We start from the raw sequence: 144,179 nt of genomic DNA on the forward strand, positions 1-144,179 counted from the left end.
AAATTGCATCGGAATTAAATAAAAAAGGCACAATGCCGACTTAAGGACAAGAAGACTGACCCTTCTTTCTGACTATGTTTTGAACCATTCCTGTGACACTAGTTATAGATTCCGATGCTTGATTTTGTTGGTTTACCGTATCGCACTGACCTTCTTATTCACGATGAAACACAGAAATTGCACCGGAATGAAATACAAAAGGCACAATGCCGACTTAAGTACAAGAAGACTGACTCTTCTTACTGTGTATGTTTTGAACCATTCCATTGACACTAATTAGCGATTCAGATGCTTCACTTCAGGTTTACTGTATCCCTCTGACATTCTTATTGACGATGAAACACAGAAATTGCATCGGAATTAAATAGAAAAGGCACAATGCCGACTTAAGTACAAGAAGACTGACTCTTCTTACTGTCTATGCCTTGAACCATTCCTATGACACTAGTTATAGATTCCGATGCTTCACTTTATGTTTACCGTATCAATCTGACTTTCTTATTGACGGTGAAACACAGAAATTGCATCGGAATTAAATATAAAAGGCACAATGCCGACTTAAGGACAAGAAGACTGACTCTTCTTACTGACTATGATTTGAATAATTCCTGTGACACTAGTTATAGAGTCCGATGCTTCACTTCAGGTTTACTGTATCACTCTGACCTTCTTATTCACGATGAAACACAGAAATTACATCGGAATTAAATACAAAAGACACAATGCCGACTTAAGGACAAGAAGACTGACTCTTCTTACTGTCTATGTTTTGAACCATTCCATTGACACTAGTTATAGATTCCGATGCTTTACTTCAGGTTTACTGTATCCCTTGGACCTTCTTATTAACGATGAAACACAGAAATTGCATCGGAATTAAATAGAAAGGGCACAATGCCGACTTAAGTACAAGAAGACTGTATCTTCTTACTGTCTATGTTTTGAACCATTCCTGTGACACTAGTTATAGATTCCGATGCTTCACTCCAGGTATACTGTATCCCTTGGACCTTCTTATTGACGATGAAACACAGAAAATGCATCGGAATTAAATACAAAAGGCATAAAGCCGACTTAAGGACAAGAAAACTGACTCTTCTTACTGACTATGTTTTGAACCATTCCTGTGACACTAGTTATAGATTCCGGTGCTTCACTTCAGGTTTACTGTATCCCTTGGACCTTCTTATTGACTATGATACACTGAAATTGCATCGGAATCAAATACAAACGGCACAATGCCGACATAAGTACATGAAAACCGACTCTTCTTACTGACTATGCTTTGAACGATTCCTGTGACACTTGTTATAGATTCCGATGCTTCACTTCAGGTTTACTGTTTCCCTTGGACCTTCTTATAGACGATGAAACGCAGAAATTGCATCGGAATTAAATACAAAAGGCACAATGCCAACTTAAGTACATGAAGACTGACTCTTCTTACTGACTATGTTTTGAACCATTCCTGTGACACTAGTTATAGATTCCGATGCTTCAGTTCAGGTGTACTGTATCCCTTGGACCTTCTTATTGACGATGAGACACTGAAATTGCATCCGAATTAAATTCAAAAGCCACAATGCCGACTTAAGTACATGAAGACCGACTCTTCTTACTGACTATGATTTGAACGAATCCTGTGACACTAGTTATGGATTCCGATGCTTCACTCCAGGTTTACTGTATCCCTTGGACCTTCTTACTGACGATGGAACACAGAAATTGCATTGGACTTAATTACAAAAGGCACAATGCCGACTTAAGAACAACAAGACTGACTCTTCTTACTGACTATGTTTTGAACCATTCCTGTGACACTAGTTATAGATTCCGATGCCTCACTTCAGGTTTATTGTATCCCTCTGACTTTCTTATTGACGATGAAACACAGAAATTGCACCGAAATTAAATACAAAAGGCGCAAAGCCGACATAATTACAAGAAGACTGACTCTTCTTACTGTCTATGCTTTGAACCATTCCATTAACACTATTTTTTAGATTCCGATACTTCACTCCAGGTTTACTGTATCCCTTGGAACTTCTTAATGACGAGGAAACACAGAAATTGCATCGGAATTAAATACAAAAGGTACAATGCCGACTTAAGTACATGAGGACTGACTTTTCTTACTGACTATGTGTGAACTATTCGTGTGACACTAGTTATAGATTCAGATGCTACACTCCAGGTTTACTGTATACCCTGGACCTTCTTATTGACGATGAAACACAGAAATTTCATCGGAATTAAATACAAAAGGTACAATGCCCACTTAAGAACAAGAAGACTCACTCTTCTTACTGACTATGTTTTGAACCATTCCTGTGACACTAGTTATAGATTCCGATGCTTCACTTCAGGTTTACTGTATCCCTTGGACCTTCTTATTGACGAGGAAACACAGAAATTGCATCGGAATTAAATACAAAAGGCACAATGCCGACTTAAGTACATGAAGACTGACTTTTCTTACTGACTATGTTTGAACCATTCGTGTGACACTAGTTATAGATTCAGATGCTACACTCCAGGTTTACTGTATCCCTTGGACCTTCTTATTGACGATGAAACACAGAAATTTCATCGGAATTAAATACAAAAGGCACAATGCCGACTTAAGGAAAAAAGACTGACACTTCTTTCTGACAATGTTTTGAACCATTCCTCTGACACTAGTTGTAGATTCCGATGCTTCACTTCAGGATTACTGTATCCCTCTGACCTTCTTATTGACGATGAAACACAGAAATTTCTTCGGAATTAAATACAAAAGGCACAATGCCGACTTATGGACAAGAGGACTGACTCTTCTTACTGTCTATGTTTTGAACCATTCCATTGACACTAGTTATAGATTCCGATGCTTTACTTCAGGTTTACTGTATCCCTTGGACCTTCTTATTAACGATGAAACACAGAAATTGCATCGGAATTAAATAGAAAGGGCAATATGCCGACTCAAGTACAAGAAGACTGTATCTTCTTACTGCCTATGTTTTGAACCATTCCTGTGACACTAGTTATAGATTCCGATGCTTCACTCCAGGTATACTGTATCCCTTGGACCTTCTTATTGACGATGAAACACAGAAAATGCATCGGAATTAAATACAAAAGGCATAAAGCCGACTTAAGGACAAGAAGACTGACTCTTCTTACTGACTATGTTTTGAACCATTCCTGTGACACTAGTTATAGATTCCGGTGCTTCACTTCAGGTTTACTGTATCCCTTGGACCTTTTTATTGACTATGATACACTGAAATTGCATCGGAATTAAATACAAAAGGCACAATGCCGACATAAGTACATGAAAACCGACTCTTCTTACTAACTATGCTTTGAACGATTCCTGTGACACTTGTTATAGATTCCGATGCTTCACTTCAGGTTTACTGTTTCCCTTGGACCTACTTATAGACGATGAAACGCAGAAATTGCATCGGAATTAAATACAAAAGGCACAATGCCAACTTAAGTACATGAAGACTGACTCTTCTTACTGACTATGTTTTGAACCATTCCTGTGACACTAGTTATAGATTCCCATGCTTCAGTTCAGGTGTACTGTATCCCTTGGACCTTCTTATTGACGATGAGACACTGAAATTGCATCCGAATTAAATTCAAAAGCCACAATGCCGACTTAAGTACATGAAGACCGACTCTTCTTACTGACTATGATTTGAACGATTCCTGTGACACTAGTTATGGATTCCGATGCTTCACTCTAGGTTTACTGTATCCCTTGGACCTTCTTACTGACGATGGAACACAGAAATTGCATTGGACTTAATTACAAAAGGCACAATGCCGACTTAAGAACAACAAGACTGACTCTTCTTACTGACTATGTTTTGAACCATTCCTGTGACACTAGTTATAGATTCCGATGCCTCACTTCCGGTTTATTGTATCCCTCTGACTTTCTTATTGACGAAGAAACACAGAAATTGCACCGGAATTAAATACAAAAGGCGCAAAGCCGACATAATTACAAGAAGACTGACTCTTCTTACTGTCTTTGCTTTGAACCATTCCATTAACACTATTTTTTAGATTCCGATACTTCACTCCAGGTTTACTGTATCCCTTGGAACTTCTTAATGACGAGGAAACACAGAAATTGCATCGGAATTAAATACAAATGTACAATGTCGACTTAAGTACATGAGGACTGACTTTTCTTACTGACTATGTGTGAACTATTCGTGTGACACTAGTTATAGATTCAGATGCTACACTCCAGGTTTACTGTATACCCTGGACCTTCTTATTGACGATGAAACACAGAAATTTCATCGGAATTAAATACAAAAGGTACAATGCCCACTTAAGATCAAGAAGACTCACTCTTCTTACTGACTATGTTTTGAACCATTCCTGTGACACTAGTTATAGATTCCGATGCTTCACTTCAGGTTTACTGTATCCCTTGGACCTTCTTATTAACGAGGAAACACAGAAATTGCATCGGAATTAAATACAAAAGGCACAATGCCGACTTAAGTACATGAAGACTGACTTTTCTTACTGACTATGTTTGAACCATTCGTGTGACACTAGTTATAGATTCAGATGCTACACTCCAGGTTTACTGTATCCCTTGGACCTTCTTATTGACGATGAAACACAGAAATTTCATCGGAATTAAATACAAAAGGCACAATGCCGACTTAAGGAAAAAAGACTGACCCATCTTTCTGACAATGTTTTGAACCATTCCTCTGACACTAGTTATAGATTCCGATGCTTCACTTCAGGATTACTGTATCCCTCTGACCTTCTTATTGACGATGAAACACAGAAATTTCTTCGGAATTAAATACAAAAGGCACAATGCCGACTTATGGACAAGAGGACTGACTCTTCTTACTGTCTATGTTTTGAACCATTCCTGTGACACTAGTTATAGATTGCGATGCTTCACTTTAGGTTTACTGTATCCCCTGGACCTTCTTATTGACGATGAAACACTGAAATTGCATCGGAATTAAATACAAAAGGCACAATGCCGACTTAAGTACATGAAGACTGACTCTTCTTACTGACTATGCTTTGAACCATTCCTGTGACACTAGTCATATATTCCGAGGCTACACTCCAGATTTACTGTATCCTTTGGACCTTCGTATTGGCGATGAAACACAGAAATTGCATCGGAATTAAATACAAAAGGAACAATGCCGACTTAAGTACAAGAGGACTGTATCTTCTTACTGTCGATGTTTTGAACCATTGCTGTGACACTAGTTATTGATTCCGATGCTTCACTCCAGGTTTACTTTATCCCTTGGACCTTCTTACTTTTTTATTGACGATGAAACACGGAAATAGCATCGGAATTAAATACAAAAGGCACAATGCCGACTTAAGTACAAGAAGACTGACTCTTCTTACTGTGTATGTTTTGAACCATTTTATTGACACTAGTTAGAGATTTCGATGCTTCACTTCAGGTTTACTGTATCCCTCTGACCTTCCTATTGACGAAGAAACACAGAAATTACATCGGAATTAAATACAAAAGGCACAATGCCGACTGAAGTACAAAAAGACTGACTCTCATTACTGACTATGTTTGAACCATTCCTGTGACACTAGTTATAGATTCCGATGCTTGACTTCAGGTTTACTGTATCCCTCTGACTTTCTTATTGACGATGAAACACAGAAATCGCATCGGAATTAAATAGAAAAGGCACAATGCCGACTTAAGTACAAGAAGACTGACTCTTCTTACTCTCTATGTTTTGAACCATTCCTATGACACTGGTTATAGACTCCGATGCTTCACTTCAGGTTTACTGTATCCCCTTAACCTTCTTATTGACGATGAAACACTGAAATTGCATCGGAATAAATACAAAAGGCACAATGCCGAATTATGGACAAGAAGACTGACTCTTCTTACTGTCTATGTTTGAACCATTCCATTGACACTAGTTATAGATTCCGATGCTTCACTTCAGGTTTACTGTTTCCCTTGGACCTTATTATTGACGATGAAACACAGAAATTGCATCGGAAATATATACAAAAGGCACAATGCCGACTTAAGTACATGAAGACTGACTCTTCCTACCGACTATGTTTTGAACCATTCCTGTGACACTACTGGTATATTCCGATGCTTCACTTCAGGTTTACTGTATCCCTTGGACCTTCTTATTGACGATGAAACACTGAAATTGCATCGGAATTAAATACAAAAGGCACAATGCCGACTTAAGTACATGAAGACCGACTCTCCTTACTGACTATGTTTTGAACCATTCCTGTGACGCCTGTTATAGATTCCGATGCTTCACTTCAGGTTTACTGTTTCCTTGGACCTTCTTATTGACGATGAAACACAGAAATTGCATCGGAATTAAAAACAAAAGGCACAATGCCGACTTAAGTACTGTCTATGTTTTGACCATTCCTGTGACACTAGTTATAGATTCCGATGATTCACTCCAGGTTTACTGTAACCCTTGGACCTTCTTATTGACGATGAAACACAGAAATTGCATCGGAATTAAATACAAAAGGCACAAGGCCGACTTAGGGACAAGAAGACTGTCTCTTCTTACTGACTATGCTTTGAACCATTCCTGTGACACTAGTTATAGATTCCGATGCTTCACTTCAGGTTTATTGTATCCCTTGGACCTTCTTAATGACCATTATACACAGAAATTGCATCGGAATTAGATACAAAAGGCACAATGCCGACTTAAGTACTTGACGACTGACTCTTCTTACTGACTATGTTTTGAACCATTCCTGTGACACTAGTTATATATTCCGATGCTACACTCGAGGTTTACTGTATCCTTTGGACCTTTTTGTTGGCGATGAAACACAGAAATTGCATCGGAATTAAATACAAAAGGCACAATGCCGACTTAAGGACAAGAAGACTGACCCTTCTTTCTGACTATGTTTTGAACCATTCCTGTGACACTAGTTATAGATTCCGATGCTTCATTTTATTGGTTTACTGTATCCCACTGACCTTCTTATTCACGATGAAACACAGAAATTGCACCGGATTGAAATACAAAAGGCACAATGCCGACTTAAGTACAAGAAGACTGACTCTTCCTACTGTGTATGTTTTGAACCATTCCATTGACACTAGTTAGAGATTCTGATGCTTCACTTCAGGTTTACTGTATCCCTCTGACCTTCTTATTGACGATGAAACACAGAAATTACATCGGAATTAAATACAAAAGGCACAATGCCGACTTATGTACAAAAAGACTGACTCTCGTTACTGACTATGTTTTGAACCATTCCTGTGACACTAGTTATAGATTCCGAAGCTTCACTTCTGGTTTACTGTATCCTTTGGACCTTCTTATTGACGATGAAACACAGAATTTGCATCGGAATTAAATACAAAAGGCACAATGCCGACTTAAGTACAAGAATACCGACTCTTCTTACCATCTATGATTTGAGCAATTCCTGTGACACTAGTTATAGATTCCGATGCTTCACTTCAGGTTTACTGTATCCCTTGGACGTTCTTATCGACGATGAAAGACTGAAATAGCATCGAAATTAAATACAAAAATCACAATGCCGACATAAGTACAAGAAGACTGACTCTTCTTACTGTCTATGATTTGAACCATTCCTGTGACACCAGTTATAGATTACGATTCTTCACTTCAGGTGTGCTGTATCCCTTGGACCTTCTTATTGACGATGAAACACAGAAATTGGATCGGAATTAAATACAAAAGGCACGATGCCGACTCAAATACAAGATGACTGGCTCTTCTTACTCTCTATGTTTTAACCATTCCTGTGACACTAGTTATAGATTACGATGCTTCACTTCAGGTTTACTGTATCCCTCTGTCCTTCTTATTGACGATGAAACACAGAAATTGCTTCGGAATTAAATACAAAAGGCACAATGCCAACTCAAACACAAGATGACTGGCTCTTCTTACTCTCTATGCTTTGATCCTTTCCTGTGAGACCAGCTTTAGATTCCGATGCTTAACTATAAGTTTACTGTATCCCTTGGACCTTCTTGTTGACGATAAAACACAGAAATTGCATCGGAATTAAATACAAAATGCACAATGCCGACTTAAGTACAAGAAGACTGACTCTTCGTACTGTCTATGTTTTGAACCATTCCTGAGACACTAGTTATAGATTCCGATGCTTCACTTCAGGTTTACTGTATCCCTTGGACCTTGTTATTAACGATGAAACACAGAAATTGCATCGGGATTAAATACAAAAGGCACAATGCCGATTTAAGTACAAGAAGACTGACTCTTCCTACTGTCTATGTTTTGAACCATTCCTGTGACACTAGTTATAGATTCCGATGCATCACTTCAGGTTTACTGTATCCCTTGGACCTTCTTATTGACGATGAAACACAGAAATTGCATCGGAATTAAATGCAAAAGGCACAATGCCGACTTAAGTACAAGAAGACTGACTCTTCTTGCTGAGTATGTTTGAACAATTCCTGTTACACTAGTTATAGATTCCGATGCTTCACTTCAGGTTTACTGTATCCCTTAGACCTTCTTATTGACGACGAAACACAGAAATTGCATCGGAATGAAATAGTAAAAGCACAATGCCGACTTAAGTACAAGAAGACTGACTCTTCCTACTGTCTATGGTTTGAACCATTCCAGTGACTCTAGTTATAGATTCCGATGCTTCACTTCAGGTTTACTGTATCCCTTGGACCTTCTTATTGACGATGAAACACAGAAATTGCAACGTAATTAAATACAAAAGGCACAATGCCGACTTAAGTACAAGAAGACTGACTCTTCTTGCTGTGTATGTTTTGAACCATTCCTGTGATACTAGTTATAGATTCCGATGCTTCATTTCAGGTTTACTGTATCCTTGGGACCTTCTTATCGACGATGAAACACAGAATTTGCAACGGAATTAAATACAAAAGGCACAATGCCGACTTAAGTACAAGAAGACTGACTCTTCTTACTCTCTATGTTTTCAGCAATTCCTGTGACACTAGTTATAGATTCCGATGCTTCACTTCAGGTTTACTGTATCCCTTGGACCTTCTTATCGACGATGAAACACAGAAATAGCATCGAAATTAAATAAAAAAGGTACAATGCCGACTTAGGTACAAGAAGACAGATTCCTCTTACTGTCGATGTTTTGAACCACTCCTGTGACACTAGTTATAGATTCCGATGCTTCACTTCAGGTTTACTGTATCCCTTGGACCTTCTTATTGACGACGAAACACAGAAATTGAATCGGAATTAAATACAAAAGGCACAATGCCGACTTAAGTACATGAAGACTGACTTTTCTTACTGACTATGTTTGAACCATTCGTGTGACACTAGTTATAGATTCAGATGCTACACTCCAGGTTTACTGTATCCCTTGGACCTTCTTATTGACGATGAAACACAGAAATTTCATCGGAATTAAATACAAGAGGCACAATGCGCGACTTAAGGACAAGAAGACTGACCCTTCTTTCTGACAATGTTTTGAACCAATCCTCTGACACTAGTTATAGATTCCGATGCTTAACTTCAGGATTACTGTATCCCTCTGACCTTCTTATTGACGATGAAACACAGAAATTTCTTCGGACTTAAATACAAAAGGCACAATGCCGTCTTAAGTACAACAAAACTGTATCTTCTTACTGTCTATGTTTTGAACCATTCCTGTGACACTAGTTACTGATTCCGATGTTCACTCCAGGTTTACTGTATCCCTTGGACCTTCGTAATGACGATGAAACACAGAAATAGCATCGGAATTAAATACAAAAGGCACAATGCCGACTTAAGGACAAGAAGCCTGACTCTTCTTACTGACTATGTTTGAACCATTCCTGTGACACTAGTTATAGATTTCGATGCTTCACTTTAGGTTTACTGTATCCCTCTGACCTTCTTATTGACGATGAGACACAGAAATTGCACCGGAATTAAATACAAAAGGCACAATGCCGACTTAAGTACATGAAGACTGACTCTTCTCACTGTCTATGTTTTGAACCATTCCATTGTCACTAGTTATAGATTCCGATGCTTCACTCCAGGTTTACTGTATCCCTTGGACCTTCTAATATTCGATGAAACACTGAAACTGCATCGGTATTAAATATATTAGGCAAATATGCCGACTTAAGTACAAGAAGACTGACTCTTCGTACTGTCTATGTTTTGAACCATTCCTGTGACACTAGTTATAGATTCCGATGCTTCACTTCAGGTTTACTGTATCCCTTGGACCTTGTTATTGACGATGAAACACAGAAATTGCATCGGAATTAAATACAAAAGGCACAATGCCGACTTAAGTACAAGAAGACTGACTCTTCTTGCTGTGTATGTTTTGATCCATTCCAGTGACTCTAGTTATAGATTCCGATGCTTCACTTCAGGTTTACTGTATCCCTTGTACCTTTTTATTGACGATGAAACACAGAAATTGCATCGGAATTAAATACAAAAGGCACAATGCCGACTTAAGTACAAGAAGACTGACACTTCTTGCTGTGTATGTTATGAACCATTCCTGTGATACTAGTTATAGATTCCGATGCTTCACTTCAGGTTTACGGTATCCCTCAGACCTTCTTATTGACGACGAAACACAGAAATTGTATCGGAATTAAATAGAAAATTCACAATGCCGACTTAAGTACAAGAAGGCTGACTCTTCCTACTGTCTATGTTTTGAACCATTCCTGTGACTCTAGTTATAGAGTCCGATGCTTCACTTCAGGTTTACTGTATCCCTTGGACCTTCTTATTGACGATGAAACACTGAAATTGCATCGGAATTGAATACAAAAGGCACAATGCCGACTTGAGTACAAGAAGAGTGACGCTTCTCAATGTCTATGTTCTGAACCTTCTCTGTGACACTAGTTATAGATTCCGTTGCTTCACTTCAGGTTTACTGTATCCGTTGGACCTCCTTATTGACGACGAAACACAGAAATTGCATCGGAATTAAATAGAAAAGATACAATGCTGACTTAAGTACAAGAAGACTTACTCTTCCTTGGCTATGTTCTGAACCATTCCTGTGACACTAGATATAGATTCCGATGCGTCACTTCAGGTTTACTGTATCCTTTGGACCTTCTTATTGACGATGAAACACAGAAATTGCATCGGAATTAAATACAAAAGGCACAATGCCGACTTAAGTACAAGAAGACTGACTCTTCCAACTGTCTATGTTTGAATCATTCCTGTGACACTAGTTATAGATTACGATGCTTCACTTCCGGTTTACTGTATCCCTCTGTCCTTCCTATTGACGATGAAACACAGAAGTAGCATCCGAATTAAATACAAAAGGCACAATGCCGACTTAAGTACAAGAAGAAACTCTCTCTTCTTACTGTCTATGTTTTGAACCATTCCTGTGACACTAGTTATAGATTCCGAAGCTTCACTTCTGGTTTACTCTATCCTTTGGACCTTCTTATTGACGATGAAACACAGAATTTGCATCGGAATTAAATACAAAAGGCACAATGCCGACTTAAGTACAAGAAGACCGACTCTTCTTACCATCTATGTTTTGAGCAATTCCTGTGACCCTAGTTATAGATTCCGATGCTTCACTTAAGGTTTACTGTATCCCTTGGACGTTCTTATCGACGATGAAAGACTGAAATAGCATCGAAATTAAATACAAAAGGCACAACGCCGACATAAGTACAAGAAGACTGACTCTTCTTACTGTCTATGATTTGAACCATTCCTGTGACACCAGTTATAGATTACGATTCTTCACTTCAGGTGTGCTGTATCCCTTGGACCTTCTTATTGACGATGAAACACAGAAATTGGATCGGAATTAAATACAAAAGGCACAATGCCGACTCAAATACAAGATGACTGGCTCTTCTTACTCTCTATGTTTTAACCATTCCTGTGACACTAGTTATAGATTACGATGCTTCACTTCAGGTTTACTGTATCCCTCTGTCCTTCTTATTGACGATGAAACACAGAAAATGCTTCGGAATTAAATACAAAAGGCACAATGCCAACTCAAATACAAGATGACTGGCTCTTCTTACTCTCTATGCTTTGAACCCTTCCTGTGAGACCAGTTTTAGATTCCGATGCTTAACTATAAGTTTACTGTATCCCTTGGACCTTCTTGTTGACGATAAAACACAGAAATTGCATCGGAATTAAATACAAAATGCACAATGCCGACTTAAGTACAAGAAGACTGACTCTTCGTACTGTCTATGTTTTGAACCATTCCTGTGACACTAGTTATGGATTCCGATGCTTCACTTCAGGTTTACTGTATCCCTTGGACCTTGTTATTGACGATGAAACACAGAAATTGCATCGGGATTAAATACAAAAGGCACAATGCCGATTTAAGTACAAGAAGACTGACTCTTCCTACTGTCTATGTTTTGAACCATTCCTGTGACACTAGTTATTGATTCCGATGCATCACATCAGGTTTACTGTATCCCTTGGACCTTCTTATTGACGATGAAACACAGAAATTGCATCGGAATTAAATACAAACGGCACAAGGCCGACTTAAGTACAAGAAGACTGACTCTTCTTGCTGTGTATGTTTTGAACCATTCCTGTGATACTAGTTATAGATTCCGATGCTTCACTTCAGGTTTACTGTATCCTTGGGACCTTCTTATTGACGATGAAACACAGAATTTGCAACGGAATTAAATACAAGAGGCACAATGCCGACTTAAGTACATGAAGACTGACTTTTCTTACTGACTATGTTTGAACCATTCGTGTGACACTAGTTATAGATTCAGATGCTACACTCCAGGTTTACTGTATCCCTTGGGCCTTCTTATTGACGATGAAACACAGAAATTTCATCGGAATTAAATACAAAAGGCACAATGCCGACTTAAGGACAAGAAGACTGACCCTTCTTTCTGACAATGTTTTGAATCATTCCTCTGACACTAGTTATAGATTCCGATGCTTCACTTCAGGATTACTGTATCCCTCTGACCTTCTTATTGACGATGAAACACAGAAATATCTTCGGAATTAAATACAAAAGGCACAATGCCGTCTTAAGTACAAGAAAACTGTATCTTCTTACTGTCTATGTTTTGAACCATTCCTGTGCCACTAGTTACTGATTCCGATGTTCACTCCAGGTTTACTGTATCCCTTGGACGTTCGTATTGACGATGAAACACAGAAATAGCATCGGAATTAAATACAAAAGGCACAATGCCGACTAAAGGACAAGAAGACTGACTCTTCTTACTGACTATGTTTTGACCATTCCTGTGACACTAGTTATAGATTTCGATGGTTCACTTTAGGTTTACTGTATCCCTCTGACCTTCTTATTGACGATGAGACACAGAAATTGCACCGGAATTAAATACAAAAGGCACAATGCCGACTTAAGTACATGAAGACTGACTCTTCTTACTGTCTATGTTTTAACCATTCCTGTGACACTAGTTATAGATTACGATGCTTCACTTCCGGTTTACTGTATCCCTCTGTCCTTCTTATTGACGATGAAACACAGAAATTGCATCCGAATTAAATACAAAAGGCACAATGCCGACTTAAGTACAAGAAGAAACTCTCTCTTCTTACTGTCTATGTTTTGAACCATTCCTGTGACACTAGTTATAGATTCCGAAGCTTCACTTCAGGTTTACTCTATCCTTTGGACCTTCCTATTGACGATGAAACACAGAATTTGCATCGGAATTAAATACAAAAGGCACAATGCCGACTAAAGTACAAGAAGACCGACTCTTCTTACCATCTATGTTTTGAGCAATTCCTGTGACACTAGTTATAGATTCCGATGCTTCACTTCAGGTTTACTGCATCCCTTGGACGTTCTTATCGACGGTGAAAGACTGAAATAGCATCGAAATTAAATACAAAAGGCACAATGCCGACATAAGTAAAAGAAGACTGACTCTTCTTACTGTCTATGATTTGAACCATTCCTGTGACACCAGTTATAGATTACGATTCTTCACTTCAGGTGTGCTGTATCCCTTGGACCTTCTTATTGACGATGAAACACAGAAATTGGATCGGAATTAAATACAAAAGGCACAATGCCGACTCAAATACAAGATGACTGGCTCTTCTTACTCTCTATGTTTTAACCATTCCTGTGACACTAGTTATAGATTACGATGCTTCACTTCAGGTTTACTGTATCCCTCTGTCCTTCTTATTGACGATGAAACGCAGAAATTGCTTCGGAATTAAATACAAAAGGCACAATGCCAACTCAAATACAAGATGACTGGCTCTTCTTACTCTCTATGCTTTGAACCTTTCCTGTGAGACCAGTTTTAGATTCCGATGCTTAACTATAAGTTTACTGTATCCCTTGCACCTTCTTGTTGACGATAAAACACAGAAATTGCATCGGAATTAAATACAAAATGCACAATGCCGACTTAAGTACAAGAAGACTGACTCTTCGTACTGTCTATGTTTTGAACCATTCCTGTGACACTAGTTATAGATTCCGATGCTTCACTTCAGGTTTACTGTATCCCTTGGACCTTGTTATTGACGATGAAACACAGAAATTGCATCGGGATTAAATACAAAAGGCACAATGCCGATTTAAGTACAAGAAGACTGACTCTTCCTACTGTCTATGTTTTGAACCATTCCTGTGACACTAGTTATTGATTCCGATGCATCACTTCAGGTTTACTGTATCCCTTGGACCTTCTTATTGACGATGAAACACAGAAATTGCATCGGAATTAAATACAAAAGGCACAAGGCCGACTTAAGTACAAGAAGACTGACTCTTCTTGCTGTGTATGTTTTGAACAATTCCTGTGACACTAGTTATAGATTCCGATGCTTCACTTCAGGTTTACTGCATCCCTTAGACCTTCTTATTGACGACGAAACACAGAAATTGCATCGGAATTAAATAGAAAAAGCACAATGCCGACTTAAGTACAAGAAGACTGACTCTTCCTACTGTCTATGCTTTGAACCATTCCAGTGACTCTAGTTATAGATTCCGATGCTTCACTTCACGTTTACTGTATCCCTTGGACCTTCTTATTGACGATGAAACACAGAAATTGCATCGGAATTAAATACAAAAGGCACAATGCCAACTTAAGTACAAGAAGACTGACTCTTCTTGCTGTGTATGTTTTGAACCATTCCTGTGATACTAGTTATAGATTCCGATGCTTCACTTCAGGTTTACTGTATCCTTGGGACCTTCTTATTGACGATGAAACACAGAATTTGCAACGGAATTAAATACAAGAGGCACAATGCCGACTTAAGTACATGAAGACTGACTTTTCTTACTGACTATGTTTGAACCATTCGTGTGACACTAGTTATAGATTCAGATGCTACACTCCAGGTTTACTGTATCCCTTGGGCCTTCTTATTGACGATGAAACACAGACATTTCATCGGAATTAAATACAAAAGGCACAATGCCGACTTAAGGACAAGAAGACTGACCCTTCTTTCTGACAATGTTTTGAAACATTCCTCTGACACTAGTTATAGATTCCGATGCTTCACTTCAGGATTACTGTATCCCTCTGACCTTCTTATTGACGATGAAACACAGAAATATCTTCGGAATTAAATTCAAAAGGCACAATGCCGTCTTAAGTACAAGAAAACTGTATCTTCTTACTGTCTATGTTTTGAACCATTCCTGTGCCACTAGTTACTGATTCCGATGTTCACTCCAGGTTTACTGTATCCCTTGGACGTTCGTATTGACGATGAAACACAGAAATATCATCGGAATTAAATACAAAAGGCACAATGCCGACTTAAGGACAAGAAGACTGACTCTTCTTACTGACTATGTTTTGAACCATTCCTGTGACACTAGTTATGGATTTCGATGGTTCACTTTAGGTTTACTGTATCCCTCTGACCTTCTTATTGACGATGAGACACAGAAATTGCACCGGAATTAAATACAAAAGGCACAATGCCGACTTAAGTACATGAAGACTGACTCTTCTTACTGTCTATGTTTTAACCATTCCTGTGACACTAGTTATAGATTACGATGCTTCACTTCCGGTTTACTGTATCCCTCTGTCCTTCTTATTGACGATGAAACACAGAAATTGCATCCGAATTAAATACAAAAGGCACAATGCCGACTTAAGTACAAGAAGAAACTCTCTCTTCTTACTGTCTATGTTTTGAACTATTCCTGTGACACTTGTTATAGATTCCGAAGCTTCACTTCAGGTTTACTCTATCCTTTGGACCTTCCTATTGACGATGAAACACAGAATTTGCATCGGAATTAAATACAAAAGGCACAATGCCGACTAAAGTACAAGAAGACCGACTCTTCTTACCATCTATGTTTTGAGCAATTCCTGTGACACTAGTTATAGATTCCGATGCTTCACTTCAGGTTTACTGTATCCCTTGGACGTTCTTATCGACGGTGAAAGACTGAAATAGCATCGAAATTAAATACAAAAGGCACAATGCCGCCATAAGTACAAGAAGACTGACTCTTCTTACTGTCTATGATTTGAACCATTCCTGTGACACCAGTTATAGATTACGATTCTTAACTTCAGGTGTGCTGTTTCCCTTGGACCTTCTTATTGACGATGAAACACAGAAATTGGATCGGAATTAAATACAAAAGGCACAATGCCGACTCAAATACAAGATGACTGGCTCTTCTTACTCTCTATGTTTTAACCATTCCTGTGACACTAGTTATAGATTACGATGCTTCACTTCAGGTTTACTGTATCCCTCTGTCCTTCTTATTGACGATGAAACGCAGAAATTGCTTCGGAATTAAATACAAAAGGCACAATGCCAACTCAAATACAAGATGACTGGCTCTTCTTACTCTCTATGCTTTGAACATTTCCTGTGAGACCAGTTTTAGATTCCGATGCTTAACTATAAGTTTACTGTATCCCTTGCACCTTCTTGTTGACGATAAAACACAGAAATTGCATCGGAATTAAATACAAAATGCACAATGCCGACTTAAGTACAAGAAGACTGACTCTTCGTACTGTCTATGTTTTGAACCATTCCTGTGACACTAGTTATAGATTCCGATGCTTCACTTCAGGTTTACTGTATCCCTTGGACCTTGTTATTGACGATGAAACACAGAAATTACATCGGGATTAAATACAAAAGGCACAATGCCGATTTAAGTACAAGAAGACTGACTCTTCCTACTGTCTATGTTTTGAACCATTCCTGTGACACTAGTTATTGATTCCGATGCATCACTTCAGGTTTACTGTATCCCTTGGACCTTCTTATTGACGATGAAACACAGAAATTGCATCGGAATTAAATACAAAAGGCACAAGGCCGACTTAAGTACAAGAAGACTGACTCTTCTTGCTGTGTATGTTTTGAACAATTCCTGTGACACTAGTTATAGATTCCGATGCTTCACTTCAGGTTTACTGCATCCCTTAGACCTTCTTATTGACGACGAAACACAGAAATTGCATCGGAATTAAATACAAAACGCACAATGCCGACTTAAGTACATGAAGACTGACTTTTCTTACTGACTATGTTTGAACCATTCGTGTGACACTAGTTATAGATTCAGATGCTACACTCCAGGTTTACTATATCCCTTGGACCTTCTTATTGACGATGAAACACAGAAATTTCATCGGAATTAAATACAAAAGGGACAATGCCGACTTAAGGACAAGAAGACTGACCCTTCTTTCTGACAATGTTTTGAAACATTCCTCTGACACTAGTTATAGATTCCGATGCTTCACTCCAGGTTTACTGTATCCCTTGGACCTTCTTATTGTCGATGAAACACTGAAATTGCATCGGTATTAAATATATTAGGCAAATATGCCGACTTAAGTACAAGAAGACTGACTCTTCTTACTGACTATGTTTTGAACCATTCCTGTGACACAAGTTATAGATTGCGATGCTTCACTTCAGGTATACTGTATCCCCTGGACCTTCTTATTGACGATGAAACACTGAAATTGCATCGGAATTAAATGCAAAAGGCACAATGCCGACTTAAGTACATGAAGACTGACTCTTCTTACTGACTATGTTTTGAACCATTCCTGTGACACTAGTCATATATTCCGAGGCCACACTCCAGGTTTACTGTATCCTTTGGACCTTCGTATTGGCGATGAAACACAGAAATTGCATCGGAATTAAATACAAAAGGCACAATGCCGACTTAAGTACAAGAAGACTGACTCTTCTTACTGAGTATGTTTTGAACCATTCCATTGACACTAGTTAGAGGTTTCGATGCTTCACTTCAGGTTTACTGTATCCCTCTGACCTTCTAATTGACGATGAAACACAGAAATTACATCGGAATGAAATACAAAAGGCACAATGCCGACTGAAGTACAAAAAGGCTGACTCTCATTACTGACTATGTTTGAACCATTCCTGTGACACTACTTATAGATTCCGATGCTTGACTTCAGGTTTACTGTATCCCTCTGACATTCTTATTGACCATGAAACACAGAAATCGCATCGGAAATAAATAGAAAAGGCACAATGCCGACTTAAGTACAAGAAGACTGACTCTTCTTACTGTCTATGTTTGAACCATTCCATTGACACTAGTTATAATTTCCGATGCTTCACTTCAGATTTACTGTATCCCTTGGACATTCTTATTGACGACGAAACACAGAAATTGCATCGGAATTAAATAGAAAAGGCACAATGCTGACTTAAGTACAAGATGACTGACTCTTGCGTGTCTATGATCTGAACCATTCCTGTCACACTACAAATAGATTCCGATGCGTCACTTCAGGTTTACTGTATCCTTTGGACCTTCGTATTGACGATGAAACACAGAAATTGCATCGGAATTAAATACAAAAGGCACAATGCCAACTTAAGTACAGGAAGACTGACTCTTCCAACTGTCTATGATTGAATCATTCCTGTGACCCTAGTTATAGATTACGATGCTTCACTTCAGGTTTACTGTATCCCTCTGTCCTTCTTATTGAAGATGAAACACAGAAATTGCATCGGAATTAAATACAAAAGGCACAATGCCGACTTAAGTACAAGAAGACTCACTCTTCTTACTGTCTATGTTTTGAACCATTCCTGTGACACTATTTATAGATTCCGAAGCTTCACTTCAGGTTTACTGTATCCTTTGGACCTTCTTATTGACGATGAAACACAGAATTTGCATCGGAATTAAACACAAAAGGCACAATGCCGACTTAAGTACAAGAATACCGACTCTTCTTACCATCTATGATTTGAGCAATTCCTGTGACACTAGTTATAGATTCCGATGCTTAACTTCAGGTTTACTGTATCCCTTGGACGTTCTTATCGACGATGAAAGATAGAAATAGCATCGAAATTAAATACAAAAGGCACAATGCCGACTTAAGTACAAGAAGACTGACTCTTCTTACTGTCTATGATTTGAACCATTCCTGTGACACCAGTTATAGATTACGATTCTTCACTTCAGGTGTGCTGCATCCCATGGACCTTCTTATTTACGATGAAACACAGAAATCGGATCGGAATTCAATACAAAAGGCAGAATGCCGACTCAAATACAAGATGACTGGCTGTTCTTACTCTCTATGTTTTAACCATTCCTGTGACACTAGTTATAGATTACGATGCTTCACTTCAGGTTTACTGTATCCCTCTGTCCTTCTTATTAACGATGAAACACAGAAATTGCTTCGGAATTATATACAAAAGACACAATGCCAACTCAAATTCAAGATGACTGGCTCTTCGTACTGTCTATGCTTTGACCCATTCCTGTGACACTAGTTATAGATTCCGATGCTTCACTTCAGGTTAAAAGTATCCCTTGGACCTTGTTATTGACGATGTAACACAGAAATTGCATCGGAATTAAATACAAAAGGCACAATGCCGATTGAAGTACAAGAAGACTGACTCTTCCTACTGTCTATGTTTTGAACCATTCCTGTGACACTAGTTATAGATTCCGATGCATCACTTCAGGTTTACTGTATCCCTTGGACCTTCTTATTGACGATGAAACACAGAAATTGCATCAGAATTAAATACAAAAGGCACAATGCCGACTTAAGTACAAGAAGACTGACTCTTCTTGCTGTGTATGTTTTGAACCATTCCTGTGACACTAGTTATAGATTCCGATGCTTCACTTCAGGTTTACTGTATCCCTTAGACCTTCTTATTGACGACGAAACACAGATATTGCATCGGAATTAAATAGAAAAGGCACAATGCCGACTTAAGTACAAGAAGGCTGACTCTTCCTACTGTCTATGTTTTGAACCATTCCAGTGACTCTAGTTATAGATTCCGATGCTTCACTTCAGGTTTACTGTATCCCTTGGACCTTTTTATTGACGATGAAACACAGAAATTGCATCGGAATTAAATATAAAAGGCACAATGCCGACTTAAGTACAAGAAGACTGACTCTTCTTGCTGTGTATGTTTTGAACCATTCCTGTGATACTAGTTATAGATTTCGATGCTTCACTTCAGGTTTACGGTATCCCTCAGACCTTCTTATTGACGACGAAACACAGAAATTGCATCGGAATTAAATAGAAAAGGCACAATGCCGACTTAAGTACAAGAAGGCTGACTCTTCCTACTGTCTATGTTTGAACCATTCCTGTGACTCTAGTTATAGAGTCCGATGCTTCACTTCAGGTTTACAGTATCCCTTGGACCTTCTTATTGACGATGAAACACAGAAATTGCATCGGAATTGAATCCAAAAGGCACAATGCCGACTTAAGTACAAGAAGACTGACTCTTCTCACTGTCTATGTTCTGAACCTTTTCTGTGACACTAGTTATAGATTCCGATGCTACACTTCAGGTTTACTGTATCCCTTGGACCTCCTTATTGACGACGAAACACAGAAATTGCACCGGAATTAAATAGAAAAGGCACAATGCTGACTGAAGTACCAGAAGACTGACTCTTCCTTGGCTATGTTCTGAACCATTCCTGTGACACTAGATATAGATTCCGATGCGTCACTTCAGGTTTACTGTATCCTTTGGACCTTCTTATTGACGATGAAACACAGAAATTGCATCGGAATTAAATACAAAAGGCACAATGCCGACTTAAGTACAAAAAGGCTGACTCTTCCAACTGTCTATGTTTGAATCATTCCTGTAACACTAGTTATAGATTACGATGCTTCACTTCAGGTTTACTGTATCCCTCTGTCCTTCTTATTGACGATGAAACACAGAAATTGAATCGGAATTAAATACAAAAGGCACAATGCCGACTTAAGTTCAAGAAGACTCACTCTTCTTACTGTCTATGTTTTGAACCATTCCTGTGACACTAGTTATAGATTCCGAAGCTTCACTTCAGGTTTACTGTATCCTTTGGACCTTCTTATTGACGATGAAACACAGAATTTGCATCGGAATTAAATACAAAAGGCACAATGCCGACTTAAGTACAAGAAGTCCGACTCTTCTTACCATCTATGTTTTGAGCAATTCCTGTGACACTAGTTATAGATTCCGATGCTTCACTTCAGGTTTACTGTATCCCTTGGAAGTTCTTATCGACGATGAAAGACTGAAATAGCATCGAAATTAAATACAAATGGCACAATGCCGACTTCAGTACAAGAAGACTGACTCTTCTTACTGTCTATGATTTGAACCATTCCTGTGACACCAGTTATCGAATACGGTTCTTCACTTCAGGTGTGCTGTATCCCTTGGACCTTCTTATTGACGACGAAACACAGAAATTGGATCGGAATTAAATACAAAAGGCACAATGCCGACTCAAATACAAGATGACTGGCTCTTCTTACTCTCCATGTTTTAACCGTTCCTGTGACACTAGTTATAGATTACGATGCTTCACTTCAGGTTTACTGTATCCCTCTGTCCTTCTTCTTGACGATGAAACACAGAAATTGCTTCGGAATTAAAGACAAAAGGCACAATGCCAACTCAAATACAAGATGACTGGCTCTTCTTACTCTCTATGCTTTGAACCTTTCCTGTGAGACCAGTTTTAGATTCCGATGCTTCACTATAAGTTTACTGTATCCCTTGGACCTTCTTGTTGACGATATAACACAGAAATTGCATCGGAATTAAATACAAAATGCACAATGCCGACTTAAGTACAAGAAGACTGACTCTTCGTACTGCCTATGTTATGAACCATTCCTGTGACACTAGTTATAGATTCCGATGCTTCACTTCAGGTTTACTGTATCCCTTGGACCTTGTTATTGACGATGAAACACAGAAATTGCATCGGGATTAAATACAAAAGGCACAATGCCGATTTAAGTACAAGAAGACTGACTCTTCCCACTGTCTATGTTTTGAACCATTCCTGTGACACTAGTTATAGATTCCGATGCATCACTTCAGGTTTGCTGTATCCCTTGGACCTTCTTATTGACGATGACACACAGAAATTGCATCGGAAATAAACACAAAAGGCACAATGCCGACTTCAGTACAAGAAGACTGACTCTTCTTGCTGTGTATGTTTTGAACCATTCCTGTGACACTAGTTATAGATTCCGATGCTTCACTTCAGGTTTACTGTATCCCTTAGACCTTCTTATTGACGACGAAACACAGAAATTGCATCGGAATTAAATAGAAAAGGCACAATGCCGACTTAGGTACAAGAAGACAGATTCCTCTTACTGTCTATGTTTTGAACCACTCCTGTGACACTAGTTATAGATTCCGATGCTTCACTTCAGGTTTACTGTATCCCTTGGACCATCTTATTGACGACGAAACACAGAAATTGCATCGGAATTAAATACAAAAGGCACAATGCCGACTTAAGTACAAGAAGACTGACTCTTCTTGCTGTGTATGATTTGAACCATTCCTGTGAAACTAGTTATAGATTCCGATGCTTCACTTCAGGTTTACTGTATCCTAGGGACCTTCTTATTGACGATGAAACACAGAATTTGCAACGGAATTAAATACAAGAGGCACAATGCCGACTTAAGTACAAGAAGACGGACTCTTCTTACTGTCTATGTTTTCAGCAATTCCTGTGACACTAGTTATAGATTCCGATGCTTCACTTCAGGTTTACTGTATCCCTAGGACCTTCTTATCGACGATGAAACACAGAAATAGCATCGAAATTAAATACAAAAGGTACAATGCCGACTTAGGTACAAGAAGACAGATTCCTCTTACTGTCTATGTTTTGAACCACTCCTGTGACACTAGTTATAGATTCCGATGCTTCACTTCAGGTTTACTGTATCCCTTGGACCATCTTATTGACGACGAAACACAGAAATTGCATCGGAATTAAATACAAAAGGCACAATGCCGACTTAAGTACAAGAAGACTGACTCTTCCTACTGTCTACGTTTTAACCATTCCTGTGACACTAGTTATAGATTCCGATGTTTCACTTCAGGTTTACTGTATCCCTCTGTCCTTCTTATCGACGATGAAACACAGAAAATGCATCGGAATTAAATACAAAAGGCACAATGCCGACTTAAGTACAAGAAGACTGACTCTTCGTACTGTCTATGTTTTGAACCATTCCTGTGACACTAGTTATAGATTCCGATGCTTCACTTCAGGTTTACTGTATCCCTTGGACGTTCTTATCGACGATGAAAGACTGAAATAGCATCGAAATTAAATACAAAAGGCACAATGCCGACTTAAGTACAAGAAGACTGACTCTTCTTACTGTCTATGATTTGAACCATTCCTGTGACACCAGTTATAGATTACGATTCTTCACTTCAGGTGTGCTGTATCCCTTGGACCTTCTTATTGACGATGAAACACAGAAATTGGATCGGAATTAAATACAAAAGGCACAATGCCGACTCAAATCCAAGATGACTGGCTCTTCTTACTCTCTATGTTTTAACCATTCCTGTGGCACTAGTTATAGATTACGATGCTTCACTTCAGGTTTACTGTATCCCTCTGTCCTTCTTATTGACGATGAAACACAGAAATTGCTTCGGAATTAAATACAAAAGGCACAATGCCAACTCAAATACAAGATGACTTGCTCTTCTTACTGTCTATGCTTGGAACCATTCCTGTGAGACCTGTTTTAGATTCCGATGCTTCACTATAAGTCTACTGTATCCCTTGGACCTTCTTGTTGACGATAAAACACAGAAATTGCATCGGAATTAAATACAAAATGCACAATGCCGACTTAAGTACAAGAAGACTGACTCTTCGTACTGTCTATGTTTTGAACCATTCCTGTGACACTAGTTATAGATTCCGATGCTTCACTTCAGGTTTACTGTATCCCTTGGACCTTGTTATTGACGATGAAACACAGAAATTGCATCGGGATTAAATACAAAAGGCACAATGCCGATTTAAGTACAAGAAGACTGACTCTTCCTACTGTCTATGTTTTGAACCATTCCTGTGACACAAGTTATAGATTCCGATGCATCACTTCAGTATTACTGTATCCCTTGGACCTTCTTATTGACGATGAAACACAGAAATTGCATCGGAATTAAATCCAAAAAGCACAATGCCGACTTAAGTACAAGAAGACTGACTCTTCTTGCTGTGTATGCTTTGAACCATTCCTTTGACACTAGTTATAGATTCCGATGCTTCACTTCTGGTTTACTGTATCCCTTAGACCTTCTTATTGACGACGAAACACAGAAATTGCATCGGAATTAAATAGAAAAGGCACAATGCCGACTTAAGTACAAGAAGACTGACTCTTCCTACTGTCTATGTTTTGAACCATTCCAGTGTCTCTAGTTATAGATTCCGATGCTTCACTTCAGGTTTACTGTATCCCTTGGACCATCTTATTGACGATGAAACACAGAAATTGCATCGGAATTAAATACAAAAGGCACAATGCCGACTTAAGTACAAGAAGACTGACTCTTCCTACTGTCTACGTTTTAACCATTCCTGTGACACTAGTTATAGATTCCGATGTTTCACTTCAGGTTTACTGTATCCCTCTGACCTTCTTATTGACGATGAAACACAGAAATTGCATCGGAATTAAATACAAAAGGCACAATGCCGACTTAAGTACAAGAAGACTGACTCTTCCAACTGTCTATGTTTGAATCCTTCCTGTGACACTAGTTATAGAGTACGATGCTTTACTTCAGGTCTACTGTATCCCTCTGTCCTTCTTATTGACGATGAAACACAGAAATTGAATCGGAATTAAATTCAAAAGGCACAATGCCGACTTAAGTACAAGAAGACTCACTCTTCTTACTGTCTATCCTTTGAACCATTCCTGTGACACTAGTTATAGATTCCGAAGCTTCACTTCAGGTTTACTGTATCCTTTGGACCTTCTTATTGACGATGAAACACAGAATTTGCATCGGAATTAAATACAATAGGCACAATGCCGACTTAAGTACAAGAAGACCGACTCTTCTTACCATCTATGTTTTGAGCAAATCCTGTGACACTAGATTTAGATTCCGATGCTTCACTATAAGTTTACTGTATGCCTTGGACCTTCTTGTTGACGATAAAACACAGAAATTGCATCGGAATTAAAAACAAAAAGCACAATGCCGACTTAAGTACAGGAAGACTGACTCTTCTTGCTGTGTATGCTTTGAACCTTTCCTGTGACACTAGATATAGATTCCGATGCTTTACTTCAGGTTTACTGTATCCCTTGGACCTTGTTATTGACGACGAAACACAGAAATTGCATCGGAATTAAATACAAAAGGCACAATGCCGACTTAAGTACAAGAAGACTGACTTTTCCTACTGTCTATGTTTTAACGATTCCTGTGACACTAGTTACAGATTCCGATGCTTCACTTCAGGTTTACTGTATCCCTCTGAAATTCTTATTGAAGATGAAACACAGAAATTGCATCGGAATTAAATACAAACGGCACAGTGCCGACTTAAGTACAAGAAGACTGACTCTTCCTACTGTCTTTGTTTTGAACCATTCCTGTGACTCTAGTAACAGATTCCGATGCTTCACTTCAGGTTTACTGTATCCCTTGGACCTTCTTATTGACGATGAAACACAGAAATTGCATCGGAATTAAATACAAAACTCACAATGCTGACTTAAGTACAAGAAGACTGACTCTTCTCACTGTCTTTGTTTTGAACCATTCCTGTGACTCTAGTAACAGATTCCGATGCTTCACTTCAGGTTTACTGTATCCCTTGGACCTTCTTATTGACGATGAAACACAGAAATTGCATCGGAATTAAATACAAAACTCACAATGCCGACTTAAGTACATGAAGACCGACTCTTCTTAACATCTATGCTTTGAGCAATTCCTGTGACACTAGTTATAGATTCCGATGCTTCACTTCAGGTTTACTGTATCCCTTAGACCTTCTTATTGACGACGAAACACAGAAACTGCATCGGAATTAAATAGAAAAGGCACAATGCCGACTTAAGTACAAGAAGACTGACTCTTCCTACTGTCTATGTTTTGAACCATTCCAGTGACTCTAGTTATAGATTCCGATGCTTCGCTTCAGGTTTACTGTATCCCTTGGACCTTCTTATTGACGATGAAACACAGAAATTGCATCGGAATTAAATACAAAAGGCACAATGACGACTTAAGTACAAGAAGACTGACTCTTCTTGCTGTGTATGTTTTGAACCATTCCTGTGATACTAGTTGTAGATTCCGATGCTTCACTTCAGGTTTACTGTATCCTTGGGACCTTCTTATTGACGATGAAACACAGAATTTGCATCGGAATTAAATACAAAAGGCACAATGCTGACTTAAGTACAAGAAGGCTGCCTCTTCTTACTGTCTATGTTATCAGCAATTCCTGTGACACTAGTTATAGATTCCGATGCTTCACTTCAGGTTTACTGTATCCCTTGGACCTTCTTATCGACGATGAAACACAGAAATAGCATCGAAATTAAATACAAAAGGTACAATGCCGACTTAGGTACAAGAAGACAGATTCCTCTTACTGTCTATGATTTGAACCACTCCTGTGACACTAGTTATAGATTCCGATGCTTCACTTCAGGTTTACTGTATCCCTGGGACCTTCTTATTGACGACGAAACACAGAAATTGCATCGGAATTAAAAAAAAAAATCACAATGCCGACTTAAGTACAAGTAGACTGACTCTTCCTACTGTCTACGTTTTAACCATTCCTGTGACACTAGTTATAGATTCCGATGCTTCACTTCAGGTTTACTGTATCCCCCTGACCTTCTTATTGACGATGAAACACAGAAATTGCATCGGAATTAAATACAAAAGGCACAGTGCCGACTTGAGTACAAGAAGACTGACTCTTCCAACTGTCTATGTTTGAATCTTTCCTGCGACACTAGTTATAGATTACGATGCTTCACTTCAGGTTTACTGTATCCTTCTGTCCTTCTCATTGACGATGAAACACAGAAATTGCATCGGAATTAAATACAAAAGGCACAATGCCGACTTAAGTACAAGAAGACTCACTCTTCTTATGTCTATGTTTTGAACCATTCCTGTGACACTATTTATAGGTTCCGAAGCTTCACTTCAGGTTTACTGTATCCTTTGGACCTTCTTATTGACGATGAAACACAGAATTTGCATCGGAATTAAATACAAAAGGCACAATGCCGACTTAGGTACAAGAAGACCGACTCTTCTTAACATCTATGTTTTGAGCAATTCCTGTGACACTAGATTTAGATTCCGATGCTTCACTATAAGTTTACTGTATCCCTTGGACCTTCTTGTTGACGATAAAACACAGAAATTGCATCGGAATTAAATACAAAAAGAACAATGCCGACTTAAGTACAAGAAGACTGACTCTTCTTGCTGTGTATGATTTGAACCTTTCCTGTGACACTAGATATAGATTCCGATGCTTTACTTCAGGTTTACTGTATCCCTTGGACCTTGTTATTGACGACGAAACACAGAAATTGCATCGGAATTAATTACAAAAGGCACAATGCCGACTTAAGTACAAGAAGACTGACTCTTCCTACTGTCTATGTTTTAACCATTCCTGTGACACTAGTTACAGATTCCGATGCTTCACTTCAGGTTTACTGTATCCCTCTGAAATTCTTATTGAAGATGAAACACAGAAATTGCATCGGAATTAAATACAAACGGCACAGTGCCGACTTAAGTACCAGAAGACTAACTCTTATTACCGACTAAGTTGTCAACATTTCCTGTGAGACAAGTTTTAGATTCTGATGCTTCACTATATGTTCACTGTATCCCTTGGACCTTCGTATTGATGATGAAACACAGAAATTGTATCGGAATTAAATAGAAAAGGCACAATGCCGACTTAAGTACAAGAAGACTGACTCTTCCTACTGTCTTTGTTTTGAACCATTCCTGTGACTCTAGTAAGAGATTCCGATGCTTCACTTCAGGTTTACTGTATCCCTTGGACCTTCTTATTGACGATGAAACACAGAAATTGCATCGGAATTAAATAGAAAACTCACAATGCCGACTTAAGTACAAGAAGACTGACTCTTCTCACTGTCTATGTTTTGAACCTTTTCTGTGACACTAGTCATAGATTCCGATGCTTCACTTCAGGTTTACTGTATCCCTAGGACCTTCTTATTGACGACGAAACACAGAAATTGCATCGGAATTAAATAGAAAAGGCACAATGCCTACTTAAGTACAAGAAGACTGACTCTTCCGTGTCTATGTTTTGAACCATTCCTGTGACAGTAGATATAGATTCCGATGCTTCAGTTCAGGTTTACTGTATCCCTTGGACCTTCCTATTGATGACGAAACACAGAAATTGCATCGGGATTAAATACAAAAGTCACAATGCCGACTTAAGTGCAAGAAGACTGACTCTTCCCACTGTTTATGTTTTAACCATTCCTGTGACACTAGTTATAGATTACGATGCTTCACTTCAGGTTTACTGTATCCCTCTAACCTTCTTATTGACGATGAAACACAGAAATTGCTTCGGAATTAAATTCAAAAGGCACAATGCCGACTCAATTGCAAGATGACTGGCTCTTCTTACTCTCTATGTTTTGAACCTTTCCCGTGAGACCGGTTTTAGATTCCGATGCTTCACTTCAGGTTTACAGTATCCCGTGGAAATTCTTATTGACGATGAAACACAGAAATTGCATCGGAATTAAATACAAAAGGCACAATGCCGACATAAGTACAAGAAGACTGACTCTTCTTACTGACTATGATTTGAACATTTCCTGTGAGACCAGTTTTAGATTCCGATGCTTCACGATATGTTTACTGTATCCCTTGGACCTTCTTGTTGACGATGAAACACAGAAATTGCATCGGAATTAAATACAAAAGGCACAATGCCGACCTACGTACAAGAAGACAGATTCTTCTTACTGTCTATGTTTTGAACCATTCCTGTGACACTAGTTATAGATTCCGATGCTTCACTTTAGGTTTACTGTATCCCTTGGACCTTCTTATTGACGACGAAGCACAGAAATTGAATCGGGATTAAATACAAAAGTCACAATGCCGACTTAAGTACAAGGAGACTGACTCTTCCTACTGTCTACGTTTTAACCATTCCTGTGACACTAGTTATAGATTCCGATGCTTCACTTCAGGTGTACTGTATCCCTCTGACCTTCTTATTGACGATGAAACACAGAAATTGCATCGGAATTAAATACAAAAGGCACAGTGCCGACTTGAGTACAAGAAGACTGACTCTTCCAACTGTCTATGTTTGAATCTTTCCTGCGACACTAGTTATAGATTACGATGCTTCACTTCAGGTTTACTGTATCCTTCTGTCCTTCTCATTGACGATGAAACACAGAAATTGCATCGGAATTAAATACAAAAGGCACAATGCCGACTTAAGTACAAGAAGACTCACTCTTCTTATGTCTATGTTTTGAACCATTCCTGTGACACTATTTATAGGTTCCGAAGCTTCACTTCAGGTTTACTGTATCCTTTGGACCTTCTTATTGACGATGAAACACAGAATTTGCATCGGAATTAAATACAAAAGGCACAATGCCGACTTAGGTACAAGAAGACCGACTCTTCTTACCATCTATGTTTTGAGCAATTCCTGTCACACTAGATTTAGATTCCAATGCTTCACTATACGTTTACTGTATCCCTTGGACCTTCTTGTTGACGATAAAACACAGAAATTGCATCGGAATTAAATACAAAAAGCACAATGCCGACTTAAGTACAAGAAGACTGACTCTTCTTGCTGTGTATGTTTTGAACCTTTCCTGTGACACTTGATATAGATTCCGATGCTTTACTTCAGGTTTACTGTATCCCTTGGACCTTGTTATTGACGACGAAACACAGAAATTGCATCGGAATTAATTACAAAAGGCACAATGCCGACTTAAGTACAAGAAGACTGACTCTTCCTACTGTCTATGTTTTAACCATTCCTGTGACACTAGTTACAGATTCCGATGCTTCACTTCAGGTTTACTGTATCCCTCTGAAATTCTTATTGAAGATGAAACACAGAAATTGCATCGGAATTAAATACAAACGGCACAGTGCCGACTTAAGTACCAGAAGACTAACTCTTATTACTGACTAAGTTGTCAACATTTCCTGTGAGACAAGTTTTAGATTCCGATGCTTCACTATATGTTCACTGTATCCCTTGGACCTTCGTATTGATGATGAAACACAGAAATTGTATCGGAATTAAATAGAAAAGGCACAATGCCGACTTAAGTACAAGAAGACTGACTCTTCCTACTGTCTTTGTTTTGAACCATTCCTGTGACTCTAGTAACAGATTCCGATGCTTCACTTCAGGTTTACTGTATCCCTTGGACCTTCTTATTGACGATGAAACACAGAAATTGCATCGGAATTAAATAGAAAACTCACAATGCCGACTTAAGTACAAGAAGACTGACTCTTCTCACTGTCTATGTTTTCAACCTTTTCTGTGACACTAGTCATAGATTCCGATGCTTCACTTCAGGTTTACTGTATCCCTAGGACCTTCTTATTGACGACGAAACACAGAAATTGCATCGGAATTAAATAGAAAAGGCACAATGCCTACTTAAGTACAAGAAGACTGACTCTTCCGTGTCTATGTTTTGAACCATTCCTGTGACAGTAGATATAGATTCCGATGCTTCAGTTCAGGTTTACTGTATCCCTTGGACCATCCTATTGATGACGAAACACAGAAATTGCATCGGGATTAAATACAAAAGTCACAATGCCGACTTAAGTGCAAGAAGACTGACTCTTCCCACTGTCTATGTTTTAACCATTCCTGTGACACTAGTTATAGATTACGATGCTTCACTTCAGGTTTACTGTATCCCTCTAACCTTCTTATTGACGATGAAACACAGAAATTGCTTCGGAATTAAATTCAAAAGTCACAATGCCGACTCAAATACAAGATGACTGGCTCTTCTTACTCTCTATGTTTTGAACCTTTCCCGTGAGACCGGTTTTAGATTCCGATGCTTCACTTCAGGTTTACAGTATCCCTTGGAAATTCTTATTGACGACGAAACACAGAAATTGCATCGGAATTAAATACAAAAGGCACAATGCCGACATAAGTACAAGAAGACTGACTCTTCTTACTGACTATGATTTGAACATTTCCTGTGAGACCAGTTTTAGATTCCGATGCTTCACGATATGTTTACTGTATCCCTTGGACCTTCTTGTTGACGATGAAACACAGAAATTGCATCGGAATTAAATACAAAAGGCACAATGCCGACCTACGTACAAGAAGACAGATTCTTCTTACTGTCTATGTTTTGAACCATTCCTGTGACACTAGTTGTAGATTCCGATGCTTCACTTTAGGTTTACTGTATCCCTTGGACCTTCTTATTGACGACGAAGCACAGAAATTGAATCGGGATTAAATACAAAAGTCACAATGCCGACTTAAGTACAAGGAGACTGACTCTTCCTACTGTCTACGTTTTAACCATTCCTGTGACACTAGTTATAGATTCCGATGCTTCACTTCAGGTGTACTGTATCCCTCTGACCTTCTTATTGACGATGAAACACAGAAATTGCATCGGAATTAAATACAAAAGGCACAATGCCGACTCAAATACAAGATGACTGGCTCTTCTTACTCTCTATGTTTTGAACCTTTCCTGTGAGACCGGTTTTAGTTTCCGATGCTTCACTTCAGGATTACTGTATCCCTTGGACCTTCTTATTGACGACGAAACACAGATATTGCATCGGAATTATATACAAAAGGCACAATGCCGACATAAGTACAAGAAGACTGACTCTTCTTACTGACTATGTTTGAACATTTCCTGTGAGACCTGTTTCAGATTCCGATGCTCTACTATATGTTTACTGTATCCCTTGGACCTTCTTGTTGATGATGAAACACAGAAATTGCATCGGAATTATATAGAAATGGCACAATGCCGACTTAAGTACAAGAAGACTAACTCTTCCTACTATCTATGTTTTGAACCATTCCTGTGACACTAGTTATAGATTCCGATGCTTCACTTCAGGTTTACTGTATCCCTTGGACGTTCTTCCCGACGATGAAAGACTGAAATAGCATCGAAATTAAATACAAAAGGCACAATGCCGACTTAAGTACAAGAAGACTGACTCTTCTTACTGTCTATGATTTGAACCATTCCTGTGACACCAGTTATAGATTACGATTCTTCACTTCAGTTGTGCTGTATCCCTTGGACCTTCTTATTGACGATGAAACACAGAAATTGCTTCGGAATTAAATTCAAAAGGCACAATGCCGACTCAAATACAAGATGACTGGCTCTTCTTACTCTCTATGTTTTGAAACTTTCCCGTGAGCCCGGTTTTAGATTCCGATGCTTCACTTCAGGTTTACAGTATCCCTTGGAAATTCTTATTGACGACGAAACACAGAAATTGCATCGGAATTAAATACAAAAGGCACAATGCCGACATAAGTACAAGAAGACTGACTCTTCTTACTGACTATGATTTGAACATTTCCTGTGAGACCAGTTTTAGATTCCGATGCTTCACGATATGTTTACTGTATCCCTTGGACCTTCTTGTTGACGATGAAACACAGAAATTGCATCGGAATTAAATACAAAAGGCACAACGCCGACCTACGTACAAGAAGACAGATTCTTCTTACTGTCTATGTTTTGAACCATTCCTGTGACACTAGTTATAGATTCCGATGCTTCACTTTAGGTTTACTGTATCCCTTGGACCTTCTTATTGACGACGAAGCACAGAAATTGAATCGGGATTAAATACAAAAGTCACAATGCCGACTTAAGTACAAGGAGACTGACTCTTCCTACTGTCTACGTTTTTACCATTCCTGTGACACTAGTTATAGATTCCGATGCTTCACTTCAGGTGTACTGTATCCCTCTGACCTTCTTATTGACGATGAAACACAGAAATTGCATCGGAATTAAATACAAAAGGCACAATGCCGACTCAAATACAAGATGACTGGCTCTTCTTACTCTCTATGTTTTGAACCTTTCCTGTGAGACCGGTTTTAGTTTCCGATGCATCACTTCAGGATTACTGTATCCCTTGGACCTTCTTATTGACGACGAAACACAGATATTGCATCGGAATTAAATACAAAAGGCACAATGCCGACATAAGTACAAGAAGACTGACTCTTCTTACTGACTATGTTTGAACATTTCCTGTGAGACCTGTTTCAGATTCCGATGCTCTACTATATGTTCACTGTATCCCTTGGACCTTCTTGTTGATGATGAAACACAGAAATTGCTTCGGAATTATATAGAAATGGCACAATGCCGACTTAAGTACAAGAAGACTAACTCTTCCTACTATCTATGTTTTGAACCATTCCTGTGACACTAGTTATAGATTCCGATGCTTCACTTCAGGTTTACTGTATACCTTGGTCCTTCTTATCGACGATGAAACACAGAAATAGCATCGAAATTAAATACAAAAGGTACAATGCCGACTTAGGTAAAAGAAAACAGATTCCTCTTACTGTCTATGTTTTGAACCACTCCAGTGACACTAGTTATAGATTCCGATGATTCACTTCAGGTTTACTGTATCCCTTGGACCTTCTTATTGACGACGAAACACAGAAATTGCATCGGAATTAAATACAAAAGGCACAATGCCGACATAAGTACAAGAAGACTGACTCTTCTTACTGACTATGATTTGAACATTTCCTGTGAGACCACTTTTAGATTCCGATGCTTCACGATATGTTTACTGCATCCCTTGGACCTTCTTATCGACAATGAATCACAGAAATTGCATCAGAATTAAATAGAAAAGGCACAATGCTGACTTAAGTAAAAAAAAAACAGACTCTTCTTACTGTCTATGTTTTTAACCATTCCTGTGACACTAGTTATAGATTCCAATGCTTCACTTCAGGTATACTGTATCTCTCTCACCTTCGTATTGACGATGAAACACAGAAATTGCATCGGAATTAGATACAAAAGGCACAATGCCGACCCAAGTACAAGAAGACTGGCTCTTCTTGCTGTCTATGTTTTGAACCATTCATGTGACACTAGTTACACATTCCGATTCTTCACTTCAGGTTTACTGTATCCCTCTGACCTTCTTATTGACCATGAAACACAGAAATTGCAACGGAATTAAATACAAAAGGCGAAATTCTGACTTAAGTACAAGAAAACTGACTCTTCTTACTGTCTATGTTTTGAACCATTCATGCGACACTAGTTACACATTCCGATGCTTCACTTCAGGTTTACTGTATCGCTCTGACCTTCTTATTGACGATGAAACACAGAAATGGCATCGGAATTAAATACAAAACGCACAATGCCGACGTAAGTACAAGAAGACTGACTCTTCTTACTGTCTATGCTTTGAACCTTTCCTGTGACACTAGTTACAGATTTCGATGCTTCACTTCAGGTTTACTGTATACCTCTGACCTTCTTATTAACGATGAAACACAGAAATTGCATCGGAATTAAATACAAAAGGCACAATGCCGACTCAAGTACACGAAGACCTGCTCCTCTTACTGCCTGTGCTTTGAAACTCTTCTGTGAGACCGGTTTTAGATTCCGATGCTTCACTTCAGGTTTACTGTATCCCATGGACCTTCTTATTGACGTCGAAACAAAGAAATTGCATCGGAATTAAATAGAAAATGCACAATGCCGACTTAAGTACAAGAAAACTGACTCATCTTACTGTCTATGTTTGAACCATTCCTGTGACACTAGTGATAGATTCCGATGCTTCACTTCAGGTTTTCTGTATCCATCTGACGTTCTAATTGACAAATAAAGACAGAAATTGCATCGGAATTAAATACAAAAGGAAAAATGCAGACTCAAGTAAAAGTAGACTGGCTCTTCTTACTGTCTATGTTCTGAAGCTTTCCTGTGAGACCGGTTTCAGATTCCGATGCTTCACTTCAGGTTTACAGTATCCCTTGGACCTTCTTATTGACGACGAAACACAGAAATTGAATCAGAATTAAATAGAAAAGGCACAATGCTGACTTAAGTACAAGAAAACTAACTCTTCTTAATGTCTATGGTTTGAACATTTCCTGTGAGACCAGTTTTAGATTCCGATGCTTCACTATATGTTTACTGTATCCCTTGGACTTCTTATTGACGATGAAACACAGAAATTGCATCAGAATTAAATACAAAAGGCACAATGCCGACTTAAGTACATGAAGACTCACTCTTCCTACTGACTATGATTTCAACATTTCCTGTGAGACCAGTTTTAGATTCCGATGCTTCACTATATGTTTACTGTATCCCTTGGACCTTCTTATCGACAAAGAAACACAGAAATTGCATCGGAATTAAATAGAAAAGGCACAATGCCGACTTAAGTACAAGAAAACTGACTTTTCTTACTGTCTGTGTTTTTAACCATTCCTGTGACACTAGTTACACATTCCGATGCTTCACTTCAGGTTTACTGTATCCCTCTGACCTTCTTATTGACCATGAAACACAAAATTGCATCGGAATTAAATACAAAAGGCGAAATGACGACTTAAGTACAGGAAGACTGACTCTTCTTACTGACTATGTTTTGAACATTTCCTGTGAGACCAGTTTTAGATTCTGATGATTCACCATATGTTTACAGTATCCCTTGGACCTTCTTACTGACGATGAAACACAGAAATTGCATCGGAATTGAATACAAAAGGCACAATGCCGACTTATGTACCAGAAGACTGACTCCTCTTACTGACTATCTTTTGGACATTTCCTGTGAGACCAGTTTTAGATTCCGATGCTTCACTATATGTTTACTGTATCCCTTGGACTTTCTTATTGTCGATGAAACACAGAAATTGCATCGGAATTAAATACAAAACGCACAATGTCGACTTAAGTACAAGAAGACTGACTCTTCTTACTGACTATCCTTTGAACATTTCCTGTGAGACCAATTTTAGATTCCGATCCTTCACTGTATGTTAACTGTATCCCTTGGACCTTCTTATTGACGATGAAACACAGAAATTGTATCAGGATTAAATACAAAAGGCACAAAGCCGACTTAAGTACATGAAGACTGACTCTTCCTACTGACTATGATTTCAACATTTCCTGTGAGACCAGTTTTAGATTCCGATGCTTCACTATATGTTTACTGTATGCCTTGGACCTTCTTATCGACGATGAAACACAGAAATTGTATCGGAATTAAATAGAAAAGGCACAATGCCGACTTAAGTACAAGAAAACTGACTCTTCTTACTGTCTATGTTTTGAAACATTAATGTGACACTAGTTATAGATTACGACGCTTCACTTCAGGTTTTCTGTATCCCTCTGACCTTCTTATTGACGACGAAAAACAGAAATTGCATCGGAATTAAATAGAAATGGCACAATGCCGACTCAAGTACAAGTAGACTGGCTCTTCTTACTGTCTATATTATGAAGCTTTCCTGTGAGACCAGTTTCAGATTCCGATGCTTCACTTCAGGTTTACTGTATCCTTTGGACCATCTTACTGACAACGTAACACAGAAATTGAATCAGAATTAAATAGAGTAGGCACAATGCCGACTTAAGTACAAGAAAACTAACTCTTCTTACTGCCTATGTTTTGAACCTTTTCTGTGAGACCAGTTTGAGATTCCGATGCTTCACTTCAGTTACACTGTATCCCTTGGACCTTCCATATTGACGATGAAACACAGCAATTGCTTCGGAATTAAATACAAAAGGCACAATGCCGACTTAAGTACAAGAAGACTGACTCTTCTTACTGACTATGTTTTGAACATTTCCTGTGAGACCAGTTTTAGATTCTGCTGCTTCACTATATGTTTACTGTATCCCATGGACCTTCTTATTGACAATGAAACACAGATATTGCATCAGAATTAAATACAAGAGGCACAATGCCGACTTAAGTACATGAAGACTCACACTTCCTACTGACTATGATTTCAACATTTCCTGTGAGGCCAGTTTTAGATTCCGATGCTTCACTATATGTTTACTGTATCCCTTGGACCTTCTTATCGACAATGAATCACAGAAATTGCATCAGAATTAAATAGAAAAGGCACAATGCTGACTTAAGTAAAAAAAAACAGACTCTTCTTACTGTCTATGTTTTTAACCATTCCTGTGACACTAGTTATAGATTCCAATGCTTCACTTCAGGTATACTGTATCTCTCTCACCTTCGTATTGACGATGAAACACAGAAATTTCATCGGAATTAGATACAAAAGGCACAATGCCGACCCAAGTACAAGAAGACTGGCTCTTCTTACTGTCTATGTTTGGAACTTTCCTGTGAGACCGGTTTTAGATTCCGATGCTTCACTTCAGGTTTACTGGATTCCTTGGACCTTCTTATTGACGACGAAACACAGAAATTGCATCGGAATTAAATAGAAAAGCACAATGCCGACTTAAGTTCAAGAAAACTGACTCTTCTTACTGTCTATGTTTTGAACCATTCATGTGACACTAGTTACACATTCCGATTCTTCACTTCAGGTTTACTGTATCCCTCTGACCTTCTTATTGACCATGAAACACAGAAATTGCAACGGAATTAAAAACAAAAGGCGAAATTCCGACTTAAGTGCAAGAAAACTGACTCTTCTTACTGTCTATGTTTTGAACCATTCATGTGACACTAGTTACACATTCCGATGCTTCACTTCAGGTTTACTGTATCGCTCTGACCTTCTTATTGACGATGAAACACAGAAATGGCATCGGAATTAAATACAAAACGCACAATGCCGACTTAAGTACAAGAAGACTGACTCTTCTTACTGTCTATGCTTTGAACCTTTCCTGTGACACTAGTTATAGATTTCGATGCTTCACTTCAGGTTTACTGTATACCTCTGACCTTCTTATTAACGATGAAACACAGAAATTGCATCGGAATTAAATACAAAAGGCACAATGCCGACTCAAGTACACGAAGACCTGCTCCTCTTACTGCCTGTGCTTTGAAACTTTTCTGTGAGACCGGTTTTAGATTCTGATGCTTCACTTCAGGTTTACTGTATCCCATGGACCTTCTTATTGATTCGAAACAAAGAAATTGCATCGGAATTAAATAGAAAATGCACAATGCCGACTTAAGTACAAGAAAACTGACTCATCTTACTGGCTATGTTTGAACCATTCCTGTGACACTAGTGATAGATTCCGATGCTTCTCTTCAGGTTTTCTGTATCCATCTGACGTTCTAATTGACAAATAAAGACGGAAATTGCATCGGAATTAAATACAAAAGGAGAAATGCAGACTCAAGTAAAAGTAGACTGGCTCTTCTTACTATCTATGTTCTGAAGCTTTCCTGTGAGACCGGTTTCAGATTCCGATGCTTCACTTCAGGTTTACAGTATCCCTTGGACCTTCTTATTGACGACGAAACACAGAAATTGAATCAGAATTAAATAGAAAAGGCACAATGCTGACTTAAGTACAAGAAAACTAACTCTTCTTAATGTCTATGTTTAGAACCTTTCCTGTGAGACCAGTTTTAGCTTCCGATGCTTCACTTCAGTTTTACTGTATCCCTTGGAACTCCATATTGACGATGAAACACAGAAATAGCATCGGAATTAAATACAAAAGGCACAATGCCGACTTAAGTGCAAGAAGACTGACTCTTCTTACTGACTATGTTTTGAACATTTCCTGCGAGACCAATTTTATATTCCGATGCTTCACTATATGTTTACTGTATCCCTTGGACCTTCTTATTGACGATGAATCACAGATATGGTATCAGAATTAAATACAAAAGGCACAAAGCCGACTTAAGTACATGAAGACTGCCTCTTCTTACAGACTATGTTTTGAACCTTTCGTGTGACACTAGTTATAGATTCCGATGCTTCAATTTAGGTTTACTGTATCCCTTGGACCTTCTTATTGACGACGAAACACAGAAATAGCATCGGAATTAAATAGAAAAGGCACAATGCCGACTTAAGTACAAGAAGACTGACTCTTTCTACTGTATATGCTTTGAACCATTCCTGAGACACTAGTTATAGATTCCGATGCTTCACTTCAGATTTACTGTATCCCTCTGACATTCTTATTGGCGATGAAACACAGAAATTGCATCGGAATTAAATAGAAAAGGCACAATGCCGACTTAAAAACAAGAAGATTGACTCTTCTTACTGTCTATATTTTAAACCATTCCTGTGACACTAGTTATAGATTCCGATGCTTCACTTCAGGTTTACTGTATCCCCTGGACCTTCTTATTGACGTCGAAACACAGAAATTTGCATCGGAATTAAATAGAAAAGGTACAAAGCCGACTTAAGTGCAAGAAGACTGACTCTTCTTACTGACTATGTTTTGAACATTTCCTGTGAGACCAGTTTTAGGTTCCGATGCTTCACTATATGTTTACTGTATCCCTTGGACCTTCATATTGACGACTAAACACAGAAATTGCATCGGAATTAAATAGAAAAGGCACAATGTCGACTTAAGTTGAAGAAGACTAACTCTTCCTACTCTCTATGTTTGGAACCATTCCTGTGACACTAGTTATAGATTCCGATGCTTCACTTCAGGTTTACTGTATCCCTTGGACCTTCTTATTGACGACGAAACACAGAAATTGCATCGGAATTAAATAGAAAAGGCAGAAAGCCGACTTAAGTACAAGAAGACTGACTCTTCTTACTGACTGTGTTTTGAACCATTCCTGTGACACTAGTTATAGATTCCGATGCTTCACTTTAGGTTTACTGTATCCCTCTGACCTTCTTATTGACGATGAAACTCAGAAATTGCATCGGAATTAAATAGAAAAGGCACAATGCCGACTTAAGTACAAAGTAACTGACTCTTCTTGCTGTCTATATTTTAAACCATTCCTGGGACACTAGTTATAGATTCCGATGCTTCACTTCAGGTTTACTGTATCCCCTGGACCTTCTAATTGGCGAAGAAACACAGAATTTGCATCGTAATTAAATAGAAAAGGCACAATGCCGACTTATGTACGAGAAGACTGACTCTTCTTACTGACTATGGTTTGAACATATCCAATGAGACCAGTTTTAGATTCCGGTGCTTCACTATATGATTACTGTATGGCTCTGACCTTCTTATTGACGATTAAACAGAGAAATTACATCGGAATAAAATACAAAAGGCACAATGCCGACTCAAGTACAAGAAAACTAACTCTTCTTACTGTCGATGTTTTGAACCTTTCCTGTGAGACCAGTTTTAGATTCTGATGCTTCACTATATGTTTGCTGTATCCCTTGGACCTTCTTATTGACGATGAAATACAGAAATTGCATCGGAATTAAATACAAAAGGCACAATGCCGACTTAAGTACAAGAAGACTGACTCTTCTTACTGACTATGTTTTGAACATTTCCTGTGAGACCAGTTTTAGATTCTGATGATTCACCATATGTTTACTGTATCCCTTGGACCTTCTTATTGTCGATGAAACACAGAAATTGCATCGGAATTAAATACAAAACGCACAATGCCGACTTAAGTTCAAGAAGACTGACTCTTCTTACTGACTATGCTTTGAACATTTCCTGTGAGACCAATTTTAGATTCCGATCCTTCACTGTATGTTAACTGTATCCCTTGGACCTTCTTATTGACGATGAAACACAGAAATTGTATCAGAATTAAATACAAAAGGCACAAAGCCGACTTAAGTACATGAAGACTGACTCTTCCTACTGACTATGATTTCAACATTTCCTGTGAGACCAGTTTTAGATTCCGATGCTTCACTATATGTTTACTGTATTCCTTGGACCTTCTTATCGACGATGAAACACAGAAATTGTATCGGAATTAAATAGAAAAGGCACAATGCCGACTTAAGTACAAGAAAACTGACTCTTCTCACTGTCTTTGTTTTGAACCATTCCTGTGACACTAGTTATGGATTTCGATGCTTCTCTTCAGGTTTACTGTATCCCTCTGACCTTCTTATTGACGATGAAACACAGAAACTGCATCGGAATTAATTACTAAAGGCACAATGCCGAATTAAGTACAAGAAAACTGACTATTCTTACTGTCTATGTTTTGAACCATTCCTGTGACACTAGTTATAGATTCCGATGCTTCACTTCAGGTTTACTGTAATTCTCTGGCCTTCTGATTGACGATGAAACACAGAAATTGCATCGGAATTAAATACAAAAGTCACAATGCCGACTCAAGTACAAGAAGACTAGCTCTTCCTACTGTCTATGTCTTGAACCATTCCTGTGACACTAGTTATAGATTCCGATGCTTCACTTCAGGTTTACTGTATCCCTCTGACCTTCTTATTGACGTTGAAACACAGAAATTGCATCGGTATTAAAAACATAGGCACAATGCCGACTCTAGTACAAGAAGACTGGCTCTTCTTACTGTCTATGTTTTCAACCATTCCTGTGACACTATTTATAGATTTCGATGCTTCACTTCAGGTTTACTGTATCTCTCTGACCTTCTTATTGACGATGAAACACAGAAATTGCATCGGAATTAAACAGAAAAGGCACAATGCCGACTTAAGTACAAGAAAACTGACTCTTCTTACTGTCTATGTTTTGAAACATTCCCGTGACACTAGTTATAGAATCCGATGATTCAGTTCAGGTTTACTGTATTACTCTGACCTTCTTATTGACGATGAAACACAGAAATTGCATCGGAATTAAATACATAGGCACAATCGTGACTCAAGAACATGAAGACTGGCTCTTCCTACTGTCTATGCTTTGATATATTCCAGTGACACTAGTTTTAGATTCCGATGCTTCACTTCAGGTTAACTGTATCACTCTGACCTTCTTATTGATGATGAAACAAAGAAATTGTATCGGAAATAAATAGAAAAGGCACTATGCCGACTTAAGTACAAGTAAACTGACTCTTCTTACTGTCTATGCTTTGAACCATTCCTGTGACACTACTTATAGATTCCGATGCTTCACTTCAGGTTGACTGTATCCCTCTGACCTTCTTATTGACGATGAAGCACAGAGATTGCATCGGAATTAAATACAAAAAGCACTATGCTGACTTAAGTACAAGAAGACTGACTCTTATTACTGTCAATGTTTTGAACCATTCCTGTGACACTAGTTATAGATTCCGATGCTTCACTTCAGGTTTACTGTATCCCCCTGTACTTCTCATTGATGATGAAACACAGAAATTGCTTCGGAATTAAATACATAGGCACAATGCCGACTCAAGTACAAGAAGACTGGCCCTTCTAACTGTCTATGTTTGAACCACTCCTGTGACACTCGTTATAGATTCCGATGGTTCACTTCAGGTTTACTGTATCTTTTGGACCTTCTTACTGACGATGTAACACAGAAATTGAATCGGAATTAAATACAAAAGGTACAATGCCGACTTAAGTACAAGAAGACTACGTCTTCCTACTGTCTATGTTTTGAAGCATTCCCGTGACACCAGTTATAGATACCGATGATTCACTTCAGGTTTACTGTATCCCTCTGACCTTCTTATTGACGATGAAACACAGAAATTGCATCGGAATTAAATACAAAAGGCACAATGCCGACTTAAGTACAAGAAGACTGACTCTTCTTACTGACTATCTTTTGAACATTACCTGTGAGACCAGTTTTAGAATCTGATGATTCACCATATGTTTACAGTATCACTTGGACCTTCTTATTGACGATGAAACACAGAAATTGCATCGGAATTGACTACAAAAGGCACAATGCCGACTTAAGTACCAGAAGACTGACTCTTCTTACTGACTATCTTTTCGACATTTCCTGTGAGACCAGTTTTAGATTCCGATGCTTCACTATATGTTTACTGTATCCCTTGGACCTTCTTATTGTCGATGAAACACAGAAATTGCATCGGAATTAAATACAAAACGCACAATGCCTACTTAAGTACAAGAAGACTGACTCTTCTTACTGACTATGATTTCAACATTCCTGTGCGACCAGTTTTAGATTCCGATGCTTCACTATAAGTTTACTGTATGCCTTGGACCTTCTTATCGACGATGAAACACAGAAATTGTATCGGAATTAAATAGAAAAGGCACAATGCCGACTTAAGTACAAGAAAACTGACTCTTCTTAATGTCTATGTTTTGAACCATTCCTGTGACACTAGTTAAACATTCCGATGTTTCACTTCAGGTTTACTGTATCCATCTGACCTTCTTATTGACGATGAAACACAGAAATTGCATCGGAATTAAATACAATAGCCAAAATGCCGACTTAAGTACAAGAAAACTGACTCTTCTCATTGTCTTTGTTTGAACCATTCCTGTGACACTAGTTATTGATTTCGATGCTTCACTTCAGGTTTACTGTATCTCTCTGACCTACGTATTGACGATGAAACACAGAAACTGCATCGGAATTAAATACAAAAGGCACAATGCCGAATTAAGTACAAGAAAACTGACTATTGTTACTGTCTATTTTTTGAACCATTCCTGTGACACTAGTTATAGATTCCGATGCTTCACTTCAGGCTTACTGTATCTCTCTGGCCTTCTAATTGACGATGAAACACAGAAATTGCATCGGAATTAAATACAAAAGGCACAATGCCGACTTAAGTACAAGAAGACTGACTCTTCCTACTGTCTATGTTTTGAACCATTTGTGTGACACTAGTTATAGTTTCCGATGCTTAACTTCAGGTTTACTGTATCCCTCTGACCGTCTTATTGACGATGAAACACAGAAATTGCATCGGAATTAAATACAAAAGGCACAATGCTGACTCAGGTACAAGAAGACTAGCTCTTCCTACTGTCTATGTCTTGCACCATTCCTGTGACACTAGTTATAGATTCCGATGCTTCACTTCAGGTTTACTGTATCCTTATGACCTTCTTATTGACGATGAAACACAGAAACTGCATCATTATTAAAAACATAGGCACAATGCCGACTTAAGTAGAAGAAGACTGACTCTTCCTACTGTCTATGCTTTGAACCATTCCTGTGACACTATTTATAGATTTCGATGCTTCACTTCATGTTTACTGTATCTCTCTGACCTTCTTATTGACGATGAAACACAGAAATAGCATCGGAATTAAACAGAAAAGGCACAATGCCGACTTAAGTACAAGAAAACTGACTCTTCTTACTGTCTATGTTTTGAAACATTCCCGTGACACTAGTTACAGATTCCGATGATTCAGTTCAGGTTTACTGTATTACTCTGACCTTCTTATTGACGATGAAACACAGAAATTGCATCGGAAACAAATACAAAAACACAATGCCGAATTAAGTACAAGAGAACTACTCTTCCTACTGTCTATGCTTTGAACCATTCCTGTGACACTAATTGTAGCTTCCGATGCTTCACTTCGGGTTTACTGTATCCCACTGAACTTCGTATTGACGATGAAACACAGAAACTTCACCGGAATTAAATACAAAAGGCACAATGCCAACTCAATTACAAGAAGACTGGCTCTTCTTACTGATTATGTTTTGAACCATTCCTGTGACACTAGTTATAGATTCCGATGCTTCACTTCAGGTTTACTGTATCCCTCTGACCTTCTTATTGACGATGAAACCCAGAAATTGCATCGGAATTAAATACATAGGCACAATTGTGACTCAAGTACATGAAGACTGGCTCTTCCTACTGTCTATGCTTTGAACCATTCCAGTGACACTAGTTATAGATTCCGATGCTTCACTTCAGGTTAACTGTATCCCTCTGACCTTCTTATTGACGATGAAACAAAGAAATTGTATCGGAAATAAATAGAAAAGGCACTATGCCGACTTAAGTACAAGAAAACTGACTCTTCTTACTGTCTATGTTTTGAACCATTCCTGTGACACTAGTTATAGATTCCGATGCTTCACTTCAGGTAGACTGTATCCCTATGACGTTCTTATTGACGATGAAGCACAGAAATTGCATCGGAATTAAATACAAAAAGCACAATGCTGACTTAAGTACAAGAAGACTGACTCTTCTTACTGTCAATGTTTTGAACCATTCCTGTGACACTAGTTATTGATTCCGATGCTTCACTTCAGGTTTACTGTATCCCTCTGTCCTTCTCATTGACGATGAAACACAGAAATTGCTTCGGAATTAAATACATAGGCACAATGCCGACTCAAGTACAAGAAGACTGGCTCTTCTAACTGTCTATGTTTGAACCACTCCTGTGACACTAGTTATAGATTCCGATGCTTCACTTCAGGTTTACTGTATCTTTTGGACCTTCTTACTGACGATGAAACACAGAAATTGAATCGGAATTAAATACAAAACGTACAATGCCGACTTAAGTACAAGAAGACTGACTCTTCCTACTGTCTATGCTTTGAACCATTCCTGTGACACTAGTTATAGATTCCGATGCTTCACTTCAGGTTTACTGTATCCCTTTGACCTTCTTATTGCCGATGAATCACAGAAATTGAATCGGAATTAAATATAAAAGTCACATTGCCGACTTAGGTACAAGAAGACTGACACTTCTTACTGTCTATGTTATGAACCATTCCTGTGACACTATTTATAGATTCCGATGCTTCACTTCAGGTTTACTGTATCTCTCTGACATTCGTACTGACGAAGAAACACAGAAATTGCTTCGGAATTAAATGGAAAAGGCACATTGCCGACTTAAGTACAAGAAAACAGACTCTTCCTACTGTCTATGTTTTGAAGCATTCCTGTGACACCAGTTACAGATTCCGATGATTCACTTCAGGTTTACTGTATGCCTCTGACATTCTTATTGATGATGAAACACAGAAATTGCATTGGAATCAAATACAAAAGCACAATGCCGGATTAAGTACAAGAGAACTACTCTTCCTACTGTCTATGCTTTGAACCATTCCTGTGACACTAATTGTAGCTTCCGATGCTTCACTTCAGGTTTACTGTATCCCACTGACCTTCGTATTGACGATGAAACACAGAAACTGCATCGGAATTTAATACAGAAGGCACAATGCCAACTCAATTACAAGAAGACTGGCTCTTATTACTGTCTATGCTTTGAACCATTCCTGTGACACTAGTTATAGATTCCGATGCTTCACTTCAGGTTTACTGTATCCCTCTGACCTTCTTATTGACGATGAAACCCAGAAATTGCATCGGAATTAAATACATAGGCACAATTGTGACTCAAGTAAATGAAGACTGGCTCTTCCTACTGTCTATGCTTTGAACCATTCCAGTGACACTAGTTATAGATTCCGATGCTTCACTTCAGGTTAACTGTATCCCTCTGACCTTCTTATTGACGATGAAACAAAGAAATTGTATCGGAAATAAATAGAAAAGGCACTATGCCGACTTAAGTACAAGAAAACTGACTCTTCTTACTGTCTATGTTTTGAACCATTCCTGTGACACTAGTTATAGATTCCGATGCTTCACTTCAGGTAGACTGTATCCCTATGACGTTCTTATTGACGATGAAGCACAGAAATTGCATCGGAATTAAATACAAAAAGCACAATGCTGACTTAAGTACAAGAAGACTGACTCTTCTTACTGTCAATGTTTTGAACCATTCCTGTGACACTAGTTATAGATTCCGATGCTTCACTTCAGGTTTACTGTATCCCTCTGTCCTTCTCATTGACGATGAAACACAGAAATTGCTTCGGAATTAAATACATAGGCACAATGACGACTCAAGTACAAGAAGACTGGCTCTTCTAACTGTCTATGTTTGAACCACTCCTGTGACACTAGTTATAGATTCCGATGCTTCACTTCAGGTTTACTGTATCTTTTGGACCTTCTTACTGACGATGAAACACAGAAATTGAATCGGAATTAAATACAAAACGTACAATGCCGACTTAAGTACAAGAAGACTGACTCTTCCTACTGTCTATGCTTTGAACCATTCCTGTGACACTAGTTATAGATTCCGATGTTTCACTTCAGGTTTACTGTATCCCTTTGACCTTCTTATTGCCTATGAATCACAGAAATTGAATCGGAATTAAATATAAAAGTCACATTGCCGACTTAGGTACAAGAAGACTGACACTTCTTACTGTCTATGTTATGAACCATTCCTGTGACACTATTTATAGATTCCGATGCTTCACTTCAGGGTTACTGTATCTCTCTGACATTCGTACTGACGATGAAACACAGAAATTGCTTCGGAATTAAATGGAAAAGGCACATTGCCGACTTAAGTACAAGAAAACAGACTCTTCCTACTGTCTATGTTTTGAAGCATTCCCGTGACACCAGTTACAGATTCCGATGATTCACTTCAGGTTTTCTGTATCCCTCTGACCTTCTTATTGATGATGAAACACAGAAATTGCATCGGAATCAAATACAAAAGCACAATGCCGGATTAAGTACAAGAGAACTACTCTTCCTACTGTCTATGATTTGAACCATTCCTGTGACACTAATTGTAGCTTCCGATGCTTCACTTCAGGTTTACTGTATCCCACTGACCTTCGTATTGACGATGAAACACAGAAACTGCATCGGAATTTAATACAGAAGGCACAATGCCAACTCAATTACAAGAAGACTGGCTCTTATTACTGTCTATGCTTTGAACCATTCCTGTGACACTAGTTATAGATTCCGATGCTTCACTTCAGGTTTACTGTATCCCTCTGACCTTCTTATTGACGATTATACACAGAAATTGCATCGGAAATAAATAGAAAAGGCACAATGCCGACTTAAGTACAAGAAAACTGACTCTTCTTACTGTGTATGTTTTGAACCATTCCTGTGACACTAGTTATAGATTCCGATGCTTCACTTCAGGTATACTGTATCTCTCTCACCTTCTTATTGACGATGAAACACAGAAATTGCATAGGAATCAAATACAAAAGGCACAATGCTGACCCAAGTACAAGAAGACTGGCTCTTCTTACTGTCTATGGTTTGAAACTGTCTTGTGAGACCGGTTTTAGATTCGGATGCTTCACTTCAGGTTTACTGTATCTCTTGGATCTTCTTATTGACGACGAAACACAGAAATTGCATGGGAATTAAACAGAAAAGGCACAATGCCGACTTAAGTACAAGAAAACTGACTCTTCTTACTGTGTATGTTTTGAACCATTCCTGTGACACTAGTTACAGCTTCCGATGATTCACTTCAGGTATACTGTAACTCTCTGACCTTCTTGTTGACGATGAAACAGAGAAATTGCATAGGAATTAAATACAAAAGGCACAACGCCGACTTAAGTACAAGAAGGCTGACCCTTGTTACTGAATATCTTTTGAACATTTCCTGTGAGACCAGTTTTAGATTCCGCTGCTTCACTATATGTTTACTGTATTCCTTGGACCTTCTTATTGACGATTAAACACAGAAATTGCATCGGAATTAAATACAAAAGGCCCAATGCCGACTTAAGTACAAGAAGACTGACTCTTCTTACTGACTATGATTTGAACATTTCCTGTAAGACCAGTTTTAGATTCCGATGCTGCACTATATGTTTACTGTATCCCTTGGACCTTCTTATTGACGATGAAACACAGAAATTGCATCAGAATAGAAATACAAAAGGCACGATGCTGACTTAAGTACAAGAAGACTGACTCTTCCTAATGACTATGATTTCAACGTTTCCTGTGAGACCAGTTTTAGATTCCGATGCTTCACTATATGTTTACTGTATCCCTTGGAACTTCTTATTGACGATGAAACACAGAGATTGCATCGGAATTAAATAGAAAAGGCACAATGCGGACTTAAGAACAAGAAATCTGACTCTTCTTACTGTGTATAATTTGAACCATTCCTGTGACACTAGTTACAGCTTCCGATGATTCACTTCAGGTATACTGGAACTCTCTGACCTTCTTGTTGACGATGAAACACAGAAATTGCATAGGAATTAAATACAAAAGACACAATGCCGACTTAAGTACAAGAAAACTGACTCCTCTTACTGTCTACGTTTTGAAACATTCCTGTGACACTAGTAATGGATTCCGATGCTTCACTTCAGGTTTACTGTATCCCTCTGACTTTCTTATTGACGATGAAGCACAGAAATTGCAGCGGAATTTAATACAAAAGGCACAATGCCGACTTAAGTACAAGAAGACTGACTCTTCTTACTGTCTATGTTTGAACCACTCCTGTGAGACTAGTTATAGATTCCGATGCTTCACTTCAGGTTTACTGTATCCCTCTGACCTTCTTATTGACCATGAAACACAGAAGTTGCATCGGAATCAAATACAAAAGGCACAATGCCGAATCAAGTACAAGAAGACTGGCTCTTCTTACTGTCTATGTTTTGATCCATTCCTGTGACACTAGTTATAGATTCCGATGCTTCACTTCAGGTTTACTGTATCCCTCTGACCGTCTTATTGTCGATGAAACACAGAAATTGCATCGTAATTGAATACATAGGCACAATGCCGACTCAAGTGCAAGAAGACTGGCTCTTCTTACTGTCTATGTTTCGAATCATTCCTGTGACACTAGTTATGGATTCCGATGCTTCTCTTCAGGTTTACTGTATCCCTCCGACCTTCTTATTGACGACGAAACACAGAAATTGCATCAGAATTAAATAGAAAAAACACAATGCCGACTTAAGTACAAGAAAACTGACTCTTCTTACTGTCTATGTTGTGAAGCATTCCCGTGACACTAGTAACAGATTCCGATGCTTCACTTCAGGTTTACTGTATCCCTCTGACCTTCTTATTGACGAAGAAACACAGAAATTGCATCGGAATTAAATACAAAAGAACAATGCCGACTTAGGTACAAGAGAACTGACTCTTCCTATTTTCTATGCTTTGAACCATTCCTGTGACACTAGTTATAGATTCTGATGCTTCACTTCAGGTTTACTGTATCCCACTGACCTTCTTATTGACGATGAAACACAGAAATTGCATCGGAATTAAATACAAAATCCACAATGCCGACTCAAGTACAAGAAGACAGGGTCTTCTTAGTGCCTATGTTTTGAACCACTCTTGTAACACTAGTTATAGATTCCGATGCTTCACTTCGGGTTTACTGTATCCCTCTGACCTTCATATTGACGATGAAACCCCGAAATTGCAACGGAATTAAATAGAAAAGGCACATTGCCGACTTAAGTACATGAAAACTGATTCTTCTTACTATCTATGTTTTGAACCATTCCTGTGACACTAGTTATAGATTCCGATGCCTCACTATATGTTTACTGTATCCTTCTGACCTTCGTATTGACGATGAAACACAGAAATTGCATCCGAATTAAATCCAAAAGGCACAATGCCGACTCAAGTACAAGAAGACTGGCTCTTCTTACTGTCTATGATTTGAAACTTTCCTGTGAGACCGGTTTTAGATTCCGATGCTTCACTTCAGGTTTACTGTATCCCTCTGACCTTCTTGTTGACGATGAAACACAGAAATTGCATCGGAATTAAATACAAAAGGCACAATGCCGACTCAAGCACAAGAAGACTGGCTCTTCTTACTGTCTAAGTTTTGATCCATTCCTGTGACACTAGTTATAGATTACCATGCTTCACTTCAGCTTTACTGTATCCCTGTGACCTTCTTATTGACGATGAAACACAGAAATTGAATCAGAATCAAATAGAAAAGGCACAATGCTGACTTAAGTACAAGAAAACTAACTCTTCTTACTGTCTATGATTGAACCCTTCCTGTGAGACCAGTTTTAGAATCCGATGCTTCACTTCAGGTTTACCGTATCCCTTGGACCTTCTTATTGACGATGAAACACAGAAATTGCATCGGAATTAAATACAAAATGCAGAATGCCGACTTAAGTACAAGAAGACTGACTCTTCTTACTGACTATGCTTTGAACATTTCCTGTAAGAACAGTTTTAGATTCTGCTGCTTCACTATATGTTTACTGCATCCCCTGGACCTTCTTCTTGACGATGAATCGCAGAAATTGTATCGGAGTTAAATACAAAAGGCACAATGCCGACTTAAGTACAAGAAGACTGACTCTTCTTACTGACTATCTTTTGAACATTTCCTGTGAGACCAGTTTTAGATTCCGATGCTTCACTATATGTTTACTGTATCCCTTGGACCTTCTTATTGACGATTAAACACAGAAATTGCATCGGAATTAAATACAAAAGGCACAATGCCGACTTAAGTACAAGAAGACTGACTCTTCTTACTGACTATGTTTGAACATTTCCTGTGAGACCAGTTTCAGATTCCGATGCTTCACTATACGTTTACTGTATCCCTTGGACCTTCCTATTGACGAAGAAACACAGAAATTGCAACAGAATTAAATACAAAAGGCACAATGCTGACTTAAGTACAAGTAGACTGACTCTTCCTATTGACTATGATATCAACGTTTCCTGTGAGACCAGTTTTAGATTCCGATGCTTCACTATATGTTTACTGTCTCCCTTGGACCTTCCTATTGACGATGAAACACAGAAATTGCATCGGAATTAAATAGAAAAGGCACAATGCGGACTTAAGTACAAGAAAACTGACTCTTCTTACTGTGTATGTTTTGAACCATTCCTGTGACACTACTTACAGATTCCGATGCTTCACTTCAGGTATACTGTATCTCTCTGACCTTCTTGTAGACGATGAAACACAGAAATTGCATAGGAATTAAATACAAAAGGCACAATGCCGACTCAAGTACAAGAAGACTGGCTCCTCTCACTGTCTATGTTTTGAAACTTTCCTGTGAGGCCGGTATTAGATTCCGATGCTTCACTTCCGGTTTACTGTATCCCTTGGATCTTCTTATTGACGACAAAACACAGAAATTGCATCGGAATTAAATACATAAGGCACAATGCCGACTTAAGTAAAAGAAACCTGACTCTTCTTACTGCCTATGTTTTGAACCATTCCTGTGACACTAGTTATCGATTCCGATGCTTCACTTCAGGCTTACTGTATCGCTCTGACCTTCTCATAACGATGATACACAGAAATTGCATCGGAATGAAATACAAAAGGCACAATGCCGACTCAAGTACAAGAAGACTGGCTCTTCTTACTGTCTATGACTTGACCCATTCCCGTGACACTAGTTATATATCCTGATGCTTCCATTCAGGTTTACTGTATCCCTCTGACCTTCTTATTGACGATGAAACACAGAAATTGCAACGGAATTAAATACAAGAGGCACAATGCCGACTGAAGTACAAGAAAACTGACTCTTCATACTTTCTATGTTTTGAACCATTCCTATGACACTCGTTATAGATTCCGATGCTTCACTTCAGGTTCACTGTATCCCTCTGACCTTCTTATTGACGATGAAACACAGAAATTGCATCGGAATGAAATACAGAAGGCACAATGCCGACTTAAGTAGAAGAAAACTGACTCTTCTTACTGTCTATGTTTTGAACCATTGCTGTGACACTAGTTGTAGATTCCGATGCTTCACTTCAGGTTTACTCTATCGCTCTGACCTTCTCATTGACGATGTAACACAGAAATTGCATCGGAATTAAATGGAAAAGGCACAATGCCGACTTAAGTACAAGAAAACAGACTCTTCTTACTGTCTATGTTTTGAACCATTCCTGTGACACTCGTTACACATTTCGATGCTTCACTTCAGGTTTACTTTATCCCTCTGACCTTCTTATTGACGATGAAACACAGGAATTGCATCGGAATTAAATAGAAAAGGCACAATGCCGACTTAAGTACATGAAAACTGATTCATCTTATTCTCTATGTATCGAACCATGCCTCTGACACTACTTATAGATTCCGTTGCTTAACTTCAGGTTTACTGTATCCCTCTGACCTTCTTATTGACGATGAAACACAGAAATTGTATCGGAATTAAATACAAAAGGCACAATGCCAACTTAAGTACAAGAAAACTGACTCTCCTTACTGTCAATGTTTTGAACCATTGCTGTGACACTAGTTACAGATTGCGATGCTTCACTTCCGGTTTACTGTATCCCTCTGACATTCTTATTGACGATGAAACACAGAAATTGCATCGGAATTAAATACAAAAGGCAGAATGCCGACTTAAGTAAAAGAAAACTGACTGTTCTTACTGTCTATGTTATGAACCAAACATGTGACACTAGTTATTGATTCCGATGCTTCACTTCAGGTTTACTGTATCCCTCTGACCTTCTTATTGACGATGAGACACACAAATTGCATAGGAATTAAATACAAAAGGCACAATGCCGACTCAAGTACAAGAAGACTTGCTCTTCTTACTGTCTATGTTTTGAAACTTTCCTGTAAGACCGGTTTTAGATTCCGATGCTTCACTTCAGGTTTACTGTATCCGTTGGATCTTCTTATTGATGACGAAACACAGAAATTGCATCGGAATTAAATAGAAAAGTCACAATGCCGACCTAAGTACAAGAAAACTGACTCTTCTTACTGTCTACGTTTTTACCCATTCCCGTGACACTAGTTATATATTCCGATGCTTCCCTTCAGGTTTACAGTATCCCTCTGACCTTCTTATTGACGATGAAACACAGAAATTGCAACGGAATTAAATACAAGAGGCACAATGCCGACTTAAGTACAAGAAAACTGACTCTTCATACTTTCTATGTTTTGAACCATTCTTGTGACACTAGTTGTAGATTCCGATGCTTCACTTCAGTTTTACTCTATCGCTCTGATCTTCTTATTGACGATGTAACACAGAAATTGCATCGGAATTAAATAGAAAAGGCACAATGCCGACTTAAGTACAAGAAAACAGACTCTTCTTACTGTCTATGTTTTGAACATTTCGTGTGAGAACAGTTTTAGATTCTGCTGCTTCACTACATGTTTACTGCATCCCTTGGACCTTCTTATTGACGATGAAACACAGAAATTGCATCGGAATTAAATACAAAAGGCACAACGCCGACTTAAGTACAAGAAGACTGACTCTTCTTACTGACTATCTTTTGAACATTTCCTGTGAGACCAGTTTTAGATTCCGATACTTCACTATATGTTTACTGTATCCCTTGGACCTTCTTATTGACGATTAAACACAGAAATTGCATCGGAATTAAATACAAAAGGCACAACGCCGACTTAAGTACAAGAAGACTGACTCTTCTTACTGACTATCTTTTGAACATTTCCTGTGAGACCAGTTTTAGATTCCGATACTTCACTATATGTTTACTGTATCCCTTGGACCTTCTTATTGACGATTAAACACAGAAATTGCATCGGAATTAAATACAAAAGCCACAATGCCGACTGAAGTACAAGTAGACTGACTCTTCTTACTGTCTATGTTTTGACCCATTCCTGTGACACTAGTTACACATTCCGATGCTTCACTTCAGGTTTACTTTATCCCTCTGACCTTCTTATTGACGATGAAACACAGGAATTGCATCGGAATTAAATAGAAAAGGCACAATGCCGAGTTAAGTACATGAAAACTGATTCATCTTATTAACTATGTATCGAACCATTGATGAGACACTACTTACAGATTCCGATGCTTAACTTCAGGTTTACTGTATCCCTCTGACCTTCTTATTGACGATGAAACACAGAAATTGCCTCGGAATTAAATACAAAAGGCAGAATGCCGTCTTAAGTAGAAGAAGACTGACTCTTCTTACTGACTATGTTTTGAACATTTCGTGTGAGAACAGTTTTAGATTCTGCTGCTTCGCTATATGTTTACTGCATCCCTTGGACCTTCTTATTGACGATGAAACACAGAAATTGCATCGGAATTAAATACAAAAGGCACAACGCCGACTTAAGTACAAGAAGACTGACTCTTCTTACTGACTATGTTTTGAACATTTCGTGTGAGAACAGTTTTAGATTCTGCTGCTTCACTATATGTTTACTGCATCCCTTGGACCTTCTTATTGACGATGAAACACAGAAATTGCATCGGAATTAAATACAAAAGGCACAATGCCGACTTAAATACAAGAAAAATGTCTCTTCTTACGGTCTATGTTTTGAACCATTCCTGTGACACTAGTTACAGATTCCGATGCTTCACTTCCGGTTTACTGTATCCTTCTGACCTTCTTATAGACGATGAAACACAGAAATTGCATCGGAATTAAATACAAAAGGCACAATGCGGACTTAAGTACAAGAAAACTGACTGCTCTTACTGTCTATGTTATGAACCACTCCTGTGACACTAATTATAGATTCCGATGCCTCACTTCAGGTTTACTGTATCCCTCTGACTTTCCTATTGACGATGAAACACAGAAATTGTATCGGAATTAAATACAAAAGGCACAATGCCCACTTAAGTACAAGAAAACCGTCTCTTCTTACTGTCTATGTTTTGAACCATTCCTGTGACACTAGTTATAGATTCCGATGCTTCACTTCAGGTTTACTGTATCCCTCTGACCTTCTTATTGACGATGAAACACAGAAATTGCATCGGAAATAAATATAAAAGGCACAATGCCGACTTAAGTACAAGAAAACTGACTCTTCTTACTGTCTATGTTTCGAACAATTCCTGTGACACTAGTTATATATTCCGATGCTACACTTCAGGATTACTGTATCCCTCTGACCTTCTTATAGACGATCAAACACAGAAATTGCTTCGGAATTAAGAACAAAAGGCAAATTGCCGACTTAAGTACAAGAAAACTGACTCTTCTTATTGTCTATGCTTTGAAACATTCATGTGACACTAGTTATAGATTCCGATGCTTCACTTCAGGTTTACTTTATCCCTCTGACCTTCTTATTGACGATGAAACACAGAAATTGCATCGGAATTAAATAGAAAAGGCACAATGCCGACTTAAGTTCAAGAAAACTGACTCTTCTTACTAACTGTTTTGAACCATTCCTGTGACACTACTTACAGATTCCGATGCTTCACTTCCGGTTTACTGTATCCCTCTGACCTTCTTATTGACGATGAAACACAGAAATTGCATCGGAATTAAATACAAGAGGCACAATTCCGACTTAGATACAAGAAATCTGACTCTTCTTACTGTCTATGCTTTGAAAAATTCCTGTGACACTAGTTATTGATTCCGATGCTTCACTTCAGATTTACTGTATCCCTCTGATCTTCTTATTGACGATGAAACACAGAAATTGCAACGGAATTAAATACAAAAGGCACAATGATGTCTTAAGTACAAGAAAACTGACTGTTCTTACTGTCTATGTTTTGAACCATTCATGTGACACTAGTTATAGATTCCGATGCTTCACTTCAGGTTTACTGTATCCCTCTGACCTTCTTATTGACGATGAAACACAGAAATTGCATCGGAATTAAATACAAAAGGCACAATGCCGACTTAAGTACAAAAAAACTGACTCTTCTTACTGTCTATATTTAGAACAATTCCTGTGACACTAGTTGTAGATTCCGATGCTTCACTTCATGTTTACTGTATAACTCTGACCATCTTATTAACGATGAAACACAGAAATTGCATCGGAATTAAAGACAAAAAGCACAATGCCGACTTAAGTACAAGAAAACTGACCCTTCTTACTGTCTATGTTTGAACCATTCCTGTGACACTAGTTATTGATTCCGATGCTTCACTTTACGTTTACTGTATCCCTCTGACCTTGTTATTGACGATGAAACACTGAAATTGCATCAGTATTAAATACAAAAGGCACAATGCCGACTTAAGTACTAGAAGACTGACTCTCCTTACAGACTATGCTTTGAACATTTCCTGTGAGACCAGTTTTAGATTCTGATGCTTCACTATTTGTTTACTGAATCCCTTGGACCTTCTTATTGACGATGAAACACAGAAGTTGCATCGGAATTAAATACAAAAGGCACAACGCCAACTTAAGTACAAGATGACTGACTCTCCTTACTGACTATGTTTTGAACACTTCCTGTGTGACCAGTTTTAGATTCCGATGCTTCACTATATGTTTAGTGCATCCCCCTGACCTTCTTATTGACGATGAAACACAGAAATTGCATCAGTATTAAATACAAAAGGCACAATGCTGACCTAAGTACAAGAAGAATGACTCTCCCACAGACTATGATTTCAACACTTCCTGTGAGACCAGTTTTAGATTCCGATGCTTCACTATATAATTACTGTATCCCTTGGACCTTCTTATTGGCGATGGAACACTAAAATTGCATCGGAATTAAATACAAAAGGCACAATTCCGACTCAAGTACATGAAGACTGGCTCTTCTTACTGTCTATGTTTTGAAACTTCCGATGAGACCGGTTTTAGATCCAGATGCTTCACTTCAGGATTACTGCATCCCTCTGACCTTCTTATTGACGATGAAACACAGAATTTGCATCCGAATTAAATACAATAGGTACAATGCCGACTTACGTACAAGAAAACTAACTCTTCTTACTGTCTATGATTTGAACCATTCCTGTGACACTAGTTATAGATTCCGATGCTTCACTTCAGGTTTACTGTATCCCTCTGACCTCCTTATTGACGATTAAACACAGAAATTGTATCGGAATTAAATACAAATGGCACAATGCCGACATAAGTACAAGAAAACTGACTCTTCTTACCGTCTATGTTTGAAACCTTCATGTGACACTAGTTATAGATTCCGATGCTTCACTTCAGGATTACTGTATCCCTCTGACCTTCTTATAGACGATCAAACACAGAAATTGCATCGGAATTAAATACAAAAGGCAAATTGCCGACTTAAGTACAAGAAAACTGACTCTTCTTATTGTCTATGCTTTGAAACATTCATGTGACACTAGTTATAGATTCCGATGCTTCACTTCAGGTTTACTGTATCCCTCTGATCTTCTTATTGACGATGAAACACAGAAATTGCAACGGAATTAAATACAAAAGGCACAATGATGTCTTAAGTACAAGAAAACTGACTTTTCTTACTGTCTATGTTTTGAACCATTCATGTGACACTAGTTATAGATTCCGATGCTTCACTTCAGGTTTACTGTATCCCTCTGACCTTCTTATTGACGATGAAACACAGAAATTGCATCGGAATTAAATACAAAAGGCACAATGCCGACTTAAGTACAAGAAAACTGACTCTTCTTACTGTCTATATTTAGAACCATTCCTGTGACACTAGTTGTAGATTCCGATGCTTCACTTCATGTTTACTGTATAACTCTGACCATCTTATTAACGATGAAACACAGAAATTGCATCGGAATTAAAGACAAAAAGCACAATGCCGACTTAAGTACAAGAAAACTGACCCTTCTTACTGTCTATGTTTGAACCATTCCTGTGACACTAGTTATTGATTCCGATGCTTCACTTTACGTTTACTGTATCCCTCTGACCTTGTTATTGACGATGAAACACAGGAATTGCATCGGAATTAAATACAAAAGGCACAATGCCGACTTAAGTACAAGATGACTGACTCTTATTACTGTCTATGATTTGAACCATCCTTGTGACACTAGTTATAGATTCCGATGCTTCACTTCAGGTTCACTGTATCCCTCTGACCTTCTTATTGACGATGAAACACTGAAATTGCATCAGTATTAAATACAAAAGGCACAATGCCGACTTATGTACTAGAAGACTGACTCTCCTTACAGACTATGTTTTGAACATTTCCTGTGAGACCAGTTTTAGATTCTGATGCTTCACTATATGTTTACTGAATCCCTTGGACCTTCTTATTGACGATGAAACACAGAAGTTGCATCGGAATTAAATACAAAAGGCACAACGCCGACTGAAGTACAAGATGACTGACTCTCCTTACTGACTATGTCTTGAACACTTCCTGTGTGACCAGTTTTAGATTCCGATGCTTCACTATATGTTTACTGCATCCCCCTGACCTTCTTATTGACGATAAAACACAGAAATTGCATCAGTATTAAATACAAAAGGCACAATGCTGACCTAAGTACAAGAAGACTGACTCTCCCACAGACTATGATTTCAACACTTCCTGTGAGACCAGTTTTAGATTCCAATGCTTCACTATATAATTACTGTATCCCTTGGACCTTCTTATTGGCGATGGAACACTAAAATTGCATCGGAATTAAATACAAAAGGCATAATTCCGACTCAAGTACAAGAAGACTGGCTCTTCTTACTGTCTATGTTTTGAAACTTTCCGATGAGACCGGTTTTAGATCCAGATGCTTCACTTCAGGATTACTGCATCCCTCTGACCTTCTTATTGACGATGAAACACAGAAATTGCATCGGAATTAAATACAAAAGGTACAATGCCGACTTACGTACAAGAAAACTAACTCTTCTTACTGTCTATGATTTGAACCATTCCTGTGACACTATTTATAGATACCGATGCTTCACTTCAGGTTTACTGTATCCCTCGGACCTCCTTATTGACGATTAAACAAAGAAATTGTATCGGAATTAAATACAAAAGGCACAATGCCGACATAAGTACAAGAAAACTGACTCTTCTTACCGTCTATGTTTGAAACCTTCATGTGACACTAGTTATAGATTCCAATGCTTCTCTTCAGGTTTACTGTATCCCTCTGACCTACTTATTGACGGTGAAACACAGAAATTGCAACGGAATTAAATACATGAGGCACAATGCCGACTTAAGTACAAGAAAACTGACTCTTCTTACTGTCTATGATTTGAACCATTCCTGTGACACCAGTTACACATTCCGATGCTTCACTTCAGGTTTACTGTATCCCTCTGACATTCTTATTGACGATGAAACACAGAAATTGCATCGGAATTAAATAGAAAAGGCACAATGCCGACTTAAGTACATGATAACTGATTCTTCTTATTATCTATGTGTTGAACCATTCCTGTGACACTAGTTATAGATTCCGATGCTTCACTTAGGGGTTTACTGTATCCCTCTGACCTCCTTATTGACGATGAAACACAGAAATTGCATTGGAATTAAATACAAAAGGCACAATGCCGACTTAAGTACAAGAAAACTGACTGTTCTTACTGTCTATGTTTTGAACCATTCATTTGACACTAGTTATAGATTCCGATGCTTCACTTCAGGTTTACTGTATCCCTTGGACCTTCTTATTGACGATGAAACACAGAAATTGCATCGGAATTAAATACAAGAGGCACAATGCCGACTTAAGTACAAGAAAACTGACTCTTCTTACTGCGTATGTTTTGAACCATTCCCGTGACACCAGTTATAGATTCCGATGCTTCACTTCAGGTATACTATATCTCTCTGACCATATTATTGACAATGAAACACAGAAATTACATCGGAATTAAATCCAAAGGCACAATGCCGACTCAAGTACGAGAAGACTGGCTCTTCTTACTGTCTATGTTCTGAAACTTTCCTGTGAGACCGGTTTAAGATTCCGATGCTTCACTGTATCCCTTTAATCTTCTTATTGACGACGAAACACAGAAATTGCATCGGAATCAAATACAAAAGGCACAATGCAGACTTAAGAACAAGAATACTGTCTCTTCTTACTGTCTATGTTTTGAACCATTCCTGACACACTAGTTACACATTCCGATGCTTTACTTCAGGTTTACTGTATCCCTCTGACCTTCTTATTGACGATGAAACACAGAAATTGCAGCGGAATTAAATACAAAAGTAAAATGCCGACTAAAGTACAAGAAAACTGACTCTTGTTACAATCTTTGTTTTGAGCCATTCCTGTGACACTAGTTATAGATTCCGATGCTTCACATCAGGTATACTGTATCGCTCTGACCTTCTTATTGACAAAGAAACACAGAAATTGCTTCGGAATTAAATACAAAAGGCACAATGCCGAATTAAGTACAAGAGAACTGAATCTTTTTACTGTCTATGTTTTGACCATTCCTGTGACACTAGTTATAGATTCCGATGCTTCACTTCAGGTTTACTGTATCCCTCTGACCTTCTCATTGACGATGAAACACATAAATTGCATGGGAATTAAAAACAAAAGGCACAATACCGACTGAAGTACAAGAAGACTGACCCTTCTTACTGACTATGTTTTGAACTATTCCTGTGACACTAGTTATAGATTCCGATGCTTCAATTTAGGTTTACTGTATCCCTCTGACCTTCTTATTGACGATGAAACACAGAAATTGCATCGGAATTAAATACAAAAGGCACAATGCCGAATCAAGGGCAAGAAGACTGGCTCTTCCTACTGTCAATGTTTTGAACCAATCCTGTGACACTAGTTATAGATTCCGATGCTTCACTTCATGTTTACTGTATCCCTCTGACGTTCTTATTGACGATGAAACACAGAAAATGAATCAGAATTAAATAGAAAAGGCACAATGCTGATTTAAGTACAAGAAAACTAACTCTTCTTACTGTCTATGTTGTGAACCTTTCCTGTGAGACCAGTTTTAGGGTCCGATGCTTCACTTCAGGTTTACTGTATCCCTTGCACCTTCTTATTGACGATGAAACACAGAAATTGCATAGGAATCAAATACAAAAGGCACAAATCCGACTTAAGTACAAGAAGATTGACTCTCCTTACTGACTATGATTTGAACATTTCCAGTGAGACAAGTTTAGAGATTCTGATGCTTCACTAAATGTTTACTGTATCCCTTGGACCTTCTTATTGACGATGAAACACAGAAATTGCATCGGAATTAAATACAAAAGGCACAACGCCGACTTAAGTACAAGAAGACTGACTCTTCTTACTGACTATCTTTTGAACATTTCCTGTTATACCAGTTTTAGATTCCGCTGCTTCACTATATGTTTACTGTATCCCTTGGACCTTCTTACTGACGATTAAACACAGAAACTGCATCGGAATTAAATACAAAAGGCACAATGCCGACTTAAGTACAAGAAAACTGTTTCTTCTTACTGTCAATGTTTTGAACCAATCCTGTGACACTAGTTACAGATTCCGATGCTTCACTTCCGGTTTACTGTATCCCTCTGACCTTCTAATTGACGATGAAACACAGAAATTGCATCGGAATTAAATACAAGAGGCACAATGCCGACTTAAGTAGAAGAAAACTGACTCTTCTTAGTGTCTATGTATTGAAAAATTCCTGTGACACTAGTTATTGATTCCGATGCTTCACTTCAGATTTACTGTATCCCTCTGATCTTCTAATTGACGATGAAACACAGAAATTGCATCGGAATTAAATACAAAAGGCACAATGCCGACTTAAGTACAATAAAACTGACTGTTCTTACTGTCTATGTTTTGAACTATTCATGTGACACTAGTGTAGATTCCGATGCTTCACTTCTGGTTCACTGTTTCCCTCTGACCTTCTTATTTACGATGAAACACAGAAATTGCATCGGAATTAAATACAAGAGGCACAATGCAAACTTAAGTACAAGAAACCTGATCTTCTTACTTACTATGTTTTGAACCATTCCTGTGACACTAGTTATAGATTCCGATGCTTCACTTCAGGTTCACTGTATCCCTCTGACCTACTTACTGACGATGAAACACAGAAATTGCATCGGAATGAAATACAAAAGGCACACTGCCGACTAAACTGGAAGAAAACAGACTCTTCTTAATGTATATGTTTTGAACCATTCCTGTGACACTAGTTATAGATTCCGATACTTCACTTCAGGTTATTGTATCACTCTGACCATCTTATTGACGATGAACACAGAAATTGCATCTGAATTAAATACAAGTACAAGAAAACTGACACTTCTTACTGTCTATGTTTTGAACCATTCCTGTGACACTAGTTATTGATTCCGATTCTTCACTTTAGTTTTACTGTATCGCTGTGACCTTCTTATTGACGATGAAACACAGAAATTGCATCGGAATTAAATACAAAAGGCACAATGCCGACTTAAGTACAAGATGACTGACCATTATTACTGTCTTTGCTTTGATCCATTCTTGTGACACTAGTTATAGATTCCGATGCTTCACTTCAGGTTCACTGTATCGCTCTGACCTTCTTATTGACAATGAAACACTGAAATTCCATCGGAATTAAATACAAAAGCACAATGCCGACTTAAGTACAAGAAGACTGACTCTCCTTACTGACTATGTTTGAACATTCCCTGTGAGACCAGTTTTAGATTCTGTTGCTTCACTATATGTTTACTGTATCCCTTGGACCTTCATATTGACGATGAAACACAGAAATTGCATAAGAATTAAATACAAAAGGCACAACGCCGTCATAAGTACAAGAAGACTGACTCTTCTTACTGACTACCTTTTGAACATTTCCTGTTATACCAGTTTTAGATTCCGATGCTTCACTATATGTTTACTGTCTCTTGGACCTTCTTACTGACGATTAAACACAGAAATTGCATCGGAATTAAATACAAAAGGCACAATGCTTACTTAAGTACAAGAAGACTGACTCTTCTTACTGACTATCTTTTGAACATTTCCTGTGAGACCAGTTTTAGATTCCGATGCTTCACTATATGTTTACTGTATCCCTTGGACCTTCTTATTCACGATGAAACACAGAAATTAAATCGGAATTAAATACAAAAGGCACAATGCCGAATCATGTACGAGGAGACTGGCTCTTCTTACAGTCTATGTTTTGAAACTTTCCTGTGAGACCGGTTTTAGATTCCGATGCTTCACTATATGTTTACTGTATCCCTTGGACCTTCTTATTGTCGATGACACACAGAAATTGCATCAGAATTAAATACAAATGGCACAATGCCGAGTTAAGTACAAGATATCTGACTCTTCTTACTGTCTATGCTTTGAACCATTCCTGTGACACTAGTTATCGATTCCGATGCTTCACTTCAGGCATACTGTATCGCTATGACCTTCTTATTGACGATGAAACACGGAAATTGCTTCGGAATTAAATACAAAAGGCACAATGCCGAATTAAGTACAAGAAGACTGACTCTTCTTACTGACTATCTTTTGAACATTTCCTGTGAGACCAGTTATAGATTCCGATGCTTCACTATATGTTTACTGTATCCCTTGGACCTTCTTATCGATGTTGAATCACAGAAATTGCATCAGAATTACATACAAAAGGCACAATGCTGACTTAAGAACAAGAAGACTGAGTCTTCCCACTGACTATGATTTCAACATTTCCTGTGAGAACAGTGTTAGATTCCGATGCTTCACTATATGTTTACTGTATCTCTTGGACCTTCTTATTGACGATGGAACACAGAAATTGCATCGGAATTAAATAGAAAAGGCACAATGCGGACTTAAGTACAAGAAAACTGACTCTTCTTACTGCGTATGTTTTGAAACACTCCTGTGACACTAGTTATAGATTCCGATGCTTCACTTCTAGTATACTACATCTCCCTGACCTTCTTATTCACGATGAAACACAGAAATTAAATCGAAAATAAATACAAAAGGCACAATGCCGACTCAAGTACAAGAAGACTGGCTCTTCTTACTGTCTATGATTTGAAACTTTCCTGTGAGACCGGTTGTAGATTCCGATGCTTCACTTCAGGTTTACTGTATCCCTTGGATTATCTTATTGACGACGAAACAAAGAAATTGCATCGGAATTAAATAGAAAAGGCACAATGCCGACTTAAGTACAAGAAAACTGACTGTTCCTACTGTCTATGTTTTTAACCATTCCTGTGACACTAGTTATAGATTCCGATGCTTCACTTCAGGTTTACTGTATCCCTCCGACCTTCTTATTGACGATGGAACACAGAAATTGCATGGGAATTAAATACAAAAGGCACAATGCCGACTTAAGTACAAGAAGACTGACTCTTCTTACTGTCTATGTATTGAACTATTCCTGTGACACTAGTTATAGATTCCGATATTTCACTTCAGGTTTGCTGTATCCGTCTGACCATCTTATTGGCGATGAAACACAGAAATAGCATCTTAATTAAATACAAAAGGCACAATGCCGAATCAAGAACAAGAAGACTGGCTCTTCCTACTGTCTATGTTTTGAACCATTCCTGTGACACTAGTTATAGATTCCGATGCTTCACTTCGGGTGTACTGTATCCCTCTGACCGTCTTATTGACGATGAAACACAGAAATTGCATCGGAATTAAATACATAGGCACAATGCCGACTCAAGTACAAGAAGACTGGCTCTTCTTACTGTCTATGTTTGAACCATTCCTGTGACACTAGTTATAGATTCCGATGCTTCACTTCAGGTTTACTGCATCCCTCTGACCTTGTTATTGACGATGAAACACAGAAATTGCATCGGAATTAAATAGAAAAGGCACAATGCCGACTTAAGTACAAGAAAACTGACTCTTCTTACTGTCTATGCTTTGAAGCATTCCGGTGACACTAGTTATAGATTCCGATGCTTCAGTTCAGGTTTACTGTGTCACTCTGATCTTCTTATTCACGAAGAAACACAGAAATTGCATCGGAATTAAATACAAAAGCACAATGGCGACTTAAGTACAAGAGAACTGACTCTTCCTACTGTCTATGTTTTGAACCATTCCTGTGACACTAGTAATAGATTCCGATGCTACACTTCTGGTTTACTGGATCCCTCTGACCTTCTTACTGACGATGAAACACAGAAATTGCATCGGAATTAAATACAAAAGCACAATGCCGACTTAGGTACATGAGAACTGACTCTTCTTACTGTCTATGTTTTGAACCATTTCTGTGACACTAGTTACAGATTCCGATGCTGCACTTCAGGTTTACAGTATCCCACTGACCTTCTTATTGATGACGAAACACACAAATTGCATCGGAATTAAATATAAAATGCACAATGCCAACTCAAGTACAAGAAGACTGGCTCTTCTTATTGTCTGTGTTTTGAACCATTCCTGTGACACTAGTTATAGATTCCGATGCTTCACTTCGGGTTTACTGTATCCCTCTGACCGTCTTATTGAAGATGAAACACAGTAATTGCATCGGAATTAAATACATAGGCACAATGCCGACTCAAGTACAAGAAGACTGGCTCTTCTTACTATCTATGTTTGAACCATTTCTGTGACACTAGTTATAGATTCCGATGCCTCACTTCAGGTTTACTGCATCCCTCGGACCTTGTTATTGACGATGATACACAGAAATTGCATCGGAATTAAATACAAAAGGCACAATGCCGACTTAAGTACAAGAAAACTGACTCTTCTTATTGTCTATGTTTTGAAGCATTCCCGTGACGCTAGTTATAGATTCCGATGCTACACTTCAGGTTTACTGTGTCACGCTGACCTTGAAACACAGAAATTGCATCGGAATTAAATACAAAAGCAAAATGCCGACTTAAGTACAAGAGAACTGACTCTTCCTACTGTCTATGTTTTGAACCATTCCTGTGACACTAGTAATAGATTCCGATGCTACACGTCTGGTTTACTGGATCCCTCTGACCTTCTTATTGACGATGAAACACAGAAATTGCATCGGAATTAAATACAAAAGCACAATGCCGACTTAAGTACATGAGTACTGACCTTTCTTACTGTCTATGTTTTGAACCATTTCTGTGACACTAGTTACAGATTCCGATGCTTCACTTCATGTTTACTGTATCCCACTGACATTCTTATTGATGACGAAACACAGAAATTGCACCGGAATTAAATACAAAATGCACAATGCCAACTCAAGTACAAGGAGACTGGCTCTTCTTATTGTCTGTCTTTTGAACCATTCCTGTGACACTAGTTATAGATTCCGATGCTTCACTTCAGGTTTACTGCATCCCTCTGACCTTATTATTGACGATGAAACACAGAAATCGCATCGGAATTAAATAGAAAAGGCACAATGCCGATTAAGAACATTAAAACTGTTTCTTCTGACTGTCTATGTTTTGAACCACTTCTGTAACACTAGTTATAGATTCCGATGCTTCACTTCTGGTTTACTGTATCCCTCTGACCTTCTTATTGGTCAGGAAACACAGATATTGCATCGGAATTGATTACAAAAGGCACAATGCCGACTTAAGTACAAGAAAACTGACTATTCTTACTGTCTATGTTTTGAACCATTCATGTGACACTAGTTATAAATTCCGATGCTTCACTTCAGGTTTACTGTATCCCTCTGACCTTCATATTGACGATGAAACACAGAAATTGCATCGGAATTAAATACAAAAGGCACAATGCCGACTCAAGTACAAGAGGACTGGCTCTTCTTACTGTCTATGCTTTGAAACTTTCCTGTGAGACCGGTTTTAAATTCCGATGCTTCACTTCAGGTTTACTGTATCCCTCTGACCTTCTTATTGACGATGAAACACAGAAATTGCATCGGAATTAAATACAAAAGGTACAATGCCGAATGAAGTACAAGAAAACTGACTCCTCTTACTGTCTATGTTTTCAACCATTCATGTGACACTAGTTATAGATTCCGATGTTTCACGTCGGGTTTACTGTATCTATCTGCCCTTCTTATTGACGATGAAACATAGAAATTGCATCGGAATTAATTACAAGAGGCACAATGCCGACTTACGTACAAGAAAACTGACTCTTCTTACTTTCTATGTTTTGAACCGTTCCTGTGACACTAGTTGCAGATTCCGATGCTACACTTCAGGTTGACTGTATCACTCTGACCTTCTTATTGACGATGAAACACAGAAATTGCATCGGAATTAAATAGAAAAGCACAATGCCGACTTAAGTACAAGAGAACTGACACTTTTTACTGTCTGTGTTTTGAACCACTCCTGTGACACTAGTTATAGATTACGATGCTTCACTTCACGTTTACTGTATCCCACTGACCTTCTTATTGATGATGAAACACAGAAATTGCATCGGAATGAAATACAAAATGCATAACGCCATCTCAAGTACTGGAAAACTGGTTCTTCTTACTGTCTGTGTTTTGAACCGTTCCTGTGACACTAGTAATAGATTCCGATGCCTCACCTCAGGTTTACTGTATCCCTCTGAACTTCTTATTGACGATGAAACCCAGAATTTGCTTAGGAATTAAATAGAAAAGGCACAATGCCGATTAAGTAAATGAAAACTGATTCTTATTACTATCTATGTTTTGAACCATTCATGTGACACTAGTTATAGATTCCGATGCTTCACTTCAGGTTTACTGTATCCCTCTGAACTTCTTATTGACGATGAAACACAGAAATTGCATCGGAATTAAATACAAAAAGCACAATGCAGACTGAAGTACAAGAAGACTGGCTCTTCTTACTGTCTATGTTTTGAAACTTTCCTGTGAGACCGGTTTTAGATTCCGATGCTTCACTTCAGGTTTACTGTATCCCTCTGACCTTCTTATTGACGATGAAAATCAGAAATTGCATCGGAATTAAATACAAAACGTACAATGCCGACTTAAGTACAAGAAAACTGACTCTTCTTAATGTCTATGTTTTGAACCATTCAAGTGACACTAGTTATAGATTCCGATGCTTCACTTCAGGTTTACTGTATCCCTCTGACCTTCTTATTGACGATGAAACACAGAAATTGCATCGGAATTAAATATAAGAGGCACAATGCTGACAGAAGTACAAGAAAACTGACTCTTCTTACTGTCTATGTTTTGAACCATTCCTGTGACACTAGTTATAGATTTCGATGCTTCACTTCAGGTTTACTGTATACCTTTGACCTCCTATTGACGATGAAACACAGAATTTGCATCGGAATTAAATACAAAAGGCACAATGCCGACTTAAGTACAAGAAAACTGACTCTACTTACTGTCTATGTTTGAACCATTCATGTGACACTAGATATAGATTCCGATGCTTCACTTCAGGTATACTGTATCCCTCTGACCTTCTTATTGACGATGAAACACAGAAATTGCATCGAAATTAAATACAAAAGGCACAATGCTGATTTAAATACAAGAAAACTGACTCTTCTTACTGTCTATGTGTTGAACCATTCATGTGACACTAATTATAAATTCCGATGCTTCACTTTAGGTTTACTGTATCCCTCTGACCTTCTTATTGACGATGAAACACAGAAATTAAATCGGAATTACATACAAAAGGCACAATGCCGAACTAAGTACAGGAAAACTGACTCTTCTTACTTTCTATGATTTGAACCATTCCTGTGACACTAGTTATAAATTCCGATGCTTCACTTCAGGTTTACTGTATTCCTCTGACCTTCTTATTGACGATGAAACACAGAAATTGCATCGGAATTAAATACAAAAGGCACAATGCCGAACTAAGTACAGGAAAACTGACTCTTCTTACTGTCTATGATTTGAACCATTCCTGTGACACTAGTTATAGATTCCGATGCTTCACTTCAGGTTAACTGTAATCCTCTGACCTTCTTATTGACGATGAAACACAGAAATTGCATCGGAGTTAAATACAAAAGGCATAATGCCGACTTTAGTACAAGAAAACTGACTCTTCTTACTGTCTATGGTTTGAACCATTAGTGTGACACTAGTTATAGATTCCGATGCTTCACTTCAGGTTCACTGTATCCCTCTGACCTTCTTATTGACGATGAAACACTGAAATTGCGTCGGAATTAAATACAAAAGGCACAATGCCGACTTAAGTACAAGAAAACAGACTCTTCTTACTGTCTATTTTTGAACCATTCCTGTGACACTAGTTATAGATTCCGGTGCTTCACTTCAGGTTTACCGAATGCCTCTGACCTTCTTATTGACGATGAACCACAGAAATTGCATCGGAATTAAATACAAAAGGCACAATGAGCACTTAAGTACAAGAAAACTGACTCTTTTTACTGTCTATGTTTTGAACCTTTCCTGTGACACTAGATTTAGATTCCGATGCTTTACTTCAGGTTTACTGTATCCCTCTGACCTTCGTATTGACGATGAAACACAGAAATTGCATCGGAACTAAATACAAAAAGCACAATGCCGACTTTAGTACAAGAAAACTTACTCTTCTTACTGTCTATGGTTGAAACATTCCTGTGACACTAGTTATAGATTCCGATGCTTCACTTCCGTATTACTGTATCCCGCTGACCATCTTATTGACGATGAAACACAGAAATTGCATCAGAATTAAATACAAAAGGCACAATGCAGACTTAAGTACAAGAAAACTGACTCTTCTTACTGTCTATGTTTAGAACCATTCCTGTGACACTAGTTATAGATTCCGATCCTTCACTTTAGGTTTACTGTATACCTCTGACCTTCTTACTGACGATGAAACACAGAAATTGCATCGGAATTAAATACTAAAAGGCACAATGCCGACTTAAGTACAAGAAAACTGACTCTTCTTACTGCCTATGCTTTGAACCATACCTATGACACTAGTTATAGATTCCGATGCTTCACCTCAGGTTTACTGTATACTTCTGACCTTCTTATTGACGATGAAACACAGAAATTGCATCAGAATGCAATACAAAAGGCACAATGCTGACTTAAGTACAAGAAAACTGACTCTTCTTACTGTCTATGTTTTGAACCATTCCAGTGACACTAGTTATAGATTCCGTTGCTTCACTTCAGGTTTACTGTATCCCTCTGACATTCTTTTTGACGATGAAACACAGAAATTGCATCGGAATTAAGTAGGAAAGGCACAATGCTGACAAAGGTAAAAGAAAACTGACTCTTCTTACTGTCTATGTTTTGAACCATTCATGTGACTCTAGTTATAGATTACGATGCTTCACTGCAGGTTTACTGTATCCCTCTGACCTTCTTATTGACGATGAAACACAGAAATTGCATCGGAATTAAATATAAGAGGCACAATGCTGACAGAAGTACAAGAAAACTGACTCTTCTTACTGTCTATGTTTTGAACCATTCCTGTGACACTAGTTATAGATTTCGATGCTTCACTTCAGGTTTACTGTATACCTTTGACCACCTATTGACGATGAAACACAGAATTTGCATCGGAATTAAATACAAAAGGCACAATGCCGACTTAAGTACAAGAAAACTGACTCTACTTACTGTCTATGTTTGAACCATTCATGTGACACTAGATATAGATTCCGATGCTTCACTTCAGGTATACTGTATCCCTCTGACCTTCTTATTGACGATGAAACACAGAAATTGCATCGAAATTAAATACAAAAGGCACAATGCTGATTTAAATACAAGAAAACTGACTCTTCTTACTGTCTATGTGTTGAACCATTCATGTGACACTAATTATAAATTCCGATGCTTCACTTCAGGTTTACTGTATCCCTCTGACCTTCTTATTGACGATGAAACACAGAAATTAAATCGGAATTACATACAAAAGGCACAATGCCGAACTAAGTACAGGAAAACTGACTCTTCTTACTTTCTATGATTTGAACCATTCCTGTGACACTAGTTATAAATTCCGATGCTTCACTTCAGGTTTACTGTATTCCTCTGACCTTCTTATTGACGATGAAACACAGAAATTGCATCGGAATTAAATACAAAAGGCACAATGCCGAACTAAGTACAGGAAAACTGACTCTTCTTACTGTCTATGATTTGAACCATTCCTGTGACACTAGTTATAGATTCCGATGCTTCACTTCAGGTTAACTGTAATCCTCTGACCTTCTTATTGACGATGAAACACAGAAATTGCATCGGAGTTAAATACAAAAGGCATAATGCCGACTTTAGTACAAGAAAACTGACTCTTTTTACTGTCTATGGTTTGAACCATTAGTGTGACACTAGTTATAGATTCCGATGCTTCACTTCAGGTTCACTGTATCCCTCTGACCTTCTTATTGACGATGAAACACAGAAATTGCATCGGAATTAAATACAAAAGGCATAATGCCGACTTTAGTACAAGAAAACTGACTCTTCTTACTGTCTATGGTTTGAACCATTAGTGTGACACTAGTTATAGATTCCGATGCTTCACTTCAGGTTTACTGTATGCCTCTGACCTTCTTATTGACGATGAACCACAGAAATTGCATCGGAATTAAATACAAAAGGCACAATGAGCACTTAAGTACAAGAAAACTGACTCTTTTTACTGTCTATGTTTTGAACCTTTCCTGTGACACTAGATTTAGATTCCGATGCTTTACTTCAGGTTTACTGTATCCCTCTGACCTTCGTATTGACGATGAAACACAGAAATTGCATCGGAACTAAATACAAAAAGCACAATGCCGACTTTAGTACAAGAAAACTTACTCTTCTTACTCTCTATGGTTGAAACATTCCTGTGACACTAGTTATAGATTCCGATGCTTCACTTCCGTATTACTGTATCCCGCTGACCATCTTATTGACGACGAAACATAGAAATAGCATCGGAATAAAATGAAAAAGGCACAATGAACACTTAAGTACAAGAAAACTGACTCTTCTTACTGTCTATGTTTTGAACCTTTCCTGTGACACTAGTTATAGATTCCGATGCTTTACTTCAGATTTACTGTATCCCTCTGACCTTCGTATTGACGATGAAACACAGAAATTGCATCAGAATTAAATACAAAAGGCACAATGCCGACTTAAGTACAAGAAAACTTACTCTTCTTACCGTCTGTGTTTGAACCATTCCTGTGACACTAGTTATAGATTCCGATGCTTCACTTCCGGATTACTGTATCCCGCTGACCATCTTATTGACGATGAAACACAGAAATAGCATCGGAATAAAATAAAAAAGGCACAACGGCGACTTAAGTACAAGAAAACTGACTCTTCTTACTGTCTATGTTTTGAACCATTCATGTGACAGTAGTTATAGATTCCGATGTTTCACTTCAGGTTTACTGTATCCCTCTGACCTTCTTATTGACGATGATACACAGAAGTTGCATCGGAATTAAATACAAAAGGCACAATGCCGACTTAAGTACAAGAAAACTGACTCCTCTTACTGTCTATGTTTTGAACCATTCCTGTGACACCAGTTATAGATTCCGATGCCTCACTTCATGTTTACTGTATCCCTCTGACCTTCGTATTGACGATGAAACACAGAAATTGCATCGGAATTAAATACAAAAGGCACAATGCCGACTTAAGTACAAGAAAACTTACTCTTCTTACCGTCTATGTTTGAACCATTCCTGTGACACTAGTTATAGATTCTGATGCTTCACTTCAGGTTTACTGTATCCCTCTGACCTTCTTATTGACGATGAAACACAGAAATTGCATCGAAATTAAATACAAAAGGCACAGTGCTGATTTAAATACAGGAAAACTGACTCTTCATACTGTCTATGATTTGAACCATTCATGTGACACTAATTATAGATTCCGATGCTTCACTTCAGGTTTAATGTATCCCTCTGACCTTTATATTGACGATGAAACACAGAAATTGCATCGGAATTAAATACAAAATTCACAATGCCGACTTAAGTACAAGAAAACTGACTCTTCCTACTGTCTATGTTTTACCCATTCCTGTGACACTAGTTATAGATTCCGATGCTTCACTTCAGGTTTTTCTGTATTCCACTGACCTTCTTATTGACGATGAAACACTGAAATTGCATCGAAATTGAATACAAAATGCACAATGCCGACCTATGTACAAGAAAACTGACTCTTCTTACTGTCTATGTTTTGAACCATTCATGTGACACTAATTATAGATTCCGATGCTTCACCTCAGGTTTACTGTACCCCTCTGACCTTCTTATTGGCGATGAAACACAAAAATTGCATCGGAATTACATACAAAAGGCAGAATGCCGAATTAAGTACAAGAAAACTGACTCTTCTTACTGTCTATGATTTGAACCATTCCTGTGAGACTAGTTATAGATTCCGATGCTTCACTTCAGGTTCACTGTATTCCTCTGACCTTCTTATTGACGATGAAACACAGAAATAGCATCGAAATTAAATACAAAAGGCACAATGCCGACCTATGTACAAGAAAACTGACTCTTCTTACTGTCTATGGTTTGAACCATTCCTGTGACACTAGTTATAGATTCCGATGCTTCACTTCAGGATCACTGTATACCTCTGACCTTCTTATTGACGATGAAACACAGAAATTGCATCGGAATTAAATACAAAAGGCACAACGCCGACTTAAGTACAAGAAGAATGACTCTTCTTACTGACTATCTTTTGAACATTTCCTGTTATACCAGTTTTAGATTCCGCTGCTTCACTATATGTTTACTGTATCCCTTGGACCTTCTTACTGACGATTAAACACAGAAACTGCATCGGAATTAAATACAAAAGGCACAATGCCGACTTAAGTACAAGAAAACTGTGTCTTCTTGCTGTCAATGTTTGAACCAATCCTGTGACACTAGTTACAGATTCCGATGCTTCACTTCCGGTTTACTGTATCCCTCTGACCTTCTAATTGACGATGAAACACAGAAATTGCATCGGAATTAAATACAAGAGGCACAATGCCGAGTTAAGTAGAAGAAAACTGACTCTTCTTAGTGTCTATGTTTTGAAAAATTCCTGTGACACTAGTTATTGATTCCGATGCTTCACTTCAGATTTACTGTATCCCTCTGATCTTCTAATTGACGATGAAACACAGAAATTGCATCGGAATTAAATACAAAAGGCACAATTCCGACTTAAGTACAATAAAACTGACTTTTCTTACTGTCTATGTTTTGAACTATTCATGTGACACTAGTGTAGATTCCGATGCTTCACTTCTGGTTTACTGTTTCCCTCTGACCTTCTTATTGACGATGAAACACAGAAATTCCATCGAAATTAAATACAAAAGGCACAATGCTGATTTAAATACAGGAAAACTGACTCTTCTTACTGTGTATGATTTGAACGATTCATGTGACACTAATTATAGATTCCGATGCTTCACTTCAGGTTTACTGTATCCCTCTGACCTTCTTATTGACGATGAAACACAGAAATTGCATCGGAATTAAATACAAAAGGCACAATGCCGACTTAAGTACAAGAAAACTGACTCTTCTTACTGTCTATGTTTTGAACCATTCCTGTGACACTAGTTATAGATTCCGATGCTTCACTTCAGGTTTACTGTATTCCTCTGACGTCCTATTGACGATGAAACACAGAATTTGCTTCGGAATTAAATACAAAAGGCACAATGCCGATTTAAGTACCAGAAAACTGACTCTTTTTACTGTCTATGGCTTTGAACCATTCCTGTGACACTAGTTATAGATTCCGATGCTTCACCTCAGGTTTACAGTATCCCTCTGACCTTCTTATTGACGATGAAACACAGAAATTGCATCGTAATTAAATACAAAAGGCACAATGCACATTTAAATACAATAAAACTGACTCTTCTTACTGTCTATGTTTTGAACCATTCATGTGACACTAATTATAGATTCCGATGCTTCGCTTCAGGTTTACTGTACCCCTCTGACCTCCTTATTGGCGATGAAACACAGAAATTGCAACGGAATTACATACAAAAGGCACAATGCCGAATTAAGCACAAGAAAACTGACTCTTCTTTCTGTCTATGTTTTGAACCATTCCTGTGACACTAGTTATAGATTCCGATGCTTCACTTCAGGTTTACTGTATTCCTCTGACCTTCTTATTGACGATGAAACACAGAAATTGCATCGAAATGAAATACAAAAGGCACAATGCCGACCTAAGTGCAAGAAAACTGACTCTTCTTACTGTCTATGGTTTGAACCATTCCTGTGACACTAGTTATAGATTCCGATGCTTCACTTCAGGTTCACTGTATCCCTCTGACCTTCTTATTGACGATGAAACACAGATATAGAATCGGAATTAAATACAAAAGGCACAATGCCGACTTAAGTACAAGAAAACTGACTCTTCTTACTGTCTATGTTTGAACCATTCCTGTGACACTAGTTATAGATTCTGATGCTTCACTTCCGGTTTACTGTATCCCTCTGACCATCTTATTGACGATGAAACACAGAAATAGCATCGGAATAAAATTAAAAAGGCACAAAGCCGACTTAAGTACAAGAAAACTGACTCTTCTTACTGTCTATGTTGTGAACCATTCATGTGACACTAGTTGTAGATTCCGATGCTTCACTTCAGGTTTACTGTATCCCTCTGACCTTCTTATTGACGATGAAACACAGAAATTGCATCGGAATTAAATACAAAAGGCACAATGCCGACTTAAGTACAAGAAAACTGACTCCTCTTACTGTCTATGTGTTGAACCATTCCTGTGACACCAGTTATAGATTCCGATGCTTCACTTCATGTTTACTGTATCCCTCTGACCTTCGTATTGACGATGAAACACAGATATTGCATCGGAATTAAATACAAATGGCACAATGCCGACTTAAGTACAAGAAAACTGACTCTTCTTAATGTCTATGGTTTGAACCAATCCTGTGACACTAGTTGTAGATTCCGATGCTTCACCTCAGGTTCACTGTATCCCTCAGACCTTCTTATTGACGATGAAACACTGAAATTCAATCGGAATTAAATACAAAAGGCACAATGCCGACTTAAGTACTATAAAACTGACTCTTCTTACTGTCTATGTTTTGAACCATTCCTGTGACACTAGTTATCGATTCCGATGCTTCACTTCAGGTTTACTGTATACCTCTGACCTTCTTATTGACGATGAAACACAGAAATTGCATCGAAATTAAATACAAAAGGCACAATGCTGATTTAAATGCAGGAAAACTGACTCTTCTTACTGTCTATGATTTGAACCATTCATGTGACACTAATTATAGATTCCGATGCTTCACTTCAGGTTTACTGTATCCCTCTGACCTTCTTATTGACGATGAAACACAGAAATTGCATCGCAATTAAATTCAAAAGGCACAATGCCGACTTAAGTACAAGTAAACTGACTGTTCCTACTGTCTATGTTTTAAACCATTCCTGTGACACTTGTTATAGATTCCGATGCTTCACTTCAGGTTTACTGTATTCCTCTGACCTTCTTATTGACGATGAAACACAGAAATTGCATCGGAATTAAATACAAAATGCACAATGCCGACTTAAGTACAAGAAAACTGACTCTTCTTACTGTCTATACTTTGAACCAATCCTGTGGCACTAGTTATAGATTCCGATGCTTCACTTCAGGTTCACTGTATCCCTCTGACCTTCCTAATGACCATGACACACTGAAATTCCATCGGAAAGAAATACAAAAGGCACAATGCCGACTTAAGTACAAGAAAACTGACTCTTCTTACTGTCTAAGTTTGAACCGTTCCTGTGACACTAGTTATAGATTCCGATGCTTCACTTCAGGTTTACTGTATCCCTCTGAGCATCTTATTGACGATGAAACACAGAAATAGCATCGGAATAAAATAAAAAAGGCACAAAGCCGACTTAAGTACAAGAAAACTGACTCTTCTTAATGTCTATGCTTTGAACCAATCCTGGGACACTAGTTATAGATTCCGATGCTTCACCTCAGGTTCACTGTATCCCTCTGACCTTCTTATTGACGATGAAACACTGAAATTCAATCGGAATTAAATACAAAAGGCACAATGCAGATTTAAATACAATAAAACTGACTCTTCTTACTGTCTATGTTTTGAACCATTCATGTGACACTAATTATAGATTCCGATGCTTCGCTTCAGGTTTACTGTACCCCTCTGACCTCCTTATTGGCGATGAAACACAGAAATTGCATCGGAATTACATACAAAAGGCACAATGCCGAATTAAGCACAAGAAAACTGACTCTTCTTACTGTCTATGATTTGAACCATTCCTGTGACACTAGTTATAGATTCCGATGCTTCACTTTAGGTTTACTGTATTCCTCTGACCTTGTTATTGACGATGAAACACAGAAATTGCATCGGAATTAAATACAAAAGGCACAATGCCGACTTAAGTACAAGAAAACTGACTCTTCTTACTGTCTATGTTTGAACCATTCCTGTGACATTAGTTTTAGAATCCGATGCTTCACTTCAGGTTTACTGTATCCCTCTGACCTTCTTATTGACGATGAAACACAGATATTGCATCGGAATTAAATACAAAAGGCACAATGCCGACTTAAGTACAAGAAAACTGACTCTTCTTACTGTCTATGTTTGAACCATTCCTGTGACACTAGTTATAGATTCCGATGCTTCACTTCCGGTTTACTGTATCCCTCTGACCATCTTATTGACGATGAAACACAGAAATAGCATCGGAATAAAATAAAAAAGGCACAAAGCCGACTTAAGTACAAGAAAACTGACTCTTCTTACTGTCTATGTTTTGAACCATTCCTGTGACACTAGTTATAGATTCCGATGCTTCACTTCAGGTTTACTGTATACCTTTGACCTTCTTATTGACGATGAAACACAGAATTTGCATCGGAATGAAATACAAAAGGCATAATCCCGACTTAAGTACAAGAAAACTGACTCTTCTTACTGTCTATGTTTTGAACCACTCCTGTGACACTAGTTATAGATTCCGATGCTTCACTTCAGGTTTACTGTATCCCTGTGACCTTCTTATTGACGATGAAACACAGAAATTCCATCGAAATTAAATACAAAAGGCACAATGCTGATTTAAATACAGGAAAACTGACTCTTCTTACTGTCTATGATTTGAACCATTCATGTGACACTAATTATAGATTCCGATGCTTCACTTCAGGTTTACTGTATCCCTCTGACCTTCTTATTGACGATGAAACACAGAAATTGCATCGGAATTAAATACAAAAGGCACAATGCCGACTTAAGTACAAGAAAACTGACTCTTCTTACTGTCTATGTTTTGAACCATTCCTGTGACACTAGTTATAGATTCCGATGCTTCACTTCAATTTTACTGTATTCCTCTGACGTCCTATTGACGATGAAACACAGAATTTGCTTCGGAATTAAATACAAAAGGCACAATGCCGATTTAAGTACCAGAAAACTGACTCTTCTTATTGTCTATGGCTTTGAACCATTCCTGTGACACTAGTTATAGATTCCGATGCTTCACCTCAGGTTTACTGTATCCCTCTGACCTTCTTATTGACGATGAAACACAGAAATTGCATCGTAATTAAATACAAAAGGCACAATGCAGATTTAAATACAATAAAACTGACTCTTCTTACTGTCTATGTTTTGAACCATTCATGTGACACTAATTATAGGTTCCGATGCTTCGCTTCAGGTTTACTGTACCCCTCTGACCTCCTTATTGGCGATGAAACACAGAAATTGCATCGGAATTACATACAAAAGGCACAATGCCGAATTAAGCACAAGAAAACTGACTCTTCTTACTGTCTATGATTTGAACCATTCCTGTGACACTAGTTATAGATTCCGATGCTTCACTTCAGGTTTACTGTATTCCTCTGACCTTCTTATTGACGATGAAACACAGAAATTGCATCGAAATTAAATACAAAAGGCACAATGCCGACCTAAGTGCAAGAAAACTGACTCTTCTTACTGTCTATGGTTTGAACCATTCCTGTGACACTAGTTATAGATTCTGATGCTTCACTTCAGGTTCACTGTATCCCTCTGACCTTCTTATTGACGATGAAACACAGATATTGCATCGGAATTAAATACAAAAGGCACAATGCCGACTTAAGTACAAGAAAACTGACTCTTCTTACTGTCTATGTTTGAACCATTCATGTGACACTAGTTATAGATTCCGATGCTTCACTTCCGGTTTACTGTATCCCTCTGACCATCTTATTGACGATGAAACACAGAAATAGCATCGGAATAAAATAAAAAAGGCACAAAGCCGACTTAAGTACAAGAAAACTGACTCTTCTTACTGTCTATGTTGTGAACCATTGATGTGACACTAGTTGTAGATTCCGATGCTTCACTTCAGGTTTACTGTATCCCTCTGACCTTCTTATTGACGATGAAACACAGAAATTGCATCGGAATTAAATACAAAAGGCACAATGCCGACTTAAGTACAAGAAAACTGACTCCTCTTACTGTCTATGTGTTGAACCATTCCTGTGACACCAGTTATAGATTCCGATGCTTCACTTCATGTTTACTGTATCCCTCTGACCTTCGTATTGACGATGAAACACAGATATTGCATCGGAATTAAATACAAATGGCACAATGCCGACTTAAGTACAAGAAAACTGACTCTTCTTACTGTCTATGGTTTGAACCAATCCTGTGACACTAGTTGTAGATTCCGATGCTTCACCTCAGGTTCACTGTATCCCTCAGACCTTCTTGTTGACGATGAAACACTGAAATTCAATCGGAATTAAATACAAAAGGCACAATGCCGACTTAAGTACTATAAAACTGACTCTTCTTACTGTCTATGTTTTGAACCATTCCTGTGACACTAGTTATCGATTCCGATGCTTCACTTCAGGTTTACTGTATACCTCTGACCTTCTTATTGACGATGAAACACAGAAACTGCATCGAAATTAAATACAAAAGGCACAATGCTGATTTAAATACAGGAAAACTGACTCTTCTTACTGTCTATGATTTGAACCTTTCATGTGACACTAATTATAGATTCCGATGCTTCACTTCAGGTTTACTGTATCCCTCTGACCTTCTTATTGACGATGAAACACAGAAATTGCATCGCAATTAAATTCAAAAGGCACAATGCCGACTTAAGTACAAGAAAACTGACTGTTCCTACTGTCTATGTTTTAAACCATTCCTGTGACACTTGTTATAGATTCCGATGCTTCACTTCAGGTTTACTGTATTCCTCTGACCTTCTTATTGACGATGAAACACAGAAATTGCATCGGAATTAAATACAAAATGCACAATGCCGACTTAAGTACAAGAAAACTGACTCTTCTTACTGTCTATACTTTGAACCAATCCTGTGGCACTAGTTATAGATTCCGATGCTTCACTTCAGGTTCACTGTAACCCTGTGACCTTCTTAATGACGATGACACACTGAAATTCCATCGGAAAGAAATACAAAAGGCACAATGCCGACTTAAGTACAAGAAAACTGACTCTTCTTACTGTCTAAGTTTGAACCGTTCCTGTGACACTAATTATAGATTCCGATGCTTCACTTCAGGTTTACTGTATCCCTCTGACCTTCTTAATGACGATGACACACTGAAATTCCATCGGAAAGAAATACAAAAGGCACAATGCCGACTTAAGTACAAGAAAACTGACTCTTCTTACTGTCTAAGTTTGAACCATTCATGTGACACTAATTATAGATTCCGATGCTTCGCTTCAGGTTTACTGTACCCCTCTGACCTCCTTATTGGCGATGAAACACAGAAATTGCATCGGAATTACATACAAAAGGCACAATGCCGAATTAAGCACAAGAAAACTGACTCTTCTTACTGTCTATGATTTGAACCATTCCTGTGACACTAGTTATAGATTCCGATGCTTCACTTCAGGTTTACTGTATTCCTCTGACCTTGTTATTGACGATGAAACACAGAAATTGCATCGGAATTAAATACAAAAGGCACAATGCCGACTTAAGTACAAGAAAACTGACTCTTCTTACTGTCTATGTTTGAACCATTCCTGTGACATTAGTTTTAGAATCCGATGCTTCACTTCAGGTTTACTGTATCCCTCTGACCTTCTTATTGACGATGAAACACAGATATTGCATCGGAATTAAATACAAAAGGCACAATGCCGACTTAAGTACAAGAAAACTGACTCTTCTTACTGTCTATGTTTGAACCATTCCTGTGACACTAGTTATAGATTCCGATGCTTCACTTCCGGTTTACTGTATCCCTCTGACCATCTTATTGACGATGAAACACAGAAATAGCATCGGAATAAAATAAAAAAGGCACAAAGCCGACTTAAGTACAAGATAACTGACTCTTCTTACTGTCTATGTTGTGAACCATTCATGTGACACTAGTTGTAGATTCCGATGCTTCACTTCAGGTTTACTGTATCCCTCTGACCTTCTTATTGACGATGAAACACAGAAATTGCATCGGAATTAAATACAAAAGGCACAATGCCGACTTAAGTACAAGAAAACTGACTCCTCTTACTGTCTATGTGTTGAACCATTCCTGTGACACCAGTTATAGATTCCGATGCTTCACTTCATGTTTACTGTATCCCTCTGACCTTCGTATTGACGATGAAACACAGATATTGCATCGGAATTAAATACATATGGCACAATGCCGACTTAAGTACAAGAAAACTGACTCTTCTTACTGTCTATGGTTTGAACCAATCCTGTGACACTAGTTGTAGATTCCGATGCTTCACCTCAGGTTCACTGTATCCCTCAGACCTTCTTATTGACGATGAAACACTGAAATTCAATCGGAATTAAATACAAAAGGCACAATGCCGACTTAAGTACTATAAAACTGACTCTTCTTACTGTCTATGTTTTGAACCATTCCTGTGACACTAGTTATCGATTCCGATGCTTCACTTCAGGTTTACTGTATACCTCTGACCTTCTTATTGACGATGAAACACAGAAATTGCATCGAAATTGAATACAAAAGGCACAATGCTGATTTAAATACAGGAAAACTGACTCTTCTTACTGTCTATGATTTGAACCATTCATGTGACACTAATTATAGATTCCGATGCTTCACTTCAGGTTTACTGTATCCCTCTGCCCTTCTTATTGACGATGAAACACAGAAATTGCATCGCAATTAAATTCAAAAGGCACAATGCCGACTTAAGTACAAGAAAACTGACTGTTCCTACTGTCTATGTTTTAAACCATTCCTGTGACACTTGTTATAAATTCCGATGCTTCACTTCAGGTTTACTGTATTCCTCTGACCTTCTCATTGACGATGAAACACAGAAATTGCATCGAAATTAAATACAAAATGCACAATGCCGACTTAAGTACAAGAAAACTGACTCTTCTTACTGTCTATACTTTGAACCAATCCTGTGGCACTAGTTATAGATTCCGATGCTTCACTTCAGGTTCACTGTATCCCTCTGACCTTCTTAATGACGATGACACACTGAAATTCCATCGGAAAGAAATACAAAAGGCACAATGCCGACTTAAGTACAAGAAAACTGACTCTTCTTACTGTCTAAGTTTGAACCGTTCCTGTGACACTAGTTATAGATTCCGATGCTTCACTTCAGGTTTACTGTATCCCTCTGAGCATCTTATTGACGATGAAACACAGAAATAGCATCGGAATAAAATAAAAAAGGCACAAAGCCGACTTAAGTACAAGAAAACTGACTCTTCTTAATGTCTATGCTTTGAACCAATCCTGTGACACTAGTTATAGATTCCGATGCTTCACCTCAGGTTCACTGTATCCCTCTGACCTTCTTATTGACGATGAAACACTGAAATTCAATCGGAATTAAATACAAAAGGCACAATGCAGATTTAAATACAATAAAACTGACTCTTCTTACTGTCTATGTTTTGAACCATTCATGTGACACTAATTATAGATTCCGATGCTTCGCTTCAGGTTTACTGTACCCCTCTGACCTCCTTATTGGCGATGAAACACAGAAATTGCATCGGAATTACATACAAAAGGCACAATGCCGAATTAAGCACAAGAAAACTGACTCTTCTTACTGTCTATGATTTGAACCATTCCTGTGACACTAGTTATAGATTCCGATGCTTCACTTCAGGTTTACTGTATTCCTCTGACCTTGTTATTGACGATGAAACACAGAAATTGCATCGGAATTAAATACAAAAGGCACAATGCCGACTTAAGTACAAGAAAACTGACTCTTCTTACTGTCTATGTTTGAACCATTCCTGTGACACTAGTTATAGATTCCGATGCTTCACTTCCGGTTTACTGTATCCCTATGACCATCTTATTGACGATGAAACACAGAAATAGCATCGGAATAAAATACAAAAGGCACAATGCCGACTTAAGTACAAGAAAACTGACTCTTCTTACTGTCTATGTTGTGAACCATTCATGTGACACTAGTTGCAGATTCCGATGCTTCACTTCAGGTTTACTGTATCCCTCTGACCTTCTTATTGACGATGAAACACAGAAATTGCATCGGAATTAAATACAAAAGGCACAATGCCGACTTAAGTACAAGAAAACTGACTCCTCTTACTGTCTATGTGTTGAACCTTTCCTGTGACACCAGTTATAGATTCCGATGCTTCACTTCATGTTTACTGTATACCTCTGACCTTCGTATTGACGATGAAACACAGATATTGCAACGGAAATAAATACAAATGGCGCAATGCCGACATAAGTACAAGAAAACTGACTCTTCTTACTGTCTATGGTTTGAACCAATCCTGTGACACTAGTTGTAGATTCCGATGCTTCACCTCAGGTTCACTGTATCCCTCACACCTTCTTATTGACGATGAAACACTGAAATTCAATCGGAATTAAATACAAAAGGCACAATGCCGACTTAAGTACTATAAAACTGACTCTTCTTACTGTCTATGTTTTGAACCATTCCTGTGACACTAGTTATAGATTCCGATGCTTCACTTCAGGTTTACTGTATACCTCTGACCTTCTTATTGACGATGAAACACAGAATTTGCATCGGAATTAAATACAAAAGGCATAATCTCGACTTAAGTACAAGAAAACTGACTCTTCTTACTGTCTATGTTTTGAAACATTCCTGTGACACTAGTTATAGATTCCGATGCTTCACTTCAGGTTTACTGTATCCCTGTGACCTTCTTATTGACGATGAAACACAGAAATTGCATTGAAATTAAATACAAAAGGCACAATGCTGATTTAAATACAGGAAAACTGACTCTTCTTACTGTCTATGATTTGAACCTTTCATGTGACACTAATTATAGATTCCGATGCTTCACTTCAGGTTAACTGTATCCCTCTGACCTTCTTATTGACGATGAAACACAGAAATTGCATCGGAATTAAATTCAAAAGGCACAATGCCGACTTAAGTACAAGAAAACTGACTCTTCTTACTGTCTATGTTTTGAACCATTCCTGTGACACTAGTTATAGATTCCGATGGTTCACTTCAGGTTTACTGTATTCCTGTGACCTTCTTATTGACGATGAAACACAGAAATTGCATCGGAATTAAATACAAAATGCACAATGCCGACTTAAGTACAAGAAAACTGACTCTTCTTACTGTCTATACTTTGAACTAATCCTGTGGCACTAGTTATAGATTCCGATGCATCACTTCAGGTTCACTGTATCCCTCTGACCTTCTTATTGACGATGAAACACTGAAATTCCATCGGAAAGAAATACAAAAGGCACAATGCTGACTTAAGTACAAGAAAACTGACTCTTCTTACTGTCTATGTTTGAACCTTTCCTGTGACACTAGTTATAGATTCCGTTGCTTCACTTCAGGTTTACTGTATCCCTCTGACCATCTTATTGACGATGAAACACAGAAATAGCATCGGAATAAAATAAAAAAGGCACAAAGCCGGCTTAAGTACAAGAAAACTGACTCTTCTTAATGTCTATGCTTTGAACCAATCCTGTGACACTAGTTATAGATTCCGATGCTTCACCTCAGGTTCACTGTATCCCTCTGACCTTCTTATTGACCATGAAACACTGAAATTCAATCGGAATTAAATACAAAAGGCACAATGCCGACTTAAGTACTATAAAACTGACTCTTCTTACTGTCTATGTTTTGAACCATTCCTGTGACACTAGTTATAGATTCCGATGCTTCACTTCAATTTTACTTTATACCTTTGACCTTCTTATTGACGATGAAACACAGAATTTGCATCGCAATTAAATACAAAAGGCATAATCCCGACTTAAGTACAAGAAAACTGACTCTTCTTACTGTCTATGTTTTGAACCATTCCTGTGACACTAGTTATAGATTCCGATGCTTCACTTCAGGTTTACTGTATCCATGTGACCTTCTTATTGACGATGAAACACAGAAATTGCATCGGAATTAAGTAGGAAAGGCACAATGCTGACAAAGGTAAAAGAAAACTGACTCTTCTTACTGTCTATGTTTTGAATCATTCATGTGACTCTAGTTATAGATTCCGATGCTTCACTGCAGGTTTACTGTATTCCTCTGACCTTCTTATTGACGATGAAACACAGAATTTGCATCGGAATTAAATACAAAAGGCATAATGCCGACTTTAGTACAAGAAAACTGACTCTTCTTACTGTCTATGGTTTGAACCATTAGTGTGACACTAGTTATAGATTCCGATGCTTCACTTCAGGTTCACTGTATCCCTCTGACCTTCTTATTGACGATGAAACACTGAAATTGCGTCGGAATTAAATACAAAAGGCACAATGCCGACTTAGGTACAGGAAAACAGACTCTTCTTACTGTCTATTTTTGAACCATTCCTGTGACACTAGTTATAGATTCTGGTGCTTCACTTCAGGTTTACTGTATGCCTCTGACCTTCTTATTGACGATGAACCACAGAAATTGCATCGGAATTAAATACAAAAGGCACAATGAGCACTTAAGTACAACAAAACTGACTCTTTTTACTGTCTATGTTTTGAACCTTTCCTGTGACACTAGATTTAGATTCCGATGCTTTACTTCAGGTTTACTGTATCCCTCTGACCTTCGTATTTACGATGAAACACAGAAATTGCATCGGAACTAAATACAAAAAGCACAATGCCGACTTAAGTACAAGAAAACTTACTCTTCTTACTGTCTATGGTTGAAACATTCCTGTGACACTAGTTATAGATTCCGATGCTTCACTTCCGTATTACTGTATCCCGATGACCATCTCATTGACGACGAAACACAGAAATAGCATCGGAATAAAATAAAAAAGGCACAATGAACACTTAAGTACAAGAAAACTGACTGTTCTTACTGTCTATGTTTTGAACCTTTCCTGTGACACTAGTTATAGATTCCGATGCTTTACTTCAGGTTTACTGTATCCCTCTGACCTTCGTATTGACGATGAAACACAGAAATTGCATCGGAATTAAATACAAAAGGCACAATGCCGACTTAAGTACAAGAAAACTTTCTCTTCTTACCGTCTATGTTTGAACCATTCCTGTGACACTAGTTATAGATTCCGATGCTTCACTTCCGGATTACTGTATCCCGCTGACCATCTTATTGACGATGAAACACAGAAATAGCATCGGAATAAAATAAAAAAGGCACAACGGCGACTTAAGTACAAGAAAACTGACTCTTCTTACTGTCTATGTTTTGAACCATTCATGTGACAGTAGTTATAGATTCCGATGTTTCACTTCAGGTTTACTGTATCCCTCTGACCTTCTTATTGACGATGATACACAGAAGTTGCATCAGAATTAAATACAAAAGGCACAATGCCGACTTAAGTACAAGAAAACTGACTCCTCTTACTGTCTATGTTTTGAACCATTCCTGTGACACCAGTTATAGATTCCGATACTTCACTTCATGTTTACTGTATCCCTCTGACCTTCTTATTGACGATGAAACACAGAAATTGCATCGGAATTAAATACAAAAGGCACAATACCGACTTAAGTACAAGAAAACTGACTCTTCTTACTGTCTATACTTCGAACCAATCCTGTGGCACTAGTTATAGATTCCGATGCTTCACTTCAGGTTCACTGTATCCCTCTGACCCTCTTATTGACGATGAAACACTGAAATTACATCGGAAAGAAATACAAAATGCACAATGCCGACTTAAGTACAATAAAACTGACTCTTCTTACTGTCTATGTTTTGAACCATTCCTGTGACACTAGTTATAGAATCCGATGCTTCACTTCAGGTTTACTGTATACCTCTGACCTTCTTATTGACGATGAAACACAGAATTTGCATCGGAATTAAATACAAAAGGCATAATCAAGACTTAAGTACAAGAAAACTGACTCTTCTTACTGTCTATGTTTTGAACCATTCCTATGACACTAGTTATAGATTCTGATGCTTCACTTCAGGTTTACTGTATCCCTCTGACCTTCTTATTGACGATGAAACACAGAAATTGCATCGAAATTAAATACAAAAGGCACAGTGCTGATTTAAATACAGGAAAACTGACTCTTCATACTGTCTATGATTTGAACCATTCATGTGACACTAATTATAGATTCCGATGCTTCACTTCAGGTTTAATGTATCCCTCTGACCTTTATATTGACGATGAAACACAGAAATTGCATCGGAATTAAATACAAAATTCACAATGCCGACTTAAGTACAAGAAAACTGACTCTTCCTACTGTCTATGTTTTACCCATTCCTGTGACACTAGTTATAGATTCCGATGCTTCACTTCAGGTTTTTCTGTATTCCACTGACCTTCTTATTGACGATGAAACACAGAAATTGCATCGGAATTAAATACAAAAGGCACAATGCCGACTTAAGTACAAGAAAACTGACTCTTGTTACTGGCTATGTTTTGAACCTTTCCTGTGACACTAGTTATAGATTCCGATGCTTTACTTCAGGTTTACTGTATCCCTCTGACCTCCTATTGAAGATGAAACACAGAATTTGCTTCGGAATTAAATACAAAAGGCACAATGCCGACTTTAGTACAAGAAAACTGACTCTTCTTACTGTCTATGGTTTTGAACCATTCCTGTGACACTAGTTATAGATTCCGATGCTTCACTTGAGGTTTACTGTATCCCTCTGACCTTCTTTTTGACGATGAAACACAGAAATTGCATCGTAATTAAATACAAAAGGCACAATGCAGATTTAAATACAATAAAACTGACTCTTCTTACTGTCTATGCTTTGAACCATTCTTGTGACACTAATTATAGATTCCGATGCTTCACGTCAGGTTTACTGTACCCCTCTGACCTTCTTATTGGCGATGAAACACAAAAATTGCATCGGAATTACATACAAAAGGCAGAATGCCGAATTAAGTACAAGAAAACTGACTCTTCTTACTGTCTATGATTTGAACCATTCCTGTGACACTAGTTATAGATTCCGATGCTTCACTTCAGGTTTACTGCATTCCTCTGACCTTCTTATTGACGATGAAACACAGAAATTGCATCGAAATTAAATACAAAATGCACAATGCCGTCCTATGTACAAGAAAACTGACTCTTCTTACTGTCTATGGTTTGAACCATTCCTGTGACACTAGTTATAGATTCCGATGCTTCACTTCAGGTTCACTGTATACCTCTGACCTTCTTATTGACGATGAAACACAGAAATTGCATCGGAATTAAATACAAAAGGCACAATGCCGACTTAAGTACAAGAAAACTGACTCTTCTTAGTGTCTATGTTTGAACCATTCCTGTGACACTAGTTATAGATTCCGATGCTTCACTTCAGGTTTACTGTATCCCTCTGACCATCATATTGACGATGAAACACAGAAATAGGATCGGAATAAAATAAAAAAGGCACAAAGCCGACGTAAGTACAAGAAAACTGACTCTTCTTAATGTCTATGCTTTGAACCAATCCTGTGACACTAGTTATAGTTTCCGATGCTTCACCTCAGGTTCACTGTATCCCTCTGACCTTCTTATTGACGATGAAACACTGAAATGCAATCGGAATTAAATTCAAAAGGCACAATGCCGACTTAAGTACTATAAAACTGACTCTTCTTACTGTCTATGTTTTGAACCATTCCTGTGACACTAGTTATAGATTCCGATGCTTCACTTCAGGTTTACTGTATACCTTTGACCTTCTTATTGACGATGAAACACAGAATTTGCATCGGAATTAAATACAAAAGGCATAATCCCGACTTAAGTACAAGAAAACTGACTCTTCTTACTGTCTATGTTTTGAACCACTCCTGTGACACTAGTTATAGATTCCGATGCTTCACTTCAGGTTTACTGTATCCATGTGACCTTCTTATTGACGATGAAACACAGAAATTGCATCGGAATTAAGTAGGAAAGGCACAATGCTGACAAAGGTAAAAGAAAACTGACTCTTCTTACTGTCTATGTTTTGAATCATTCATGTGACTCTAGTTATAGATTCCGATGCTTCACTGCAGGTTTACTGTATTCCTCTGACCTTCTTATTGACGATGAAACACAGAAATTGCATCGGAATTAAATACAAAAGGCATAATGCCGACTTTAGTACAAGAAAACTGACTCTTCTTACTGTCTATGGTTTGAACCATTAGTGTGACACTAGTTATAGATTCCGATGCTTCACTTCAGGTTCACTGTATCCCTCTGACCTTCTTATTGACGATGAAACACTGAAATTGCGTCGGAATTAAATACAAAAGGCACAATGCCGACTTAAGTACAGGAAAACAGACTCTTCTTACTGTCTATTTTTGAACCATTCCTGTGACACTAGTTATAGATTCTGGTGCTTCACTTCAGGTTTACTGTATGCCTCTGACCTCCTTATTGACGATGAACCACAGAAATTGCATCGCAATTAAATACAAAAGGCACAATGAGCACTTAAGTACAAGAAAACTGACTCTTTTTACTGTCTATGTTTTGAACCTTTCCTGTGACACTAGATTTAGATTCCGATGCTTTACTTCAGGTTTACTGTATCCCTCTGACCTTCGTATTGACGATGAAACACAGAAATTGCATCGGAACTAAATACAAAAAGCACAATGCCGACTTAAGTACAAGAAAACTTACTCTTCTTACTGTCTATGGTTGAAACATTCCTGTGACACTAGTTATAGATTCCGATGCTTCACTTCCGTATTACTGTATCCCGCTGACCATCTTATTGACGACGAAACACAGAAATAGCATCGGAATAAAATAAAAAAGGCACAATGAACACTTAAGTACAAGAAAACTGACTGTTCTTACTGTCTATGTTTTGAACCTTTCCTGTGACACTAGTTATAGATTCCGATGCTTTACTTCAGGTTTACTGTATCCCTCTGACCTTCGTATTGACGATGAAACACAGAAATTGCATCGGAATTAAATACAAAAGGCACAATGCCGACTTAAGTACAAGAAAACTTACTCTTCTTACCGTCTATGTTTGAACCATTCCTGTGACACTAGTTATAGATTCCGATGCTTCACTTCCGGATTACTGTATCCCGCTGACCATCTTATTGACGATGAAACACAGAAATAGCATCGGAATAAAATAAAAAAGGCACAACGGCGACTTAAGTACAAGAAAACTGACTCTTCTTACTGTCTATGTTTTGAACCATTCATGTGACAGTAGTTATAGATTCCGATGTTTCACTTCAGGTTTACTGTATCCCTCTGACCTTCTTATTGACGATGATACACAGAAGTTGCATCGGAATTAAATAGAAAAGGCACAATGCCGACTTAAGTACAAGAAAACTGACTCCTCTTACTGTCTATGTTTTGAACCATTCCTGTGACACCAGTTATAGATTCCGATGCCTCACTTCATGTTTACTGTATCCCTCTGACCTTCTTATTGACGATGAAACACAGAAATTGCATCGGAATTAAATACAAAAGGCACAATACCGACTTAAGTACAAGAAAAACTGACTCTTCTTACTGTCTATACTTCGAATCAATCCTGTGGCACTAGTTATAGATTCCGATGCTTCACTTCAGGTTCACTGTATCCCTCTGACCCTCTTATTGACGATGAAACACTGAAATTCCATCGGAAAGAAATACAAAATGCACAATGCCGACTTAAGTACAATAAAACTGACTCTTCTTACTGTCTATGTTTTGAACCATTCCTGTGACACTAGTTATAGAATCCGATGCTTCACTTCAGGTTTACTGTATACCTCTGACCTTCTTATTGACGATGAAACACAGAATTTGCATCGGAATTAAATACAAAAGGCATAATCAAGACTTAAGTACAAGAAAACTGACTCTTCTTACTGTCTATGTTTTGAACCATTCCTATGACACTAGTTATAGATTCTGATGCTTCACTTCAGGTTTACTGTATCCCTCTGACCTTCTTATTGACGATGAAACACAGAAATTGCATCGAAATTAAATACAAAAGGCACAGTGCTGATTTAAATACAGGAAAACTGACTCTTCATACTGTCTATGATTTGAACCATTCATGTGACACTAATTATAGATTCCGATGCTTCACTTCAGGTTTAATGTATCCCTCTGACCTTTATATTGACGATGAAACACAGAAATTGCATCGGAATTAAATACAAAATTCACAATGCCGACTTAAGTACAAGAAAACTGACTCTTCCTACTGTCTATGTTTTACCCATTCCTGTGACACTAGTTATAGATTCCGATGCTTCACTTCAGGTTTTTCTGTATTCCACTGACCTTCTTTTTGACGATGAAACACAGAAATTTCATCGTAATTATATACAAAAGGCACAATGCAGATTGAAATACAATAAAACTGACTCTTCTTACTGTCTATGTTTTGAACCATTCTTGTGACACTAATTATAGATTCCGATGCTTCACGTCAGGTTTACTGTACCCCTCTGACCTTCTTATTGGCGATGAAACACAAAAATTGCATTGGAATTACATACAAAAGGCAGAATGCCGAATTAAGTACAAGAAAACTGACTCTTCTTACTGTCTATGATTTGAACCATTCCTGTGACACTAGTTATAGATTCCGATGCTTCACTTCTGGTTTACTGCATTCCTCTGACCTTCTTATTGACGATGAAACACAGAAATTGCATCGAAATTAAATACAAAAGGCACAATGCCGTCCTATGTACAAGAAAACTGACTCTTCTTACTGTCTATGGTTTGAACCATTCCTGTGACACTAGTTATAGATTCCGATGCTTCACTTCAGGTTCACTGTATACCTCTGACCTTCTTATTGACGATGAAACACAGAAATTGCATCGGAATTAAATACAAAAGGCACAATGCCGACTTAAGTACAAGAAAACTGACTCTTCTTAGTGTCTATGTTTGAACCATTCCTGTGACACTAGTTATAGATTCCGATGCTTCACTTCAGGTTTACTGTATCCCTCTGACCATCATATTGACGATGAAACACAGAAGTAGGATCGGAATAAAATAAAAAAGGCACAAAGCCGACTTAAGTACAAGAAAACTGACTCTTCTTAATGTCTATGCTTTGAACCAATCCTGTGACACTAGTTATAGTTTCCGATGCTTCACCTCAGGTTCACTGTATCCCTCTGACCTTCTTATTGACGATGAAACACTGAAATGCAATCGGAATTAAATTCAAAAGGCACAATGCCGACTTAAGTACTATAAAACTGACTCTTCTTACTGTCTATGTTTTGAACCATTCCTGTGACACTAGTTATAGATTCCGATGCTTCACTTCAGGTTTACTGTATACCTTTGACCTTCTTATTTACGATGAAACACAGAATTTGCATCGGAATTAAATACAAAAGGCATAATCCCGACTTAAGTACAAGAAAACTGACTCTTCTTACTGTCTATGTTTTGAACCACTCCTGTGACACTAGTTATAGATTACGATGCTTCACTTCAGATTTACTGTATCCCTGTGACCTTTCATATTGACGATGAAACACAGAAATTCCATCGAAATTAAATACAAAAGGCACAATGCTGATTTAAATACAGGAAAACTGACTCTTCTTACTGTCTATGATTTGAACCATTCATGTGACACTAATTATAGATTCCGATGCTTCACTTCAGGTTTACTGTATCCCTCTGACCTTCTTATTGACGATGAAACACAGAAATTGCATCGGAATTAAATACAAAAGGCACAATGCCGACTTAAGTACAAGAAAACTGACTCTTCTTACTGTCTATGTTTTGAACCATTCCTGTGACACTAGTTATAGATTCCGATGCTTCACTTCAGGTTTACTGTTTTCCTCTGACGTCCTATTGACGATGAAACACAGAATTTGCTTTGGAATTAAATACAAAAGGCACAATGCCGATTTAAGTACAAGAAAACTGACTCTTCTTACTGTCTATGGCTTTGAACCATTCCTGTGACACTAGTTATAGATTCCGATGCTTCACCTCAGGTTTACTGTATCCCTCTGACCTTCTTATTGACGATGAAACACAGAAATTGCATCGTAATTAAATACAAAAGGCACAATGCAGATTTAAATACAATAAAACTGACTCTTCTTACTGTCTATGTTTTGAACCATTCATGTGACACTAATTATAGATTCCGATGCTTCGCTTCAGGTTTACTGTACCCCTCTGACCTCCTTATTGGCGATGAAACACAGAAATTGCATCGGAATTACATACAAAAGGCACAATGCCGAATTAAGCACAAGAAAACTGACTCTTCTTACTGTCTATGATTTGAACCATTCCTGTGACACTAGTTATAGATTCCGATGCTTCACTTCAGGTTCACTGTATCCCTCTGACCTTCTTATTGACGATGAAACACAGATATTGCATCGGAATTAAATACAAAAGGCACAATGCCGACTTAAGTACAAGAAAACTGACTCTTCTTACTGTCTATGTTTGAACCATTCCTGTGACACTAGTTATAGATTCCGATGCTTCACTTCCGGTTTTTTGTATCCCTCTGACCATCTTATTGACGATAAAACACAGAAATAGCATCGGAATAAAATACAAAAGGCACAATGCCGACTTAAGTACAAGAAAACTGACTCTTCTTACTGTCTATGTTGTGAACCATTCATGTGACACTAGTTGTAGATTCCGATGCTTCACTTCAGGTTTACTGTATCCCTCTGACCTTCTTATTGACGATGAAACACAGAAATTGCATCGGAATTAAATACAAAAGGCACAATGCCGACTTAAGTAGAAGAAAACTGACTCCTCTTACTGTCTATGTGTTGAACCATTCCTGTGACACCAGTTATAGATTCCGATGCTTCACTTCATGTTTACTGTATCCCTCTGACCTTCGTATTGACGATGAAACACAGATATTGCATCGGAATTAAATACAAATGGCACAATGCCGACTTAAGTACAAGAAAACTGACTCTTCTTACTGTCTATGGTTTGAACCAATCCTGTGACACTAGTTGTAGATTCCGATGCTTCACCTCAGGTTCACTGTATCCCTCAGACTTTCTTGTTGACGATGAAACACTGAAATTCAATCGGAATTAAATACAAAAGGCACAATGCCGACTTAAGTACTATAAAACTGACTCTTCTTACTGTCTATGTTTTGAACCATTCCTGTGACACTAGTTATCGATTCCGATGCTTCACTTCAGGTTTACTGTATACCTCTGACCTTCTTATTGACGATGAAACACAGAAATTGCATCGAAATTAAATACAAAAGGCACAATGCTGATTTAAATACAGGAAAACTGACTCTTCTTACTGTCTATGATTTGAACCATTCATGTGACACTAATTATAGATTCCGATGCTTCACTTCAGGTTTACTGTATCCCTCTGACCTTCTTATTGACGATGAAACACAGAAATTGCATCGGAATTAAATTCAAAAGGCACAATGCCGACTTAAGTACAAGAAAACTGACTGTTCTTACTGTCTATGCTTTTAAACCATTCCTGTGACACTTGTTATAGATTCCGATGCTTCACTTCAGGTTTACTGTATTCCTCTGACCTTCTTATTGACGATGAAACACAGAAATTGCATCGGAATTAAATACAAAATGCACAATGCCGACTTAAGTACAAGAAAACTGACTCTTCTTACTGTCTATACTTTGAACCAATCCTGTGGCACTAGTTATAGATTCCGATGCTTCACTTCAGGTTCACTGTATCCCTCTGACCTTCTTAATGACGATGACACACTGAAATTCCATCGGAAAGAAATGCAAAAGGCACAATGCCGACTTAAGTACAAGAAAACTGACTCTTCTTACTGTCTAAGTTTGAACCGTTCCTGTGACACTAGTTATTGATTCCGATGCTTCACTTCAGGTTTACTGTATCCCTCTGAGCATCTTATTGACGATGAAACACAGAAATAGCATCGGAATAAAATAAAAAAGGCACAAAGCCGACTTAAGTACAAGAAAACTGACTCTTCTTAATGTCTATGCTTTGAACCAATCCTGTGACACTAGTTATAGATTCCGATGCTTCACCTCAGGTTCACTGTATCCCTCTGACCTTCTTATTGACGATGAAACACTGAAATTCAATCGGAATTAAATACAAAAGGCACAATGCAGATTTAAATACAATAAAACTGACTCTTCTTACTGTCTATGTTTTGAACCATTCATGTGACACTAATTATAGATTCCGATGCGTCGCTTCAGGTTTACTGTACCCCTCTGACCTCCTTATTGGCGATGAAATACAGAAATTGCATCGGAATTACATACAAAAGGCACAATGCCGAATGAAGCACAAGAAAACTGACTCTTCTTACTGTCTATGATTTGAACCATTCCTGTGACACTAGTTATAGATTCCGATGCTCCACTTCAGGTTTACTGTATTCCTCTGACCTTGTTATTGACGATGAAACACAGAAATTGCATCGGAATTAAATACAAAAGGCACAATGCCGACTTAAGTACAAGAAAACTGACTCTTCTTACTGTCTATATTTGAACCATTCCTGTGACACTAGTTATAGATTCCGATGCTTCACTTCCGGTTTACTGTATCCCTCTGACCATCTTATTGACGATGAAACACAGAAATAGCATCGGAATAAAATACAAAAGGCACAATGCCGACTTAAGTACAAGAAAACTGACTCTACTTACTGTCTATGTTGTGAACCATTCATGTGACACTAGTTGTAGATTCCGATGCTTCACTTCAGGTTTACTGTATCCCTCTGACCTTCTTATTGACGAAGAAACACAGAAATTGCATCGGAATTAAATACAAAAGGCACAATGCCGACTTAAGTACAAGAAAACTGACTCCTCTTACTGTCTATGTGTTGAACCATTCCTGTGACACCAGTTATAGATTCCGATGCTTCACTTCATGTTTACTGTATACCTCTGTCCTTCGTATTGACGATGAAACACAGATATTGCAACGGAAATAAATACAAATGGCGCAATGCCGACATAAGTACAAGAAAACTGACTCTTCTTACTGTCTATGGTTTGAACCAATCCTGTGACACTAGTTGTAGATTCCGATGCTTCACCTCAGGTTCACTGTATCCCTCAGACCTTCTTATTGACGATGAAACACTGAAATTCAATCGGAATTAAATACAAAAGGCACAATGCCGACTTAAGTACTATAAAACTGACTCTTCTTACTGTCTATGTTTTGAACCATTCCTGTGACACTAGTTATAGATTCCGATGCTTCACTTCAGGTTTACTGTATACCTCTAACCTTCTTATTGACGATGAAACACAGAATTTGCATCGGAATTAAATACAAAAGGCATAATCTCGACTTAAGTACAAGAAAACTGACTCTTCTTACTGTCTATGTTTTGAAACATTCCTGTGACACTAGTTATAGATTCCGATGTTTCACTTCAGGTTTACTGTATCCCTGTGACCTTCTTATTGACGATAAAACACAGAAATTGCATCGAAATTAAATACAAAAGGCACAATGCTGATTTAAATACAGGAAAACTGACTCTTCTTACTGTCTATGATTTGAACCTTTCATGTGACACTAATTATAGATTCCGATGCTTCACTTCAGGTTAACTGTATCCCTCTGACCTTCTTATTGACGATGAAACACAGAAATTGCATCGGAATTAAATTCAAAAGGCACAATGCCGACTAAAGTACAAGAAAACTGACTCTTCTTACTGTCTATGTTTTGAACCATTCCTGTGACACTAGTTATAGATTCCGATGCTTCACTTCAGGTTTACTGTATTCCTCTGACCTTCTTATTGACGATGAAACACAGAAATTGCATCGGAATAAAATAAAAAAGGCACAAAGCCGACTTAAGTACAAGAAAACTGACTCTTCTTAATGTCTATGCTTTGAACCAATCCTGTGACACTAGTTATAGATTCCGATGCTTCACCTCAGGTTCACTGTATCCCTCTGACCTTCTTATTGACGATGAAACACTGAAATTCAATCGGAATTAAATACAAAAGGCACAATGCCGACTTAAGTACTATAAAACTGACTCTTCTTACTGTCTATGTTTTGAACCATTCCTGTGACACTAGTTATAGATTCCGATGCTTCACTTCAGGTTTACTGTATACCTTTGACCTTCTTATTGACGATGAAACACAGAATTTGCATCGCAATTAAATACAAAAGGCATAATCCCGACTTAAGTACAAGAAAACTGACTCTTCTTACTGTCTATGTTTTGAACCATTCCTGTGACACTAGTTATAGATTCCGATGCTTCACTTCAGGTTTACTGTATCCATGTGACCTTCTTATTGACGATGAAACACAGAAATTGCGTCGAAATTAAATACAAAAGGCACAATGCTGATTTAAATACAGGAAAACTGACTCTTCTTACTGTCTATGATTTGAACCATTCATGTGACACTAATTATAGATTCCGATGCTTCACTTCAGGTTTACTGTATCCCTCTGACCTTCTTATTGACGATGAAACACAGAAATTGCATCGGAATTAAATACAAAAGGCACAATGCCGACTTAAGTACAAGAAAACTGACTCTTCTTACTGTCTATGTTTTGAACCATTCCTGTGACACTAGTTATAGATTCCGATGCTTCACTTCAGGTTTACTGTATTCCTCTGACGTCCTATTGACGATGAAACACAGAATTTGCTTCGGAATTAAATACAAAAGGCACAATGCCGACTTAAGTACAAGAAAACTGACTCTTCTTACTGTCTATGGCTTTGAACCATTCCTGTGTCACTAGTTATAGATTCCGATGCTTCACTTCAGGTTTACTGTATCCCTCTGACCTTGTTATTGACGATGAAACACAGAAATTTCATCGTAATTAAATCCAAAAGCACCATGCAGATTTAAATACAATAAAACTGACTCTTCTTACTGTCTATGTTTTGAACCATTCATGTGACACGAATTATAGATTCCGATGCTTCGCTTCAGGTTTACTGTACCACTCTGACCTTCTTATTGGCGATGAAACACAGAAATTACATCGGAATTACATACAAAAGGCACTATGCCGAATTAAGCAAAAGAAAACTGACTCTTCTTACTGTCTATGATTTGAACCATTCCTGTGACACTAGTTATAGATTCCGATGCTTCACTTCAGGTTTACTGTATTCCTCTGACTTTCTTATTGACGATGAAACACAGAAATTGCATCGAAATTAAATACAAAAGGCACAATGCCGACCTAAGTACAAGAAAACTGACTCTTCTTAGTGTCTATGGTTTGAACCATTCCTGTGACACTAGTTATAGATTCCGATGCTTCACTTCAGGTTCACTGTATCCCTCTGACCTTCTTATTGACGATGAAACACAGAAATTGCATCGGAATTACATACAAAAGGCACAATGCCGAATTAAGCACAAGAAAACTGACTCTTCTTACTGTCTATGATTTAAACCATTCCTGTGACACTAGTTATAGATTCCGATGCTTCACTTCAGGTTTAGTGTATTCCTCTGACCTTGTTATTGACGATGAAACACAGAAATTGCATCGGAATTAAATACAAAAAGCACAATGCCGACTTAAGTACAAGAAAACTGACTCTTCTTACTGTCTATGTTGTGAACCATTCATGTGACACTAGTTGTAGATTCCGATGCTTCACTTCAGGTTTACTGTATCCCTCTGACCTTCTTATTGACGATGAAACACAGAAATTGCATCGGAATTAAATACAAAAGGCACAATGCCGACTTAAGTACTATAAAACTGACTCTTCTTACTTTCTATGTTTTGAACCATTCCTGTGACACTAGTTATAGATTCCGATGCTTCACTTCAGGTTTACTGTATACCTCTGACCTTCTTATTGACGATGAAACACAGAATTTGCATCGGAATTAAATACAAAAGGCATAATCCCGACTTAAGTACAAGAAAACTGACTCTTCTTACTGTCTATGTTTTGAACCATTCCTGTGACACTAGTTATAGATTCCGATGCTTCACTTCAGGTTCACTGTATCCCTGTAACCTTCTTATTGACGATGAAACACAGAAATTGCATCGAAATTAAATACAAAAGGCACAATGCTGATTTAAATGCAGGAAAACTGACTCTTCTTACTGTCTATGATTTGAACCATTCATGTGACACTAATTATAGATTCCGATGCTTCACTTCAGGTTTACTGTATCCCTCTGACCTTCTTATTGACGATGAAACACAGAAATTGCATCGGAATTAAATACAAAAGGCTCAATGCTGACTTAAGTACAAGAAAACTGACTCTTCTTACTGTTATGTTTTGAACCATTCCTGTGACACTAGTTATAGATTCCGATGCTTCACTTCAGGTTTACTGTATTCCTCTGACCTTCTTATTGACGATGAAACACAGAAATTGCATCGGAATTAAATACAAAATGCACAATGCCGACTTAAGTACAAGAAAACTGACTCTTCTTACTGGCTATATTTTGAACCATTCCTGTGACACTAGTTATAGATTCCGATGCTTTACTTCAGGTTCACTATATCCCTCTGACCATCTTATTGACGATGAAACACTGAAATTCCATAGGAATTAAATACAGAAGGCACAATGCTGACTTAAGTACAAGAAAACTGACTCTTCTTACTGTCTATGTTTGAACCGTTCCTGTGACACTAGTTATAGATTCCGATGCTTTACTTCAGGTTTACTGTATCCCTCTGACCTCCTATTGACGATGAAACACAGAATTTGCTTCGGAATTAAATACAAAAGTACAAGAATACTGACTCTTCTTACTGTCTATGGTTTTGAACCATTCCTGTGACACTAGTTAAGGATTCCGATGCTTCACTTCAGGTTTACGGTATCCCTCTGACCTTCTTATTGACGATGAAACACAGAAATTGCATCGTAATTAAATACAAAAGGAACAATGCAGATATAAATACAATAAAACTGACTCTTCTTACTGTCTATGTTTTGAACCATTCATGTGACACTAATTATAGATTCCGATGCTTCACTTCAGGTTTACTGTACCCCTCTGACCTTCTAATTGGCGATGAAACACAGAAATTGCATCGGAATTACATACAAAAGGCACAATGCCGAATTAAGTACAAGAAAACTGACACTTCTTACTGTCTATGATTTGAACCATTCCTGTGAGACTAGTTATAGATTCCGATGCTTCACTTCAGGTTTACTGTATTCCTCTGACCTTCTTATTGACGATGAAACACAGAAATTGCATCGAAATTGAATACAAAAGGCACAATGCCGACCTAAGTACAAGAAAACTGACTCTTCTTACTGTCTATGGTTTGAACCATTCCTGTGACACTAGTTATAGATTCCGATGCTTCACTTCAGGTTCACTGTATCCCTCTGACCTTCTTATTGACGATGAAACACAGAAATTGCATCGGAATTAAATACAAAAGGCACAATGCCGACATAAGTACAAGAAAACTGACTCTTCTTACTGTCTATGTTGTGAACCATTCATGTGACACTAGTTATAGATTCCGATGCTTCACTTCAGGTTCACTATATCCCCCTGACCTTCTTATTGACGATGAAACACTGAAATTCCATAGGAATTAATTACAAAAGGCACAATGCTGACTTAAGTACAAGAAAACTGACTCTTCTTACTGTCTATGGTTTGAACCATTCCTGTGACACTAGTTATAGATTCCGATGCTTCACTTCATGTTTACTGTATCCCTCTGACCTTCGTATTGACGATGGAACACAGATATTGCATCGGAATTAAATATAAATGGCACAATGCCGACTTAAGTGCTAGAAAACTGACTCTTCTTACTGTCTATGGTTTGAACCAATCCCGTGACACTAGTTATAGATTCCGATGCTTCACCTCAGGTGCACTGTATCCCTCTGACCCTCTTATTGACGATGAAACACTGAAATTCAATCGGAATTAAATACAAAAGGCACAATGCCGACTTAAGTACTATAAAACTGACTCTTCTTATTGTCTATGTTTTGAACCATTCCTGTGACACTAGTTATAGATTCCGATGCTTCTCTTCAGGTTTACTGTATACCTCTGACCTTCTTATTGACGATGAAACACAGAATTTGCATCGGAATTAAATACAAAAGGCATAATCCCGACTTAAGTACAAGAAAACTGACTCTTCTTACAGTCTATGTTTGCACCATTCCTGTGACACTAGTTATAGATTCCGATGCTTCACTTCAGGTTTACTGTATCCCTGTGACGTTCTTATTGACGATGAAACACAGAAATTGCATCGAAATTAAATACAAAAGGCACAATGCCGACTTAAGTACAAGAAAACTGACTCTTCTTACTGTCTATGTTGTGAACCATTCATGTGACACTAGTTGTAGATTCCGATGCTTCACTTCAGGTTTACTGTATCCCTCTGACCTTCTTATTGACGATGAAACACAGAAATTGCATCGGAATTAAATACAAAAGGCACAATGCCGACTTAAGTACTATAAAACTGACTCTTCTTACTTTCTATGTTTTGAACCATTCCTGTGACACTAGTTATAGATTCCGATGCTTCACTTCAGGTTTACTGTATACCTCTGACCTTCTTATTGACGATGAAACACAGAATTTGCTCGGAATTAAATACAAAAGGCATAATCCCGACTTAAGTACAAGAAAACTGACTCTTCTTACTGTCTATGTTTTGAACCATTCCTGTGACACTAGTTATAGATTCCGATGCTTCACTTCAGGTTCACTGTATCCCTGTAACCTTCTTATTGACGATGAAACACAGAATTTGCATCGAAATTAAATACAAAAGGCACAATGCTGATTTAAATACAGGAAAACTGACTCTTCTTACTGTCTATGATTTGAACCATTCATGTGACACTAATTATAGATTCCGATGCTTAACTTCAGGTTTACTGTATCCCTCTGACCTTCTTATTGACGATGAAACACAGAAATTGCATCGGAATTAAATACAAAAGGCACAATGCTGACTTAAGTACAAGAAAACTGACTCTTCTTACTGTCTATGTTTTGAACCATTCCTGTGACACTAGTTATAGATTCCGATGCTTCACTTCAGGTTTACTGTATTCCTCTGACCTTCTAATTGACGATGAAACACAGAAATTGCATCGGAATTAAATACAAAATGCACAATGCCGACTTAAGTACAAGAAAACTGACTCTTCTTACTGGCTATATTTTGAACCATTCCTGTGACACTAGTTATAGATTCCGATGCTTTACTTCAGGTTCACTACATCCCTCTGACCATCTTATTGACGATGAAACACTGAAATTCCATAGGAATTAAATACAGAAGGCACAATGCTGACTTAAGTACAAGAAAACTGACTCTTCTTACTGTCTGAGTTTGAACCGTTCCTGTGACAATAGTTATAGATTCCGATGCTTTACTTCAGGTTTACTGTATCCCTCTGACCTCCTATTGACGATGAAACACAGAATTTGCTTCGGAATTAAATACAAAAGGCACAATGCCGACTTAAGTACAAGAATACTGACTCTTCTTACTGTCTATGGTTTTGAACCATTCCTGTGACACTAGTTAAGGATTCCGATGCTTCACTTCAGGTTTACGGTATCCCTCTGACCTTCTTATTGACGATGAAACACAGAAATTGCATCGTAATTAAATACAAAAGGAACAATGCAGATATAAATACAATAAAACTGACTCTTCTTACTGTCTATGTTTGAACCATTCCTGTGACACTAGTTATAGATTCCGATGCTTCACTTCAGGTTTACTGTATCCCTGTGACCTTCTTATTGACGATGAAACACAGAAATTGCATCGAAATTAAATACAAAAGGCACAATGCTGATTAAAATACAGGAAAACTGACTCTTCTTACTGTCTATGATTTGAACCATTCATGTGCCACAAATTATAGATTCCGATGCTTCGCTTCAGGTGTACTGTATCCATCTGACCTTCTTATTGACGATGAAACACAGAAATTACATCGGAATTAAACACAAAAGGCACAATGCCGAGTTAAGTACAAGAAAACTGGCTCTTCTTACTGGCTATATTTTGAACCATTCCTGTGACACTAGTTATAGATTCCTATGCTTCCCTTCAGGTTCACTGTATCCCTCTGACCTTCTTATTGACGATGAAACACTGAAATTCCATAGGAATTAAATACAAAAGGCACAATGCTGACTTAAGTACAAGAAAACTGACTCTTCTTACTGTCTATGTTTGAACCGTTCCTGTGACACTAGTTATAGATTCCGATGCTTCACTTCAGGTTTACTGTATCCCTCTGACCTTCTTATTGACAATGAAACACAGAAATTGCATCGGATTTAAATACAAAAGGCACAATGCCGACTTAAGTACTAGAAAACAGACTCCTCTTACTGTCTATGTTTTGAACCATTCCTGTGACACCAGTTATAGATTCCGATGCTTCACTTCATGTTTACTGTATCCCTCTGACCTTCGTATTGAGGATGAAACACAGATATTGCATCGGAATTAAATATAAAAGTCACAATGCCGACTTACGTACAAGAAAACTGACTCTTCTTACTGTCTATGCTTTGAACCAATCCTGTGACACTAGTTATAGATTCCGATGCTTTACTTCAGGTTCACTGTATCCTTCTGACCTTCTTATTGACGATAAAACACTCAAATTCCATCGGAATTAAATACAAAAGGCACAATGCCGACTTAAGTACAATAAAACTGACTCTTCTTACTGTCTATGTTTTGAACCATTCCTGTGACACTAGTTATGGATTCCGATGCTTCACTTCAGGTTTTCTGTATCCCTCTGACCTTCTTATTGACGATGAAACAGAGAATTTGCATCGGGATTAAATACAAAAGGCATAATCCCGACTTAAGTACAAGAAAACTGACTCTTCTTACTGTCTATGTTTTGAACCATTCCAGTGACACTAGTTATAGATTCCGATGCTTCACTTCAGGTTTACTGTATCCCTCTGACCTTCTTATTGACGATGAAACACAGAAATTGCATCGGAATTAAATACAAAAGGCACAATGCCGACTTAAGTACTATAAAACTGACTCTTCTTACTTTCTATGTTTTGAACCATTCCTGTGACACTAGTTATAGATTCCGATGCTTCACTTCAGGTTTACTGTATACCTCTGACCTTTTTATTGACGATGAAACACAGAATTTGCATCGGAATTAAATACAAAAGGCATAATCCCGACTTAAGTACAAGAAAACTGACTCTTCTTACTGTCTATGTTTTGAACCATTCCTGTGACACTAGTTATAGATTCCGATGCTTCACTTCAGGTTCACTGTATCCCTGTAACCTTCTTATTGACGATGAAACACAGAATTTGCATCGAAATTAAATACAAAAGGCACAATGCTGATTTAAATACAGGAAAACTGACTCTTCTTACTGTCTATGATTTAAACCATTCATGTGACACTAATTATAGATTCCGATGCTTCACTTCAGGTTTACTGTATCCCTCTGACCTTCTTATTGACGATGAAACACAGAAATTGCATCGGAATTAAATACAAAAGGCACAATGCTGACTTAAGTACAAGAAAACTGACTCTTCTTACTGTCTATGTTTTGAACCATTCCTGTGACACTAGTTATAGATTCCGATGCTTCACTTCAGGTTTACTGTATTCCTCTGACCTTCTAATTGACGATGAAACACAGAAATTGCATCGGAATTAAATACAAAATGCACAATGCCGACTTAAGTACAAGAAAACTGACTCTTCTTACTGGCTATATTTTGAACCATTCCTGTGACACTAGTTATAGATTCCGATGCTTTACTTCAGGTTCACTATATCCCTCTGACCATCTTATTGACGATGAAACACTGAAATTCCATAGGAATTAAATACAGAAGGCACAATGCTGACTTAAGTACAAGAAAACTGACTCTTCTTACTGTCTGAGTTTGAACCGTTCCTGTGACAATAGTTATAGATTCCGATGCTTTGCTTCAGGTTTACTGTATCCCTCTGACCTCCTATTGACGATGAAACACAGAATTTGCTTCGGAATTAAATACAAAAGGCACAATGCCGACTTAAGTACAAGAATACTGACTCTTCTTACTGTCTATGGTTTTGAACCATTCCTGTGACACTAGTTAAGGATTCCGATGCTTCACTTCAGGTTTACGGTATCCCTCTGACCTTCTTATTGACGATGAAACACAGAAATTGCATCGGAATTAACTACAAAAGGCACAATGCCGACTTAAGTACAAGAAAACTGACTCCTCTTACTGTCTATGTGTTGAACCATTCCTGTGACACCAGTTATAGATTCCGATGCTTCACTTCATGTTTACTGTATCCCTCTGACCTTCGTATTGACGATGGAACACAGATATTGCATCGGAAATAAATATAAATGGCACAATGCCGACTTAAGTGCAAGAAAACTGACTCTTCTTACTGTCTATGGTTTGAACCAATCCCGTGACACTAGTTATAGATTCCGATGCTTCACCTCAGGTTCACTGTATCCCTCTGACCCTCTTATTGACGATGAAACACTGAAATTCAATCGGAATTAAATACAAAAGGCACAATGCCGACTTAAGTACTATAAAACTGACTCTTCTTACTGTCTATGTTTTGAACCATTCCTGTGACACTAGTTATAGATTCCGATGCTTCTCTTCAGGTTTACTGTATACCTCTGACCTTCTTATTGACGATGAAACACAGAATTTGCATCGGAATTAAATACAAAAGGCATAATCCCGACTTAAGTACAAGAAAACTGACTCTTCTTACTGTCTATGTTTGAACCATTCCTGTGACACTAGTTATAGATTCCGATGCTTCACTTCAGGTTTACTGTATCCCTGTGACCTTCTTATTGACGATGAAACACAGAAATTGCATCGAAATTAAATACAAAAGGCACAATGCTGATTAAAATACAGGAAAACTGACTCTTCTTACTGTCTATGATTTGAACCATTCATGTGCCACAAATTATAGATTCCGATGCTTCACTTCAGGTGTACTGTATCCATCTGACCTTCTTATTGACGATGAAACACAGAAATTACATCGGAATTAAACACAAAAGGCACAATGCCGAGTTAAGTACAAGAAAACTGGCTCTTCTTACTGGCTATATTTTGAACCATTCCTGTGACACTAGTTATAGATTCCTATGCTTCACTTCAGGTTCACTGTATCCCTCTGACCTTCTTATTGACGATGAAACACTGAAATTCCATAGGAATTAAATACAAAAGGCACAATGCTGACTTAAGTACAAGAAAACTGACTCTTCTTACTGTCTATGTTTGAACCGTTCCTGTGACACTAGTTATAGATTCCGATGCTTCACTTCAGGTTTACTGTATCCCTCTGACCTTCTTATTGACAATGAAACACAGAAATTGCATCGGATTTAAATACAAAAGGCACAATGCCGACTTAAGTACTAGAAAACAGACTCCTCTTACTGTCTATGTTTTGAACCATTCCTGTGACACCAGTTATAGATTCCGATGCTTCACTTCATGTTTACTGTATCCCTCTGACCTTCGTATTGAGGATGAAACAGAGAATTTGCATCGGAATTAAATACCAAAGGCATAATCCCGACTTAAGTACAAGAAAACTGACTCTTCTTACTGTCTATGCTTTGAACCATTCCAGTGACACTAGTTATAGATTCCGATGCTTCACTTCAGGTTTACTGTATCCCTGTGACCTTCTTATTGACGATGAAACACAGAAATTGCATCGAAATTAAATACAAAAGGCACAATGCTGATTAAAATACAGGAAAACTGACTCTTCTTACTGTCTATGATTTGAACCATTCATGTGCCACAAATTATAGATTCCGATGCTTCACTTCAGGTGTACTGTATCCCTCTGACCTTCTTATTGACGATGAAACACAGAAATTGCATCGGAATTAAATACAAAAGGCACAATACCGACTTAAGTACAAGAAAACTGACTCTTCTTACTGTCTATGTTTTAAACAATTCCTGTGACACTAGTTATAGATTCCGATGCTTCACTTCAGGTTTACTGTATTCCTCTGATCTTCTTATTGACGATGAAACACAGAAATTGCATCGGAATTAAATACAAAAGGCACAATGCCGACTTAAGTACAAGAAAACTGGCTCTTCTTACTGGCTATATTTTGAACCATTCCTGTGACACTAGTTATAGATTCCTATGTTTCACTTCAGGTTCACTGTATCCCTCTGACCTTCTTATTGACGATGAAACACCGAAATTCCATAGGAATTAAATACAAAAGGCACAATGCTGACTTAAGTACAAGAAAACTGACTCTTCTTACTGTCTATGTTTGAACCGTTCCTGTGACACTAGTTATAGATTCCGATGCTTCACTTCAGGTTTACTGTATCATTCTGACCTTCTTATTGACAATGAAACACAGAAATTGCATCGGATTTAAATACAAAAGGCACAATGCCGACTTAAGTACAAGAAAACAGACTCCTCTTACTGTCTGTGTTTTGAACCATTCCTGTGACACCAGTTATAGATTCCGATGCTTCACCTCATGTTTACTGTATCCCTCTGACCTTCGTATTGAGGATGAAACACAGATAGTGCATCGGAATTAAATATAAAAGTCACAATGCCGTCTTAAGTACAAGAAAACTGACTCTTCTTACTGTCTATGCTTTGAACCAATCCTGTGACACTAGTTATAGATTCCGATGCTTCACTTCAGGTTCACTGTATCCCTCTGACCTTCTTATTGACGATAAAACACTCAAATTCCATCGGAATTAAATACAAAAGGCACAATTCCGACTTAAGTACAATAAAACTGACTCTTCTTACTGTCTATGTTTTGAACCATTCCTGTGACACTAGTTATGGATTCCGATGCTTCACTTCAGGTTTTCTGTATCCCTCTGACCTTCTTATTGACGATGAAACAGAGAATTTGCATCGGAATTAAATACAAAAGGCATAATCCCGACTTAAGTACAAGAAAACTGACTCTTCTTACTGTCTATGTTTTGAACCATTCCTGTGACACTAGTTATAGATTCCGATGCTTGACTTCAAGTTTACTGTATGTCTCTGACCTTGTTATTGACGATGAATTACAGAAATTACATCGAAATTAAATACAAAAGGCACAATGCTGATTTAAATACAGGAAAACTGACTCTTCTTACTGTCTATGATTTAAACCATTCATGTGACACTAATTATAGATTCCGATGCTTCACTTCAGGTTTACTGTATGCCTCTGACCTTCTTATTGACGATGAAACACAGAAATTGCATCGGAGTTACATAAAAAATGCACAATGCCGACTTAAGTACAAGAAAACTGACTCTTCTTACTGTCTATGTTTTGAACCATTCCTGTGACACTAGTTATAGATTTCGCTGCTTCACTTCAGGTTTACTCTATTCCTCTGACCTCCTTATTGACGATGCAACACAGAAATTGCATCAGAATTAAATACAAAAGGCACAATGCCGACTTAAGTACAAGAAAAATGACCCTACTTACTGGCTATACTTTGAACCATTCCTGTGACACTAGTTATAGATTCCGATTCTTCACTTCAGGTTCACTGTATCTCTCTGACCTTCTTATTGACGCTGAAACACCAAAATTCCGTCGGAATTAAATACAAAAGGCACAATGCTGACTTGAGTACCAGAAAACTGACTCTTCTTACTGTCTATGTTTTGAACCATTCATATGAAACTCGTTATAGATTCCGATGCTTTACTTCAGTTTTACTGTATCCCTCTGACATTCCTATTGACGATGAAACATAGAAATAGCTTCGGAATTAAATACAAAAGGCACAATGCCGACTTAAGTACAAGATAACTGACTCTTCTTACTGTCTATGCTTTGAACCATTCCTGTGACACTAGTTATAGTTTCCGATGCTTCACTTCAGGTTTGCCGTATCCCTCCGACCTTCTTATTGACGATGAAACACAGAAATTGCATCGGATAAAATACAAAAGGCACAATGCCGACTTAAGTACAAGAATACTGACTCTTCTTACTGTCTATGTTTTGAACCATTCATGTGACACTAATTATAGATTCAGATGCTTCACTTCAGGTTTACTGTATCCCTCTGACCTTCTTATTGACGATGAAACACAGAAATTGCATCGGAATTAAATTCAAAAGGCACAATGCCGACCTAAGTACAAGAAAACAGACTCTTCTTACTGTCTATGAATTGAACCATTCCTGTGACACTAGTTGTAGATTCCGATGCTTCACATCGGGTTCATTGTATCCCTCTGACCTTCTTATTTACGATGAAACACAGAAATTGCATCGGAATTAAATACAAAAGGCACAATGCCGACTTAAGTACAATAAAACTGACTCTTCTTACTGTCTATGTTTGAACCATTCCTGTGACACTAGTTATAGATTCCGATGCTTCACTTCCGGTTTACTGTATCCCTCTGACAATCTTATTGACGATGAAACTCAGAAATAGCAACGGGATATAATAAAAAAGGCACAATGCCGACATAGGTACATGAAAACTGACTCTTCGTACTGTCTATGTTTTGAACCATTCATGTGACACTAGTTATAGATTCCGATGCTTGACTTCAGGTTTACTGTATCCCTCTGACCTTCTTATTGACGATGAAACACAGAAATTGCATCGGAATTAAATACAAAAGGCACAATGCCGAATTAAGTACAAGAAAACTGACTCCTCTTACTGTCTATGATTTGAACCATTCCTGTGACCCCAGTTATAGATTCCGATGCTTCACTTCATGTTTACTGTATCCCTCTGACCTTCGTATTGACGATGAAACACAGAAATTGCATCGGAATTAAATACAAATGGCACAATGCCGACTTAAGTACAAGAAAACTGACTCTTCTTACTGTCTATGCTTTGAACCAATCCTGTGACACTAGTTATAGATTCCGATGCTTCACTTCAGGTTTACTGTATCCCTCTGACCTTCTTATTGACGATGAAACACAGAAATTGCATCGAAATTAAATACAAAAGGCACAATGCTGATTTAAATACAGGAAAACTGACTCTTCTTACTGTCTATGATTTAAACCATTCATGTGACACTAATTATTGATTCCGATGCTTCACTTCAGGTTTACTGTATGCCTCTGACCTTCTTATTGACGATGAAACACAGAAATTGCATCGGAGTTACATAAAAAATGCACAATGCCGACTTAAGTACAAGAAAACTGACTCTTCTTACTGTCTATGTTTTGAACCATTCCTGTGACACTAGTTATAGATTTCGCTGCTTCACTTCAGGTTTACTCTATTCCTCTGACCTCCTTATTGACGATGAAACACAGAAATTGCATCGGAATTAAATACAAAAGGCACAATGCCGACTTAAGTACAAGAAAAATGACCCTACTTACTGGCTATACTTTGAACCATTCCTGTGACACTAGTTATAGATTCCGATTCTTCACTTCAGGTTCACTGTATCTCTCTGACCTTCTTATTGACGCTGAAACACCAAAATTCCGTCGGAATTAAATACAAAAGGCACAATGCTGACTTGAGTACCAGAAAACTGACTCTTCTTACTGTCTATGTTTTGAACCATTCATATGAAACTCGTTATAGATTCCGATGCTTTACTTCAGTTTTACTGTATCCCTCTGACGTTCCTATTGACGATGAAACATAGAAATTGCTTCGGAATTAAATACAAAAGGCACAATGCCGACTTAAGTACAAGATAACTGACTCTTCTTACTGTCTATGTTTTGAACCATTCCTGTGACACTAGTTATAGTTTCCGATGCTTCACTTCAGGTTTGCCGTATCCCTCCGACCTTCTTATTGACGATGAAACACAGAAATTGCATCGGATAAAATACAAAAGGCACAATGCCGACTTAAGTACAAGAATACTGACTCTTCTTACTGTCTATGTTTTGAACCATTCATGTGACACTAGTTATAGATTCCGATGCTTCACTTCAGGTTTACTGTATCCCTCTGACCTTCTTATTGACGATGAAACACAGAAATTGCATCGGAATTAAATACAAAAGGCACAATGCCGAATTAAGTACAAGAAAACTGACTCCTCTTACTGTCTATGATTTGAACCATTCCTGTGACCCCAGTTATAGATTCCGATGCTTGACTTCATGTTTACTGTATCCCTCTGACCTTCGTATTGACGATGAAACACAGAAATTGCATCGGAATTAAATACAAATGGCACAATGCCGACATAAGTACAAGAAAACTGACTCTTCTTACTGTCTATGCTTTGAACCAATCCTGTGACACTAGTTATAGATTCCGATGCTTCACTTCAGGTTTACTGTATCCCTCTGACCTTCTTATTGACGATGAAACACAGAAATTGCATCAAAATTAAATACAAAAGGCACAATGCTGATTTAAATACTGGAAAACTGACTCTTCTTACTGTCTATGATTTGAACCACTCAATAGACACTAATTATAGATTCCGATGCTCCACTTCAGGTTTACTGTATCCCTCTGCCTTCTTATTGACGATGAAACACAGAAATTGCATCGGAATTAAATACAAAAGGCACAATGCTGACTTAAGTACAAGAAAACTGACTCTTCTTACTGTCTATGTTTGAACCGTTCCTGTGACACTAGTTATAGATTCCGATGCTGCACTTCAGGTTTACTGTATGCCTCTAACCTTCTTATTGACGATGAAACACAGAAATTGCATCGGAATTAAATACAAAAGTCACAATGCCGACTTAAGTACAAGAAAACTGACTCTTCTTACTGTCTATGTTTTGAACCATTCCTGTGACACCAGTTATAGATTCCGATGCTTCACTTCATGTTTACTCTATCCCTCTGACCTACGTATTGACGATAGAAACACAGAAATTGCATCGGAATTAAATACAAAAGGCACAATGCCGACTTCAGTACAAGAAAACTGACTGTACTTACTGTCTATGTTTTGAACCAATACTGTGACACTAGTTATAGATTCCGATGCTTCACTTCAGGTTCACTGTATCCCTCTGACCTTCTTATTGACGATAAAACACTGAAATTCCATCGGAATTAAATACAAAAGGCACAATGCCGACTTAAGTACAATAAAACTGACTCTTCTTACTGTCTATGTTTTGAACCATTCCTGTGACACTAGTTATAGATTCCGATGCTTCACTTCAGGTTTACTGTATCCCTCTGACCTTCTTATTGACGATGAAACACAGAATTTGCATAGGAATTAAATACAAAAGTCACAATGCCGACTTAAGTACAAGAATACTGACTCTTCTTACTGTCTATGTTTTGAACCATTCCTGTGCCACTAGTTATAGATTCCGATGCTTCAATTCAGGTTTACTGTATACCTCTGACCTTCTTATTGACGAGGAAACAGAGAATTTGCATCGGAATTAAATACAAAAGGCATAATCCCGATTTCAGTACAAGAAAACTGACTCTTCTTACTGTCTATGTTTTGAACCATTCCTGTGACACTAGTTATAGATTCCGATGCTTGACTTCAAGTTTTCTGTATCTCTCTGACCTTGTTATTGACGATGAATTACAGAAATTACATCGAAATTAAATACAAAAGGCACAATGCTGATTTAAATACAGGAAAACTGACTCTTCTTACTGTCTATGATTTGAACCATTCATGTGACACTAATTATAGATTCCGATGCTTCACTTCAGGTTTACTCTATTCCTCTGACCCCCTTATTGACGATGAAACACAGAAATTGCATCGGAATTAAATACAAAAGGCACAATGCCGACTTAAGTACAAGAAAACTGACCCTACTTACTGGCTATACTTTGAACCTTTCCTGTGACACTAGTTATAGATTCCGATTCTTCACTTCAGTTTCACTGTATCTCTCTGACCTTCTTATTGACGCTGAAACACCAAAATTCCGTCGGAATTAAATACAAAAGGCACAATGCTGACTTGAGTACCAGAAAACTGACTCTTCTTACTGTCTATGATTTGAACCATTCATATGAAACTCGTTATAGATTCCGATGCTTTACTTCAGGTTTACTGTATGCCTCTGACGTTCCTATTGACGATGAATCATAGAAATTGCTTCGGAATTAAATACAAAAGGCACAATGCCGACTTAAGTACAAGATAACTGACTCTTCTTACTGTCTATGTTTTGAACCAATCCTGTGACACTAGTTATAGTTTCCGATGCTTCACTTCAGGTTTGCCGTATCCCTCCGACCTTCTTATTGACGATGAATCACAGAAATTGCATCGGATAAAATACAAAAGGCACAATGCCGACTTAAGTACAAGAATACTGACTCTTCTTACTGTCTATGTTTTGAACCATTCATGTGACACTAATTATAGATTCAGATGCTTCACTTCAGGTTTACTGTATCCCTCTGACCTTCTTATTGACGATGAAACACAGAAATTGCATCGGAATTAAATTCAAAAGGCACAATGCCGACTTAAGTACAAGAAAACAGACCCTTCTTACTGTCTATGAATTGAACCATTCCTGTGACACTAGTTGTAGATTCCGATGCTTCACATTGGGTTCACTGTATCCCTCTGACCTTCTTATTGACGATGAAACACAGAAATTGCATCGGAATTAAATACAAAACGCACAATGCCGACTTAAGTACAATAAAACTGACTCTTCTTACTGTCTATGTTTGAACCATTCCTGTGACACTAGTTATAGATTCCGATGCTTCACTTCCGGTTTACTGTATCCCTCTGACCATCTTATTGACGATGAAACTCAGAAATAGCAACGGGATAAAATAAAAAAGGCACAATGCCGACATAGGTACATGAAAACTGATTCTTCGTACTGTCTATGTTTTGAACCATTCATGTGACTCTAGTTATAGATTCCGATGCTTGACTTCAGGTTTACTTTATCCCTCTGACCTTCATATTGACGATGAAACACAGAAATTGCATCGGAATTAAATACAAAAGGCACAACGCCGAATTAAGTACAAGAAAACTGACTCCTCTTACTGTCTATGATTTGAACCATTCCTGTGACCCCAGTTATAGATTCCGATGCTTCACTTCATGTTTACTGTATCCCTCTGACCTTCGTATTGACGATGAAACACAGAAATTGCATCGGAATTAAATACAAATGGCACAATGCCGACTTAAGTACAAGAAAACTGACTCTTCTTACTGTCTATGCTTTGAACCAATCCTGTGACACTAGTTATAGATTCCGATGCTTCACTTCAGGTTTACTGTATCCCTCTGACCTTCTTATTGACGATGAAACACAGAAATTGCATCAAAATTAAATACAAAAGGCACAATGCTGATTTAAATACTGGAAAACTGACTCTTCTTACTGTCTATGATTTGAACCACTCAAGAGACACTAATTATAGATTCCGATGCTTCATTTCAGGTTTACTGTATCCCTCTGACCTTCTTATTGACGATGAAACACAGAAATTGCATCGGAATTAAATACAAAAGGTACAATGGTGACTTATTTACAAGAAAACGGACTCTTCTTACTGTCTATGTTTGAACCGTTCCTGTGACACTAGTTATAGATTCCGATGCTTCACTTCATGTTTACCCTATCCCTCTGACCTTCGTATTGACGATAGAAAGACAGAAATTGCATCGGAATTAAGTACAAAAGGCACAATGCCGACTTAAGTACAAGAAAACTGACTCTTCTTACTGTCTATGTTTTGAACCATTCCTGTGACACCAGTTATAGATTCCGATGCTTCACTTCATGTTTACTCTATACCTCTGACCTTCGTATTGACGATAGAAAGACAGAAATTGCATCGGAATTAAATACAAAAGGCACAATGCCGACTTAAGTACAAGAAAACTGACTCTTCTTACTGTCTATGTTTTGAACCATTCCTGTGACACTAGTTATAGATTCCGATGCTTCACTTCAGGTTTACTGTATCCCTCTGACCTTCTTATTGACGATGAAACACAGAATTTGCATCGGAATTAAATACAAAAGTCACAATGCCGACTTAAGTACAAGAAAACTGACTCTTCTTACTGTCTATGTTTTGAACCATTCTTGTGACACTAGTTATAGATTCCGATGCTTCACTTCAGGTTTACTGTATCCCTCTGACCTTCTTATTGACGATGAAACACAGAATTTGCTTCGGAATTAAATACAAAAGTCACAATGCCGACTTCAGTACAAGAAAACTGACTCTTGTTACTGTCTATGCTTTGAACCAATCCTGTGACACTAGTTATAGATTCCGATGCTTCACTTCAGGTTTACTGTATACCTCTGACCTTCTTATTGACGATGAAACACAGAAATTGCATCGGAATACAATACAAAAGGCACAATGCCGACTTAAGTACAAGAAAACTGACTCTTCCTACTGTCTATGATTTTGAACCTTTCCTGTGACACTAGTTATAGATTCCGATGCTCTACTTCAGGTTTACTGTATCCCTCTGACCTTCGTATTGACGATGAAACACAGAAATTGCATCGGATTAAATACAAAAGGAACAATGCCGACTTATGTACAAGAAAACTGACTCTTCTTACTGTCTACGTTAGAACCATTCCTGTGACACTAGTTATAGATTCCGATGCTTCACTTCCGATTTACTGTATCCCTCTGACCATCTTATTGACGATGAAACACAGAAATTGCATCGGAATTAAAAACAAAAGGCACAATACCGACTTAAGTACAAGAAAACTGACTCTTCTTACTGTCTATGATTTGAACCAATCCTGGGACACTAGTTATAGATTCCGATCCATCACTTCAGGTTCACTGTATCCCTCTGACCTTATTGACGATGAAACACATAAAATTGCATCGGAATTAAATTCAAAAGGCACAATGCCGACTTATGTACAAGAAAACTGCCTCTTCTTACTGTCTATGTTTGAACCATTCCTGTGACACTAGTTATAGATTCCGATGCTTCACTTCAGGATTACTGTATCCCTCTGACCTTCTTATTGACGATGAAACACAGAAATTGAATCGGAATTAAATACAAATGGCACAATGCCGACTTAAATACAAGAAAACTGACTCTTCTTACTGTCTATGCTTTGAACCAATCCTGTGACACTAGTTATAGATTCCGATGCTTCACTTCAGGTTCACTGTATCCCTCTGACCTTCTTATTGACGATGAACACTGAAATTCCATCGGAATTGAATACAAAAGGCACAATGCCGACTTAAGTACTATAAAACTGACTCTTCTTACTATCTATGTTTTCAACCATTCCTGTGATACTAGTTATAGATTCCGATGCTTCACTTCAGGTTTACTGTATCCCTCTGACCTTCTTATTGACGATGAAACACAGAAATTGCATCAAAATTAAATACAAAAGGCACAATGCTGAATTAAATACTGGAAAACTGACTCTTCTTACTGTCTATGATTTGAACCACTCAAGTGACACTAATTCTAGATTCCGATGCTTCACTTCAGGTTTACTGTATCCCTCTGACCTTCTTATTGACGATGAAACACAGAAATTGCATCGGAATTAAATACAAAAGGCACAATGCCGACTTAAGTACAAGAAAACTGACTATTCTAACTGTCTATGTTTTGAACCATTCCTGTGACACTAGTTATAGATTCCGATGCTTCACTTCAGGTTCACTGTATCCCTCTGACCTTCTTATTGGCGATGAAACACTGAAATTCCATAGGAATTAAATACAAAAGGCACAATGCTGACTTAAGTACAAGAAAACTGACTCTTCTTACTGTCTATGTTTGAACCGTTCCTGTGACACTAGTTATAGATTCCGATGCTTCACTTCAGGTTTACTGTATGCCTCTAACCTTCTTATTGACGATGAAACACAGAAATTGCATCGGAATTAAATACAAAAGGCACAATGCCGACTTAAGTACAAGAAAACTGAGTCTTCTTACTGTCTATGTTTTGAACCATTCCTGTGACACTAATTATAGATTCCGATGCTTCACTTCCGGTTTACTGTATCCCTCTGACCATCTTATTGACGATGAAACACAGAAATAACATCGGAATAAAATAAAAAACGCACAATGCCGACTTAAGTACAAGAAAACTGACTCCTCTTACTGTCCATGTTTTGAACCATTCCTGTGACACCAGTTATAGATTCCGATGCTTCACTTCATGTTTACTGTATCCCTATGACCTTCGTTGTGACGATGAAACACAGAAATTGCATCGGAATTAAATACAAAAGGCACAATGCCGACTTCAGTACAAGAAAACTGACTCTTCTTACTGGCTATGCTTTGAACCAATCCTGTGACACTAGTTATAGATTCCGATGCTTCACTTCAGGTTCACTGTATCCCTCTGACCTTCTTATTGACGATAAAACACTGAAATTCCATCGGAATTAAATTCAAAAGGCACAATGCCGACTTAAGTACAATAAAACTGACTCTTCTTACTGTCTATGTTTTGAACCATTCCCGTGACACTAGTTATAGATTCCGATGCTTCACTTCAGGTTTACTGTATCCCTCTGACATTCTTATTGACGATGAAACACTGAAATTGCATCGAAATTAAATACAAAAGGCACAATGCCGACTTAAGTACAAGAAAACTGACTCCTCTTACTGTGTATGTTTGAAGCATTCCTGTGACACTAGTTATAGATTCCGATGCTTCACTTCCGGTTTACTGTATCCCTCTGACCATCTTATTGACGATGGAACACAGAAATAGCAACGGGATAAAATAAAAAAGGCACAATGCCGACTTAAGTACAAGAAAACTGACTCTTCTTACTGGCTATATTTTGAACCATTCCTGTGAAAATAGTTATAGATTCCGATGCTTCACTTCAGGTTCACTGTATCCCTCTGACCTTCTTATTGACGATGCAACACTGAAATTCCATAGGAATTAAATACAAAAGGCACAATGCCGACTTAAGTACCATAAAACTGACTCTTCTTACTGTCTATGTTTTGAACCATTCCTGTGACAGTAGTTATAGATTCCGATGCTTCACTTCAGGTTTACTGTATCCCTCTGACCTTATTATTGACGATGAAACACAGAAATTGCATCAAAATTAAATACAAAAGGCACAATGCTGATTTAAATACTGGAAACTGACTCTTCTTACTGTCTATGATTTGAACCACTCAAGTGACACTAATTATAGATTCCGATGCTTCACTTCAGGTTTACTGTATCCCACTGACCTTCATATTGACGATGAAACACAGAAATTGCATCGGAATTAAATACAAAACTCACAATGCCGACTTAAGTACAAGAAAACTGACTCCTCTTACTGTCTATGTTTCGAACCATTCCTGTGACACCAGTTATAGATTCCGATGCTTTACTTCATGTTTACTGTATCCCTCTGACCTTCGTATTGACGATGAAACACAGAAATTGCATCGGAATTAAATACAAATGGCACAATGCCGACTTAAGTACAAGAAAACTGACTCTTCTTACTGTCTATGCTTTGAACCAATCCTGTGACACTAGTTATAGATTCCGATGCTTCACTTCAGGTTTACTGTATCCCTCTGACCTTCTTATTGACGATGAAACACAGAAATTGCATCAAAATTAGATACAAAAGGCACAATGCTGATTTAAATACTGGAAAACTGACTCTTCTTACTGTCTATGATTTGAACCACTCAAGTGACACTAATTATAGATTCCGATGCTTCACTTCAGGTTTACTGTATCCCTCTGACCTTCTTATTGACGATGAAACACAGAAATTGCATCGGAATCAAATACAAAAGGCACAATGCCGACTTAAGTACAAGAAAACTGACTCTTCTTACTGTCTATGTATTGAACCAATCCTGGGACACTAGTTAAAGATTCCGATGCTTCACTTCAGGTTCACTGTATCCCTCGGACCTTCTTATTGACGATGAAACACCGAAATTGCATCGGAATTAAATGCAAGAGGAACAATGCCAACTTAAGTACAAGAAGACTGACTCTCCTTACTGTCTATGTTTTGAACAATTCATGTGACACTAATTATAGATTCCGATGCTTCACTTCAGGTTTACTGTATCCCTCTGACCTTCTTATTGACGATGAAACACAGAAATTGCATCGGAAATAAATTTAAAAAGCACAATGCCGACTTAAGTACAAGAAAACTGACTTTTCTTACTGTCTTTGATTTGAACCATTCCTGTGACACTAGTTATAGATTCCGATGCTTCACTTCAGGTTTACTGTATTCCTCTGACCTTCTTATTGACGATGAAACACAGAAATTCCATCGGACTTAAATTCAAAACTCACAATGCCGACTTAAGTACAAGAAAACAGACTCTTCTTACTGTCTATGAATTGAACCATTCTGTGACACTAGTTACAGATTCCGATGCTTCACTTCATGTTTACTGTATCCCTCTGACCTTCTTATTGACGATGAAACACAGAAATTGAATCGGAATTAAATACAAATGGCACAATGCCGACTTAAGTACGAGAAAACTGACTCTTCTTACTGTCTATGCTTTGAAACAATCCTGTGACACTAGTTATAGATTCCGATGCTTCACTTCAGGTTCACTGTATCCCTCTGACCTTCTTATTGACGATGAAACACTGAAATTCCATCGGAATTGAATACAAAAGGCACAACGCCGACTTAAGAACTATAAAACTGACTCTTCTTACTATCTATGTTTTGAACCATTCCTGTGACACTAGTTATAGATTCCGATGCTTCACTTCAGGTTTACTGTATCCCTCTGACCTTCTTATTGACGATGAACCACAGAAATTGCATCCGAATTAAATACAAAAGGCACAATGCCGACTTAAGTACAAGAAAACTGACTCTTCTTACTGTCTATATTTTGAACCATTCCTGTGACAATAGTTATAGATTCCGATGCTTCACTTCAGGTTCACTGTATCCCCCTGACCTTCTTATTGACGATGAAGCACTGAAATTCCATAGGAATTAAATACAAAAGGCACAATGCTGACTTAAGTACAAGAAAACTGACTCTTCTTACTGTCTATGTTTGAACCGTTCCTGTGACACTAGTTATAAAATCCGATGCTTCACTTCAGGTTTTCTGTATGCCTCTAACCTTTTTATTGACGATGAAACACAGAAATTGCATCGGAATTAAATACAAAAGGCACAATGCCGACTTAAGTACAAGAAAACTGACTCTTCTTACTGTCTATGTTTTGAACCATTCCTGTGACACTAATTATAGATTCCGATGCTTCACTTCTGGTTTACTGTATCCCTCTGACCATCTTATTGACGATGAAACACATAAATAACATCGGAATAAAATAAAAAACCGACAATGCCGACTTAAGTACAAGAAAACTGACTCCTCTTACTGTCCATGCTTTGAACCATTCCTGTGACACCAGTTATAGATTCCGATGCTTCACTTCATGTTTACTGTATCCCTATGACCTTCGTTGTGACGATGAAACACAGAAATTGCATCGGAATTAAATACAATAGGCACAATGCCGACTTCAGTACAAGAAAACTGACTCTTCTTACTGTCTATGCTTTGAACCAATCCTGTGACACTAGTTATAGATTCCGATGCTTCACTTCAGGTTCACTGTATCCCTCTGACCTTCTTATTGACGATAAAACACTGAAATTCCATCGGAATTACATTCAAAAGGCACAATGCCGACTTAAGTACAATAAAATTGACTCTTCTTACTGTCTATGTTTTGAACCATTCCCGTGACACTAGTTATAGATTCCGATGCTTCACTTCAGGTTTACTGTATCCCTCTGACATTCTTGTTGACGATGAAACACAAAAATTGCATCGGAATTAAATACAAAAGGCACAATGCCGACTTAAGTACAAGAAAACTGACTCTTCTTACTGTGTATGTTTGAAGCATTCCTGTGACACTAGTTATAGATTCCGATGCTTCACTTCCGGTTTACTGTATCCCTCTGACCATCTTATTGACGATGAAACACAGAAATAGCAACGGGATAAATAAAAAAGGCACAATGCCGACTTAAGTACAAGAAAACTGACTCTTCTTACTGTCTATGCTTTGAACCATTCATGTGACACTAGTTATAGATTCCGATGCTTCACTTCAGGTTTACTGTATCCCTCTGACCGTCTTATTGACGATGAAACACAGAAATTGCATCGGAATTAAATACAAAAGGCACAATGCCGACTTAAGTACAAGAAAACTGACTCCTCTTACTGTCTATGTTTTGAACCATTCCTGTGACACCAGTTATAGATTCCGATGCTTCACTTCATGTTTACTGTATCCCTCTGACCTTCGTATTGACGATGAAACACAGAAAATGCATCGGAATTAAATACAAATTGCACAATGCCGACTTAGGTTTAAGAAAACTGAGTCTTCTTACTGTCTATGCTTTGAACCAATCCTGTGACACTAGTTATAGATTCCGATGCTTCACTTCAGGTTTACTGTATCCCTCTGACCTTCTTATTGACGATGAAACACAGAAATTGCATCAAAATTAAATACAAAATGCACAATGCTGATTTAAATACTGGAAAACTGACTCTTCTTACTGTCTATGATTTGAACCACTCAAGTGACACTAATTATAGATTCCGATGCTTCACTTCAGGATTACTGTATCCCTCTGACCTTCTTATTGACGATGAAACACAGAAATTGCATCGGAATCAAATACAAAAGGCATAATGCGACTTCAGTACAAGAAAACTGACTCTTCTCACTGTCTATGTTTTGAACCATTCCTGTGACACTAGTTATAGATTCCGATGCTTCACTTCAGGTTTACTGTATCCCTCTGACCTTCTTATTGACGATGAAACACAGAAATTGCATCGGAATTAAATACAAAAGGCACAATGCCGACTTAAGTACAAGAAAACTGACTCCTCTTACTGTCTATGTTTGAACCATTCCTGTGACACCAGTTATAGATTCCGATGCTTCACTCATGTTTACTGTATCACTCTGACCTTCGTATTGACGATGAAACACAGAATTGCATCGGAATTAAATACAAATGGCACAATGACGACTTAAGTACAAGAAAACTGACTCTTCTTACTGTCTATGCTTTGAACCAATCCTGTGACACTAGTTATAGATTCCGATGCTTCACTTCAGGTTCACTGTATCCCTCTGACCATCGTATTGACGATAAAACACTGAAGTTCCACCGGAATTAAATACAAAAGGCACAATGCCGACTTAAGTACAATAAAACTGACTCTTCTTACTGTCTATGTTTTGAACCATTCCTGTGACACTAGTTATAGATTCCGATGCTTCACTTCAGGTTTACTGTATCCCTCTGACATTCTTATTGACGATGAAACACAGAAATTGTAACGGAATTAGATACAAAAGGCACAATGCCGACTTAAGTACAAGAAAACTGACTCTTCTTACTGTGTATGTTTGAAGCATTCCTGTGACACTAGTTATAGATTCCGATGCTTCACTTCCGGTTTACTGTATCCCTCTGACCATCTTATTGACGATGAAACACAGAAATAGCAACGGGATAAAATAAAAAAGGCACAATGCCGACTTAAGTACAAGAAAACTGACTCTTCTTACTGTCTATGCTTTGAACCATTCATGTGACACTAGTTATAGATTCCGATGCTTCACTTCAGGTTTACTGTATCCCTCTGACCGTCTTATTGACGATGAAACACAGAAATTGCATCGGAATTAAATACAAAAGGCACAATGCCGACTTAAGTACAAGAAAACTGACTCCTCTTACTGTCTATGTTTTGAACCATTCCTGTGACACCAGTTATAGATTCCGATGCTTCACTTCATGTTTACTGTATCCCTCTGACCTTCGTATTGACGATGAAACACAGAAAATGCATCGGAATTAAATACAAATTGCACAATGCCGACTTAGGTTTAAGAAAACTGACTCTTCTTACTGTCTATGCTTTGAACCAATCCTGTGACACTAGTTATAGATTCCGATGCTTCACTTCAGGTTTACTGTATCCCTCTGACCTTCTTATTGACGATGAAACACAGAAATTGCATCAAAATTAAATACAAAATGCACAATGCTGATTTAAATACTGGAAAACTGACTCTTCTTACTGTCTATGATTTGAACCACTCAAGTGACACTAATTATAGATTCCGATGCTTCACTTCAGGTTTACTGTATCCCTCTGACCTTCTTATTGACGATGAAACACAGAAATTGCATCGGAATCAAATACAAAAGGCATAATGCCGACTTCAGTACAAGAAAACTGACTCTTCTCACTGTCTATGTTTTGAACCATTCCTGTGACACTAGTTATAGATTCCGATGCTTCACTTCAGGTTTACTGTATCCCTCTGACCTTCTTATTGACGATGAAACACAGAAATTGCATCGGAATTAAATACAAAAGGCACAATGCCGACTTAAGTACAAGAAAACTGACTCCTCTTACTGTCTATGTTTGAACCATTCCTGTGACACCAGTTACAGATTCCGATGCTTCACTTCATGTTTACTGTATCACTCTGACCTTCGTATTGACGATGAAACACAGAAATTGCATCGGAATTAAATACAAATGGCACAATGACGACTTAAGTACAAGAAAACTGACTCTTCTTATTGTCTATGCTTTGAACCAATCCTGTGACACTAGTTATAGATTCCGATGCTTCACTTCTGGTTTACTGTATCCCTCTGACCTTCTTATTGACGATGAAACACAGAAATTGCATCAAAATTAAATACAAAAGGCACAATGTTGATTTAAATACTGGAAAACTGTTTCTTCTTACTGTCTATGTTTTGAACAACTCAAGTGACACTAATTATAGATTCCGATGCTTCACTTCAGGTTTACTGTATCTCTCTGACCTTCTTATTGACGATGAAACACAGAAATTGCATCGGAATTAAATACAAAAGGAACAATGCCGACTTCAGTACAAGAAAACTGACTCTTCTTACTGTCTATGCTTTGAACCAATCCTGTGACACTAGTTATAGATTCCGATGCTTCACTTCAGGTTCACTGTATCCCTCTGACCTTCGTATTGACGATGAAACATAGAAATTGCATCGGAATCAAATACAAATGGCACAAAGCCGACTTAAGTGCAAGAAAACTGACTCCTCTTACTGTCTATGCTTTGAACCAATCCTGTGACACTAGTTATAGATTCCGATGCTTCACGTCAGGTTCACTGTATCCCTCTGACCTTCTTATTGACGATGAAACACTGAAATTCCATCGGAATTGAATTCAAAAGGCACAATGCCGACTTAAGTACCATAAAACTGACTCTTCTTACTGTCTATGATTTGAACCATTCCTGTGACAGTAGTTATAGATTCCGATGCTTCACTTCAGGTCTACTGTATCCCTCTGACCTTCTTATTGACGATGAAACACAAAAATTGCATCAAAATTAAATACAAAAGGCACAATGCTGATTCAAATACTGGAAAACTGACTCTTCTTACTGTCTATGATTTGAACCACTCAAGTGACACTAATTATAGATTCCGATGCTTTACTTCAGGTTTACTGCATCCCTCTGACCTTCTTATTGACGATTAAACACTGAAATTGCATCGGATTTAAATACAAAAGGCACAATGCCGACTTAAGTACAAGAAAACTGACTCCTCTTACTGTCTATGTTTTGAACCATTCCTGTGACACCAGTTATAGATTCCGATGCTTCACTTCAGGTTTACTGTATCCCTCTGACATTCTTATTGACGATGAAACACAGAAATTGCATCGGAATTAAATACAAAAGGCACAATGCCGACTTAAGTACAAGAAAACTGACTCTTCTTACTGTCTATGTTTGAAGCATTCTGTGACACTAGTTATAGATTCCGATCTACATCTACATCTACATTGATACTCCGCAAGCCACCCAACGGTGTGTGGCGGAGGGCACTTTACGTGCCACTGTCATTACCTCCCTTTCCTGTTCCAGTCGCGTATGGTTCGCGGGAAGAACGACTGTCTGAAAGCCTCCGTGCGCGCTCTAATCTCTCTAATTTTACATTCGTGATCTCCTCGGGAAGTATAAGTAGGGGGAAGCAATATATTCGATACCTCATCCAGAAACGCACCCTCTCGAAACCTGGCGAGCAAGCTACACCGCGATGCAGAGCGCCTCTCTTGCAGAGTCTGCCACTTGAGTTTATTAAACATCTCCGTAACGCTATCACGGTTACCAAATAACCCAGTGACGAAACGCGCCGCTCTTCTTTGGATCTTCTCTATCTCCTCCGTCAACCCGACCTGGTACGGATCCCACACTGATGAGCAATACTCAAGTATAGGTCGAACGAGTGTTTTGTAAGCCACCTCCTTTGTTGATGGACTACATTTTCTAAGCACTCTCCCAATGAATCTCAACCTGGTACCCGCCTTACCAACAATTAGTTTTATATGATCATTCCACTTCAAATCGTTCCGTACGCATACTCCCAGATATTTTACAGAAGTAACTGCTACCAGTGTTTGTTCCGCTATCATATAATCATACAATAAAGGATCCTTCTTTCTATGTATTCGCAATACATTACATTTGTCTATGTTAAGGGTCAGTTGCCACTCCCTGCACCAAGTGCCTATCCGCTGCAGATCTTCCTGTATTTCGCTACAATTTTCTAATGCAGCAACTTCTCTGTATACTACAGCATCATCCGCGAAAAGCCGCATGGAACTTCCGACACCATCTACTAAGTCATTTATATATATTGTGAAAAGCAATGGTCCCATAACACTCCCCTGTGGCACGCCAGAGGTTACTTTAACGTCTGTAGACGTCTCTCCATTGATAACAACATGCTGTGTTCTGTTTGCTAAAAACTCTTCAATCCAGCCACACAGCTGGTCTGATATTCCGTAGGCTCTTACTTTGTTTATCAGGCGACAGTGCGGAACTGTATCGAACGCCTTCCGGAAGTCAAGAAAAATAGCATCTACCTGGGAGCCTGTATCTAATATTTTCTGGGTCTCATGAACAAATAAGGCGAGTTGGGTCTCACACGATCGCTTCCGGTTTACTGCATCCCTCTGACCATCTTATTGACGATGAAACACAGAAATAGCAACGGGATAAAATAAAAAAGGAACAATGCCGACTTAAGTACAAGAAAACTGACTCTTCTTATTGTCTATGCTTTGAACCATTCATGTGACACTAGTAATAAATTCCGATGCTTCACTTCAGGTTTACTGTATCCCTCTGACCTTCTTATTGACGATGAAACACAGAAATTGCATCGGAATCAAATACAAAAGGCACAATGCCGACTTAAGTACAAGAAATCTGACTCCTCTTACTGTCTATGTTTTGAACCATTCCTGTGACACCAGGTATAGATTCCGATGCTTCACTTCATGTTTACTGTATCCCTCTGACCTTCGTATTGACGATGAAACATAGAAATTGCATCGGAATTAAATACAAATGGCACAAAGCCGACTTAAGTGCAAGAAAACTGACTCTTCTTACTGTCTATGCTTTGAACCAATCCTGTTACACTAGTTATAGATTCCGATGCTTCACGTCAGGTTCACTGTATCCCTCTGACCTTCTTATTGACGATCAAACACTGAAATTCCAGCGGAATTGAATACAAAAGGCACAATGCCGACTTAAGTACCATAAAACTGACTCTTCTTACTGTCTATGTTTTGAACCATTCCTGTGACAGTAGTTATAGATTCCGATGCTTCACTTCAGGTTTACTGTATCCCTCTGACCTTCTTATTGACGATGAAACACAGAAATTGCATCAAAATTAAATACAAAAGGCACAATGCTTATTTAAATACTGGAAAACTGACTCTTCTTACTGTCTATGATTTGAACCACTCAAGTGACACTAATTATAGATTCCGATGCTTCACTTCAGGTTTACTGCATCCCTCTGACCTTCTTATTGACGATGAAACACAGAAATTGCATCGGAATTAAATACAAAAGGCACAATGCCGACTTAAGTACAAGAAAACTGACTCCTCTTACTGTCTATGTTTTGAACCATTCCTGTGACACCAGTTATAGATTCCGATGCTTCACTTCATGTTTACTGTATCCCTCTGACCTTCGTATTGACGATGAAACACAGAAATTGCATCGGAATTAAATACAAATGGCACAATGCCGACTTAAGTACAAGAAAACTGACTCTTCTTACTGTCAATGCTTTGAACCAATCCTGTGACACTAGTTATAGATTCCGATGGTTCACTTCAGGTTTACTGTATCCCTCTGACCTTCTTATTGACGATGAAACACAGAAATTGCATCAAAAATTAATACAAAAGGCACAATGCTGATTTAGATACTGGAAAACTGACTCTTCTTACTGCCTATGATTTGAACCACTCAAGTGACACTAATTGTAGGATCCGATGCTTCACTTCAGGTTTACTGTATCCCTCTGACCTTCTTATTGACGATGAAACACAGAAATTGCATCGGAATCAAATACAAAAGCACAATGCCGACTTAAGTACAAGAAAACTGACTCTTCTCACTGTCTATGTTTTGAACCATTCCTGTGACACTAGTTATAGATTCCGATGCTTCACTTCAGGTTTACTGTATCCCTCTGTCCTTCTTATTGACGATGAAACACAGAAATTGCATCGGAATTAAACACAAAAGGCACAATGCCGACTTAAGTAAAAGAAAACTGACTCCTCTTACTGTCTATGTTTTGAACCATTCCTGTGACACCAGTTATAGATTCCGATGCTTCACTTCATGTTTACTGTATCCCTCTGACCTTCGTATTGACGATGAAACACAGAAATTGCGTCGGAATTAAATACAAATGGCACAATGCCGACTTAAGTACAAGAAAACTGACTCTTCTTACTGTCTATGCTTTGAACCAATCCTGTGACACTAGTTATAGATTCCGATGCTTCACTTCAGGTTTACTGTATCCCTCTGACCTTCTTATTGACGATGAAACACAGAAATTGCATCAAAATTAAATACAAAAGGCACAATGCTGATTTAAATACTGGAAAACTGACTCTTCTTACTGTCTATGATTTGAACAACTCAAGTGACACAAATTATAGATTCCGACGCTTCACTTCAGGTTTACTGTATCCCTCTGACCTTCTTATTGACGATGAAACACAGAAATTGCATCGGAATTTAATACAAAAGGCACAATGCCGACTTAAGTACAAGAAAACTGACTCTTCTCACTGTCTATGTTTTGAACCATTCCTGTGACACTAGTTATAGATTCCGATGCTTCACTTCAGGTTTACTGTATTCCTCTGACCTTCTTATTGACGATGAAACACAGAAATTGCATCGGAATTAAATACAAAAGGCACAATGCCGACTTAAGTACAAGAAAACTGACTCTTCTTACTGGCTATATTTTGAACCATTCCTGTGACACTAGTTATAGATTCCGATGCTTCACTTCAGGTTCACTGTATCCCTCTGACCTTCTTATTGACGATGAAACACTGAAATTCCATAGGAATTAAATACAAAAGGCACAATGCTGACTTAAGTACAAGAAAACTGACTCTTCTTACTGTCTATGTTTGAACCATTCCTGTGACACCAGTTATAGTTTCCGATGCTTCACTTCATGTTTACTGTATCCCTCTGACCTTCGTATTGACGATCAAACACAGAAATTTCATCGTAATTAAATACAAAAGGCAGAATGCCGACTTCAGTACAAGAAAACTGACTCTTCATACTGTCTATGCTTTGAACCAATACTGTGACACTAGTTATAGATTCCGATGCTTCACTTCAGGTTCACTGTATCCCTCTGACCTTGTTATTGACGATAAAACACTGAAATTTCATCGGAATTAAATACAAAAGGCACAATGCCGACTTAAGTACAATAAAGCTGACACTTCTTACTGTCTATGTTTTGAACCATTCCTGTGACACTAGTTATAGATTCCGATGCTTCACTTCAGGTTTACTGTATCCCTCTGACCTTCTTATTGACGATGAAACACAGAATTTGCATCGGAATTAAATACAAAAGCCACAATGCCGACTTAAGTACAAGAATACTAAATCTTCTTACTGTCTATGTTTAAAACCATTCCTGTGACACTAGTTATAGATTCCGATGCTTCACTTCAGGTTTTCTGTGTACCTCTGACCTTCTTATTGACGATGAAACGCAAAATTAAATCGGAATTAAATACAAAAGGCACAATGCCGACTTAAGTACAAGTAAACTGACTCTTCTTACTGTCTATGTTTTGAACCATTCTTGTGACACTAGTTACAGATTCCGATGCTTCACTTCAGGTTTACTGTATCCCTCTGACCTCCTTATTGACGATGAAACACAGAAATTGCATCGGAATACAATACAAAAGGCATAATGCCGACTTAAGTACAAGAAAACTGACTCTTCTTACTGTCTATGATTTTGAACCTTTCCTGTGACACTAGTTATAGATTCCGATGCTTTACTTCAGGTTTACTGTATCCCTCTGACCTTCGTATTGACGATGAAACACAGAAATTGCATCGGATTAAATACAAAAGGCACAATGCCGACTTATGTACAAGAAAAGTGACTCTTCTTACTGTCTATGTTTGAACCATTCCTGTGACACTAGTTATAGATTCCGATGCTTCACTTCCGGTTTACTGTATCCCTCTGACCATCTTATTGACGATGAAACACAGAAATTGCATCGGAATTAAATACGAAAGGCACAATGCCGACTTAAGTTCAAGAAAACTGACTCTTCTTACTGTCTACGATTTGAACCAATCCTGGGACACTAGTTATAGATTCCGATGCATCACTTCAGGTTCACTGTATCCCTCTGACCTTATTGACGATGAAACACAGAAATTGCATCGGAATTAAATTCAGAAGGCACAATGCCGACTTATGTACAAGAAAACTGACTCTTCTTGCTGTCTATGTTTGAACCATTCCTGTGACACTAGTTATAGATTCAGATGCTTCACTTCAGGATTACTGTATCCCTCTGACCTTCTTATAGACGATGAAACACAGAAATTGCATCCGAATTAAATACAAAAGGCTCAATCCCGACTTAAGTACAAGAAAACTGACTCTTCTTACTGTCTATGTTTTGAACCAATCCTGGGACACTAGTTAAAGATTCCGATGCTTCACTTCAGGTTCACTGTATCCCTCTGACCTTCTTATTGACGATGAATCACAGAAATTGCATCGGAATTAAATTCAAAACTCACAATGCCGACTTAAGTACAAGAAAACAGACTCTTTTTTACTGTCTATGAATTGAACCATTCCTGTGACACTAGTTATAGATTCCGATGCTTCACTTCAGGTTCACTGTATCCCTCTGACCTTCTTATTGACGATGAAACACAGAAATTGCATCAAAATTAAATACGAAAGGCACAATGCTGATTTAAATACAAGAAAACTTACTCTTCTTACTGTCTATGGTTTGAACAATTCATGTGACACTAATTATAGATTCCGATGTTTCACTTCAGGTTTACTGTATCCCTCTGACTTTCTTATTGACGATGAAACACAGAAATTGCATCGGAATTAAATTTAAAAGGCACAATGCCGACTTAAGTACAAGAAAACTGACTTTTGTTACTGTCTTTGATTTGAACCATTCCTGTGACACTAGTTATAGATTCCGATGCTTCACTTCAGGTTTACTGTATTCCTCTGACCTTCTTATTGACGATGAAACACAGAAATTGCATCGGAATTAAATTCAAAACTCACAATGCCGACTTAAGTACAAGAAAACAGACTCTTCTTACTGTCTGTGAATTGAACCATTCCTGTGACACTAGTTATAGATTCCGATGCTTCACTTCATGTTTACTGTATCCCTCTGACCTTCGTATTGACGATGAAAGACAGAAATGGCATCGGAATTAAATACAAATGGCACAATGCCGACTTAAGTACAAGAAAACTGACTCTTCTTACTGTCTATGCTTTGAACCAATCCTGTGACACTAGTTATAGATTAAGATGCTTCACTTCAGGTTCACTGTATCCCTCTGACCTTCTTATTGACGATGAAACACTGAAATTCCATCGGAATTGAATACAAAAGGCACAATGCCGACTTAAGTACTATAAAATTGACTCTTCTTACTATCTATGTTTTGAACCATTCCTGTGACACTAGTTATAGATTCCGATGCTTCACTTCAGGTTTACTGTATCCCTCTGACCTTCTTATGGACGATGAAACACAGAAATTGCAACAAAATTAAATACAAAAGGCACAATGCTGAATTAAATACTGGAAAACTGACTCTTCTTACAGTCTATGATTTGAACCACTCAAGTGACACTAATTCTAGATTCCGATGCTTCACTTCAGGTTTACTGTATCCCACTGACCTTCTTATTGACGATGAAACACAGAAATTGCATCGGAATCAAATACAAAAGGCACAATGCCGATTTAAGTACAAGAAAACTGACTCTTCTCACTGCCTATGTTTTGAACCATTCCTGTGACACTAGTTATAGATTCCGATGCTTCACTTCAGGTTTACTGTATCGCTCTGACCTTCTTATTGACGATGAAACACAGAAATTGCATCGGAATTAAATACAAATGGCACAATGCCGACTTAAGTACAAGAAAACTGACTCTTCTTACTGTCTATGCTTTGAACCAATCCTGTGACACTAGTTATAGATTCCGATGCTTCACTTCAGGTTTACTGTATCACTCTGACCTTCTTATTGACGATGAAACACAGAAATTGCATCAAAATTATATACAAAAGGCACAATGCTGATTTAAAAACAGGAAAACTGACTCTTCTTACTGTCTATGATTTGAACAACTCAAGTGACACTAATTATAGATTCCGATGCTTCACTTCAGGTTTACTGCATACCTCTGACCTTGGTATTGACGATGAAACACAGAAATTGCATCGGAATTAAATACAAAAGGCACAATGCCGACTTAAGTACAAGAAAACTGACTCTTCTCACTGTCTATGTTTTGAACCATTCCTGTGACACTAGTTATAGATTCCGATGCTTCACTTCAGGTTTACTGTATCCCTCTCACCTTCTTATTGACGATGAAACACTGAAATTCCATAGGAATTAAATACAAAAGGCACAATGCTGACTTAAGTACAAGAAAACTGACTGTTCTTACTGTCTATGTTTGAACCGTTCCTGTGACACTAGTTATAGATTCCGATGCTGCACTTCAGGTTTACTGTATGCCTCTAACCTTCTTATTGACGATGAAACACAGAAATTGCATCGGAATTAAATACAAAAGTCACAATGCCGACTTAAGTACAAGAAAACTGACTCTTCTTACTGTCTATGTTTTCAACCATTCCTGTGACACTAATTATAGATTCCGATTCTTCACTTCCGGTTTACTGTATCCCTCTGACCATCTTATTGACGATGAAACACAGAAATAACATCGGAATATAATAAAAAACGCACAATGCCGACTTAAGTACAAGAAAACGGACTCTACTGACTGTCTATGTTTTGAACCATTCATGTGACACTAGTTATAGATTCCGATGCTTCACTTCAGGTTTACTGTATCCCTATGACCTTCTTATTGACGATGAAACACAGAAATTGCATCGGAATTGAATACAAAAGGCACAATGCCGACTTAAGTACAAGAGAACTGACTCCTCTTACTGTCTATGTTTTGAACCATTCCTGTGACACCAGTTATAGATTCCGATGTTTCACTTCATGTTTACTGTATCCCTCTGACCTTCGTATTGACGATGAAACACAGAAATTGCATCGGAATTAAATACAAAAGGCACAATGCCGACTTCAGTACAAGAAAACTGACTCTTCTTACTGTCTATGCTTTGAACCAATACTGTGACACTAGTTATAGATTCCGATGCTTCACTTCAGGTTCACTGTATCCCTCTGACCTTCTTATTGACGATAAAACACTGAAATTCCATCGGAATTAAATACAAAAGGCACAATGCCGACTTAAGTACAATAAAACATACTCTTCTTACTGTCTATGTTTTGAACCATTCCTTGACACTAGTTATAGATTCCGATGCTTCACTTCAGGTTTACTGTACCCTCTGACCTTCTTATTGACGATGAAACACAGAATTTGCATCGGAATTAAATACAAAAGCCACAATGCCGACTTAAGTACAAGAATACTGACTCTTCTTACTGTCTATGTTTTGAACCATTCCTGTGACACTAGTTATAGATTCCGATGCTTCACTTCAGGTTTTCTGTATACCTCTGACCTTCTTATTGACGATGAAACACAAAATTTGCATCGGAATTAAATACAAAAGGCACAATGCCGACTTAAGTACAAGAAAACTGACTCTTCTTACGGTCTATGTTTTGAACCATTCCTGTGACACTAGTTACAGATTCCGATGCTTCACGTCAGGTTTACTGTATCCGTCTGACCTTCTTATTGACGATGAAACACAGAAATTGCATCGGAATACAATACAAAAGGCACAATGCCGACTTAAGTACAAGAAAACTGACTCTTCTTACTGTCTATGATTTTGAACCTTTCCTGTGACACTAGTTATAGATTCCGATGCTTTACTTCAGGTTTACTGTATCCCTCTGACGTTCGTATTGACGATGAAACACAGAAATTGCATCGGATTAAATACAAAAGGCACAATGCCGACTTATGTACAAGAAAACTGACTAATCTTACTGTCTATGTTTGAACCAATCCTGTGACACTAGTTATAGATTCCGATGCTTCACTTCCGGTTTACTGTATCCCTCTGACCATCTTATTGACGATGAAACACAGAAATTGCATCGGAATTAAATACAAAATGCACAATGCCGACTTAAGTTCAAGAAAACTGACTCTTCTTACTGTCTATGATTTGAACCAATTCTGGGACACTAGTTATAGATTCCGATGCATCACTTCAGGTTCACTGTATCCCTCTGACCTTATTGACGATGAAACACAGAAATTGCATCGGAATTAAATTCAGAAGGCACAATGCCGACTTATGTACGAGAAAAATGACTTTTCTTACTGTCTATGTTTGAACCATTCCTGTGACACTAGTTATAGATTCCGATGCTTCACTTCAGGATTACTGTATCCCTCTGACCGTCTTATTGACGATGAAACACAGAAATTGCATCGGAATTAAATACAAAAGGCACAATCCCGACTTAAGTACAAGAAAACTGACTCTTCTTACTGTCTATGCTTTGAACCAATCCTGGGACACTAGTTAAAGATTCCGATGCTTCACTTCATGTTCACTGTATCCCTCTGACCTTCTTATTGACGATGAAACACAGAAATTGCATCCGAATTAAATTCAAAACTCACAATGCCGACTTAAGTACAAGAAAACAGACTCTTTTTTACTGTCTATGAATTGAACCATTCCTGTGACACTAGTTATAGATTCCGATGCTTCACTTCAGGTTCACTGTATCCCTCTGACCTTCTTATTGACGATGAAACACAGAAATTGCATCAAAATTAAATACAAAAGGCACAATGCTGATTTAAATACAAGAAAACTGACTCTTCTTACTGTCTATGTTTTGAACAATTCATGTGACACTAATTATAAATTCCGATGCTTCACTTCAGGTTTACTGTATCCCTCTGACCTTCTTATTGACGATGAAACACAGAAATTGCATCGGAATTAAATTTAAAAGGCACAATGCCGACTTAAGTACAAGAAAACTGACTTTTCTTACTGTCTTTGATTTGAACCATTCCTGTGACACTAGTTATAGATTCCGACGCTTCACTTCAGGTTTACTGCATTCCTCTGACCTTCTTATTGACGATGAAACACAGAAATTGCATCGGAATTAAATTCAAAACTCACAATGCCGACTTAAGTACAAGAAAACAGACTCTTCTTACTGTCTATGAATTGAACCATTCCTGTGACACTAGTTATAGATTCCGATGTTTCACTTCATGTTAACTGTATCCCTCTGACCTTCGTATTGACGATGAAACACAGAAATTGCATCGGAATTAAATACAAATGGCACAATGCCGACTTAAGTACAAGAAAACTGACTCTTCTTACTGTCTATGCTTTGAAGCAATCCTGTGACACTAGTTATAGATTAAGATGCTTCACCTCAGGTTCACTGTATCCCTCTGACCTTCTTATTGACGATGAAACACTGAAATTCCATCGGAATTGAATACAAAAGGCACAATGCCGACTTAAGTACAAGAAAACTGACTCTTCTTACTGTCTATGTTTGAACCATTCCTGTGACACTAGTTATAGGTTCCGATGCTTCACTTCCGGTTTACTATATCCCTCTGACCATCTTATTGACGATGAAACACAGAAATAGCAACGGGATAAAATAATAAAAGGCACAATGCCGACTTAAGTACAAGAAAACTGACTCTTCTTACTGTCTATGCTTTGAACCAATCCTGTGACACTAGTTATAGATTAAGATGCTTCACTTCACGTTCACTGTATCCCTCTGACCTTCTTACTGACGATGAAACACTAAAATTCCATCGGAATTGAATACAAAAGGCACAATGCCGACTTAAGTACTATAAAACTGACTCTTCTTACTATCTATGTTTTGAACCATTCCTGTGACACTAGTTATAGATTCCAATGCTTCACTTCAGGTTTACTGTATCCCTCTGACCTTCTTATGGACGATGAAACACAGAAATTGCAACAAAATTAAATACAAAAGGCACAATGCTGAATTAAATACTGGAAAACTGACTCTTCTTACTGTCTATGATTTGAACCACTCAAGTGACACTAATTCTAAATTCCGATGCTTCTCTTTAGGTTTACTGTATCCCACTGACCTTCTTATTGACGATGAAACACAGAAATTGCATCGGAATCAAATACAAAAGGCACAATGCCGACTTAAGTACAAGAAAACTGACTCTTCTCACTGTCTATGTTTTGAACCATTCCTGTGACACTAGTTATAGATTCCGATGCTTCACTTCCGGTTTACTGTATCCTTCTGACCTTCTTATTGACGATGAAACACAGAAATTGCATCGGAATTAAATACAAAAGGCACAATGCCGACTTAAGTACAAAAAAACTGACTCCTCTTACTGTCTATGTTTTGAACCATTCCTGTGACACCAGTTCTAGCTTCCGATGCTTCACTTCATGTTTACTGTATCCCTCTGACCTTCGTATTGACGATGAAACACAGAAATTGCATCGGAATTAGATACAAATGGCACAATCCCGACTTAAGTACAAGAAAACTGACTCTTCTTACTGTCTATGCTTTGAACCAATCCTGTGACACTAGTTATAGATTCCGATGCTTCACTTCAGCTTTACTGTATCACTCTGACCTTCTTATTCACGATGAAACACAGAAATTGCATCAAAATTATATACAAAAGGCACAATGCTGATTTAAATACTGGAAAACTGACTCTTCTTACTGTCTATGATTTGAACAACTCAAGTGAAACTAATTATAGATTCCGATGCTTCACTTCAGGTTTACTGTATACCTCTGACCTTGGTATTGACGATGAAACACAGAAATTGTATCGGAATTAAATACAAAAGGCACAATGCCGACTTAAGTACAAGAAAACTGACTCTTCTCACTGTCTATGTTTTGAACCATTCCTGTGACACTAGTTATAGATTCCGATGTTTCACTTCAGGTTTACTGTATCCCTCTGACTTTCTTATTGACGATGAAACACAGAAATTGCATCGGAATTAAATTTAAAAGGCACAATGCCGACTTAAGTACAAGAAAACTGACTTTTGTTACTGTCTTTGATTTGAACCATTCCTGTGACACTAGTTATAGATTCCGATGCTTCACTTCAGGTTTACTGTATTCCTCTGACCTTCTTATTGACGATGAAACACAGAAATTGCATCGGAATTAAATTCAAAACTCACAATGCCGACTTAAGTACAAGAAAACAGACTCTTCTTACTGTCTGTGAATTGAACCATTCCTGTGACACTAGTTATAGATTCCGATGCTTCACTTCATGTTTACTGTATCCCTCTGACCTTCGTATTGACGATGAAAGACAGAAATGGCATCGGAATTAAATACAAATGGCACAATGCCGACTTAAGTACAAGAAAACTGACTCTTCTTACTGTCTATGCTTTGAACCAATCCTGTGACACTAGTTATAGATTAAGATGCTTCACTTCAGGTTCACTGTATCCCTCTGACCTTCTTATTGACGATGAAACACTGAAATTCCATCGGAATTGAATACAAAAGGCACAATGCCGACTTAAGTACTATAAAATTGACTCTTCTTACTATCTATGTTTTGAACCATTCCTGTGACACTAGTTATAGATTCCGATGCTTCACTTCAGGTTTACTGTATCCCTCTGACCTTCTTATGGACGATGAAACACAGAAATTGCAACAAAATTAAATACAAAAGGCACAATGCTGAATTAAATACTGGAAAACTGACTCTTCTTACAGTCTATGATTTGAACCACTCAAGTGACACTAATTCTAGATTCCGATGCTTCACTTCAGGTTTACTGTATCCCACTGACCTTCTTATTGACGATGAAACACAGAAATTGCATCGGAATCAAATACAAAAGGCACAATGCCGATTTAAGTACAAGAAAACTGACTCTTCTCACTGCCTATGTTTTGAACCATTCCTGTGACACTAGTTATAGATTCCGATGCTTCACTTCAGGTTTACTGTATCGCTCTGACCTTCTTATTGACGATGAAACACAGAAATTGCATCGGAATTAAATACAAATGGCACAATGCCGACTTAAGTACAAGAAAACTGACTCTTCTTACTGTCTATGCTTTGAACCAATCCTGTGACACTAGTTATAGATTCCGATGCTTCACTTCAGGTTTACTGTATCACTCTGACCTTCTTATTGACGATGAAACACAGAAATTGCATCAAAATTATATACAAAAGGCACAATGCTGATTTAAAAACAGGAAAACTGACTCTTCTTACTGTCTATGATTTGAACAACTCAAGTGACACTAATTATAGATTCCGATGCTTCACTTCAGGTTTACTGCATACCTCTGACCTTGGTATTGACGATGAAACACAGAAATTGCATCGGAATTAAATACAAAAGGCACAATGCCGACTTAAGTACAAGAAAACTGACTCTTCTCACTGTCTATGTTTTGAACCATTCCTGTGACACTAGTTATAGATTCCGATGCTTCACTTCAGGTTTACTGTATCCCTCTCACCTTCTTATTGACGATGAAACACTGAAATTCCATAGGAATTAAATACAAAAGGCACAATGCTGACTTAAGTACAAGAAAACTGACTGTTCTTACTGTCTATGTTTGAACCGTTCCTGTGACACTAGTTATAGATTCCGATGCTGCACTTCAGGTTTACTGTATGCCTCTAACCTTCTTATTGACGATGAAACACAGAAATTGCATCGGAATTAAATACAAAAGTCACAATGCCGACTTAAGTACAAGAAAACTGACTCTTCTTACTGTCTATGTTTTCAACCATTCCTGTGACACTAATTATAGATTCCGATTCTTCACTTCCGGTTTACTGTATCCCTCTGACCATCTTATTGACGATGAAACACAGAAATAACATCGGAATATAATAAAAACGCACAATGCCGACTTAAGTACAAGAAAACGGACTCTACTGACTGTCTATGTTTTGAACCATTCATGTGACACTAGTTATAGATTCCGATGCTTCACTTCAGGTTTACTGTATCCCTATGACCTTCTATTGACGATGAAACACAGAAATTGCATCGGAATTGAATACAAAAGGCACAATGCCGACTTAAGTACAAGAGAACTGACTCCTCTTACTGTCTATGTTTTGAACCATTCCTGTGACACCAGTTATAGATTCCGATGTTTCACTTCATGTTTACTGTATCCCTCTGACCTTCGTATTGACGATGAAACACAGAAATTGCATCGGAATTAAATACAAAAGGCACAATGCCGACTTCAGTACAAGAAAACTGACTCTTCTTACTGTCTATGCTTTGAACCAATACTGTGACACTAGTTATAGATTCCGATGCTTCACTTCAGGTTCACTGTATCCCTCTGACCTTCTTATTGACGATAAAACACTGAAATTCCATCGGAATTAAATACAAAAGGCACAATGCCGACTTAAGTACAATAAAACATACTCTTCTTACTGTCTATGTTTTGAACCATTCCTTGACACTAGTTATAGATTCCGATGCTTCACTTCAGGTTTACTGTACCCTCTGACCTTCTTATTGACGATGAAACACAGAATTTGCATCGGAATTAAATACAAAAGCCACAATGCCGACTTAAGTACAAGAATACTGACTCTTCTTACTGTCTATGTTTTGAACCATTCCTGTGACACTAGTTATAGATTCCGATGCTTCACTTCAGGTTTTCTGTATACCTCTGACCTTCTTATTGACGATGAAACACAAAATTTGCATCGGAATTAAATACAAAAGGCACAATGCCGACTTAAGTACAAGAAAACTGACTCTTCTTACGGTCTATGTTTTGAACCATTCCTGTGACACTAGTTACAGATTCCGATGCTTCACGTCAGGTTTACTGTATCCGTCTGACCTTCTTATTGACGATGAAACACAGAAATTGCATCGGAATACAATACAAAAGGCACAATGCCGACTTAAGTACAAGAAAACTGACTCTTCTTACTGTCTATGATTTTGAACCTTTCCTGTGACACTAGTTATAGATTCCGATGCTTTACTTCAGGTTTACTGTATCCCTCTGACGTTCGTATTGACGATGAAACACAGAAATTGCATCGGATTAAATACAAAAGGCACAATGCCGACTTATGTACAAGAAAACTGACTAATCTTACTGTCTATGTTTGAACCAATCCTGTGACACTAGTTATAGATTCCGATGCTTCACTTCCGGTTTACTGTATCCCTCTGACCATCTTATTGACGATGAAACACAGAAATTGCATCGGAATTAAATACAAAATGCACAATGCCGACTTAAGTTCAAGAAAACTGACTCTTCTTACTGTCTATGATTTGAACCAATTCTGGGACACTAGTTATAGATTCCGATGCATCACTTCAGGTTCACTGTATCCCTCTGACCTTATTGACGATGAAACACAGAAATTGCATCGGAATTAAATTCAGAAGGCACAATGCCGACTTATGTACGAGAAAAATGACTTTTCTTACTGTCTATGTTTGAACCATTCCTGTGACACTAGTTATAGATTCCGATGCTTCACTTCAGGATTACTGTATCCCTCTGACCGTCTTATTGACGATGAAACACAGAAATTGCATCGGAATTAAATACAAAAGGCACAATCCCGACTTAAGTACAAGAAAACTGACTCTTCTTACTGTCTATGCTTTGAACCAATCCTGGGACACTAGTTAAAGATTCCGATGCTTCACTTCATGTTCACTGTATCCCTCTGACCTTCTTATTGACGATGAAACACAGAAATTGCATCCGAATTAAATTCAAAACTCACAATGCCGACTTAAGTACAAGAAAACAGACTCTTTTTTACTGTCTATGAATTGAACCATTCCTGTGACACTAGTTATAGATTCCGATGCTTCACTTCAGGTTCACTGTATCCCTCTGACCTTCTTATTGACGATGAAACACAGAAATTGCATCAAAATTAAATACAAAAGGCACAATGCTGATTTAAATACAAGAAAACTGACTCTTCTTACTGTCTATGTTTTGAACAATTCATGTGACACTAATTATAAATTCCGATGCTTCACTTCAGGTTTACTGTATCCCTCTGACCTTCTTATTGACGATGAAACACAGAAATTGCATCGGAATTAAATTTAAAAGGCACAATGCCGACTTAAGTACAAGAAAACTGACTTTTCTTACTGTCTTTGATTTGAACCATTCCTGTGACACTAGTTATAGATTCCGACGCTTCACTTCAGGTTTACTGCATTCCTCTGACCTTCTTATTGACGATGAAACACAGAAATTGCATCGGAATTAAATTCAAAACTCACAATGCCGACTTAAGTACAAGAAAACAGACTCTTCTTACTGTCTATGAATTGAACCATTCCTGTGACACTAGTTATAGATTCCGATGTTTCACTTCATGTTAACTGTATCCCTCTGACCTTCGTATTGACGATGAAACACAGAAATTGCATCGGAATTAAATACAAATGGCACAATGCCGACTTAAGTACAAGAAAACTGACTCTTCTTACTGTCTATGCTTTGAAGCAATCCTGTGACACTAGTTATAGATTAAGATGCTTCACCTCAGGTTCACTGTATCCCTCTGACCTTCTTATTGACGATGAAACACTGAAATTCCATCGGAATTGAATACAAAAGGCACAATGCCGACTTAAGTACAAGAAAACTGACTCTTCTTACTGTCTATGTTTGAACCATTCCTGTGACACTAGTTATAGGTTCCGATGCTTCACTTCCGGTTTACTATATCCCTCTGACCATCTTATTGACGATGAAACACAGAAATAGCAACGGGATAAAATAATAAAAGGCACAATGCCGACTTAAGTACAAGAAAACTGACTCTTCTTACTGTCTATGCTTTGAACCAATCCTGTGACACTAGTTATAGATTAAGATGCTTCACTTCACGTTCACTGTATCCCTCTGACCTTCTTACTGACGATGAAACACTAAAATTCCATCGGAATTGAATACAAAAGGCACAATGCCGACTTAAGTACTATAAAACTGACTCTTCTTACTATCTATGTTTTGAACCATTCCTGTGACACTAGTTATAGATTCCAATGCTTCACTTCAGGTTTACTGTATCCCTCTGACCTTCTTATGGACGATGAAACACAGAAATTGCAACAAAATTAAATACAAAAGGCACAATGCTGAATTAAATACTGGAAAACTGACTCTTCTTACTGTCTATGATTTGAACCACTCAAGTGACACTAATTCTAAATTCCGATGCTTCTCTTTAGGTTTACTGTATCCCACTGACCTTCTTATTGACGATGAAACACAGAAATTGCATCGGAATCAAATACAAAAGGCACAATGCCGACTTAAGTACAAGAAAACTGACTCTTCTCACTGTCTATGTTTTGAACCATTCCTGTGACACTAGTTATAGATTCCGATGCTTCACTTCCGGTTTACTGTATCCTTCTGACCTTCTTATTGACGATGAAACACAGAAATTGCATCGGAATTAAATACAAAAGGCACAATGCCGACTTAAGTACAAAAAAACTGACTCCTCTTACTGTCTATGTTTTGAACCATTCCTGTGACACCAGTTCTAGCTTCCGATGCTTCACTTCATGTTTACTGTATCCCTCTGACCTTCGTATTGACGATGAAACACAGAAATTGCATCGGAATTAGATACAAATGGCACAATCCCGACTTAAGTACAAGAAAACTGACTCTTCTTACTGTCTATGCTTTGAACCAATCCTGTGACACTAGTTATAGATTCCGATGCTTCACTTCAGCTTTACTGTATCACTCTGACCTTCTTATTCACGATGAAACACAGAAATTGCATCAAAATTATATACAAAAGGCACAATGCTGATTTAAATACTGGAAAACTGACTCTTCTTACTGTCTATGATTTGAACAACTCAAGTGAAACTAATTATAGATTCCGATGCTTCACTTCAGGTTTACTGTATACCTCTGACCTTGGTATTGACGATGAAACACAGAAATTGTATCG

The sequence above is a fragment of the Schistocerca piceifrons genome, unplaced genomic scaffold (assembly GCF_021461385.2).
Source record: "Schistocerca piceifrons isolate TAMUIC-IGC-003096 unplaced genomic scaffold, iqSchPice1.1 HiC_scaffold_1718, whole genome shotgun sequence".
Taxonomy (NCBI): domain Eukaryota; kingdom Metazoa; phylum Arthropoda; class Insecta; order Orthoptera; family Acrididae; genus Schistocerca; species Schistocerca piceifrons.